The sequence below is a fragment of the Schistocerca serialis genome, chromosome 6 (genome assembly GCF_023864345.2).
Source record: "Schistocerca serialis cubense isolate TAMUIC-IGC-003099 chromosome 6, iqSchSeri2.2, whole genome shotgun sequence".
In the NCBI taxonomy this organism is placed as follows: Eukaryota; Metazoa; Arthropoda; class Insecta; order Orthoptera; family Acrididae; genus Schistocerca; species Schistocerca serialis.
In genome coordinates, this window is record NC_064643.1 from 686,423,059 (window position 1) to 686,567,237 (window position 144,179).

The following is a 144,179-nucleotide window of genomic DNA, read 5'->3' on the forward strand; positions in this document are numbered from 1 at the left end:
CACGCACAATTCGTGAATGGAACAGGGAAGGGGGGATCAGATAGTGGTACAAGAAGTACCCTCCGCCACACACCGTAAGGTAGCTCGCGGAGTATAGATGTAGATGTAGATGTAGAACACTTATCCAGTACCGTTTTTGTTTGTTTTTGTGATAATCGCCCACGCACAGTGGTAACGTGCGAAAGATTGTGGCAGCTACTCGCTGCAGAGACAAGAGCTGTTGTTACACACACTGCCATAACGGGAACCACCTACCAGGCACCATGATGGAGCCCCTCCAAGTGACCAGCATTCCCTACACCTATATTGGAGTTTCTACACACACACACACACACACACACACACACAACCACACACACACACGCACACACGGGGGGAGGGGGGGGGGAGAGGCAGCAAATCACAGTCTCAGTAACAAGGCGTCCTGTGTTCCTAGCACACCAGCCAAACCGAGAGAGGTCCACAATTACAGCAGCAATTTTACAGGGCTGAACGTAATTTGATTATCGCGAACTAGCCTTTGATACGCGGAAAATGCCGGGCTGCTGTCGTTAATTAACGCATTACGTGAGAATTGCCCTACTGGGCAATTCCACCGCATTACGCTGCAATAATGCGAGCTGCGGAGTTTATTATTGTTTTTTTTTTTTAGTTATTACTTACACCTGCCCTTTAGGCAGTTGTAGGACACAGTGTCTACATATATCCAGTTAGGTTACTTGTAACGTAGCTGTACATTAGCGGTGCTCCTCTGATTATTATGGAGCAGATGCATACGCCATACAAATATCCAAAACATGAAGTAAATTTCCGAAAATGTGTAATTAACTGTGGGAAATATTCTCTACAAATAGATAAACCAAACTTTAAAAAACTCACAAATTCACTACTGGCCATTAAAATTGCTACACCAAGAAAAATGCAGATGATAAACGGGTATTCATTGGACAAATATATTATACTAGAACTGACATTTAATTACAATTTCACGCAATTTGGGTGCATAGATCCTGAGAAATCAATATTCAGAACAACCACCTATGGCCGTATCAACGGCCCTGATACGCCTGGGCATTGAGTCAAACAGAGCTTGCATGGCGTGTACATGTACAGCTGCCCATGAAGATTCAACACGATACCACGGTTCATCAAGAGTAGTGACTGGCGTATTGTGACGAGCCAGTTCCTCCACCACCATCGAGCAGACGTTTTCAGTTGGTGAGACATCTGGAGAATGTGCTGGCCAGGGCAGCACTCGAACATTTTCTGTATCCAGAAAGGCCCGTACATGACCTGCAACATACAGTCGTGCGTTATCCTGCTGAAATGTAGGGTTTCGCAGGGATCAAATGAGGGGTAGAGCCACGGGCCGTAACACATCTGAAATGTAACGTCCACTGTTCAAAGTGCCGTCAATGTGAACAAGAGGTGACCGAGACCTGTAACCAATGGCACCCCATACAATCACGCCGGGTGATACGCCAGTATGGCGATGACGAATACACGCTTCCAATGTGTGTTCACCGCGATTTCGCCAAAAACGGATGCGACCAACATGATGCTGTAAACAGAACCTGGATTCATCCGAAAAAATGACGTTTTGTCGTACGTGCACTCAGGTTCGTCATTAAGCACACCATCGCAAGTGCTCCTGACTGTTACGCAGCGTCATGGGTAACCGCAGCCATGGTCTCCGAGCTGAGTCCATGCTGCTGCAAACGTCGTCTAACTGTTCGTGCAGATCGTTATTGTCTTGCAAACGTCTCCATCTGTTGACTCAGGGATCGACACGTGGCAGCACGATCCGTTACAACCATGCAGATGCCTCTCATCTCGACTTCTAGTGAAACGAAGCCGTTGGGATCCAGCACGGCGTTCCGTGTTACCCTCCTGAACCCTAACAGTCAATGGGTCTCGACCAACGCCAGCAGCAATGTCGCGATACGATAAACCACAATCGCGATAGGCTACAATCCGACCTTTGTGAAAGTCGGAAACGTGATGGTACACATGTCTCCTCCTTACACGAGGCATCACAACAACGTTTCACCAGGCAACGCCGGTCAACTGCTGTTACTGTATGAGAAATCGGTTGGAAACTTTCCTCATGTCAGCACGTTGTAGGTGTCGCCACCGGCGCCAACCTTGTGTGAATGCTCTGAAAAGCTGATCATTTGCATATCGCAGCATCTTCTTGCTGTCGGTTAAATTTCGCGTGTCTAGCGCGTCATCTTCGTGGTGTAGCAATTTTATTGGCCAGTAGTGTACATAAATCCGAACCCCTTACAGGCTTGAACCCATTTTCATGAAGACACTGCAGTGCCTGTGTTGTTAAGAAGAACGATGCGATTTTGCTTCGGAATTGCATCCATGTCCCAAGGAACAGGCTTTGCGATGACTACAGCCTTTATGCGACACGTGAAACGTATTCGCACTTGCGGATACGAAAAACCACTAGCTGTATAAATGAGTGACGACAGTGAAAATTTATGCCTGACCGGGACGCGAACCCGGGTCTCTCGCTTTACGTATAAAGAGGGAAATCCGGTTTCGGGTGCCGGTCCGCTACAAATTTTCATTGTCGCCATTCCCTTGTGCAGCTGATGGTTGGTATTGCGTAAAGGCTGTAGTCACCGCAATGCCTGTTCCTTAACAACACCAACGCATCAACTTGTTAACGACTATACAATGTATTACTAAAGATTTTTCCAAACTCTCTGGAATAAAAGCGTTTTTCTGTCTACGAAGGGGCCCTTCCCGCTGCACCCGAATTTAGAGGACAAACCTTCACTGTGAAATGTCGCTGTGAGAGTAATCCTTCATATGTTTGATTGCCACCTGTAAACTACCCGCAACACGCAAAAAACATAACCCCTTATAACTTGGGAATACGTTATTAATTTAAAAAGAAAGTGAGTCTCCAGAGCCACCATATGGCAGCTTCTTGGTAACTGAACAGTACAATTCCAGAGCTGACACTAATGGACATCCACTTGTCTCCAATCGTCTGGTTACTGGTGCCAATTTACGACAGTGTGATTTGACGTCTGGCTGTCCCACATGCTTTAACGGAAGCTTTGATGCTGTACAATTCCTCTGCTTTCAGGGCCAATGTAATTTAATGTGACGATGTTAAGGAAAACCACAAGCTTCGAACATGGTTTACTCTGGAGAATAATTTTGCTCTTTGGATTAGGAGAAGTCAGAATCACACCTCCCACCGACGAAAATGAGGAGTTTCTGGTGATTTTCGACGAATGTGAACAGAACTTGGCCGGTGTCTGATAACGCTAGTGCTAATCTAACGGTGTGGATGATAATGAGTGCGTACAATAGGAATTGCTGCTTAAATATTTCGATGTAATACGAGAAACACACTTTCGTAACATTTTTCCAGGTGAACACAATAGTACAAAGATAGCCCAAGCCATGCGTCAATATACTATAAGAGGTTCGGAAGAGGGGTTTTGGAAATGGACAACACTGTTCTGGTAACATTTGCTTTATAAATTTTACCGTTGAAGAAGCTTTAACGAACTCTTCACTCACGCTAGAAATAATGTCTGTCCTTACAAGTTGCAGGAATATTGATGAAATAAAATGATCCCTGTACTCTAGATGTGACATTTGAGTTGGTTTGTTCTTGGAAATCGTGAGCACTTCTTCATCTTTCTTCACGCATGCGACAACAGCTGTCACCATGACGATGAATTTGTCTTTAGTTTCTTTTCTAGGCGATAACATATCTAAGATTAAAATTCCGGGATCGCCGTTAATGGTATTGTATCACTGTTCTTCAATTTGTTGCAGACTTGGCAGCATATAGCTACAGAGTACATTGATAGCACTGTCTCTGCTGCAACCCACAATTGTTACAAATTTGAGATCCACGTAAACCTGTCGCAAAGAGAAGTGAAACCTTTAAGTGCCAGCACGACACTGCACCGGAGTCGTGACTCGTCTAATGAATCTCCTACTCAAACCAAGAGTGCTCCCATCGTATGATGTGCCTCTCTCATTGTTCTTTCAATAGGATAGAAGGATTGATTAACAAAAATGCAAGTTACTATAAAAGTGAGACTTAACGCTTTTTCAGAAACTAAATGTGTGAATACGCATGAGTATTGTTAACTGCTTTTCTTTCGTAAAGTACGTCTTTTTTTTTTTTAAATTCACTGAGACAACAAGGCACATTTCACGGAATATGCACTGTATGCACGGACATAAACGGATATGCACTTAACATCTAGTATATGACTTACACCCACACATGCACTAATCTACCCCTGTTTGTAGTAGATGAAATAGAAAAAGAGAATGATAGCAAAGTTACCATAAGAATAATAATAACGAGAAATGATTACTCCCATTAGAATACAGCTACATCTAAATATAGCTCTATAAAGAACCGCAAAATGCGAGGCAGAGGGACCCATTGAGCGACGGATTAAGGTTTCTTCCCATTCCTTCCTGTATGCTGTGCAGGAATACTGACTGCTCTGAGCAGCCTCTAATTAGCATAAGCTTGTCTTCGCAGTCTCTGACACGTAATACACGTATGTTGTTTGTGTACGTTGTAAATTTCCGCTATTTTTTTAGTTTGTTACCCTAGCTGCTAGCGGGTGTAGCCTCGACAAAATAAATGTGCCTGACACAAAGTTCCGAGTACCTTGAGGGAATAAATATATTTTATCCGAAGTTTTTACCTTGTTATAACATTAGAAAATCTTAAAACGGAAAGAAAAGGCTCAATGTAGATATAGTGGGGATCAACGAAACGAAATGGAAACAAGACACGGATTTCTGATCAGATGAGCACAGTGTAATATCGACAGCAGCTGAAAATTGTATAACGATAGTAGAATTCGTTATGAATAGGTAAGTAGGGCAGAGAGTGTGTTACTGTGAACAGTTCAGTGATAGCGTTGTTCTGATCAGGATCAACAGCAAACCGAGATCGACAATGTTAGTCCAGGTATACATACCGACGTCGCCAGCTGAAGATGAAGAGATAGAGAAAGTGTATGAGGATATTGAAGGGGTAACACAGTACGTAAAGGGAGAGGAAAACCTAATATTCATGGCGGACGGAATGCGGTTGTAGGGGAAGAAGTAAAACAAAGGGTTACGGGAGAATGTGGGCTTGGTAGTTGGAGTGAGAGAGGAGTAAGATTAATTGAATTCACCCATAAATTACAGCTAGTAATAGCGAATACTCTGTTCAGGAATAACAAGAGAGGGAGGTATACTTGGAAAAGGCCGGATGACACGGGAAGTTTCCAATTACACTACTGGCTATTAAAATTGCTACACCACGAAGGTGACGTGCTACAGACGCGAACTTTAACCGACAGGAAGAAGATGCTGTGGTATGCAAATGATTAGCTTTACAGAGCATTCACACAAGGTTGGCGCCGGTGGCGACACCTATAACATGCTGACATGAGGAAAGTTTCCAACCGATTTCTCATACACAAACAGCAGTTGACCGGCGTTACCTGGTGAAACGTTGTTGTGATGCCTCGAGTAAGGAGGAGGAATGCGTACCTTCACGTTTCAGACTTTGATAAAGGTCGGATTGTAGCCTATCGCGATTGCGGTTTATCTTATCGCGACATTGCTGCTCGCGTTGGTCGAGATCCAATGACTGTTAGCAGAATATCGAATCGGTGGGTTCAGGAGGGTAATACGGAACGCCGTGCTGGATCCCAACGACTTCGTATCACTGGCAGTCGAGATGACGGGCATCTTATCCGCATGGCTGTAACGGATCGTGCAGCCACGTCTCGATCCCTGAGTCAACAGATGGGGACGTTTACAAGACAACAACCATCTGCACGAACTTTTTGACGATGTTTGCAGCAGCATGGACTATCAGCTCGGAGACCATGGTTGCGGTTACCCTTGACGCTGCATCACAGACAGGAGCGCGTGCGATGTTGTACTCAACGACGAACCTAGGTGCACGAATGGCAAAACGTCATGAATCCAGTTTCTGTTTACAGCATCATGATGGTCGCATCCATGCTTGGCGACATCGCGGTGAACGCACACTGGAAACGTGTATTCGTCATCACCATACTGGCGTATCACCCGGTTTGATGGAACGGGGTGCCATTGATTACACGTCTCGGTCACCCCTTGCTCGCATTGACGGCACTTTGACCAGTGGACGATACGTTTCAGATGTGTTACGACCCGTACCTCTACCCTTCATTCGATCCCTGCGAAACCCTACATTTCAGCAGGATAATGCACGACCGCATGTTGCAGGTCCTGTAAGGGCCTCTCTGGATACAGAAAATGTTCGACTGCTGCCCTGGCCAGCACATTCTCCATATCTCTCACCAATTGAAAATGTCTGGTCAATGGCGGCCGAGCAACTGGCTCGTCAGAATACGCGTCACTACTCTTGATGATCTGTGGTATCGTGTTGAAGCTGCATGGGCAGCTGTACCTGTACACGCCATCCAAGCTCTGTTTGACTCAATGCCCAGGCGTATCAAGGCCGTTATTACGTCCAGAGGTGGTTGTTCTGGGTACTGATTTCTCAGTATCTGTGCACCCAAATTGCGTGAAAATGGAATCACATGTCAGTGCTAGTATAATAAATTTGTCCAATGAATACCCGTTTATCATCTACATTTCTTCTTGGTATAGCAATTGTAATGGCCAGTAGTGTAGATTACATCATGGTCAGTCAGCGATTTCGAAATCAGATAATGGATTGTAAGGCGTACCCAGGAGCAGATGTAGACTCAGACTACAATTTATTAGTGATGAAGAGAAGGCTGAAGTTTGAGATATGTCAGAAAGCATGAATTCCCGCAGAAGTGGGATATGGAAATACTAAGGTATGAAGAGATACACTTGAAGTTCTCTAAGGTTATAGATACTGCGTTGAGGAATATCTCAGTAGGCAGTTCAGAATGGACATCTCTAAAATGGGCAATCACAGAAATTGGAAAGTAAAACATAGGAACAAAGAAGGTAACTGCGTAGAAACTATGGGTAACAGAAGAAGTACTTTAGTTGATCCATGAAAGAAGGAGGTACAAAAATGATGCGGGAAATTTAGGAATACGGTAATACAAGTTGCTTGGAAATGAAGTAAATAGGAAGTGCGCGAAAGCTAAGACGAAATGACTGCATGAAAAATATGTGAAGATTGAAAAAGAAATGATTGTAGGAAGGGCTGACTCATATAGAAAAGTCGAAACAACCTTTCGTGAAATTAATTTCAAGGGTCGTAACATTAAGAGTGCAATGGGTATTACACTGCTAAACGCAGGGGACAGAGTTGACAGTTTGAAAGAGTTCATTAAAGGCCTCTATGAGGAGAAAGTTTTTATTTTTTTCGACAGAAGAAGAAGCAGGAGCCGATATAGAAGAGATAGGGGATTCAGTATTAGAAGCAGAATTTAAAAAAGTTTTGAAAGAGTTAAGATCGAATAAGCAGAAAGGGCAGACAACATTCCATCTTAATTTGTGAAAACCATTGGGGAAAAAAAAAAAAAAAAAAAAAAGAAAACCGTTCACATTGGTGTGTAGCATGTATGAGTCTGGCGATGTACCATCTGACTTTCGGAAAAATATCATCCACACGATTCCGAAGACTGCAAGAACTGGTAAGTGCGAGAATTATCCCATAATCAGCTTAATAGCTCATGCATACAAGTTGCTGAAAATACCAAGATACAGAAGAATGTAAAAGAAAACTGAGGATGTGTTAGATGACGATCAGTTTGGATTTAGGAAAGGTAAAGGCACCAGAGAGGCAATTTTGACGTCGCGGTTGATAATGGAAGCAAAAGTAAAGAAAACTCAAGACACGTTCATAGGTTTTGTCGACTTAGAAAAAGCGTTCGACAACGTAAAATAGAGCAATATGTTCGAATTTATGAGGAAAGTAGAGGTAAGCTATAGGGAGAGACCGATAATAAAAAATATTTACAAGTGCGAAAATGGAGTAATAAGAGCGCAAGACCAAGAACGAAGTATACGGATTAAAAAGGCCTTAAGACAGGGATGTAGTCTTTCGCCCCTACTGTTCAATCTACATATCGAAGAAGAAATAAAAGATGGATTCAGGAGTGAATTAAAATTCTAGGTGAAAGGATATCGACGACAGGATTCGCTGATGACATTGCGATCCTGAGTGAAAGTGAAGACGTCTGACGTCTGAGTCACAGCTCTCGTACAAGATAAGTAATTTAAGTAGTAATAAACTGTTTTTAACACTTTAAACTAATTTATTACGTTAATTATAGTGCTCTTCAAGCGTACCATTAAAGGTTTTTGTCTTACTCGCGTATTTTCACAGTAATCACGTAAAGTTCGTTTTGTTTACATATCGCGGCCAGGCCGAACTTTTGAGCTTTCAGATTAAACTTCATACCGCAATTTTAAGTGCATTTACTGAGAGTTTAGTGTGCTAAATACGTTTGCTGCCCCTTTATATCTGCAGAGTATCGTCATCTCTTAAGTAATTTCCAATAATAAACTTCTGAACCACTGTTTACATTGTCGCGAATAGGCCTAATTTTTCGCACACGTATTTTCATTGTTTTCCGGTAACTTAATTGTCTTTCTGTCACTAAAAACGATTTGTACCATGAGTGTAAAGTGCCTGACGTGCCGTAGAATCGTTAGCTCCGGGGTCTGGTGTGATGGATGTAGTAACTTTTTCATTGGGGTGATTGTAGTGGCGCGGGAATTGGGAAAATGAGCGAGACTCATCAGTGGTACTGTAGGCGATGCAGTAGAGATAGAAAGATTGTGGAACAGGAGGAGAAAATTGCTGCCCTTCAGGCTGAGTTAGATGAGGCTAGGCGAGAACTGGGCAGGTTAAGGGGGGAGAAGGGTAAACAGGGGTGGGAAGTGGCAACAGGCATAAGGAACAGGCCAATATATTCTTCTGACAGCTTTGTTATTAATGTACAAAATAGGTTTGACCTGTTGCCTCAGTCAAAAACTGATGAGCCTCTCACAGAAGTAGATGTAGACAGGGCTCAACAAGCTTTCAGCAGCAAATTGAATAAGAATGTAGGGAAGTCTGCAAAGAGAAAGAAAGTCTTGTTGCTAGGTAGTTCGCATGCTAGGGGTGTGGGCCAACTTCTGCAGGATGAATTAGGGTCAGAATACCAGGTCACAAGTTTTTTCAAACCTAGTGCTGGACTGGGGCAGGTTACAGAGGATTTAGGTTCTCTGTGTAGAGGCTTTACTAATGAAGATACCGTGGTTATTGTGGGTGGGCCAGGCAACAGTATTGACAGAGATCCGGGTTACAGCATATAGTGTGACCTGGCAAAGATTGCATCAACATTGAGTCATACCAGTGTTGGGTTTGTGTCGGTTCTGGAGTGCCACGACCGACCTCATTTGAGCTGTTCTGTCAGGAGAGTTAATTTGGAGTTGGAACGGTTACTTGGATCTGGTGCAGGGTCACACATTGGTGTGGTTCCTGTTGATTCACTCTGTAGGTGGTACTATACTAGACATGGCCTACACCTCAACAAGAAAGGGAAGGGAAAACTGGCTGGGCCGATAGCAGAAAATTTAAAGGGGGGAGGAACTACATCTCATGGTGGAAACTCTTTTTTAGTGTAAGATCAGTGTCCAGTGGGAAACTCAGCCAGGCAAGTACTACAGATGTTAAAAAAGTTCAAGATACTCACAAAAGTAAAGTGAAAAATAATGTTAGTATATTTGATCAAAATATTGGGGAATTGAAGAATAAAATTGATGAGCTTCTGCTTTGCATAGAAGACATAGAAACTGAGAATGTAATAGATGTACTATGCCTGTCTGAGCATCACATTGTCACTGATATGCAAAAGGTTAGCATCAATGGGTAGAAATTAGCTGCACATGTAAGTAGAGATAATATGATGAGAGGAGGAGTTGCCATATATGTCAAAAGCTTCCACAGTGTAAAAAATTTAGAAACTAAAAAATTTTGTGTAGAGCAACATATGGAAGCATGTTCCACTGAACTAAAACTAAATGATGGCACATTCATAATTGTAACAGTGTATAGGTCCCCCTCAGGGAATTTCCAGCTATTTCTAGAAAACTTGGATGCTTTGTTGTGCTATCTGTCAGACAGGGGGAAGCAAATTATCATTTGTGGGGATTTCAATGTTGATTCCCTGAAAGAGTGTAATAGGAAGAATGACCTTGTAGTATTACTCAGTTCTTTCAATTTGAGCTCCATCATTGATTTTCCTACTCGGATAACAAAGAACAGCAGGACATTGATAGATACTTTTTTATAGACCAAGATAGGTTTAAGGACATAAATGCTTATCCTGTTGAGAATGGTCTTTCAGATCATGGTGCACAGCTTGTTACAGTACATGACATAGCTCCATGCAGTATATCAAATCAGAATTTCAAAGCAGTGCGTTCAATTAACAATATAAATATTGCAAACTTTAGGGAAAGTCTACAGCAGCTAGACTGGGATGAAGTGTATAAGGAACCCGATGAAAACTTGAAATATAACTTATTTACGATACATTTTTAAGGGTATTTGAAAATTGTTTTCCCAAGAAAATAGTTAAACATAATTCCAAGAAAACATATAAAAAAACCTTGGCTAACTAAAGGAATAAGAATATCTTGCAACCGTAAAAGAGAACTGTATCTAACAGCAAGAGGGTGTACTGACCCCGAAATTGTTCAATATTATGAAAACTATTTTTCGGTACTAATAAAAGTTATTAAAAAGTCCAGAAGCATGTGTATCATGTCTGAGATCAGTAACTCTGATAATAAAATTAAAGCAATTTGGAATATTATTGAAAGGGCAACCAAGAGCACAGGAAGACTTTAGTGCCATAAAACTGTATGACAAGTGTACTAACAAACAATCGGAAATTGAAAATATTTTCAATAATCATTTTTTAAATGTTGTGGAGAAAATAGGATCTAGATCTTTACTAGAAGAGGCAAGGCTACTGATAGAAGAGGCCATACCTGTGCAGTTTGAAACAACTGTGTTTCCACCAACCTCTCCCTCTGAAATTAGTAAAATAATAAACTCACTGAAAAGTAAAAGCTCTTTCGGAACTGATGGCATTTCCAGCAAGGTACTTAAAGCTTGTTCCCCACAGATAAGTAGGATTCTCAGCCACATATGTAATAGCTCTTTGGAGCAGAGTGTTTTCCCCGTTAGACTGAAATATGCCATTGTAAAACCATTGCATAAAAAGGGGGATACGTCGGATATCAATAACTATCGCCCAATCTCTCTTCTGACAGCTCTATCAAAAATTTTTGAGAAAGTAATGTATTCAAGAGTAGCCTCCCATATTTGTAAAAGTAAAGTGCTAACAAAATGTCAGTTTGGTTTTCAGAAAGGCTTTTCAACAGAAAATGCTATATACGCTTTCACTAATCAAATATTAAATGCTCTGAATAACCGGACATCACCCATTGGTATTTTTTGTGATCTCTCAAAGGCCTTTGATTGTGTAAATCATGGAATTCTTTTAGATAAGCTAAATTATTATGGTTTGAGGGGGCAGTGCACAAATGGTTTAATTCATACTTAACTGGAAGAATGCAGAAAGTTGAAATAAGTGGTTCATGTAATGTTAAAGCAATAGCTGATTCCTCAAACTGGGGGGGCTATCAAGTACGGGGTCCCACAGGGTTCGGTCTTACGTCCTTTACTGTTCTTGGTATACATTAATGACTTACCATTCCACATTGATGAAGATGCAAAGTTAGTTCTTTTTGCTGATGATACAAGTATAGTAATAACATCCAAAAACCAAGAACTAAGTGATGTAATTATAAATGACGTTTTTCACAAAATTATTAAGTGGTTCTCAGCAAGCTGACGCTCTTTAAATTTTGATAAAACACAGTATATACAGTTCCGTACAGTAAATGGCACAACTCCAGTAATAAATACAGACGTTGAACAGAAGTCTGTAGCTAAGGTAGAATTTTCAAAATTTTTAAGGGTGTCCATTGATGAGAGGTTAAACTGGAAGCAACACTTGATGGTCTGCTGAAACGTCTAAGTTCAGCTACGTATGCTATTAGGGTTATTGCAAATTTTGGTGATAAGAATCTCAGTAAATTAGCTTACTATGCATACTTTCATTCACTGCTTTCGTATGGTATCATATTCTGGGGTAATTCATCGTTGAGTAGAAAAGTATTCATTGCCCAAAAACGTGTAATCGGAATAATTGCTGGAGCCCACCCACGGTCATCCTGCTGACATCTATTTAAGGATCTAGGGATCCTCACAGTAACCTCACAGTATATATATATTCACTTATGAAATTTGTTGTTAATAATCCAACACAGTTCAAAAGTAATAGCAGTGTGCATAGCTATAACACCAGGAGAAAGGATGATCTTCACTATGCAGGGTTAAATCTGACTTTGGCACAGAAAGGGGTAAATTATGCTGCCACTAAAGTCTTTGGTCACCTACCAAACAGCATCAAAAGCCAGACAGATAGCCAACCAACATTTAAAAATAAATTAAAAGAATTTATAGATGACAACTCCTTCTACTCATTGGCTGAATTTTTAGATATAAATTAAAAAAAACCAACTTAAACATTAGTGTCATGCAATATTTTGTGTAATGTAATACCTTGTACAGACATCTTTTATTAACCTGACACGTTCCACATCATTACGAAGTGTCGTATTCATGATCTATGGAACAAGTATTAATCTAATCTAATCTAATCTCTAATCTAATCTGATCTGCTGAACGGAATGAACAGTCTAATGAGCGAAGAGTATAGACTGAGAGTAAATCGAAGAAAGACGAAGGTAATAAGCAGTAGTAGAAATGAGAACAGAGAGAAACTTAATATCAGGAATGATGGGCTCGAAGCAGATGAAGTTAAGGAATTCTGCTACCTAGGCAGCAAAATAACCAGTGACAGAAGGATCAAGGAGTATATAAAAAGCAGACTAGAAGTGGAAAAAAAAGCATTCCTGACCAAGAGTAATCTAATATGAGGGAGAAATTTGTGAGACACTACGTCTGGAGCAGAGCACTGTATGGTAGTGAAACATGGACTATGGGAAAACCACAGTAGAACAGAATCGAAGTATTTGAGATGTGGTGCTGAAGAAGAATGTTGAAAATTAGGTGGAGTGATATGCTACGGAATGAGGATGTTCTCCGGTGAATCGGCGAGGAAATAAATGTAAGAAAAACACTGAGAAGGAGAAGGGACAGGATAATAGGACGTTTGTTAAGAGATCAGGGAATGACCTCTACGGCGCTAAAGGGGGCTGCAGACGGTAAAAACTGTGCAGGAAGACAAAGACTGGAATATTTACAGTAAATAACTGAGGATGTTGTTTGCTAGTGCAACTCTTAGAGCCATTCAGAAGAGAGAGAGAGAGAGAGAGAGAGAGAGAACGCTAACCACTTTCTTGAACGTTGCAGATACTGTTCTTAAAGGATGTATGTAGTCTTTGTAGTGTAAGGGACTATGAAATTAGAAGCGAGCAAACAAGGTTTATTAATGTTCTTTATTTACTGTTCTGGAAAACGATCCACCTGTAAATGCAGCCCCATTGTGAATGCTGTTTCGAGCCTAGGATTAATAAGTTGCTACAAATGGGTGAGTTGGGTGAATTACCGAGAATCACGTACCAGAGATAACGTAAGTATTTCAGTATATCCTCCTCTCCTACGGATACAGTGACCCCTCTAAGAAATAAAGGACCTATCACTACTCGCCGCTTTGACTGTACGTGCTATGGGGCTAGGGGTCCCGTAGAGTGGACTAGGAAGATCTCAAGGTACTCCCCCACGTTTTAAATACAGAACCTGGAGCGCCGTGGCACTCCGCCAGTGCCGGCCAGTGATCTGACGGTTTGCAATACGTGATGAACCGAGTTCTCTTTGGACGCTATTTATGATCTCACCAGACAAAATATTAAACAACCCCTTAAAAGAACACGTGGAGCGCTTTAGACGGTGTTTACCTGGTACCAGGCGATTAAGTGACACTTCACCACAGACTTAAGTCATGACAGCGAAAAGGTGTGTATGTATGTGTGTGTGTGTGTGTGTGTGTGTGTGTGTGTGTAAGTGGTTGTGTGGAATCAGTGCAGTAAGAATGAGCGACGTGGAGACGTCATAAAACAGATGGGAGTTATCGCGTCTGGACGTGCCCATGATCATGGTGTGAAATGTAGCTGCCCAGTTCGTCGCCCTATCTGCAGGCTGTTCAACAAGGAATGGTGTACCGCTCACAGTCGTGTAGCATGGCGTAAGAACAGTGGGCGTGACGCTCGGGGCAGGGACTGCAGACCACTGCGACGCCTTGGCAGTGGCAACCGGTTTGAAACCCAACTGACATTTCTACGGCAGTGAATGGAGGTCCATCGCAACCAGTTTCCGAGTGAGCTTTGCACATCGTCAACGAGCCAAATAGTACAGAAAGTGGACAGTAACTGTGGCAGTCTGTAGAGCACTGTATACGAACTACTGCCGATCGCTATGTTAAACATAAAGTGTCACCTCAGTACGTTAATTGTCATGCGAAGTTATATGGAAATCTCCGGCAGGCCAAACGCGCTGCTTAGATGTATGCTTGTATTGTGGTACAGCAATACCAAGTGCACTTCTAAGAGCGTACTAGGGCCATGTTAGTGACAGCAGTAGAGGATAATTACATTTAGAACGAAATGCTTATGGATATTAAAAGCGGTGGCTCGTTTTATTTCACAGGTTACTGTCCCTTGCAGTAATTTTGATATTTTTTCTAAACCAGCAAGGTAAAACCGAGGCCAGTGCTACTTCCATCACATGAAGTGGATTTAGTGCTCACGTACTCACACTGAGCCGCGAACACTTCCCAGTTTATCATTGGGGGATAACTGAAAATTACTATTATCGGTACCATGCGTGCAATGATCGTGCCAGGCGCGCGATATTGAATCTTTATCGTATCATTAGGCGCGAGACCTGCACGACCTTATATCCACCGTTATAGTTCTGCATCATTCTATTGTGACACTAAGGGTGATTTCACGTAATGAAAGGGAGAATGTAAAGATTAAAGAACTCATTTATTTAACAGTTGAACATTGAACAATTATACGATCAAATGGGGGTGGGGTAAGAAATAATTGAGTTCAGCAGCCTGCCCCAATGTCCGTTCATAATAAGCCACGATAGCAGGAGAAAAGGAATGTTAGGAATGGTCGCCATATTATCAAATGGAGTTAAATTTACTAAAGGAAGGGATTGCAGGCATGCAACGACCACCACCATGAATCACCCAAAGACGAAGAAAGATGCTACTGGGGCTGAATCGCTAGGTAGCCGCCTGTACTAAAGGAATAAAACCACAAAGACGTGAAACTATTCATACATGCGATACCAGATAGGAAAAAGGATGGGAAACGCGAAGCCATCATGTCTGCTAGGAAGACTGCTGCCCTCGCCCATAAATAAAGAAAATTCCTAGCGCCAAGCTCCTCTCACAGATCAGTCTGAGACAAACTGTAAACATCGTCAAATAAATTAGGTAACCCATAGAAACTATTAATTTTACCTGAATTATTAGTTTATCGAATACCAGGATGCTGGGATTAGAAGTATGAAATACGAGCACAGAATGGTGAATGAAGTGCACGTCTCTCAATATTCATTCGACTCTTTAAGCACCAACACTATTTTGTCTTTCTTATCGTTTCGTACACCGGAAAATATTTCATAGTAATCGATTTGTGGCCGAGGATCTGCTTAGGTTACGACAAAGCAACACAAACGTTGTAGAACTGTTCGAGGCTTATAGTCGTTCTTGGTCCAGTGAAGACAAACGACTGTCTTTAGCCTCGACGTGGAAATGTCCGCCGAAGAGCGTGAAAGCGACAATAGTGAAATAATTTTTGTGCTAAAAGACGGTATGATTGGCTGCGTTTTCGTCATAGGACGAAGAGGTGGAGAGTGTTGAAAAATGGCACGAAAGTTTACATCTTTTGCCCGCGCCTCTAGGTATGGAACAGAAAATTTGAATGTAAGTTAAGCTGTAGCGACAGAAACCTGCTACGAACTATTTGTGCCGTAGGAATTGATCGAAGAAATCGGCGAACAAACTAACTTACCCATATTGAAGCAGTAACAAAGTGGATACTCGCAGATCTTGTGAAAATGTACGGTGACAAGCAAAAATGAAATAATATGATATTTTTGGGCTATTTATATGCATTGGTTTAGTGACACTGCCATCCGTACATTTGTATTGATCCTATAATCCTGCAGATATGCAAACATTCCAGAAAACGATTATCTCTAGAAACAGACTTGAGTTATTATTGAGCTTGATATTTTTTGTAGACAACAGGAAAATCGTTTGTCCAAAATACAGCCACTTATAGACACTTTGGAAATACGTTTAAAAAAACATATTGCAGTCCAACGGAAAGTATATGTATTGTTGAATCTCACATTCAGTTTCGTGCCCACATTATATGTTGGCAATACTTAAAGCAAAATCGCCAGATATACGGAACTAAAGCATTTAAGTTGTACTGTGAGTCAGGTTACACGTATGCCCTTTGCGTATATACAGGGAAACTCTTAGAAAAGGGAAACACTGTGCCCACTAAAATCGTAATGCCTCATTGTAGAGATTTATTCGATGAGGGACAGCGACAACTGGTATACGAGTTCAGAAAATTACTTGACAGCAAGCCCATTTAATGGGAACATCACCTTCAAATTGACAGAATATCCGCAACAACTGAAAACGTTGACATGGGAAGAAATTGTCGCAGAGGCGAATAAAAGAGGAATAACCGTTTTAAAATTGACTGTCGCTCCCTGAACGCAAAGTCCAGGGTAAATAACGGGTGCGTGACGCAGTCTGAACGGAAGCGTGAATGTCACTCACCGGTAACTGACGTGTCACTCAACGTGTCAAATACGAGACTTTTGAAAAATCAGCAAAGCCCATCGCAGTCTAATAAATAAACACGAGATTATTATTGAATACACGAGAATTATGGCTCAGACCTCCAGCTACTGGGACTCTGAGATAAAGAAGAGCAGAGAATTTGAGACTATGTCATGACAACTCGAATAGAGACACTGGATATAAACTTAACCATGCACGGCAACGTTCGTATCATAAAGACGGATCACGGAGGGAGACTCCATATAGCTTGACGCCTTTTATGAGTGGTGGCGGTGCAGGCGGCACTGACAGAGAGCGCAAATGATATCTGTGCACCCAGAGAACGCCACCTCCGTTTGCGGCATCTCCGTGACGTAATCTAGCTAATCAGATACTTTCCTTAGGGCGTAAAAGTGGCAGCTTCGGCAGTTTTACCACAGTTAGACTTAGTCCCTTACAAGGAGGACGGACATGGTATCGAAACTTCGTTATTTTATCCGAATTTGACGCGGCAAGATAACCGAGAGCTTTTAGTCCGTTGGCAGGAGCTGACGGGAGGAAAGTAGTGTAGTCCGGCTGCAACGGTACTTTCGCGTTCTCGTCAATACGGTACCAGAACGTTTAAGTTCTGCCACTGTAAAGACGGAAGATCCGTGATTCGGAGTGTCAGAACTGTGCAGTAAGTAGCGGCAAGAACACCACCACAAAATCACGCAGCACTAACGCTCCAAACCATCGACTCTCGGAGAGAGATTTTAACCGTGTTCAACCTAATGGTAAAGTATCGAACTATTTTTCTCCGAATCATACAGTTTGGGGCAAAAGAACTGAGAATAACTACCTTTTGGAATCCTTTTATCAGACAAAGCCAGTTATAACAATAAACTGTTTCGCTTAATAAAACGGCCGCCAGCCCAAATCGGGCACAGTGTCTACACTAAAAGATGAAGTCAATTTTCGACACTCAATAAATAGCTACTTTCACTTACTACGGTCACTTGGCAGTAAGTACTATTAATCCCACTTTCTGTTACTTATGGAATTTATCACTATACTTCAGTAATTATTTAAAGAAGACACACATATGTTTCAACAAGGATACAAAAAAATATTTAACTTATAGCTATCATTTATATGACCAAAACTATTATTTAACACGACTAAATTTCATTTCTGTAGGACTGTTATTTGTTAACGTTTCACTAACCACAATATTTGTCTGGCTTTCTTTGACATGGAGAAGCAACACAAACCATTACTGTTAAGATTGTTGCAGTTAAACAATTATGTTACTTTACTTTCAGAAATACTATTGAAATTTATCGTCATTACCACGCAAAGCGGTGGCCCTTAAACTAATACGTGCAAACATTAGTATTTAATAATGATTTTCAGAATTTACTACCAAAACAGTACTCTTACCAGTAATTTACTATTATTCGAGCTTCAATATACATCAGGATACTCGGAATAAATTCGTTTAGGTAAGGACCCTACTGAGGTAAATGACATAGGAAAATCACGGTTAAACACAAAGGTACATTTAACACTTACATTCCACTGATTGAAGATGGATGGTTCACACTGTGATACACTTCTAAATAAAGTAGTTTGCCTGTTACTGATGTCGAAGGTGGTGCTGCGTAGTAACATTGCGTAGGTACGGCTCTTGATGTACATAGCTCTGTCTTCCTCTTGGTGGCGACGATAAAATTGCGAATTTCCGAGCTATTAATTTATTGCCGTACTGCGCCAATCATGTGGAACACGCCCGAGGCCAAAAACCCAGTCTTGCAGGTAATTTCGGGGCCTCTAGTGCTTGACCAACGTAATGCGTGTTCACCACTTGCAGGGCAGCTACCGACTGTGTGCCACTCGCGCGCCACACCACCTTTTCCATTCCACTACAGAACGGAGTTCCGTTCTACCTATGATCCCTACACCTTTTTAATTTACACTTCTGCTTACAAAAACCCTAAGTATGAACCATCTACAATTGCATGACAGCATATACATACAAAATTGACATAATTAATTACAGTTGTACGTGAAACATTACATAATTATTTACAAAATATGTTTTAATACATTTAATCCACCTACGTCTAAAAGGTTATTTTAAATACACTCCTGGAAATTGAAATAAGAACACCGTGAATTCATTGTCCCAGGAAGGGGAAACTTTATTGACACATTCCTGGGGTCAGATACATCACATGATCACACTGACAGAACCACAGGCACATAGACACAGGCAACAGAGCATGCACAATGTCGGCACTAGTACAGTGTATATCCACCTTTCGCAGCAATGCAGGCTGCTGTTCTCCCATGGAGACGATCGTAGAGATGCTGGATATAGTCCTGTGGAACGGCTTGCCATGCCATTTCCACCTGGCGCCTCAGTTGGACCAGCGCTCGTGCTGGACGTGCAGACCGCGTGAGACGACGCTTCATCCAGTCCCAAACATGCTCAATGGGGGACAGATCCGGAGATCTTGCTGGCCAGGGTAGTTGACTTACACCTTCTAGAGCACGTTGGGTGGCACGGGATACATGCGGACGTGCATTGTCCTGTTGGAACAGCAAGTTCCCTTGCCGGTCTAGGAATGGTAGAACGATGGGTTCGATGACGGTTTGGATGTACCGTGCACTATTCAGTGTCCCCTCGACGATCACCAGTGGTGTACGGCCAGTGTAGGAGATCGCTCCTCACACCATGATGCCGGGTGTTGGCCCTGTGTGCCTCGGTCGTATGCAGTCCTGATTGTGGCGCTCACCTGCACGGCGCCAAACACGCATACGACCTTCATTGGCACCAAGGCAGAAGCGACTCTCATCGCTGAAGACGACACGTCTCCATTCGTCCCTCCATTCACACCTGTCGCGACACCACTGGAGGCGGGCTGCACGATGTTGGGGCGTGAGCGGAAGACGGCCTAACGGACCGTAGCCCAGCTTCATGGAGACGGTTGCGAATGGTCCTCGCCGATACCCCAGGAGCAACAGTGTCCCTAATTTGCTGGGAAGTGGCGGTGCGGTCCCCTACGGCACTGCGTAGGATCCTACGGTCATGCCGTGCATCCGTGCGTCGCTGCGGTCCGGTCCCAGGTCGACGGGCACGTGCACCTTCCGCCGACCACTGGCGACAACATCGATGTACTGTGGAGACCTCACGCCCCACGTGTTGAGCAATTCGGCGGTACGTCCACCCGGCCTCCCGCATGCCCACTATACGCCCTCGCTCAAAGTCCGTCAACTGCACATACGGTTCACGTCCACGCTGTCGCGGCATGCTACCAGTGTTAAAGACTGCGATGGAGCTCCGTATGCCACGGCAAACTGGCTGACACTGACGGCGGCGGTGCACAAATGCTGCGCAGCTAGCGCCATTCGACGGCCAACACCGCAGTTCCTGGTGTGTCCGCTGTGCCGTGCGTGTGATCATTGCTTGTACAGCCCTCTCGCAGTGTCCGGAGCAAGTATGGTGGGTCTGACACACCGGTGTCAATGTGTTCTTTTTTCCATTTCCAGGAGTGTATGTTTTAATACATTTATTCCACCTACGTCAAAGAGGATATTTTAAATAGATAAACTACACTTAACAAAAGCTTACTCTCGTTATAGTATTTTCTTAATTTTTCAAAATTATTATGGAACAAAAAGAAATTTGAGTATACAGATTAATAGCAGTATTATATTTACAATAGCATTACACGGCGAACCGCGATTTCTGCGCTCTTCAAACGACTAGAGATGATGAGTACCGGATGGCACATACAGGTCTTTAACTCAGGTTGTGTTTTCATAACAAAAGACATTAAAACACTCCAGAATGAGCTCCAACTGCGCAGCGGAGTGTTCGCTGATGTGATACTTCCTGCCAGCTGTGTGGGGGACCGGGATTAGAACCTGAGACTTTTGCCTTAGCTCTCAGGTTCGAATCGCAGTCGGGCACAGAATTTTAATCTGGCAGGAAGTATCACATCAGCGAACACTCCGCTGCAGACTGCAAGTTCATTCTGCATATAATGCTCCAGTCTGTGGCTAAGCCATGTCTGCTCGGGAGTGCCAGTCCTGCGAGTTTCGCAGGAGAACTTTTGTGTGGGTTGGAAGGTGGGTGAAGAGGCACTGGCGGAAGTGAAGCTGTGTGGTTGGGTCGTCATTCGTCGGTAGAGCACTTGCCCGCGGAAAGTCCGGCTCCCGGGTTCGAGTCCCGGTCTCATACGGTTTAAATCTGCCAGGAAGTTTAGTTTTGAAGTATTGTTTAAAGGCTTTGTATAGGCTGGTAATTTGTTACGTGGTAATGGCTTTATAGGTAAGACGCTAAAATGATAGCAGCTGTAGAACATTTAAAAATTCTGTATTCGGTTGTTATAATACAAATCGGAGATTGTTAATCTATTTCCACAGAAAAACTTCCAGTTTAACAACCAATAAATGGACAGAATATGGGTTCAGAAGTCGTCAATATCGGACGCTGGGGAGTGAGCGAAGACTCTCATATGTTGAGGATGTGTGCTACTTGTTTTCAGAACAATTAGTTTTCCACGAAGTTCTGCCACTTCCCTATGCCACGCACCTTTTGACATATACACCTTATTATCACATACGCGATACAGTGTTGCCAGTTATTGTTCAAGGCGTTTATAGATCAAATGGTTCAAATGGCTCTGAGCACTATGCGACTTAACTTCTGAGGTCATCAGTCGCCTAGAACTTAGAACTAATTAAAACTAATTAACCTAAGGACATCACACACATTCATGCCCGAGGCAGGATTCGAACCTGCGACCGAAGCGGTCGCTCGGCTCCAGACTGTAGTGCCTAGAACCGCACGGCCACTCCTGCCGGCTTGTTTATAGATCATACACGTAAAATAAACTCGATTTACAAGTCAATAATGACGTACTTGATATTCATGCACTTCAGTTGTTGCCTTTCAATTACGAACTTCGGAAATAATGTAGAATGTCTAAAAATATTCATCTGGTTTCACATGACTCTGTCTACTACTTGAATGAAGGTAGAAACTTAATGTTCAATGTTAACCATAGGAAAAATGCTCTTGTCGAAACACAAAAAAGGCGAATATGTTCTGTTTAGAGGACTGTGAACAGTGGGGTACCAGCTGCCTCATTCTACCGTCCAGAGCGTCTTTAAAATTTTTCCTAAAAATTTTGACATGTGAACGTATTCTCGATCTTTTAAACGTGCAACTCACCTGTGACTACCACATGCTCCACTAACTGTAATTCACTCATACTCACTAGTATATCGCTGTAAGTCGCTCATACCCATCCACTCTCACTTGCTCATTCTCATTCAGCTCAGTGCATTGTCGCTGTCTCTTTGTGTCTTACTAATTGTCACTGCCTCCTGTCTGACAGCCACAGTCTCCTTCGTTCTGTCCTACACCTGCCTCACTCCTGCTCCCTCTTACCGCTACTACCTCATTCCTCCTTCCCACTCCTGTTGTCTCTTCTCACTGCCACTGCCTCTCTTTTCTCCACTGTCATTTACTCTATCTCTCATTATCACTGGCTCTCACCTACTTTCACTTCCTTTTCCCTTTGTTCCCCCCCCCCAACCCCACCCCGGCACTGTCTCCCTCCCTCACTCTTTCCGTAGCATTGTTCTGTCACTGTCGACTATGCTCCTCTGCCACTGAGCCCCTCTAATTCTCTCACACTGCCATTGTCTACATCGCACTTTCTGTACCACAACCTCTATCAACCATCTTCCAGTATCTATTACTTTTCCGTCTGTTTCCCACTGCCATTTTCTCCTCCTCTCTCTGCATAAAAAAACGCGAATATATACGCATGCCAAAACTTTTGGGAAACATTTTGAAGGTGTTGAGGAAGGTAGAATGAGGCAGCTGTTACCGCACTTTTCAATCAGATCATATTCGCCCTTTTTGTTCCCTGGTAGGGACATTTTCCGCTGGTTCTCTTCTTTTCCCTTCTACAGCAAGGTATGCCACTGGTGTGGAAAGAACTTTATGGGTCAGTATAAATCTGACAGCTTGCTCATGTGAAACTGAAAAAAATGCAAAAGTAATTTTATGCCTCACACCGGATTTTATGCGCACAAAAAGTTTGCATGAGCTTCAGTCTTACAATATGTGGTTGCAGAACCATTCTGCACATTTCTCAGTGCTACGTCACTTTATAAACTACGTTTTCGCCTCATACCTGATTTTACGAGTAGGTGGGTATTTTACATATACGAGTAGTGTAACATCGAAAGTCTGTATATCGGAAACGGAGAAAACTATGAAGAAAAATTTCAACGTTTTACAAGATCAGGATCCTAGGAATATATCGTATAAAGACAGGCATCTGCAGTGTGTAGTCGTCTTGGAATCCGCTGCTCATTTTTGGTTCCCAAAAACGATGTTTCCCGATAATCATGTTTCTTGATGTATATAATTGGCCATGACATCTTGGTAGATGATTGTTGGCTCCTACACTTTTGGGAATTTTCCTCTCGTGTCTGCTTCTAGGGGCTTCGAGAATTGCAGTGTTGGAGTACATTTGCATACTAGGAAAGATGGAAGGCTTTTCAATGTCACTCTTCAGAAGAGTAAGACAAAGCGCTACGAGATAGTCGCTCGTGAACTCCTGTATGCTGCAAGAGCTAGTATCAAGATTTAGTCACGCATGCCACCTATTCTCGATGAGTGTAAACAGCAGTAAGACCGTAATTATGGTTCTGGGTGCTAACACAAAGCCGAATATCACACTAGATGGCACTACTCTGCAAGTCGTAGATAACTTCTGCTATCTTGGATCTACTATAGAATCAAACATGTCTATTCACAAGGAAATTGATGCTCGCATTGGAAGAGCTGTGACAACTTTTGGCAAACTCTCTACACGTGTTTGGAAAAACAACAAACTCTCTTTGACCACCAAAATTCTTGTATATCAAACTTGCGTTTCTTGATAACGGATAAAAATTTCTGAATAGCTTTTAGAGAAATGCCTAGAGAACATACTGTTAAAATTAGATCAATCTGCTACAATTATTTATTTAGATATCCGCTGCTGACCGCGAAAAAATGGTGGAAAACGCTTTTTTTCGGGTTTTCTGAGGAACCGCCCGTGAAGTAAATGGTGCCTTCTTAAGCCGCATTGTAGACAACATCTAATGCACAAAGAACTAACCCTTTTTGTTCGATTTGCCTAAGCTGAAGGAACTGTAATATTAAAATTGTGACCACGTTCTGTAGCATAGTCACAGCAAGGTGAACGTTCTGCTGGGTGTAGAAATGGTCGCTAGCCCAAAGACTATCCAGAACGCTTCACTCCACCTTCCTGTCACTAACAGAACCCGAGGTACGAGCCCTGAAAAAATCCTGTTAATGCGCGACGTTATAGAACACGCTGGGTAGAGCATACGGTTGCATATATGCTGACATAACCATAGGACTACGGAGTTTTTATCTTCAAAAGAATCATTTGATTTAACAATCGTATACATTTTACATGCACGTGCTTATGAAATTGGGGCTGTTCTTAAAATTACGTGTAGGTTTATAGTTTTCATTTACCTTTCGCGATTACTCAATGCAGCCTCCACCGATCACACAACAAACAGGCTACAGCCCCTGACGAACGATCCATCGTCTAGTCCGCACTCTCAACGAATATCACGCCTCATAATTCTGACCGAACTGCATCTGTTGAAACGGAGAATAACCTTTGCGCAGTGTTACTACCACCTCGATACGACGAACATTGGGTAATGGACAAGCAAGCGAGCCACTGCAACTGACGCCAAGGTAAAGTTTTAATTTGTGTCAGATAAAATTCACGTAAAGTTTCCGCCTCATACCTGTAGAAGATATAGCCTTGGGTATTCGCATGGATGATTTTGAATCACTCTGTACTTCCTTCAGGGATTTGCAGAGTACAGGTAGTTAGGAAGCTTTCTAAATCCGATGATTCTTAGGTAGTTGTGTGTCTTCACTATAGTGACGAACATATTTATTGAATGTATTCGTTTCGATCTCGTTCATTATATTAAACGATGGCTGTTGAAATGTTTGAAACTGCCTTTAATGAACGAAGTACACATCGGATTGGACTGGAAACGAAAAGCAAATAGGGAACTACTTCACAGAGCTTGTCAAATAAGAGTGGATGTGTCTCTGCAAAGACTACGCTACACTGCCGAGTCAAAATATTGTACATGGTGGCATCCAATCAAGGAATATTTTAGCGAATTGGTTTAAAAAATTTATTTCAAAGGCCCAGTTAAATCTTAACAAGTTTTCTCCCACAGCAACTTAAGCTGCGCCTACGTGACACAAATTGCCTGTCTTTCAAAACCGAGGCAGTTCTGTCCAGTTAAAGCTGCTGACAAGAGACGCCCCGAAAACTATGCTGAAACTGCTAGCGAATTCACGCCATTGGTTTTTGGCAATAGCGTGTGTGGGATACAGGTCACGTCTGTGGACGCTGGAGTGTTCTGCGGTGCGGAACACTGTCGCCTCTCACTCTTCTAATCCAGACCTCGAGCGGAACAGAAATCCTTTTGTAAGGCGGAGCTTCTGGCTCTGCTTTTCACGACCGGCCACCAACGTAAGTTAACATGAACCGCTTCCCCTTCCGTTGCCCACTTCAGTTAATTGTTCGATCTCCTAGACTAACCTAATCCTGGTAATTTCCGACCCTAGGCGCGTCCCTTGTACACCGTGCATTGAAATATATCCTCATTAATGTACCTAATTTCCTGTTTTGTCATTAAACTGCAGCCCTAGATGCCCACTCTCAAATCCTGACCGGTCGACCTCCTGCACACTGTCGTCACGAGGCATATGTAACAACCTTCTCCCCCTTTACTGACTATATACTCTACTGGCCACTAAAACTGCTACACCAAGAAAAATGCAGATGATAAACGGGTATTCAGTGGACAAATATGTTATTTCTCACCAGGCCCTCGTACTTGGCGGGAGACACTACTTTCCAGACATCTTTACGCGCTCACTGTGAGCTCAGAAATGAGAAGAGCGACGTCATGCTGTCTACGGTCATACTAGAGACACTGCCCAACACATCAGTGCAAAGCTTCATCGGATTTTCATAGTCGTTTCCATTTCACGACCGATCGGAACTTACTTTCTGTACACCCCTCGTATGTGAACATCGCTATCCCATGCCTTTTGTGATGAGTCGGCGTAATGTGATCGTTTATAGTATAGCTTTCATTATAATCTGAATATTGTACTTCACTAATATTGTACTTATGTACTGGTTTCATTTACATTCTTATGTAATACTGTGTGTGACACCCCTTTATGTGTTTGTCTGCTGTCTTGTAACGACATTGTATGGCCCTTGAAAATGACGTGACTGCAACGTCGACAGTGGTTTGCTTGATAAAATCATATCACAATAACGGCTTTCAGTACAGTATCATTAAATTTCATTGAGTAGCCGCTCTCCTCCCCCCCACCCCCCTTTCATGAGCCCACGATGGAGTTACATTTACCGAGACTAGCCTGTGGTCCAAAGGAAACGTGTCACTTCATCGGATGAATCGCTTTTCTTGTTACACCAGGCCGATGGTGCGGTCTGAATACGCCATATTGCACGTGAATGGCTGCTTGAAACGTGCTCCGCGCAGCAGGCCATCAGGGGCTGTGGTGTGCTATTGGGACAATCAACTGGGCTTTCACGTGCCTTCTTAAGGTATTCGAAGGCATTGCGACAGCTGCGGACTACATGATCATTATTGTGGACCACTTGCATCCCTTCACGGTTGACGTCTTCCCCGATAGCGATGGCATCTTCCATGAGGATAACTGTCCGTGTCGAAAGGCCCTTAATCTTACTAAAGTGATTTGAGAGCGTTATAGTGAACTGACGTTGGAACGCTATCGGCCGCCAGCTGCACTACTACAAAGCGCTGGCCCTTAATTTCCGGGAGATGCGTATCTATGCGTAGACTTCTAGAGCCATGAATCTCCAGAAACCTTGTAAGGACCTCTCGAATCCATACCACAGAGTATGGTTACTGTGTTGCGATCCAAAGTTTTGTCAACGAACTTTCAACCCGTATTTATAATCTTTGACTCATCAGTCTATAACTGCTATAATAGATAAGCTGGTATCATGGCTGAGCCTGTAGACCATACAATCAAACTATGTGACTTACAAGTTAGGGCGTACCTTTGACGGTGAAATGAAGCTCAAGGGAATACAAGACACACGGTTTTATCTGCAGTTTTGTACAAACTTATAAACCCTCCTTGCTTGCTGTATCTTCGTCCTAACTCCGGTAGAACAGGAGTGTGCCCATTCCATCGAAGCAACAAGATCGTCGACATAAAACTGAAAACTTCTGCACAGCACAGCTAAATCACAACCTGAAACCTAATTATGTAGGCATATTAGTTTTTCGTTTTCTGAAGTTTAGAAAATATCGGAATTGAAGAGACCAAAAATAAAAACTAAAAGTATTACCAGGAAGGATCCTGGAAAAGACGGGCAGCTCATGTTGACATTTTCTGTCTAGTAACACAATCTGTTGCCGAACACTGTGCTCTTTTGTGTATAATAAGCAGTTATGTCAACAAGATTGACGTCCAGCTTAAGGACACAATGAGAACTGTCACAAGCACACTGTAATCAACTCCTGTGACCTGTCTTCAGGCCTTGTCTAATTAAGCACTTTCGGATCTGACGCTATAGCAGCCATTGTATCGTGACTGGAGTCTGCTATACAGGCCCTAGTTACTAGAAAGTCTCAAACCAAAGAAGTTTTTTCGCATCATCCACACGACAGGGTTAAGGGTATAGGCTTTTTTGTACACAGGAAAAAAGTGATATTCGTGGTTTCTTTTTGTTTCAAGTAAAAAGAAAAATAATGTTGAATCTCACGACATAGTTTAATTTCTTATATCTTCGTCTTTAAGAAATAATTTTTGTGGGTATATTGGGCCCTCCCTGAAACCGCTGCACCAGGTGGAAGGAACACTGGTCATCGGCGGAAATTCCCAGTCCTCCTACTGCACCTGTAACAAAATAATTCTCTGTAAGTCATTTTCAGTATATTTTATATCTGCGTACACAGGAGAATTGAAAAATATTAAGTTCTAACAGAGCAGTGACGTATTAAAAAAGATATCATTTATTTTGAATACAAAATCGTGGCAACGGCGCGCAGACTTTTGAAGATATCACGAAACGGCTGCATATGCTGATAGAGAATCCAACTACAAATTTCGACATCAAATTCCGATCAAAAACGTATGTACTGTCATAAAGTTATGTTTCCGACCTGTCTGAAAAATACAGTTTGTACAAAACTCCCTTAAAGTTTTTGGTTACATAGTTGGGTTAAACATGCCTTTAGTCAGCGATGCCCGGACCATACAGCAGTGCTTCCAGGTCCATAAACAGGCCCTCCTTCGTTTTCTTCGTGGCCATTGTGCTCCTGCGGGTCTCTTTGACAGAGTATGCTATCCGCTACTCTGCTCGTCCGATAAACTTCTCGTCTCTTTTGTGCAGAAGTTGTAACAGGCCGGTCAGATCTCAAGTTGGAGCACTTTCACTATTTACGTAATACCTGTTAGGCCACCGCCGAAGTTACATGCGTCACACTGGCCGCGATAGCGACTGCTTTTTTCGCGCTGTGAATGGTTTTCGGAGACACGTTTTCACAAGTCACCTTGCAACTCGGTAACAGAGTTTCTTTCTATCTCGGAATGAAATCTGTAATAAAGTAGAGATCCCAAAGAACATTTAAGCAAAACGAACAACAAAACCTTCTGTTAAGCTTTAAGGATTACCCCTTAAACTTAGAGGGTAAGCCTGTGTGAAGTCTCAACAGTCTTCACCAAACCACTCCTTAGAAAAGAGCTGCAGATCTGATTGGCTACTGATGTCTGGGCAAGGCCTGGAGGCCAGAAAGACGCAACTGCACCGCCTACAGTCGAGTAATACCTGGAGAATTCTGGTGAGGACTCCACAGCATCAGACCCAGTCACGCAAGGTGCAAAGCGTCTCTTTGTAAATAGGGAATCGCACGCATCCGTGAGTGTTTGATACAGAAACAGCCAAAGTTTAGAAGTTCAGTTCTTTCCCTTTAACTGATGACCGGTTTCGGGTATCTGATCCTATTCTCACATCATCCAAACAGAAACTGTGTTGTATCCCGTGATATCACGCAAATCATGTTAATATTGTGCATACTTCTGTCTAGCTTGAAGAGGGAAACCAGATGGCGCTACGGTTGGCCCGCGCGATGGCGCTGCCATAGGTCAAACGGATATCAACTGCATTTTTTAAAATAGGAACCCCCATTTTTATAACATATTCGTTTAGTACGTAAAGAAATATGAATGTTTTAGTGGACCCGGAAGAATTATGGGCAAAATTTAAACACATTGTAAATCACGCATTGGAGAAGTATGTGCCGAAAAAGTGGGTTACGGACGGAAAAGACCCACCGTGGTTTAACAGCGCAATTCGGAGAATGCTCAGGAAGCATAGACAGTTGCACTCGCGGTGCAAGAAAGATCGGGAGGACAGGAAAAAGTTAGTAGAGATTCGTGCTGCTGTAATAAGAGCGATGCGCGAAGCATACAATCACTACCACCGTCATACCTTAGCAAAATATCTTGTGAAAACCCAAGGAAATTCTGGTCTTACGTAAAATCGGTAAGCGGGTCGAAGGCTTCCATCCAGTCACTCACTGATCAGTCTGGCCTGGCAACGGAAGACAGCAAAACGAAAGCTGAAATTTTAAATTTAGCATTTGAGAAATCTTTCACGCAGGAGGATCGTACAAACGTACCGCCGTTTGAGTCTCGTACAGATCCCCGTATGAAGGACGTAGTGATACACATCCCTGGGGTTGTGTAGCAGCTGAATGGGTTGAAAATAAATAAATCGCCAGGTCCTGATGGGGTTCCAATTCGGTTTTACAGAGAGTACTCTACTGCATTGGCTCTTTACTTAGCTTGCATTTATCACGAATCTCTTGCCCAACGTAAAGTCCCAAGCGACTGGAACAAAGCGCAGGTGACGCCTGTATATAAGAAGGGTAGAAGGACGGATCCTCAAAATTACAGACCAATATCCTTAACATCGGTTTGCTGCAGGATTCTCGAACATATTCTCAGTTCGAATATAATGAATTTCCTTGAGACAGAGAAGTGGCTGTCCATGCATCAGTAAGGCTTTAGAAAGCATCGCTCCTGTTAAACGCAACTCGCCCTTTTTTCGCATGATACCTTGCGAACCATGGATGAAGGGTATCAGACGGATGCCATATTCCTTGACTTCCGGAAAGCGTTTGACTCGGTGCCCCACTGCAGACTCCCAACTAAGGTACGAGCATATGGGATTGGTTCCCAAGTATGTGAGTGGCTCGAAGACTTTTTAAGTAATAGAACCCAGTACGTGGTCCTCGGAGGTGAGCCGGCCGAAGTGGCCGTGCGGTTAAAGGCGCTGCAGTCTGGAACCGCAAGACCGCTGCGGTCGCAGGTTCGAATCCTGCCTCGGGCATGGATGTTTGTGATGTCCTTAGGTTAGTTAGGTTTAACTAGTTCTAAGATCTAGGGGACTAATGACCTCAGCAGTTGAGTCCCATAGTGCTCAGAGCCATTTGAACCATTTTCCTCGGAGGTGAGGGTATCATCTGGAGTGCCCCAGGGAAATGTGGTAGGTCCGCTGTTGTTTTCTGTCTACGTAAATTATCTTTTGGATAGGGTGGATAGCAATGTGCGGCTGTTTGCTGATGATGCTGTGGTGTACGGGAAGGTGTCGTCGTTGAGTGACTGTAGGAGGATACAAGATGACTTGGACAGGATTTGTGATTCGTGTAAAGAATGGCAGCTAACTCTAAATATAGATAAATGTAAATTAATGCAGATGAATAGGAAAACAATCAATAAGCAAAGAAGTGGGATACGGAAGTACTAAGGAATGACGAGATACGTTTGAAGTTCTCTAACGCTATAGATACAGCAATAAGGAACAGCGCAGTAGGCAATACAGTTGAAGAGGAATGGACATCTCTAAAAAGGGCCATCACAGATGTTGGGAAGGAAAACATAGGTACAAAGAAGGTAGCTGCGAAGAAACCATGGGTAACAGAAGAAATACTTCAGTTGATTGATGAAAGGAGGAAGTACAAACATGTTCCGGGAAAATCAGGAATACAGTAATACAAGACGCTGAGGAATGAAATAAATAGGAAGCGCAGGGAAGCTAAGACGAAATGGCTGCAGGAAAAATGTGAAGACATTGAAAAAGATATGATTGTCGGAAGGACAGACTCAGCATACAGGAAAGTCAAAACAACCTTTGGTGACATTAAAAGCAACGGTGGTAACATTAAGAGTGCAACGGGAATTCCACTGTTAAATGCAGAGGAGAGAGCAGATACGTGGAAAGAATACATTGAAAGCCTCTATGAGGGTGAAGATTTGTCTGATGTGATAGAAGAAGAAACAGGAGTCGATTTAGAAGAGATAGGGGATCCAGTATTAGAATCGGAATTTAAAAGAGCTTTGGAGGACTTACGGTCAAATAAGGCAGAATGGATAGATAACATTCCATCAGAATTTCTAAAATCATTGGGGGAAGCGGCAACAAAACGACTATTCACGTTAGTGTGTAGAATATATGAGTCTGGCGATATACCATCTGACTTTCGGAAAAGCATAATCCACACAATTCCGAAGACGGCAAGAGCTGACAAGTGCGAGAATTATCGCACAATCAGCTTAACAGCTCATGCATCGAAGCTGCTTACAAGAATAATATACAGAAGAATGGAAAAGAAAATTGAGAATGCGCTAGGTGACGATCAGTTTGGCTTTAGGAAAAGTAAAGGGACGAGAGAGGAAATTCTGACGTTACGGCTAATAATGGGAGCAAGGCTAAAGAAAAATCAAGATACTTTCATAGGATTTGTCGACCTGGAAAAAGCGTTCGACAATATAAAATGGTGCAAGCTGTTCGAGATTCTGAAAAAAGTAGGGGTAAGCTATACGGAGAGACGGGTCATATACAATATGTACAACAACCAAGAGGGAATAATAAGAGTGGACGATCAAGAACGAAGTGCTCGTATTAAGAAGGGTGTAAGACAAGGCTGTAGCCTTTCGCCCCTACTCTTCAATCTGTACATCGAGGAAGCAATGATGGAAATAAAAGAAAGGTTCAGGAGTGGAATTAAAATACAAGGTGAAAGGATATCAATGATACGATTCGCTGATGACATCGCTATCCTGAGTGAAAGTGAAGAGGAATTAAATGATCTGCTGAACGGAATGAACAGTCTAATGAGTACACAGTATGGTTTGAGAGTAAATCGGAGAAAGACGAAGGTAATGAGAAGTAGTAGAAATGAGAACAGCGAGAAACTTAACATCAGGATTGATGGTCACGAAGTCAATGAAGTTAAGGAATTCTGCTACCTAGGCAGTAAAATAACCAATGACGGACGGAGCAAGGAGGACATCAAAAGCAGACTCGCTATGGCAAAAAAGGCATTTCTGGCCAAGAGAAGTCTACTAATATCAAATACCGGCCTTAATTTGAGGAAGAAATTTCTGAGGATGCACGTCCGGAGTACAACATTGCATGCTAGTAAAACATGGACTGTGGGAAAACCGGAACAGAAGAGAATCGAAGCATTTGAGATGTGGTGCTATAGACGAATGTTGAAAATTAGGTGGACTGATAAGGTAAGGAATGAGGAGGTTCTACGCAGAATCGGAGAGGAGAGGAATATGTGAAAAACACTGATAAGGAGAAGGGACAGGATGGTAGGACATCTGCTAAGACTTGAGGGAATGACTTCCATGGTACTAGAGGGAGCTGTAGAGGGCAAAAACTGTAGAGGAAGACAAAGATTGGAATACGTCAAGCAAATAATTGAGGACGTAGGTTGCAAGTGCTACTCTGAGATGAAGAGGTTAGCACAGGAAAGGAATTCGTGGCGGGCCGCATCAAACCAGTCAATAGACTGATGACAAAAAAAAAAAAAAAAAAAAAAAAAAAAAAAGGAAACAATCCCGTAATGTTTGAATACTCCATTAGTAGTGTAGCGCTTGACACAGTCACGTCGATTAAATATTTGGGCGTAACATTGTAGACTGATATGAAGTGGGACAAGCATGTAATGGCAGTTGTGGGGAAGGCGGATAGTCGTCTTCGGTTCATGGGTAGAATTTTGGGAAGATGTGGGTCATCTGTAAAGGAGACCGCTTATAAAACACTAATACGACCTATTCTTGAGTACTGCTCGAGCGTTTGGGATTCCTATCAGGTCGGATTGAGGGAGGACATAGAAGCAATTCAGAGGCGGGCTGCTAGATTTGTTACTGGTAGGTTTGATCATCACGCGAGTGTTACGGAAATGCTTCAGGAACTCGGGTGGGAGTCTCTGGAGGAAAGGAGGCGTTCTTTTCGTGAATCGCTACTTAGGAAATTTAGAGAACCAGCATTTGAGGCTGACTGCAGTACAATTTTACTGCCGCCAACTTACATTTCGCGGAAAGACCACAAAGATAAGATAAGAGAGATTAGGGATCGTACAGAGGCATATAGGCAGTCATTTTTCTCTCGTTCTGTTTGGGAGTGGAACAGGGAGAGAAGATGCTAGTTGTGGTACGAGGTAGCCTCCACCAGGCACCGTATGGTGGATTGCGGAGTATGTATGTAGATGTAGATGTAGATGTAATTGGACCATTTTTTTCGCTTTGTGATAGATGGCGCTGTAATCGTCACAAACGTATAAGCACGCGGTATCACGGAACATTCCGCCAGTGCGGACGGTATTTGCGTCGTGATACGTTACCTGTGTTAAAATGGACCGTTTTCCAATTGCGGAAAAGGTCGATATCGTGTTGATGTATGGCTATTGTGATCAAAGTGCCCAACGGGCGTGTACTACGTATGCTGCTCGGTATCCTGGACGACATCATCCAAGTGTCCGGACCGTTCGCCGGATGGTTACGTTATTTAAGGAAACAGGAAGTGTTCAGCCACATGTGAAGCGTCAACTGTGGTGTCACCGCCAGACACCACACTTGCTAGGTGGTAGCCTTTAAATCGGCCCCAGTCCGTTAGTATACGTCGGACCCGCGTATCGCCACTATCAGTGATTGCAGACCGAGAGCCGCCACACGGCAGGTCTAGTCTAGAGAGACTCCATAGCACTCGCCCCAGTTGTACAGCCGACTCTGATAGCGATGTTTCACTGTCTACATACGTTCTCATTTGCAGAGACGACAGTTTGGCATAGCCTTCAGCTACGTCATTTGCTACGACGTAGCAAGTTGCCATATTCAGTTACTATAAATACTATCTTCCAGAATGTATTCAGAACAGCTAATATTGTGAATCATGTAGCGTCAAGAGCGACGTTCCTCATTAATGGATTAAAGTTAAGTATCAAAATAATTACGTCCGCTGTCTGAATTCTCATTCCTTGTCATGTTCCAGACCTCACGTCAGTATAGTTCTTCCCTCCTCACGCCAGCCTGCGTGAGCTAAAACGCGTGCATTTCGGCCTCCTCTAGTAACACGGTGTTGGCTCTTCTGCTAACATAAAATCAAATACGACCTGCAACAAATGATGATGCCCAAGTAGGTGTTTTAGCTGCTGTCGAGGCTAATCCGCACATCAGTAGCAGACAAATCGAGCGAGAATGGGGAATCTCAAAAATATCGGTGTTGAGAATGCTACATCAACATAGATTGCACCCGTACCATATTTCTATGCCCCAGGAATTGCATGGCGACGACTTTGAACGTCGTGTACGGTTCTGCCACTGGGCACAAGAGAAATTACGGGCCGATGACAGATTTTTTGCACGCGTTCTATTTAGCGACGAAGCGTCATTCACCAACAGCGGTAACGTAAACCGGCGTAATATGCACTATTGGGCAACGGAAAATCCACGATGGCTACGACAAGTGGAACATCAGCGACCTTGGCGGGTTAATGTATGGTGCGGCATTATGGGAGGAAGGATAATTGGCCCCCATTTTATCGATGGCAATCTAAATGGTGGAATGTATGCTGATTTCCTACGTAATGTTCTACCGATGTTACTACAAGATGCCTGACAGAATGGCGATGTTCTTCCAACATGATGGATGTCCGGCACATAGCTCGCGTGCGGTTGAAGCGGTATTAAATAGCATATTTCATGACAGGTGGATTGGTCGGCGAAGCACCATACCATGGCCAGCACGTTTACCGGATCTGACGTCCACGGATTTCTTTCTGTGGGGAATGTCGAAGGATATTTGCTATCGTGATCCACCGACAACGCTTGACAACATCTATCGTGATCCACCGACAACGCTTGACAACATCCGTCAGCGCATTGTCAATGCATCTGCGAACATTACGGAAGGCGATCTACTCACTGTTGAGAGAAATACCGTTACACGTATTGCCAAATGCATTGAGGTTGACTGACATCATTTTGAACATCTATTGCATTAATGTGGTATTTACAGGTAATCACGCTGTAGCAGCATGCGTTCTCAGAAATTATAAGTTCACCAAGATACATGCATCACATTGGAACAACCGAAATAAAATGTTCAAACGTACCTACTTCGTCTAAAATTCTGAGCCATGTTTCTGACTATTACAGCGCCATCTATCACAAAGCGAAAAAAGTGGTCCAACTAAAACATTAGTATTTCTTGACGTACTACACGAATATGTAATAAAAAATGGGGGTTCATATTTTTAAAAACGCAGTTGATATCCGTTTGACCTATGGCAACGCCATCGCGCGAGCCAACCATAGCGCTATGTGGTTTCCCCCTTCAAGCTACACAAGTTTCGTTCTTTGTGGTTTTTGCGTTTGACGCTTATTTCGTGAGATATTTGGATCGGTCACCATCTATGGACCACCATATGGGTGTTTCAAAAATGACCGGTATATTTGAAACGGCAATAAAAACTAAACGAGCAGCGATAGAAATACACCGTTTGTTGCAATATGCTTGGGACAACAGTACATTTTCAGGCAGACAAACTTTCGAAATTACAGTAGTTACAATTTTCAACAACAGATGGCGCTGCAAGTGATGTGAAAGATATAGAAGACAACGCAGTCTGTGGGTGCGCCATTCTGTACGTCGTCTTTCTGCTGTAAGCGTGTGCTGTTCACAACGTGCAAGTGTGCTGTAGACAACATGGTTTATTCCTTAGAACAGAGGATTTTTCTGGTGTTGGAATTCCACCGCCTAGAACACAGTGTTGTTGCAACAAGACGAAGTTTTCAACGGAGGTTTAATGTAACCAAAGGACCGAAAAGCGATACAATAAAGGATCTGTTTGAAAAATTTCAACGGACTGGGAACGTGACGGATGAACGTGCTGGAAAGGTAGGGCGACCGCGTATGGCAACCACAGAGGGCAACGCGCAGCTAGTGCAGCAGGTGATCCGACAGCGGCCTCGGGTTTCCGTTCGCCGTGTTGCAGCTGCGGTCCAAATGACGCCAACGTCCACGTATCGTCTCATGCGCCAGAGTTTACACCTCTATCCATACAAAATTCAAACGCGGCAACCCCTCAGCGCCGCTACCATTGCTGCACGAGAGACATTCGCTAACGATATAGTGCACAGGATTGATGACGGCGATATGCATGTGGGCAGCATTTGGTTTACTGACGAAGCTTATTTTTACTTGGACGGCTTCGTCAATAAACAGAACTGGCGCATATGGGGAACCGAAAAGCCCCATGTTGCAGTCCCATCGTCCCTGCATCCTCAAAAAGTACTGGTCTGGGCCGCCATTTCTTCCAAAGGAATCATTGGCCCATTTTTCAGATCCGAAACGATTACTGCATCACGCTATCTGGACATTCTTCGTGAATTTGTGGCGGTACAAACTGCCTTAGACGATACTGCGAACACCTCGTGGTTTATGCAAGATGGTGCTCGGCCACATCGCACGGCCGACGTCTTTAATTTCCTGAATGAATATTTCGATGATCGTGTGATTGCTTTGGGCTATCCGAAACATACAGGAGGCGGCGTGGATTGGCCTCCCTATTCGCCAGACATGAACCCCTGTGACTTCTTTCTGTGGGGACACTTGAAAGACCAGGTGTACCGCCAGAATCCAGAAACAATTGAACAGCTGAAGCAGTACATCTCAACTGCATGTGAAGCAATTCCGCCAGACACGTTGTCAAAGGTTTCGGGTAATTTCATTCAGAGACTACGCCATATTATTGCTACGCATGGTGGATATGTGGAAAATATCGTACTATAGAGTTTCCCAGACCGCAGCGCCATCTGTTGTTGAAAATTGTAACTACTGTAATTTCGAAAGTTTGTCTGCCTGAAAATGTACTGTTGTCCCAAGCATATTGCAACAAACGGTGTATTTCTATCGCTGCTCGTTTAGTTTTTATTGCCGTTTCAAATATACCGGTCATTTTTGAAACACCCTGTATATACTGCTAATGCACCACGAGTGTCCAGGAGCTTTAGAAATCAACCAACCTTCTACGGAATGTACACTCCTGGAAATTGAAATAAGAACACCGTGAATTCATTGTCCCAGGAAGGGGAAACTTTATTGACACATTCCTGGGGTCAGATACATCACATGATCATACTGACAGAACCACAGGCACATAGACACAGGCAACAGAGCATGCACAATGTCGGCACTAGTACAGTGTATATCCACCTTTCGCAGCAATGCAGGCTGCTATTCTCCCATGGAGACGATCGTAGAGATGCTGGATGTAGTCCTGTGGAACGGATTGCCATGACATTTCCACCTGGCGCCTCAGTTGGACCAGCGTTCGTGCTGGACGTGCAGACCGCGTGAGACGACGCTTCATCCAGTCCCAAACATGCTCAATGGGGGACAGATCCGGAAATCTTGCTGGCCAGGGTAGTTGACTTACACCTTCTAGAGCACGTTGGGTGGCACGGGATACATGCGGACGTGCATTGTCCTGTTGGAACAGCAACTTCCCTTGCCAGTCTAGGAATGGTAGAACGATGGGTTCGATGACGGTTTGGATGTACCGTGCACTATTCAGTGTCCCCTCGACGATCACCAGTGGTGTACGGCCAGTGTAGGAGATCGCTCCCCACACCATGATGCCGAGTGTTGGCCCTGTGTGTCTCGGTCGTATGCAGTCCTGATTGTGGCGCTCACCTGCACGGCGCCAAACACGCATACGACCATCATTGGCACCAAGGCAGAAGCGACTCTCATCGCTGAAGACGACACGTCTCCATTCGTCCCTCCATTCACGCCTGTCGCGACACCACTGGAGGCGGGCTGCACGATGTTGGGGCGTGAGCGGAAGACGGCCTAACGGTGTGCGGGACCGTAGCCCAGCTTCATGGAGACGGTTGCGAATGGTCCTCGCCGATACCCCAGGAGCAACAGTGTCCCTAATTTGCTGGGAAGTGGCGGTGCGGTCCCCTACGGCACTGCGTAGGATCCTACGGTCTTGGCGTGGATCCGTGCGTCGCTGCGGTCCGGTCCCAGGTCGACGGGCACGTGCACCTTCCGCCGACCACTGGCGACAACATCGATGTACTGTGGAGACCTCACGCCCCACGTGTTGAGCAATTCGGCGGTACGTCCTCCCGGCCTCCCGCATGCCCACTATATGCCCTCGCTCAAAGTCCGTCAACTGCACATACGGTTCACGTCCACGCTGTCGCGGCATGCTACCAGTGTTAAAGACTGCGATGGAGCTCCGTATGCCACGGCAAACTGGCTGACACTGACGGCGGCGGTGCACAAATGCTGCGCAGCTAGCGCCATTCGACGGCCAACACCGCGGTTCCTGGTGTGTCCGCTGTGCCGTGCGTGTGATCATTGCTTGTACAGCCCTCTCGCAGTGTCCGGAGCAAGTATGGTGGGTCTGACACACCGGTGTCAATGTGTTCTTTTTTCCATTTCCAGGAGTGTATGTATTACCCTTCACAAAATGCACGTCGTCGCCATTCATAAAATGTTCAGCACAAATCGTTATCTTGCACCATGCATATCGAACGAAAAATGGCGCGCCACAGAGGTCACAAAGGCTCGCACCATCAAGGTCGAAGGTGAACTCCTCGGGGTATTACAAACCGTGCAAGACATTCAGTTGGATATTCATTCTTAAAGAGTGCATATAGTATCATATTGGTGTATCGGGGTGATGAGAACTGATGGAATGTGATGGCATGGAACCGAATGCGAAACATTCTTATCTAGGAACTGGCTAGCCCGTGATGGGTAGTTGCAAGTAGTACAATAATTTGTTTTATAGACACGGAAGAAACAAACATACAGAAGCTGAATTTGTCCAGTGGGTCCAGGTGGTATGAACTGAAATGTCACACGCTTTTCAGAAGGGATAGTTTACTCTAAAAGGGAATGGTTTTTATGCACAGACCAGGAATCAAACAAAGACAAGTTGTTTTGACCAACTATTGGCTTAAAGCAGAGCTCACAGCATACTTGTAGTTCTCTTTACGCCCATTTTCCCACTCTTGCTGCCGGCCGGAGTGGCCGAGCGGTTCTAGGCGCTACAGCCCGGAACCGCGCGACCGCTACGGTCGCAGGTTCGAATCCTGCCTCGGGCATGGGGTGTGTGTGATGTCCTTAGGTTAGTTAGGTTTAAGTAGTTCTAAGTTCTAGGGAACTGATGACCTCAGCAGTTAAGTCCCATAGTGCTCAGAGCCATTTGAATCATTTGACCCCACTCTTGCTTGCTGTGACGTAAATATACGGTACTGCTCTTGCAAGAACACGCACAAGAAAAAGAATCGCGGGGGGCAGAGGACCTACTACTTCTTGCAACTTTCCAGCTTATTTACCATCCAGATTAGCAGTCGGCATAATTGTATAAGAATGTGTTAAGGCATTGCTGTTAGTTGATCTTGATACAGCTCTCTTGACACCTCCGATTTCCAGGTTCTCTTTCATATGGATTTCCACTTCAAATCCCGACTGACAGGAGATGAAAACAAATTACTTACTGGACGATAGGATAAATTTGTTCATCTCATCTACAATTTTCGGGCCGATTCCAGAGTTTGCTGTGCATTTCAGGTTGACACTTTGTTTGAAATTTCGTTATCTTACGTCTTCCAGCTCTGTAGCACTCTTTATAGTTGTGCGACTATCCACTGCTTCCCTTGAAATTACTGTAATGTATGTCGCTCGCAATTTGGTGTGCATAACATTGTAAGGTATTGACATTCACATCCTGTAAATTGTATCGAACGTCCTTGAAACGCACAGACACCAGTTTCTGCAACAAGTGTGGCTTGTCCTCCCTTGAATATCTGTAGTTTTTCTTATGCGCTACTCGGTCATATCGCTGAGGACTTATTCGATATATGTTGATAACAGCTTTTTACTATACTGTGGATGATCATCCATGTATGTAGTTATGTTTAGTATCCACTCCTTGGACAACGATTGTCCTTTACTTCGTTTTACTGGAGATGGGATTTGTGGCTCCCTGTCCGACAATGATGGTGAACTACATGGCTCGACACTTGTTTCAGTATCACTTTTGCTTGATAAGCACACATCGTCACCATTGACGCATGGTGCAGGGAATGGCAATTGAATCTCAATATAGACAAGTGTAATGTAATGCGAATACATAGAAAGAAAGACCCTTTACCATTTAGCTACAATATAGCAGGCCAGCAACTGGAAGAAAATTCCGTAAATTATCTAGGAGTACACATTAGGAGTGATTTTAAATTGAATGATCAGATAAAGTTGATCGTCGGTAAAGCAGATGCCAGACTGAGATTCATTGGAAGAAACCTAAGGAAATGCAATCCGAAAACAAAGGAAGTAGGTTACAGTACACTTGTTCGCCCACTGCTTGAATACTGCTCAGCAGTGTGGGATCCGTACCAGATAGGGTTGGTAGAAGAGATAGAGAAGATCCATCGGAGAGCAGCGCGCTTCGTTACAGGATCATATAGCAATCGCGAAAGCGTTACGGAGATGATAGATAAACTCCTGCGGAAGACTCTACAGGAGAGACGCTCAGTAGCTCGGTACGGGCTTTTGTTGAAGTTTCGAGAACATACCTTCACCGAGGAGTCAAGCAGTATATTGCTCCCTCCTACGTATATCTCGCGAAGAGACCATGAGGATAAAATCAGAGAGATTAGGGCCCACACAGAGGCATACAGACAATCCTTCTTTCCACGAACAAAACGAGACTGGAATAGAAGGGAGAACCGATAGAGGTACTCATGGTACCCTCCGCCACACATCGTCAGGTTGCTTGCGGAGTGTGGATGTAGATGTAGATGTAGATGTACATTGTCCGTACAATCGACCGTTTATGACACCACACATTCTACTGACTCATTTTGCAGGAACGTTAATATTTCATCTGCTACTTCTTTCTCACTCTGGAAAATTCCTTCGGTTCCTTTGTGACGAAATGTTTGCTTTGTTCAAGGTTGCCATTTCTCTGCTTTTTATCAACATGGTAGCACTCATGTGAGTTACTCGTCGACTAAGTACCTCAACTAGGATACCTCCAATCCCGCCCTCTCTTTCTATTACCAACCAATATTGTTCTTGCATGGTGGACAATATGTGGGGCGTCGAATGCCGTAAACATCATTGGTCTTTTGCGACCTTGCATTCAGGGGGTACATTGTGAGTCAAGTTTTGTAGTGACCATTGGCTGAAAAAACATACAACTCAGCATGCTGGAAATAAAGAAAAAAGAAAGCCCTGGATGTTACTGTGGTCCAGTGGAGCAAACAGTAGATCACATTATTCGTGAATATTCAATAAGGAGATTTAGAGTACAATGGAACGGCTTCATTAAAGCCTCTCCAAAAGCTATTACGTGTATAAGCCTTTTGGACAAAGAGCCGTGGTGAGCTGTGAAAGTAGTAATGTCCCTAAATGCTGACTTGGTATACCCGTTTAATTTTTTGACATGTTTGCTTGGTACCTTATTTTTCTATTTTACACGTGTCATATTTTTCTTTGCTTCAGCCATATGTTATACAAAAAAGATAATCTCCTCTATACTGTTATTTACTGGCTCTGAGCACTATGGGACTTAACTGCTGTGGTCATCAGTCCCCTAGAACTTAGAACTACTTAAACCTAACTAACCTAAGGACATTACACACACCCCATGCCCGAGGCAGGATTCGAACCTGCGACCGTAGCGGTCGCTCGGCTCCAGACTGTAGCGCCTAGAACCGCACGGCCACTCCGGCCAGCTGTTATTTACAGTGGACATGCATTGACCATAGAAAAGATCAGATTTTTAACTAATCTTCAGGAATTAATAACGCTCAGGTGAAAGAGGTCTTCTAGTCTTTGACGAAACTATAAAGAAGTCCATCGATTTTCGAGCCAGCAACACCACAGCTAACCTGTAGACTTCAGTACTGCCGTCTGCTACAGTTAATCAACGCACAGAATCACTGGCTGTGATCTTCAACAAAGCAATACGCTTCACCTGTGAAATTACCTATAATGTGGTAATACTCGTGTGCTGTCGTAATAAACAACATTGGTAGCACTCAGGCAGCGCTAATTTGCCGTTATTGAAACCGCAGGGCTGACTTACGGAGCGAAGAGGCGCGTAAACACGTAACGCGCCGTGAAAAGCACAATAGCGCTTTGTGTAGCCTCGTTGGCCGCCACTGTATGCATAAAGCGGAACACGCTACCCCATTGGCTACGCTACGCGGAAGGAAACACGGCCACACTGCTACTGCAACATACTAAGGGGCAATATTATGAAAATCCTTTCCTCCGCTCTTGGCCAACGTTTAATCAGTAAATTCACTGTACGTGCCAATATTTCAGCATTCGCGTCAAGGTACGAAACAAGTCGCTGTACATCGGAAAGCAATTCGACGGTCCCCCCCTACAGCAACTTAACCTCGCATTGCGTGCGGCACTAATATTCATGTGTGCCTACGGGGCCCACAGAGGAGATGCTCACTTGTTGTTGTTGTCGTCTTCAGTCTGAAGACTGGTTTGATACAGCTCGCCATGCTACTCTATCCTGTGCGAGCCTCTTCATTTCCGAATAACTACTGGAATTTTTCTGAATCTGCTCACTGTATTCATCTCTTTGTCTCCCTATACTATTTTTATCCCCCCACTCTGCCCTCCAGCTGGCCGGTGTGGCCGAGCGGTTCTAGGCGCTACAGTCTGGAACCACACAACCGCTACGGTCGCAGGTTCGAATCCTGCCTCTGGCATGGATGTCTGTGATGTCTTAGGTTAGTTAGGTTTAAGTAGTTGTAAGTTCTAGGGGACTGATGACCACAGCAGTTAAGTCCCATAGTTCTCAGAGCCATTTAAACTTCCCTTCAACAGTAGGCTGACGATGTTTTGATGTCCCGGAATGTATCCTATCAGCCGATCCCTTCTTTTGGTCAAGTTGTGCCACAAATTTCTTGTCTCCCCAATTCCATTCAGTACTCCATAGTTGTTTACGTGATTGACCCATTTAATCTTCAGCATTCTTCTGTAGCACCACATTTCGAAAATTTTTATTGTCTTTTATCTAAACTGTTTTCCATGTTTCACTTCACTACCCGATAGACAAATACTTTCAGGAAAGGGTTCCTAACACTTAAAACTATATCTGACGTTAACAAAATTTCTCTTCTTCAGAAATGCTTTTCTTACCATTGTCAGTCTACAATTTATATCTTCTCTACTTCGGCCATCGTCAGCTATTTTACTGCCCAAATAGCAAAACTCATCTCCTTTTCTAACCTGACTCCCTTGGCATCACCTGATTTAATTCGACTACATTCCATTATCCTTCTTTTGCTTTTGTCGATGTTCATTTTACATCCTCGTTTCAAGACACTGTCCATTCCTTTCAACTACTTTCCAACTCCTTTGATGCCTCTGACAGAATTACAATGTGAACGCAGATGGCATTGCGCCGCTTGAAATCCATCGCCAATCGACGGAAGTGTATGGTGAGTCGAGCATGGATGTCAAAAGTGTTCGTAAGTGGTGTAGAGAGTTTGCAGCTCGTCGGACGGAAATTCACGACGAACAAAGGAGCGGGAGACCGTCAGTTTCTGAGGAGATAGCGTTGAAGGTTGAGCAAAGCATGCGTGAAGGTCCGCGGATCACTCTGGATGATCTCTGCACGTTGGTTCCTGAGGTTTCCCGAAGCACCGCTCACAGAATTTTAACGGAAACATTGAACTACCGGAAGGTGTGCGCGAGATGAGTGCCACGCATGCTGACTGAGGACCATATGCGTCAACGAGTTGATGCTTCCAGCGCATTACTTCAACGCCTTGCAGCCGAACAGGACGACTTTCTGGATTCAGTTGTCACGGCTGACGAAACTTGGGCACACCACTTTACGCTTGAGACCAACCAACAATCACGCCAGTTCATAACTTTCTGAACAGCATGGCGGCGAGCTGTTATGACATGGGCATACAAAAACTGCCATAGCGTCTACAAAAATGCATCGACAGAAATGGTGATTATCTCGAAAAATAGCTAAATGTTCAAGCTGTAAACTGACGTAAACCATTGTAGAAATAAACAGGTCTACGTACTTATAAAAAAATAGGAGACCTTACTTTTGGGATTACCGTCGTAATAATAACAAAAGATACACGATATTCAACCGTTATCATACGGCTCAGAAGAATATCAGTATATGTTATCGCCCAGAGCAAATCACATTAGTGACCATGAACACAAAATATCCACCATGGCAAAAAGCAATAGTTAAAGTTTAAACACAGTCTCTGGTGAGATCCGAAACGACAATGTTTAACAAGAGGTTCGCACCTAAATAATTTCCCTCTGTGACTGTCACGGAACAGCGATGTCAAGGCCGTCGGTGTCGTGTGTGTCTGTTAATGGACAAACTTCCCTCCGACGTTGCTTCATAATTTAAGAGCCAGGCCTGGACTGCGGGAAACGCACCGTAAACAAGGCCCTGAGCAGCGAGACCTGCCGCTCGGCCACATGAGGGAGCGATATGGCCAAGTCGCTGGTTTTCGATGGCCCACAGCGTTAAACGGGTGATTTGGCAGGCCTGCGGCAAGTGTTGGGAACACAGCACGGCAGCTGCCTTGCAGAGACGGCACGGTACGTCGCCGTGGCTTTGCGTCAGCTCGCCATCGCACAGGCCGGTCGCCGTACAGCAGAACTGCCGTGTCCGCCTGTAACGCGAAATGCGTGAGACACTGGCGCGCCGACTCAGTGTGGAATTATTCTGATACCACAACAAGTTGAGCTCTATCAACTTCAGCTGTCACCACGGGACTGTCCCATCAATATGCAGAAAAGAAAAATCAGATCAGGAAAGAGAATCCATTCCAATACCGAATTCAAGAACACGATTACACCCGTAACTTTCTGCGTTAGTAAAAAACAAATACAGGGTGGGCCATTCACAGTGACTGGGCCATATAGCTCACGGAATACGCATCAAACGAAAAAACTACCAAAAACGAAACTCGTCTAGCTTGAAGGGGGAAACCAGATTGCGCTATGGTTGGCCCGCTAGATGGCGCTGCCATAGGTCAAACGGATATCAACTGCGTTTTTTAAAAATAGGAACGCCTATTCTTTTTACATATCCGTGTAGTACGTAAATAAATATGAATGTTTTAGTTGGACCAGTTTTTTCTCTTTGTAATAGTCACAAACGTATAAGTACGTGGTATCACGTAGCATTCCGCCAGTGCGGACGGTATTTGCTTCGTGATACATTACCCGTGTTAAAATGGACCGTTTACCAATTGCGGAAAAGGTCGATATCGTGTTGATGTGTGGCTATTGTGACCAAAATGCCCAACGGGCGTGTGCTGTGTATGCTGCTCGGCATCCTGGACGACATCATCCAAGTGTCCGGACCGTTCGCCGGCTAGTTACGTTATTGAAGGAAACAGGAAATGTTTAGCCACATGTGAAACGTCAACCACGACCTGCAACAAATGATGATGCCCAAGTAGTTGTTTCAGCTGCTGTCGCGGCTAATCCGCACATCAATAGCAGACAAATTACGCGAGAATCTGGAATCTCAAAAACGTCGGTGTTAAGAATGCTACATCAACATCGATTGCACCCGTACCATATTTCTATGCACCAGGTATTGCATGGCGATGACTTTGAACGTCGTGTACAGTTCCGCCACTGGACACAAGAGAAATTATGGGACGATGACAGATTTTTTGCACACGTTCTGTTTAGCGACGAAGCGTCATTCACCAACAGCGGTAACATAAACCGGCATAATATGCACTATTGGGGAACGGAAAATCCACGATGGCTGCGACAAGTGGAACATCAGCGACTTTGGCGGGTTAATGTATGGTGCGGCATTATGGGAGGATTGATAATTGGCCTCCATTTTTTCGATGGCAATCTGAATGGTGCAAAGTATGCTGATTTCCTACGTAATGTTCTACCGATGTTACTACAACATGTTTCACTGCATGACAGAATGGCGATGTACTTCCAAAATGATGGATGTCCGGCACATAGCTCGCGTGCAGTTGAAGCGGTATTGAATTGCATGTTTAATGACAGGTGGATTGGTCATCGAAGCACCTTACCATGGCCCGCACCTTCGCCGCATCTGACGTTCCCGAATTTCTTTCTTTGGGAAAGTTGAAGGATATTTGCTTTCGTGATCCACAAAGCATTGCCAATGCAAGTGCGAAAATTACGGAAGGCGAACTACTCGCAGTTGAGAGGAATGTCGTTACACGTATCGCCAATACAGTGAGGTTGACGGACATCATTTTGAGGATTTATTGCATTAATGTGGTATTTACAGGTAATCACGCTGTAACAGCATACGTTCTCCGAAATGATAAGTTCACAAAGGTACATGTATCACATTGGAACAACCGAAATAAAATTTTCAAACGTACCTACGTTCCGTAATTTTAATTTAAAAAACCTACGTGTTACCAACTGTTCGTCTAAAATTGTGAGCCATATGTTTGTGACTATAACAGCGCCATCTATCATAAAGCGAAAAAAGTGGTCCAACTAAAAAATTCGTATTTCTTTACGTACTACACGGATATATAATAAAAATTGGGGTTCCTATTTAAAAAACGCAGATGATATCCGTTTGACCCATAGCAGCGCCATCTAGCGGGCCAACCATAGCGCCATCTGGTTTGCCCCTTCAAGCTAGACAAGTTTCGTCCTTTGTAGTTTTTTCGTGTGACGCTTATTTCGTGAGATATTTGGCCCGGTCACGATCAATGGCCCACCCTATATACACACATATGTATATATAATGGCTACATCAGGAACGACTTTAAGTAGCGGAAGGAGCGAGAAACACACACTCCGTAACGGGTATGTGTCTCGGCAACACCGAATAAGTGCTGCACTAAACTTTGCCGTTTGTTTCCTAATCAACAGCGAGAAATGAAATAAGGCTAGGGTTTAGCGTCCGCTAGAAGAGAAGCTCTTTAGTGCTGGAGATAATTCCCAGACTGAATTAGGCCTGACAAGGAACTGATCCTGTCGTTTTCAGTGCAGCTATTCTGGTTTTTCTCATAAGCACGGAAAACTTAAATGAAAACTGCCGGCCGACGATTTGAACCACCGCCCTCCCGAATGCCAGTCCATTTTGTCGCCACTGTGCCACTTTGCTCGTTCCCAGCGACACTGTTACTTGACCTCACTGAATGAGACAATATGGATAGGTCTTGAATTTAACATAGGATTTTAGCTCAGAGTATTGCTGTTGTGAAATTTATACCACCCATTCTCTTCCCATTCCGAGAAAATACTGGCGATGAAAATTTTCTCCACCACCAGTATGAGTGTCAGCTACTTTGCACTGCAACGCCACAACATAAACGACCCTTAGCGGCCGCGGTTATGAAGGCTGGTAATTAAGATTTTCGAGCTGAGAGAAACAAAGAAAACGCGTTTGCATTACCGGGCGGCTGCAGGAGACAGCAGCTGGAATGGAGTCCTCCAGTGCCTGCCGTATCTCTCGCGACCAGCCGACTGCGCTTTAGGCGGTCGCTTCTCTGCGGACGGAGAATCCCGGCTAACCCCTCCGCCGCGTGTTCAGTCACGACCGCAGACTGCCCTGCCTACAGCGCAGCAGCGAGATACGTTACCGAGGCACGAGCTGAACTTCCTCTGTCAAGAATACCCTTCCATAGCTGTTACTGGAAAAAAGGGTCCATAAGGCGTGCATCAAATGTCCGTAAGTTTGCTATGAAGAGGAAAGAGAAACGTGTCCACGTCTAAATTTACTAAGGAGCACCATCTTCAATGCATTCAGTGCCATTTATACGTTTATTTTATGTTCTCAACATGTTTCACTCATTACGTTCATTAAACAGGCCACGTAGAAATATTTTTTAAATTGCTATTTGTTAGATAATAGCTAAATCTTAGCGGTTTTTGGCCACTGAATCTGTACCTGACCTCAATTCATTGTAGCTACGTACATTTCTGTCATAATGCCTCTTCTTTATCCATATTACTACATAACGACAAGTCGCTATTTAAAACTCTTACCAGATGTCTACACCAAGTTACTTCAGTTGTTAAACGTTACTCTAATTATTGATCACAGTAGTACATGATAAATAACTTTTAATATATATATGGCCTATATACAGGGTGTTTCAAAAATGACTGGTATATTTGAAACGGCAATAAAAACTAAACGAGCAGCGATAGAAATACACCGTTTGTTGCAATATGCTTGGGACAACAGTACATTTTCAGGCGGACAAACTTTCGAAATTACAGTAGTTACAATTTTCAACAACAGATGGCGCTGCATGTGATGTGAAAGATATAGAAGACAACGCAGTCTGTGGGTGCGCCATTCTGTACATCGTCTTTCTGCTGTAAGCGTGTGCTGTTCACAACGTGCAAGTGTGCTGTAGACAACATGGTTTATTCCTTAGAACAGAGGATTTTTCTGGTGTTGGAATTCCACCGCCTAGAACACAGTGTTGTTGCAACAAGACGAAGTTTTCAACGGAGGTTTAATGTAACCAAAGGACCGAAAAGCGATACAATAAAGGATCTGTTTGAAAAATTTCAACGGACTGCGAAGGTGACGGATGAACGTGCTGGAAAGGTAGGGCGACTGCGTACGGCAACCACAGAGGGCAACGCGCAGCTAGTGCAGCAGGTGATCCAACAGCGGCCTCGGGTTTCCGTTCGCCGTGTTGCAGCTGCAGTCCAAATGACGCCAACGTCCACGTATCGTCTCATGCGCCAGAGTTTACACCTCTATCCATACAAAATTCAAACGCGGCAACCCCTCAGCGCCGCTACCATTGCTGCACGAGAGACATTCGCTAACGATATAGTGCACAGGATTGATGACGGCGATATGCATGTGGGCAGCATTTGGTTTACTGACGAAGCTTATTTTTACCTGGACGGCTTCGTCAATAAACAGAATTGGCGCATATGGGGAACCGAAAAGCCCCATGTTGCAGTCCCATCGTCCCTGCATCCTCAAAAAGCACTGGTCTGGGCCGCCATTTCTTCCAAAGGAATCATTAGCCCATTTTTCAGATCCGAAACGATTACTGCATCACGCTATCTGGACATTCTTCGTGAATTTGTGGCGGTACAAACTGCCTTAGACGACACTGCGAACACCTCGTGGCTTATGCAAGATGGTGCCCGGCCACATCGCACGGCCGACGTCTTTAATTTCCTGAATGAATATTTCGATGATCGTGTGATTGCTTTGGGCTATCCGAAACATACAGGAGGCGCCGTGGATTGGCTTCCCTATTCGCCAGACATGAACCCCTGTGACTTCTTTCTGTGGGGACATTTGAAAGACCAGGTGTACCGCCAGAATTCAGAAACAATTGAACAGCTGAAGCAGTACATCTCATCTGCATGTGAAGCCATTCCGCCAGACACGTTGTCAAAGGTTTCGGGTAATTTCATTCAGAGACTACGCCATATTATTGCTACGCATGGTGGATATGTGGAAAATATCGTACTATAGAGTTTCCCAGACCGCAGCGCCATCTGTTGTTGAAAATTGTAACTACTGTAATTTCGAAAGTTTGTCTGCCTGAAAATGTACTGTTGTCCCAAGCATATTGCAACAAACGGTGTATTTCCATCACTGCTCGTTTAGTTTTTGTATCCGTTTCAAATATACCGGTCATTTTTGAAACACCCTGTATTATATATGCTACATATAGTGGGAATTAGTGAAGTTCGGTGACAGGAGGAACAAGACTTTTGGTCAGGTGAATACAGGGTTATAAATGCAAAATCAAACAGGGGTAATGCAGGAGTAGGTTTAATAATGAATAAAAAAGTAGGAGTGCGGATAAGCTTACAAACAGCATAGTGAACGCATTATTGTGGGCAAGAAAGACACGAAGCCCACACCTACTACAGTAGTATAAGTTTATATGCCTACTACCTCTGCAGATGACGAAGAAATTGATGAAATGTGCGATGAGATAAAAGAAATTGTTCAGATAGTGAAGGGAGACGAAAATTTAATAGTCATGGGTGACTGGAATGGGTATTATATTCACTGATCAACACCCACGTGATAATAAAATTTGCTTTATTAGGTGTAGCCAGGACACCACTTAATTTTACAACAGATAACCTTCTTTGGAAAATAAAAAGGCTTTTCTCCTGCCCAAAAATTTAGTATCAATACACGAATATACAACCTCAATAGAATTGACTTTTATAACCGAACTGGTTTTACGTTCCTTGGTAGTGCTCCCTCGATGCTCTCCAACGGATGCCGAGGAGTTAGACGGGCGCCGCTTCCGGGTCGAAGACTGGCGTATTGAAGGCGGTCACCTGGTCGATCCGGCTGCGACAATGTTTCCTCCTTGCGGCCGTCCGCAGCGGGTCGAAAGACTACTGTTTCCTTTTTTTTCCTTTATTGTTGTTTTTAAACTCGTTTACAGGCAGGCCTGCAGCAGCATACGACGCCGCTCTGTGGCCTCAGAGAAACACAAAGGATACAAATGAAGACAATTAGAGAAAAAAAGATGGTGGACATATAAACGGAGACAAAATTTGTTCAGACACTTGGACACATACAGAGACGAAAATTGTCACACGTGAACGTAGGTGCACAGAACAAATAACACCGAACCACTTAAGCACAAAACGAAGGCACACACAGAAACACGAGGCGTTGATCTCCGGCGCCCTGTTTCCGTTCCCGCCGGCTATTTAACCCGGCGGCTCTAGGCTTTCTCCGCGGATTCTATCGTGAGGATTGGCGGCCGTTGGCGATACCCGATTGGCGGATGGTGATGTCATCGTATTACCATCCGCGTCGTAAGAAAGTGTCGCGCGGGTGTGTATTCCGCAACTGCTTTCATGTTTGGCGGGAAACGCCTCTAGTGCCGGCTGGCGGAATGTGCCAGAACTACGTTGCAGGTGCGGCTTATTCTGCAGCGGTAGCCGCCCGTTGTATTTGCGTGGCTGTGAGCCCCACGGCAATGGGTAACTGGAATTCGATAGCAGGAAGAGGGAGAGAAAGAAACGTAGCAGGTGAATATGGATTGGGGGTAATAAATGAAAAAGGAAGCCGCCACAGAGCATAGCTTGGTTCAAGAATCATAAAAGAAGGTTGTAAACATGGAAGAAGCCTGGAGATAGTAGAAGATATCAGATAGATTATAAAATGGTAAGACGGAGATTTAGGAACCAGGTTTTAAATTCTAAGACATTTCCAGGGGCAGATGTGCACTCTGACCACAATATATTGGTTATGAAAGGTAGATTAAAACTGAAGAAACAGCAAAAAAGTAGGAATTTAAAGAGATGAGACCTGGATAAACTGACTAAACCAGAGGTTGTACAGAGTTTCAGGAAGAGCATAAGGGAACAATTGACAAGAAGGGGGGAAACAAATACAGCAGAAGAAGAATGGGTAGCTTTGAGGGATGAAGTAGTGAAGGCAGCAGAGGATCAAGAAGATAAAAAGACGAAGGCTAGTAGAAATCCTTGGGTAACAGAAGAAATATTGAATTTAATTGATGAAAGGAGAAAATACAAAAATACAGTAAATGAAGCAGGCAAAAATGAATACATACGTCTCAAAAATGAGATCGACAGGAAGTGCAAACTTTCTAAGCAGGGATGGCTATAGGACAAATGTAAGGATGTAGAGAGTTATCTCACTAGGGGTAACATAGATACTGCCTACAGAAAAATTAAAGAGACCTTTGGAGAAAAGAGAACCACTTGTATGAATATCAAGAGCTCAGATGGAAACCCAGTTCTAAGCAAAGAAGGAAAAGCAGAAAGGTGGAAGGAGTATATAGAAGGTCTATACAAGGGCGATGTACTTGAAGACAATATAATGGACATGGAAGAGGATGTAGATGAAGATGAAACGGGAGATATGATACTGTGTGAAGAGTTTGACAGAGCACTGAAAGACCTGAGTCGAAACAAGGCCCCGGGAATAGACAACATTCCATTAGAACTACTGACAGCCTTGGGAAAGCCACACCTGACAAAACTCTACCATTTGGTGAGCAAGATGTATGAGGTAGGTGAAATTCCCTCGACTTCAAGAAGAATATAATAATTCCAATCCCAAAGAAAGCAGGTGTTGACAGATGTGAAAATTACCGAACTATCAGTTTAATAAGTTACAGCTGCAAAATACTAACGCGAATTCTTTACAGACGAATCGAAAAACTGATAGAAGCCGACCTCGGGGAAGATCAGTTTGGATTCCGTAGAAATGTTGGAACACGTGAGGCAATACTGACCCAACGACTTCTCTTAGAAGAAAGATTGAGGAAAGGCAAACCTACGTTTCTAGCAATTGTAGACTTACAGAAAGCTTTTGAAAATGTTGATTGGAATACTCTCTTTCAAATTCTGAACGTGGCAGGGGTAACATACAGGGAGCGAAAGGCTATTTACAATTTTTACAGAATCCAGATGGCAATTATAAGAGTCGAGGGACATGAAAGGAAAGCAGTGGTTGGGAAGGGAACGAGGCAGGGTTGTAGCCTCACTCCGATGAGCAAGCAGTAAAGGAAACAAAAGAAAAATTGGGAGTAGGTATTAAAATTCATGGAGAAGAAATAAAAACTTTGAGGTTCGCCGATGACATTGTGATTCTGTCAGAGACAGCAAAGGAATTGGAAGAGCAGTTGCACGGGATGGACAGTGTTTTGAAAGGAGAATATAAGATGGACATCAACAAAAGCAAAACGAGGATAATGGAATGTAGTCGAATTAAGTCGGGTGATGCTGAGGGAATTAGATTAGGAAATGAGACACTAAAAGTAGTAAAGGAGTTTGCAATTTGGGGAGCAAAATAAGTGATGATGGTCGAAGTAGAGAGGATATAAAATGTAGACTGGCAACAGCAAAGAAAGCTTTTCTGAAGAAGAGAAATTTGTTAACATCGAGTATAGATTTAAGTGTCAGGAAGACGTTTCTGAAAGTATTTGTATGGAGTGTAGCCATGTATGGATGTGAAATATGAACGATAAATAGTTTGTACAAGAAGAGAATAGAAGCTTTCGAAATGTGGTGCTACAGAAGAATGCTGAAGATTAGATGGGTTGATGACATAACTAATGAGGAGGTATTGAATAGAATTGGGGAGAAGAGGAGTTTGTGGCACAACTTAGCAAGAAGAAGGGACCGGTTGGTAGGACAAGCTCTGAGGCATCAAGGGATCACAAATTTAGCATTGGAGGGCAGCGTGGAGGGTAAAAATCGTAGAGGAAGACCAAGAGATGAATACACTAAGCAGATTCAGAACGCTGTAGGTTGCAGTAGGTAATGGAAGATGAAGAAGCTTGCACAGGACAGAGTAGCATGGAGAGCTGCGTCAAACCAGTCTCAGGACTGAAGACCACAACAACAACAACATGCTACATACATATGGTGTTGTTGTGGTCTTCAGTCCAGAGACTGGTTTGATGCAGCTGTCCATGCTACTCTATCCTGTGCAAGCCTCTTCATCTCCCATTACCTACTGCAACCTACAGCGTTCTGAATCTGCTTATTATATTCATCTCTTGGTCTCCCTATACGATTTTTAGCCTGCACACCGCGCTCCAATACTAAATTGGTGATCCCTTGATGTCTCAGAACATGTCCTACCAACCAATCCCTTCTTCTAGTCGAGGTGTGCCACAAATTTCTCTTATCCCTAATTCTGTTCAGTATTTATCGCCCATGTTTCACTTCCATACATGGCCACACTTCATAGTAATACTTTCAGAAACGACTTCCTGACGCTTAAATCTATACTCGATGTTAACAAATTTCTCTTCTTCAGAAAGCTTTCCTTGCTGTTGCCAGTCTACATTTTATATCCTCTCTACTTCGACCATCATCAGTTATTTTGTTCCCCAAATACCAAAACTCCTTTACTACTATAAGCGTCTCATTTCCTAATCTGATACCATCAGCATCACCCGATTTAATTCGACTAATTTCCGTTATTCTCGTTTTGCTTTTGTTGATGTTCATCTTATACCCTCCTTTAAAGACACTGTTCATTCCGTTCAGCTGCTCTTCCAGGTCCTTTGCTGTCTCTGAGAGAAATAAAATGTCATCGGCGAACCTCAAAGTTTTTATTTCTTCTCCATGAATTTCAATTCCTACTCCAAATATTTCTTTTGTTTCCTTTACTGCTTGCTCAATATACAGATTGAATAACATCGCGGATAGGCTACAACCCTGTCTCACTCCCTTCCCAACCACTGCTTCCCTTTCATGCCCCTCGACTCTTATAACTGGCTTCTGGTTTCTGTACAAATTGTAAATAGCCTTTCGCTCCCTGTAATTTACCCCTGCCACCTTTAGAATGTGAAAAAGAGTATTCCAGTCAACATTTTCAAAAGCTTTCTGTAAGTCTATAAATGCTAGAAACGTACGTTTTCCTTTCCTTAATCTATTTTCCAAGTTACGTTGTAGGGTCAGTATTGCCTCACGTGTTCCAACATTTCTACGGAATACGAACTGATCTTCACCGAGGTCGGCTTTTACCAGTTTTTCCATTCGTCTGTAAAGAATTTGCGTTAGTATCTTGCAGTTGTGACTTATTAAACTGATATTTCTTTAATGTTCACATGTGTCAACACCTGAATTATTATATTCTTCTTGAAGTCTGAGGGTATTTCGCCTGTCTCATATATCTTGCTCACTAGATGGTAGAGTTTTGTCAGGACTGGCTCTCCCAAGGCTGCCAGTAGTTCTAATGGAAAGTTGTCTACTCACGGGGCCTTGTTTCGACTTAAGTGCTCTGTATCGTATCCCCCATTTCATATTTATCTACATCCTCTTCCATTTCCATAATATTGTTGTAAGGTGTCAGGCAAATCCAACACCTTCCATGAAAACCCTGACATGATAAGCAAATCCAGTAGTATGTCACATAGCTCCGAATAAATCGAGACATTAAATTAACCAAAGTAATACGAGTAACGAGTGAGCAAATGGAATACCACAGACTAACATAAGAATGCCTAAATGCATGTCATACCTTCCCACCGTGAGACAGACGCAGTTCCGAGGGGAGAAACGAGAACAGAAGCCGAGAGCAGAACCGTGTTAAGCGAGAAGGCCCTACGATAAGGGACGGACACTCACGTCGCCAGCTAACTGCTAGGACCACACCACCTGCAAGTTTTAGCGTGAGACTTTTTCGCGTCTCTGTTACGTCAAGACCACCCCCCAGCCAATGTTAAAAGCTAGAGCCCTCCAGAAGAACAGTATAGATCTTACGATAACACAAAAAGGGCTACACCACCCGCAAGTTTTAGCGTGAGACTTTTTCGCGTCTCTGTTACGTTGCAAACTTTAGAAACATTGCCCCACCACGAAAAGTATAACGTTTCTCATTGGACAGACAGAATTTTTGTAGGCGGAGCTTAAGGTTAACATTGAGATCCTGATTGGTCAGATGAAACACAGCCAGACAGTTTTTTTAAACCAACTTCGGTAAATTGTAGTAAGGAGAAGTTAGGAGAGAGTTACTTCTGAGACGGCGAGGTGAGCGGAGCTGTGCTGGCCTCCGCCCCCTGACGAACACCGACAAGGTAATGAACGCACGCGATGCTGCATAACAGCGCATAAAGCTTCACTCAGAACTGCAGAAGTCTCATCTGTTACACCCCCTTTTTGCGTAATACTAGTGTCGATCGTCAATTACAGCTCATGGTGTTCACATTTGCCACTTGAAGTAGATATCTGAAACGCGATGATTTTTCTGTTACATAGTTATTGAGAAGCCACGTCAGCCACTGTAATTTACGACAAGTTATATAAGTAATTAAAGATAATTGAGGGTCATTGTAGACCATTTTGATAGTTTTCTCTCTTGTGAAACTTAATTTAAACCTAGATTATAGACGTGATATGGCATAGGTCATCCTTCGATCCATTGTAGAACTTGGAAACCCATTCAGGGAATATTCGTTCACATTTTTGTTGAACGCAGTCGATTTTTACCATCCTGTATTGAAACGTTTCTTTTTATCAATGGTGCAATTTATAAACAATGTTTTGTGAGTAGAATAAAATTTCCAATGGTAAACTTAACTGCTTTTTCGACGTTATTTTACCAGCTAACTAAAAATAGGAAAGCCTTGAACCCCTTCCACTAAATTTAGTTAGTATTAAGATTCCTTTACAGGGAGTGCAGTGGAGCTGACGCTGAAATCATTAAGTGTTTGGTTATATCATCGCTAGTCTCACTGAACTCTTCTGCATTCTACATGTCATGTGTGGTCTGACGTCTCCTTACCAGCAACAGGTCCCAGGTTCAAACTAGTCAATTCCCTAAAAAACACGCTCAGAGCGTCGTTGCGCGAAAGTGGTAGGGAGACACGATATAGAACAAACAGACACCATGCAGAATGTTTAGATTGTCCTCAAGTACATCGCCCTAGTATAGTATATGTCTTCCACCTTTCTGCTTTCCCTGCTTTGCTTAGAACTGGTTTTCCACCTGAATTCTTGATATTCATACAAATGGTTCTCTTTTCTCCAAAGGTCTCTTTAATTTTTCTGTAGGCAGTATCTTTGTTACTCCTGGTGAGATAACTCTCTACATCCTTACATTTGTCCTATAGCCATCCCTGCTTAGCCATTTTGCACTACCTATCGATCTCATTTTTGAGACGTTTGTATTCATTTTTGCCTGCTTCATTTACTGCATTTTTGTATTTTCTCCTTTCATCAATTAAATTCAATATTTCTTCTGTTACCGAAGGATTTCTACTAGCCCTCTTCTTTTTACCTACTTGATCCTCTGCTGCCTTCAGTACTGCATCCCTCTGAGCTTCCCATTCTCCTTCTACTGTATTTCTTTCCCCCATTCCTGTCAATTGTTCCCTTATGCTCTCCCTGAAACTCTGTGAAACCTCTGGTTTAGTCAGTTTATCCAGGTCCCATCTCCTTAAATTCCCACCTGTTTGCAGTTTCTTCAGTTTTAATCTACAGTCCATAACCAATAGATTGTGGTCAGACTCCACATCTGGCCCTGTAAGTGTCTTAGAATTTAAAACCTTCCTAAATCTCTGTCTTACCATTATATAATCTTTCTGATACCTTCTATTATCTCCGGGATTCTTCCATGTATACAACCTTCTTTCATGATTCTTAAACCAAGTGTTAGCTATGATTAAGTTGTGCTCTGTGCAAAATTCTACCTGTCGGCTTCCTCTTTCATTTCCTATCCCCAATCCATATTCACCTACTATGTTTCCTTCTCTCCCTTTTCCTTCTCTCGAATCCCATTCACCCATGACTTAAATTTCCGCCTCCCTTCACTATCTGAATAATTTCTTTTATCTCATCATACATTTCATCAATTTCTTCATCCTCTGCAGAGCTAGTTGGCATATAAACTTGTACTACTGTAGTAGTACAGTATGGGCTTAGTGTCTACCTTAGCCACAATAATGCGTTCACAATGCTGTTTGTAGTAGCTTACCCGCTACTTTTTTTTGTTGATTATTAAACCTACTCCTTCATTACCCCTATTTGATTTTGTATTTATAACCCTGTATTCACCTGACCAAAAGGTATGGTAATTAATAATAAAATAATAGAACACAAGGACCAGTGAGAGACGGTGCTCCAGAAATCGACCTCTGAGAAGGTCCGGCAATAAACACTTTCGCGAGCGACGAGATAGGCAGCCAAGAGTTGCATTCACTTCACAAGATGGTAACTCAGACTAGTGGCAGTCTAACGAATGACTAACGATAATCTTACTGAAGCTATCTGGCGTCCAAGAAACCAAATGCAAGAATGGAACAACACGTCAAAGCCGAAACTGGCGGACTGCACTTTGCCCCCAGAATACTGTGCTTAGAGCGTCCGGAACATGAAAGGAATCACTACCACCATAGGAGAAGAATCACAAACTGCCTACAATCAAGAAAGCTGTCAAGACCACACGCCTTACCGGACAGCAGCGGCAAGGCGAGGAAACGTACACGGCCGTTACATACACTAACCCCCACGGCAGGTAACTGGGGCGTTAGCGGCCACCAGGCAGGAAAAATATCGCTGGTTGAACTTAACAAATTGTAACAAGCTGATCGCAGCAAATAGTAGTAAGAAGTCGAGGAAAGCTAATCAGATCCGCTTTCCCCAAGCACTCCACTCGCTGCTCTTCGCCTCGGCGACACTACGAGCAACAACACGAATCCAAGTAATTAGAGAATCGCGAGATGTCACAGTGGTGGAGGTTTCTCTACTTGAAATGAAATGAACTCATCTTAAAGCCTGCAGGATCTGGTTCTGGTTTACGACAAGGTCGTGCACCCTCCTGACCACAGCCATTCCATCCGGCAGTCAACGCGCGCCGCCAGAGCTGGCTCCTCCTGAGTCCTCAACCGAACTGACATACTCACACGACACGACGTCGCCCCACAGATAGGGCAACAGTTACTACATATCGATAACCGCCGCTGTTGAAACTAGCGGCCAGGGAACGGTTGCGAAACGAGTGGCGCCAGTCAAGACGAGAAGAAGATAAACAACTGCTACCATGCCAACTAAAGGATACGGTCTGGCCTCCAACAGGGGCCGGAAACCTACAAACAGCACCAACGTGAGCCACAGCACGGCTCTCTTTTAATACCCTCAAAATGTAGTGACAGTACACTTTGCTCTTTACCATGTACATTGCACCTGATGACGTGGCTGTAGACGTGAAACCGATTGTGTTTCAATAATTAACAATTGCAGCAGCTGTTAGCGAAATTCTTCCAAACGTCGTCCCTGTATTGACCGACCAAGAGCAACAGGCATCGAACTCCATCCCACGAACTCACATGCAGCACCTCTGCGACACAATGCATGCACGTTTCCATTCTTACGTTCAACAGTCTGGTGGTTACATCGGTTATTAATTTACCAGAATTTCGCATTTGGAACAGATTATCTCGTGCTTACATTAACCTGTGATCTTGCAATTTAAACCACTTAAACATATTATCTAGGCAAATGCGTTCCCGAAAATTCATTACTCCACATTAAGTATTTTTTTGTGTTACGATTTTTTTCCGTCAGTGTATATATGCTGAACAGTCAGAGCATTATGACCACCGACCTACTGGTTCAAATGGATCTGAGCACTATGGGACTTAACTTCTGAAGTCATCAGTCCCCTGGAACTTCGAACTACATAAACCTAACTAACCTAAGGACGTCACACACGTCCATGCCCGAGGCAGGATTCGAACCTGCGACCGTAGCGGTCGCGCGGTTCCAGACTGAAGCGCCTAGAACCGCTCGGGCACTCCGACTGGCCCCACCGACCTACTATCGATATAAACCCAGTAAGAGGTCCGAGCAGATGTAATTTCGATGTGTTGCTCATGCGCTGCCTGCGATATGCAAGGTCTCTGACCAGAGAGCAGTGTTGACTGCAGTAGGAACTGTGTAGCTGTAGCAGTAAGTTGTTGTTAGTCAGGAGTCTGCTCTGGTCTGGTATGGTGTATCGTGTTGGCTGGCCCGGTCGTGGTGCAGCGATGCCGGAGTCTGAGTATTATTGTATAAGGTAAAAAGCAGCCTCGCGCATGTGTATTAATGTTATCTCAAGTCGCATGTAAATGTTTTAAAACTCTCGTAATAATAATCTTCCTCATAAAAAGTAACTTTTAACAACCATTCATTTCAATTTAAAGAATTTACTAATTTCTCCCATCCATGATCATCCCGATTATTGCAATAGAAAAATCAGTTGCTTCCTTTCATAAATGACAGATAGGTCGGCCAGCATTGCACAGAGCTGTGCCGGAAATTTTTTTTATTCATAATGATCTTTCAGGGCCATGACGCAGCACTGCTGTCGTCCAAAATTTACCAGGTTAAATTCACAGTGAATTATTGAAAAGTCTTAAGTGAGTGACAATTTAATTGAGGGGTTAGTTTCATTGTTTTATTACCAGGTTACTGAATTTATTTTTTATTGGGACGTTACACTGAATGTGAACGACATAATTATAATTTTTACTGTTGAGAGGTTTAGGAAGTTTTCTGTTTTGAGGTTACGCTAAATGTGAATGAATTTTGAGCTTAGATTAAATCAGAAAGAATTTTGTGTGGAGGTTAATGTGAAAAGAATTTTTGTAGGGAGTTTACAAACGAGAAAGAATTTTGTTTTGAGGTTACACTAAATTAGAATCATATTCGTATTATTTATTTTTATTTTTGTGGGGAGGTTACACTTGGCGACAACCGGCCAGGATCGTATTTCTTCGTGAATCTCTGAGAAGTATATATCTGCTCTTATTTACTTAAATGTAATTTGCATCTGGCGCAACGCATTTACTAATTTGTCACTCTTTCTTTCACAGATCATCGGCAATTTATTGCTCTTTGTTGTAATTGTGTTTGTTCCATTTTTGCTTCATCTTTGTTTCATTTTGTGCTTAATTTTGATTTGTGAAAAATGTCGCAAAAAACTGTTAACAGTACATCGCGATGTGCAATGAGTGGAATAGACAACTCGAATAATTTTACCGATCACACTAGCGACACTCGCAAGGGAACCTCCCCATCGCAACCCCCTGAGATTTAGTTATAAGTTGGCACAGTGGATAGGCCTTGAAAAACTGAACACAGATCAATCGATAAAACAGGAAGAAGTTGTGTGGAACTATGAAAAAAATAAGCAAAATATACAAACTGAGTAGTCCATGCGCAAGATAGGCAACATCAAGGAAAAGATGAGGTCACGAGCGCCGTGGTCTCGTGGTTAGCGTGAGCAGCTGCGGAGTGGGAGGTCCTTGATTCAAGTCTTCCCTCGAGTAAGAATTTTACTTTTTTTATTTTCGCAAAGTTATGATCTGTCCGTTCGTTCGTTGACGTCTCTGTTCGCTGTAATAAGTTTAGTGTCTGTGTTTTGCGACCGCACCGCGAAACCGTGCGATTAGTAGACGAAAGAACGTGCCTCTCCAACGGGAACCGAAAACATTTGATCGCAAGGTCATAGGTCAACCGATTCCTCCACAGGAAAACACGTCTGATATATTCTATACGACACTGGTGACGGTTGTGCGTCACATGACAGGAATATGTTGTCGACCCACCTAACTTGTACACTTGGCGAATGGGTAAAAAGATTCCTCTACCTTGCCCGATTTAGGTTTGTGATGTGATAATCACTCCTAAAAAGTGATGAAAACATAAGAGTTTGTCAGATAATAATTGTCTGAAAATAGAAGATAAAACTTTTCACTCGAGGGAAGACTCGAACCCAAGTCCTTTCGTTCCGCAGTTGCTCACGCTAACCACGGGACCACGGCGCTCTTGGCTTCATATTATCCTTAATGTTGCTTATTTTGCCATGGACTACTCAGATTGTATATTTTGCTTATTTTTTTCATAGTTCCACACAACTTCTTCCTGTTTTCTCGATTGATCTGTGTTCAGTTTTTCAGGGCCTATCCACTGTGCCAACTTATAGCTAAATCTGAGGGGGGTGCGATGGGGAGATTCCCTTGTCAGTGTAATAGTGATAATCCTCTAATTACAGATAATCAGTGTGTGCCGATCACTAGTAATAGTTTTATTCCAGATGATGGGCAAACAAATTCATTTATGTCCACACTTAATTTAACGGCAAATGATGACGAGGCACGTTTCGTTACAATGAACGCTGCCCAGCTTGACACACCCGATTTGCAAAATTTACGTAACGAACAGATAAATGTTTCTAACGAAAATGAACAGTGTGCTCAAAGTACGACAGATTTATTTGATTCCGAGGTAGTGACTAACAGTGCACATCCAATTGGCAAACCTTTTTGTGAATCAGGGAATGACCTAATGGTTACACAAAACGCGACAAATGCAGATACAGCAACACACAGCATAGAAAATAGAGCCGCTAATTTTGGCTGGGATCAAGTTATGGCATTATTACTTCAATGCAATAAAAATCTAGACAACCATTTCAAACAACTTAATAAAAAAATAGACAATCAGCACAAACAATTTAATGAAAAACAAGACAGCTATTTCAAACAACTGAGTGAAAAACTAGATAACAATTATAAACAACTTAATGAACGTTTCAAACAGTCGAATGAAAAACACGACAACCTTAACGAACAGAACGAACAACTTAGTGAACAGATTACAGCCGTTACCGTGCAACGCCATGATACTAAAGAACAATTATTTTGAGGAAATTAAGGCTTGTGCTAGTAACAGTAGTGAAGAAATTAGATCTGTTGCACAAGAATTAAGTAATACACATGCAGCCACAACAGAATCACTTAGAGATGAAATTAGTGCAGTTGCTGAACAATGTTCTTGAAAAGCAACACAGTTATGCGGCGAGTTTAAATTAATGTCAGCAGAACTTTCACACACGCTGGATGCGGAAGTCAATAAGAAATTTGAACAACAGAACAGCCAAATTGACGAACGTTTTAAAGTGACAGAAATGAAAAATGTTTCAGTCACTAAGACGTCACAGCATACGGCACATTCCGAACATTTGTCAGACTCACACAGCCAGTGTAACTTAGATAATTTTCAGAGTGTACGTGAGTTAGATTCCGAACAGTCACAGACAAACAGATTATCATACAACCCTGAACCTGTTCACACATTCAGAGACGATAATTTTGATTACAAGCACTTTCTATCAGTGAGAAAATTTAAGGTACTTAGTAATGACAGAACACAGACTCACGCTTTTGACTGGATACGACAATTTATTTTTGTACTTTCACCAGCTTGGCCTGTAATGCAGAAACTAGCATTGGATTGGATACAACAACTTGCTTTTGAATTTTCACCGGCATTGCCTGTAACACAGAAACCAAAATTTATTTGCAGCGCGTAATTGACCTCAGGGGATTCATTACACTTCGATGAATATGTGCCGTAGCGTGCACAGAGCCCCGAGCCGTAGTAGTGCTGTTTCATCTTTAGTTTTCTGCTCTGCTGCCTTCTCTTCTACTATCCTTTATATCTATCAAAACAGCTCTTCAACTATCGATCTATCTAGTATTAGGAATGTGTGAAGAAAACCTGATACGACAAATTTTACCCAAAGTGACAGTTTCATTAGACACTCCCGAAATGGCAAGAACTACCAGCATAATTTTAATAACAAACAAAATTTTAATTATCAGTATCGTCAAAATTATCAGCAACAGGAACCACATTTTGGTAACAATAGAGGTTTTTCCCAACAACAGCAACAAAACCAACCGGTTAGCATACCTAACCAACAATGTAATGTGCAAGGTCAACCAAGCTTTAATGTTTCGCCGCCTACACGTATAACGTCGGCTCCGCCAAATAGTAACGCACAGCAACAAGGAAATCAGTACACACAGAAAACACACCATTTCAACTCATATCGCAATGCACTGCATAGACATGACTATCAAGACAGACGTAAAAATAATGAGCACAATTTTCAGCGTACGTTTAATAACAGTCGGTCTTACCAGCAGCAAAATCATCCGCAACAACAGATTATCATGAATGAATCAGACAGTCGGTATCATCCCGAACCTAATGCGTTAGGACGAAATAACAGAACAGTACAAATAGTCGAAATGCCACAGTATTCTCCCGCAAATAACAGCACGTCAGATAGAATTTGACTAGATACAGTACAGGTTGCATCTTCCAGCAACGCTCACTTTTATCACATCCAGATCTTACTAGAAATTTTTCCACTGCCACCGACAGTTCTAACACCGCTTTAGGCGTACACATTTTTCAGGAAATTGAAGAAGATGGTTCTACAGTAATTAAAAACATCGCGTTTGCGAGTCGCATTCTGTCACCTGCTGAACGCAATTATTCTGTTACAGAACTTGAAACATTATGGGTTGTATGGGCATTTACGAGATTCAGGCATTTTCTTTATGGAAGACATACGACCGTTTACACAGATCATAGAGCTATCCAGTTTTTACTTTCAGCAAAATTTACACACGACAGATTAAACAGATGGAAACTTTATTTACAGGAATTTAATTTTACAATTGTTCACATTCCCGGTACACAAAATATTGTAGCAGACGCACTATCCCGTTCTCTCAGCAACAATCAGCAAGACATCACAACCAACTTCTGCCAAGCAAATTTTAGCGTCATGTATATTCAACAAGTTGCATTTGAAAATTTCATTTCGTCGTCATTACGAGACATAGTACAAGGGCAGAGTAAAGACAACGAATAGAAAGAAATTAAACACCTTTGTCAAGATAGGAATAATGCTACCATTAGAAACCATTACACTGTACGCAATAATATTCTGTTTTGCCGCTCTCACCCTGACAGCAACAATTGGTTACTATGTATTCGTGACGAACTTGTTAACAAATTAATTTGGTATACTCATTTAAGTTACGCACATTACGGAGCCAGAAAATGTTTTCTTATACTGAGACAGAACTGTTATTTTGCCAACATGGAGAAACGTATTCGACGAGTTTTAGCGTCATGTAAAATCTGTCAGAAAGCTAGCCGGCCGCGGTGGCCGTGCGGTTCTAGGCGCTCCAGTCCGGAGCCGCGCTGCTGCTACGGTCGCAGGTGCGAATCCTGCCTCGGGCATGGATTTGTGTGATGTCCTTAGGTTAGTTAGGTTTAAGTAGTTCTAAGTTCTAGGGGACTGATGACCACAGCAGTTGAGTCCCATAGTGCTCAGAGCCATTTGAACCATTTTGTCAGAAAGCTAAGTCAGACACGACTTCACATATTCCTCCGTTACATCCCACTGTACCTGTTAAATTGAGACACATGGCCGGTGTAGACATTTTTGGTCCGATTCCCAGATCTAATAGAGGTTTTTGCTACATCTTTGTCGCTGTTGAATTCACTTCGAAATTTGTTACCTTCACTTCGTTACGCAAAGCTGCTGCTACATCTGTTTCGAATGCATTTGTAAAACATTTTTTATTTCATGTAGGGCATGTATTGAAAGTAATTTCCGTCAACGGACCACAGTTTCGATCTACTATATGGACACGTATGTTACGAGCTAGAAACATTTCTCCGATCTATATACCCATTTATCACGCTTCTTCGAACCCTTGTGAACGTCTAATGAAAGAAATTGGTAAACTATGTAGAATATACTGCCATAAAAACATATTGATTGGGATACACACCTACTGTCATTCCAGGATGTAATTAACTCAATACCAAATGAATCTACTATGCTATCTCCGACTGTTATATTGAAAAATGTTGAACCACCTAACAAAATTAAAGAGTTAGTATCCTTTCGTACATCTCGTCGACTACGACACCATGAAATAATTAACATTGCACTGAACAACATCAAACGTGCAGCAGAGCGCCGGAGAAGACAGCAAAAACAGGTTTGTACACGCCGTGACTTTCACATTGGACAGAAGATATTAGTACGCACACATTATTTATCCAACAGAGGAAAGAGTAGATGTAGTAAATTTGAGCTTCTATATGCAGGTCCATACACAATTCGCAGCATTCCTCACCCCAATGTCGTACACGTCGAAACTTTGAGAACCAGAAAAAGCAGGGGCAATCACCATGTCTCCAATATTAAACCCTTTATTGAATGAACATACTTTATGATTTGTCACACTGTAATGCCATTTTCTGATTTTTATATGACCACTTATGCAATTATATTTATATGAACAATTACTGATGATTGTCATATTTTTTCTTGGCAAGTGCCCGGCAACGTAAGGTTAGCAGGTCGCTTTTCTTGTCGTTACACATCAGACCGTGCACATTTTTCCTGATAAACTTACACATTTTATGCCCAATTATGCAATTCTATCTATATGACTACTTACTGATGATTATCGTATTTTTTCTTGGCAAGTGCCCAGCAAGGTAAGGTTAGCAGGTCGCTTTTCGTGTCGTTATATATCAGACTGTGCTCATTTTCCATTTTTTGTGTATGTGTGATTGTTTTTCTATCGAAAGTAGAATTTTTGTTTGTGTGCACTACGAAGTCTTTAAGATATAACAAACACCAGTCGACTTTTACATTTTTCCTTATGATATCTCAATATCTTGACTATTCTACACTTTTGGCTACTGCATTATGAGACTGTGTGTAAATTTTTGCACCTGAACACTGTCTATGTTTTTGACATAATACGTTTTCTGTCATGCTATGCTGTATGCTTAATTATATCGCTAGAAACAAGTTTTTATTTAATGGGTATATGATTTAAATGCAAGATATTAATCCTCATTCATCATTTTCAGAAAGCAATAACGTGTAAAAGAAATAACTTAAACAAACCACAGTGGATTACTATGAAATGGGAACTTCACCTTCGGAATGAACGAAATAAAATGCAATACCTTGTCATGAAGAGTAAATGGATCAGAATTAACAAGCATTAACAAGAATATACTATACACATCGTATGATAGCAGTCTTAACTAATTTTTTCTTTCAGAATACGAGGCGATTGATGCAGGCTGTCAGACAGAACTACACATCTTAGTTTTAGTGATGAAATATGCTAGAAATAAGAAACTCTATGCTAGGAATAGTTGTATGAAGTAAATGGTAATATGAATAATGAATAATGATGTGTCTTTTTGCAGATGATAATGAATGATGATGAATAGTTATATGAAGAATATGCTAATATGAATAATGAGGTTTTTCTTTGCAGCTGATGATAGTGATGAAGTTATGGTAATATGAATAATGTTTTTTCTTTGCAGATGAGGATAATGATGAAGTTTATATATTTACTGTTAGTTAAGAAATGCTATGTAGTTATTTAAGTATTTGTTGCAGTTCGTTTTGACAGTATGTCTTATATCGCATGGTATAATGACTGAATGTTTTGGAAAGGACAGCTAGAGTACATACATATTGAGTACACGTTTCAATACCTGTTAATTCGAAGTTCACTACTTTTCAGCATAATATGCGTTTTTTCTTTCAGCTTAATAATCCATTTTGTATTTTTTCCAGGAGAAGCTATTCATGAAATTAATGTGCTATAAGCAGTTAGTTATTAAAGCTGTTCTAGTACTTGCATTTTTATTACCCATTTGTGTGTGTCATTTATGAATGTGATCACATATACTCTACTTGTTTCATAACCTTGCTACAGCTGACTCATGACGAATGATGTTACTAATCCTTATTTGCAGCAACAAGTCAAAAGCAAATATTTTCATGCCCCAGCAATTAATTATCGATCCCAATGCAATGCATTGCTGGCACAAAAAAAAAAAAAAAAAAAAAAAAAAAAAAAAAAAAAAAAAAAAAACTGTATTACCAGTCCCAAATAATGCTACTAGTTTAAGAGATATTTATAGTACTAAATATAATGCAGATTTCTCAGATGTATTGAATCCATTATATCTACACTCCTGGAAATTGAAATAAGAACACCGTGAATTCATTGTCCCAGGAAGGGGAAACTTTATTGACACATTCCTGGGGTCAGATACATCACATGATCACACTGACAGAACCACAGGCACATAGACACAGGCAACAGAGCATGCACAATGTCGGCACTAGTACAGTGTATATCCACCTTTCGCAGCAATGCAGGCTGCTATTCTCCCATGGAGACGATCGTAGAGATGCTGGATGTAGTCCTGTGGAACGGCTTGCCATGCCATTTCCACCTGGCGCCTCAGTTGGACCAGCGTTCGTGCTGGACGTGCAGACCGCGTGAGACGACGCTTCATCCAGTCCCAAACATGCTCAATGGGGGTCAGATCCGGAGATCTTGCTGGCCAGGGTAGTTGACTTACACCTTCTAGAGCACGTTGGGTGGCACGGGATACATGCGGACGTGCATTGTCCTGTTGGAACAGCAAGTACCCTTGCCGGTCTAGGAATGGTAGAACGATGGGTTCGATGACGGTTTGGATATACCGTGCACTATTCAGTGTCCCCTCGACGATCACCAGTGGTGTACGGCCAGTGTAGGAGATCGCTCCCCACACCATGATGCCGGGTGTTGGCCCTGTGTGCCTCAGTCGTATGCAGTCCTGATTGTGGCGCTCACGTGCACGGCGCCAAACACGCATACGACCATCATTGGCACCAAGGCAGAAGCGACTCTCATCGCTGAAGACGACACGTCTCCATTCGTCCCTCCATTCACGCCTGTCGCGACACCACTGGAGGCGGGCTGCACGATGTTGGGGCGTGAGCGGAAGACGGCCTAACGGTGTGCGGGACCTTAGCCCAGATTCATGGAGACGGTTGCGAATGGTCCTCGCCGATACCCCAGGAGCAACAGTGTCCTTAATTTGCTGGGAAGTGGCGGTGCGGTCCCCTACGGCACTGCGTAGGATCCTACGGTCTTGGCGTGCATCCGTGCGTCGCTGCGGTCCGATCCCAGGTCGACGGGCACGTGCACCTTCCGCCGACCACTGGCGACAACATCGATGTACTGTGGAGACCTCACGCCCCACGTGTTGAGCAATTCGGCGGTACCTCCACCCGGCCTCCCGCATGCCCACTATACGCCCTCGCTCAAAGTCCGTCAACTGCACATACGGTTCACGTCCACGCTGTCGCGGCATGCTACCAGTGTTAAAGACTGCGATGGAGCTCCGTATGCCACGGCAAACTGGCTGACACTGACGGCGGCGGTGCACAAATGCTGCGCAGCTAGCGCCATTCGACGGCCAACACCGCGGTTCCTGGTGTGTCCGCTGTGCCGTGCGTGTGATCATTGCTTGTACAGCCCTCTCGCAGTGTCCGGAGCAAGTATGGTGGGTCTGACACACCGGTGTCAATGTGTTCTTTTTTCCATTTCCAGGAGTGTATATTATTGGACCACAGACATTGAGTAATAGTTATAGTGTGTTACATTTTAAATATGTCTTATGTCACTTGAATGATGAGTTCTGAGTAATACTGAATGATGTTTTGTAATAATCCATAAATGCTACGTCAATAATTTCTGTAAATAATATTTTTGTTATACTCTATAAATGCTATGCCAGTAATTAACTTTCATTTTCAATGATGACTTCTGAGTAATACTGAATGATGTTTTCTAACCACAGACCTTGAGTAATAGTTACATAGTGTTACATTTTAAATATGTCCTATGTCACTTGAAGGATGACTTCTGAGTAATACTGAATGATGTTTTGTAATAATGCATAAATGCTATGCCAATAATTTCTGTAAATAATATTTTTGTTATACTCTATAAATGCTATGCCAATAATTAACTCTCATTTTGAATAATGACTTCTGGATAATACTGAATAATGTTTTATAAAACTATATGAATACTTTGTAACTGGCCAATGAAAGCCACTGTTTCATATATTTTAAATTTGTCTTATGTCACTTACATGCTATTATATATGAATACCAGTAGCTTGATGCTACACTCATTAGCTCCTGTTGTGAATAATCACTTCTGAATAATGCATAAAAATGGTTTGTAACTGGCCAATGAGTGCCAACGATTACTATAACTAGATGAATTATGTTAATAGTATGCCATTAATTAACTCTTGTTTTGATTGATGACTTCTGAATAATGCATAAAAACGGGTTGAAATTGGCCAAAGAGTGCCAATATTTAGTGTAATTAGATGACTTATGAATAATGTTCTGTAATACTCCATACATAGTACAGAAATGTTTAGTAACTAGGCAATGAGTGCCAACAATTACTCAAATCGGTTAATAGACTAGTTTAATTCTCTATGATGACTAGCATAAGACTTAATGTCCTTCACCTTCTGACCTAATTACCAGAAATTACTGCAATATCCGTTTGTCCTGTCTATCCTCATGATCATGGAGCACTATATTTGGTTTTTGCACTAATTCTACATTGGTGTACCTTACAAGAGTGTGGTGTTGACACATCATGCTGTCCACCACCTTGAACGATGGAGATGTTATTATGGTCCCACTGTTTGGTGTACCTAATGTACTACCAAAATTATAACATTGAATATAATATGACATTTCAGTGTCTTGACTACACTGATTAATACTTCAGGGAAGAGAACTTCAGATTGTCTCACTTGGTGTTGTGCTTCTGTAGAAAGATATGGACTTTCAGAGCAGCTACGTGCAACCTACTGTGCTACAACCATGATGCAATCCTTCCCTTTCCTTTCCTAGTTCTTGTAAAATGGTAGAGATATATACAGTGCGTGTGCACTTTATGTCATTTATTAATATATTTTGTACTCATTGCGTGTCCCAGTTCTTTTAAAATGGTAAGAAATATACACAGTATGTGTGCACTTTATGTCATTTGTTAATATGTTTTGTACTCATTGTGTATACATTTTGTCATTTCTTGATATGTTCTGTACTCAGTGGATGTGCACTCTATTTCATTTCATGTTCTGCACTTATATATATGTATATACTCTGAGTCTGTAAACTTAGTTAATTAAGTAGATTTTAGAAAAATTTGTTGCTCATGGCTAGTCCAATTGACTCACCATCGCTGCCAAATTTTTGCCCCCCAGTGGAGGGTTATGTAAGAGGTCCGAGCAGATGTAATTTCGATGTATTGCTCATGTGCTGCCTGCGATATGCAAGGTCTCTGACCAGAGAGCAGTGTTGACTGCAGTAGGAACTGTGTAGCTGTAGCAGTAAGTTGTTGTTAGTCTGGAGTCTGCTCTGGTCTGGTATGGTGTATCGTGTTGGCTGGCCCGGTCGCGGTGCAGCGATGCCGGAGTCTGAGTATTATTGTATAAGGTAAAAAGCAGCCTCGCGCATGTGTATTAATGCTATCTCAAGTCGCATGTAAATGTTTTAAAACTCTCGTAATAATAATCTTCCTCATAAAAAGTAACTTTTAACAACCATTCATTTCAATTTAAAGAATTTACTAATTTCTCCCATCCATGGTCATTGCGATTATTGCAATAGAAAAATCAGTTGCTTCCTTTTATAAATGACAGATAGGTCGGCCAGCATTTCACAGAGCTGTGCCGGAAAAATTTATTGTAAGAGCAGATATATCCGGCGACTTCAGTGAGGTAAGAATTTTTCCTTTTTTATTCATAATGATCTTTCAGGGCCATGACGCAGCACTGCTGTCGTCCAAAATTTACCAGGTTAAATTCACAGTGAATTATTGAAAAGTCTTAAGTGAGCGACAATTTAATTGAGAGGTTAGTTACATTGTTTTATTACCAGGTTACTGAATTTATTTTTAATTGGGACGTTACACTGAAAGTGAACGACATAATTATAATTTTTACTGTTGAGAGGTTTAGGAATTTTTCTGTTTTGAGGTTACGCTAAATGTGAATGAATTTTGAGCTTAGATTAAATCAGAGAGAATTTTGTGTGGAGGTTAATGTGAAAAGAATTTTTGTAGGGAGGTTACAAACGAGAAAGAATTTTGTTTTGAGGTTACACTAAATTAGAATCATATTCGTATTGTTTATTTAATTTTGTGGGGAGGTTACAACCCGTCCAGGCGACAGCAGCGCCACCTAGCTAGGAATGACTACTAGTCAGACACACGTACGGTGCATGCAGTATCAGTGAGCGTGCTGTCCATGTGTAGCACGGGATAGGCGTACGATCCGTCTGAGTTTGACCGAGGGCAGATTGTGGTGGCCCAGAAACTGTACAACTTGTCGGATGTTGGAGGAGTGCTGTGGCGAGTGTCTTCAAGACGTGACGAAACCGAAGTCACTGCCAGACGCTGTGGGGTTGGCCGTCCACCCATCATTACAAACGTGACAAATAAATGAAAACACCACCCGTCCGTGGCACTCCAACCATCAACTGCCAAGTTGGCAGTTGATGGTTGGAGTGCTGACACATTATCTGCGAATCCAGTAAAGCTGGCAACTGATGTGTTATGCATGGGGATCATACCAACCGGCATCGCATGAAAAACAGCCTGCAGATGACGCACTGAAGCATTGAAACTGGTAGCGACAAAATACGGATGGCTATAGGTGTTTTTATTTATTTGTCACAATAGTAAACGGCCGTCGTCCCAGAGACCTCCTGCCGGAAGGATGGACATACAAAAGCATCATTACAGACGTCGTGCGCTGGGCAGACTGGTAAAAAAGACAGGTGGTTGGTTGGTTGGGTGCTTTGGGGAAGGAGACCAGACAGCGTGGTAATCGGTCTTATCGGATTAGGGAAGGATGGGGAAGGAAGTCGGCCGTGCCCTTTCAGAGGAAGCATCCCGGCATTTGCCTGGAGTGATTTAGGGAAATCACGGAAAACCTAAGTCAGGATGGCCGGACGCGGGATTGAACCGTCGTCCTCCCGAATGCGAGTCCAGTGTCTAACCACTGCGCCACCTCGCTCTGTAGACAGGTGGTGAACTGTGGCAGAAGTAACATCAGACTTATTACTGGGCAGAGTACAAGTGTGTCTGATCACACAGTGCACCAAACACTCCCAACGGTGGGCCTCCGCAGCCGACAACCCACGCATGTGCCAATGTTAACACCACAACTTCGGCAACTACGACTGGAATGGGCAAGTGACCATCAGCATTGAACGTTGGTGCAGTGACAGAGCGTTGGAGGGTCCCATGAACCCCGCTACATTCTTCATCATGGCGATGTGAGGGCGCGATCTGACTTCTTCCGCGGGAACAGCTGCTCGGCACCTGTACTGCGGGACACAGACAAGCTGGCGGCGGCTCCATTACGCTCTGAGGAACATGCACCTGGGCATCCGTGGGTCCAGTGGAACTCTTTCAACATGCCATGAAGGCCAAAGAGTGCCGTTGACTGGTCACAGACCACGGGCACCCCTTCATGACGATGATGTATGGTGACGGCAGTAGCACCATGTCACAAGGCCAGGAACGTGATGGAATGGTTCGACGAAAACAATGGGGAGTTCCAACTGATTTGCTGCCCCCCTACCGCGAACTCGCCAGAACTGAACCCGACTGAACACATCCGGGATATGATTGAACGTCGTGTCAGAGCTCATCGCCCCCCTCCCCGTTAATGAGGGGTATTAGGTAACTTGTGTGTGATACCAAATCCCTCCGTCGACCTACCACGGCGTCAGTGCTTTCATGCCAAGTCGTGTCGCCACTGTTCTCTATTCCAAATGTGGACATACCGGCTATTAGGCAAGTGGTCGTAGGTAGGTGGTCGTAATGTTCCGGCTGATCGATGTAGACGCATAACAAATGCTTATACCACGGTACTCATGCAGTCTGTTGTTTACTCGACGAGTATGTCTGAAGCGCTTTGACACCCATGTGCATTAATAGCTCGATGTGTAGCTAGTCTTGGCATGCTCAGATTCACTATCATGGTGACAATGACTTTCACTAGAGTTGCTTCATCTTCGCAACGTTGCTTATATTGGGACGAACCCGTTCGAGCAGGGATCTGCTGAGAATATTGAAAGCTAAGCAGCCGATAAATATTAGGCGGAAGTTGGTACTCGTACCGAATACAAATTTAGAACACTTTCTGTCTGTATTAGAATCAATAGCTGTAATACGTGAGGATTCGAAAGACAATGGCGGTAACGGTGTGAGGCAATCCGCTCCGCCCAACATCCAGTCAAACAATCAGGGCAATAATCTTGTTAACAGAATAAATGAAACACGTAAGATACTCACCATGTTTGTCCAAAAATGCATAATTTACGACGCTGTTGGCGCCAGATCCCAGAGTGTCAAAATGCAGGCGCAGAAAATGGTAAATTTTGGACGTGGAGCCGTAAGTTGCACACTCCAAATTGCGGGAGGGTTACCTGTGAACTGCATAATTGGCAAGGATGTTTTACGTGAAAGTCACGTCAAGATTGACATTAATGCTACGAGGGCGTGCTGAAAAGCTCAGAATGTTTTATTCCGTTTTCAATGACGGTTAAGGTATTACATGTCTCGCTCATTACTGTCGGCTTTCCTGTTTTGCTGACGCAAGTTGCAGCTCTCTGCTGCTAGAGGGCTCCGGATTGTGGCGTGTAACACACCGGTGTGTGACGTAACTGTGTAGGCGCATGAGAAACGGCGTGCTGTAGTCGAGTTTCACGAATCCGAAGAGTTCGTTCACACGTGGCGCACCCTCTCCTTTTGCATTACAATGGAAAAACAACGCACGAGCGCTGTAACAGCTGCAACAATCCGACACCTTGCGTTGCCTGTCATCGATCATCCTCCATATAGTCCCGACTTGGCACCATCCGATTTTCATCTGATCTTCAACATTTCCCTAGCAACATCGTGAAATACTGATTGGAGCGATTATGTTTTTTTAGCTGTCCTCTGAATCGTGTGTTGTGTGCATGTGTGAAATGCCACACTACTGCCCACAAGGTGAATGTCTGATAATCTCGAGGAAGTATCTCAAAACCACAAGTAAAGAATTAATTTGACCTTGTGACATTCAATTAAAGTCTGGCATTCACACAAGATACTCCTGCTCCAAACTATTTGTAATGACTTGTAATAACTACCTTCAACGAGCTGAGTTTGGTACTCCTTAACAATGAATCTGACTTCATGAATATAAATTTACTCCTTCTTTATAACACATCTGACTTAGGTGAATTGAACGTGGCACTTCTTTGAATCTGCACTCATAACATACAAATGTCAGAGGCGAATGGAGCTACTACTTGAAACAAGATGTTACGTTCGAAGAATACCATTTATTTTCACCAAATAGAAACGACATTGAACATGATTACTACGCTATGTCATTTAAAGTATCCGGACACCTGCCTGAAAATGATTTACAGGCTCGTGGCTCCCTCCATCGGTAACGCTGAAATTCAATATGGTGTTGGCCCACCCTTAGCCTTGATCACAGCTTCCACTCTCGCAGGCATACGTTCAGTCAGGTGCTGGAAGGTTTATTGGAGAATGGCAGCCCATTCTTTACGGAGTTGTGCAGTGAGGAGAGGTATGGATGTCGGTCGGTGAGGGCTAGCAGGAAGTCGGCGTTCCAAAACATCCCAGAGGTGTTCTGTAGGACTCAGGTCAGGACTTTAGGCAGGCCAGTCCATTACAGGGACCTTATTGTCCTGTAACCACTCCTCCACAGGCCGTGCATTACGAACAAGTGCTCAATCGTGTTGAAAGATGTAATCGCCAATCCGAATTGCTCTTCAACAGTGGGAAGCAAGATGGTGCTTAAAACATCAGTGTAGGCCTGTGCTGTGATAGTGCCACGCAAAATAACGCCATAACACCACCGACTCCGAATTTTACTGTTGGCACCACACACGCTGGCATATGACGTTCACCGGGCATTCGCCATACCCAAACCCTGCCGTGGATCGCCACATTGTGTACCGAGATTTTTCACTCCACACAAAATTTTTCCACTGTTCAATAGTCCTCCTTACACCAAACGTCGAGACGTCGTTTGGCATTTACCGCCATGATGTGTGGCTCATGAGCAGCCGCTCGATCACGAAATCCACCTCCCGTCTAACTGTCATAGTACTTGCAGTGGATCTCGATGCAGTTTGGAATTCTAGTGTGATGGTCTGGATAGATGTCTGCCTATTACACATTACGACCCTCTTCAACTGTCGGCGGTCTCTGTCAGCCAACAGACAAGGTCGGCCTGTACGCTTTTGTGCTGTACGTATCCCTTCACGTTTCCACTTCACTGTCACATCGGAAAAAGTGTACCTAGGGTTGCTTAGGAGTGTGTAAATCTCGCGTACAGACGTATGATACAAGTGAACACCAATTACCTGGCCACGTTCGAAGTCCGTGAGTTCCACAGAGCTTCCCATTCTGCTCTCTAACGATTTCTAATAACTAATTAGGTCGCTGATATGGAGTACCTGTTTTTGGGATGTACGGTTACTTTTTATCAGAAAGTGTACAAATGCTGATCCCATTAAACATGTACCACAACTTACATTAGAAAAACAAGAATAAATTTAACTGAATTAATTGACGTGTGTTTGGATGCTGAGAAAGAGGAAATAGAAACGACCAGATTTACGACATATCATTTAAAAGACAAATTATCCTTCCCAAATAACAATGTACTGTAGATGTTAAAGAAACCGAGTGTGCATTTAGGAGGAAAGAAAAACCATTGAATCGATAGAAATTACCCTGAGTCTTGCCACCGGACTTCCCTACGGTGCCGGAGCTGAACGGCACTTTACCATGGCGCGCTACTGTACTTTTCGCTTCGCATATCGGGGTCAGTGCTTAAACACTCGTCTTGTGGTGGTTGAATCATGAATAGACCTACCCCAAGCTGAAAAAATTTTCCAAATAAATCGTACACCAGTTTAAGATAAAGAGAACGACGGTATGCGTCCACAGAAAAAGCAAAACCTATCTTTAAGTGTGTCCAAAGCTCAACGGAAAGTGAAGAAAAACTTCTAATGCATGTGGTCCTAAGTGAAGCTCCTGAATAAACCTGCACTCAGAGCCAAAGCTCCCCTAACATGTGTCAGCAAACGACAATTTTTCTAGATCCTTTCCACTTTCAGTGATCATCACCAGCAATCTTTCAAATCTTGCATTTATGAACAGAGCTCGGTCTGTCACAAGTGAAGGTTAATCGAAGAACTGTCTAGTTGACTGCGTGATAAGGCAGATGGCCGGTCTGCCCTTGCTAATTACCGAGCAGAACACCTCTTGTCCATCGTCAGGGCAGCCGAACATAGTTATGCCTGTTAATCTCGCAAAGCAGTCCGCCTGACTCAGAAAATCCGAGAAACGGCAGAAGAAGAATGACGCCAGACTCTTGCATAGGAAATTACGAAGCTTAAAATTTCCCCTCTTTCTATCATCATTTCTTCCATGCCCCTCCCAGCCACTGGACAGATGAAAGTGCAGAGGGTCTGTATTAGAAAACGAAAGAAACTTCTGACCAGTCCCACATGTTGTTACATTTTACGCTCGCCAGGGAAGCGTCTCCTACCGTCCCTATGACGTCATGCCATCTACGCCAATCAACATTTCTTTCTACACATTGACTAAGTCACTGCATTCTCACACTGAGTTTGGAGTTTCTGTAAATAGAGAAAAACTAAACAGTAGTTGTTGGGGGACTAATTACATCGTCCTGTGCCGAAATTCCAAACGTTTTGACTTCCAAGAGAGGCGCTTCTCCAGCGTGTGGTGATGAACGCTCTTTCACCCTGCAGTGCACTGAAACGGCGACGAGAAAGCTTGTTCTAAGTTTTTACCGAGCCTGAAGCCTATTCTGAACTTCAGGGACAAAAACTAGCTGCTACTTTTGGCTGCCCATGGGCTGTAGCCCTCCGCTAAACCGCAGTGTCTGTTCCAGTGGATGCCGGCCGGTATGGCCGAGGGGTTCTAGGCGCTTCAGTCAGGAACCGCGCTACCGCTACGCTCGCAGGTTCGGATCCTGCCTCGGGCATGGATGTGTGTGATGTCCTTAGGTTAGTTAGGTTTAAGTAGTTCTAAGTTCTAGGGGACGTGATCTCAGATGTTGAGTCCCATAGTGCTCAGAGCCATTTGAACCATTTTTTTTTCTTCCAGCGGATGGTGCCGACCTTGTGGCTCACCGGCCGCTGTAAAGGCATATATGTACCTGGAAGCCTAGGGCTTCCCGCTGGTGGCCGTCCCATGGGACGTATGCCTTCGCGCTCAGCCCTGACAGTGCCTGCGCTGCTACAGGCCAACTCATTGCAACTAAGACCCGACCTGCTATTATCACAACAAGTAGAAATAAGGTTACTGAATTAAAGGATAAAGAAAGTAAGAAGGAGAAAATGTGAGCACAATCATTGATGCTCATACTACACTACTGGCCATTAAAATTGCTACACCAAGAAGAAATGCATATGATATATGGGTATCCATTGGACAAATATATTATACTAAAACTGACATGTGATTACATTTACACGCAATTTGGGTGCATAGATCCTGAGAAATCAGTACCCAGAACAACCACGTCTGGCCGTAATAACGGCCTTGATACGCCTGGGCATTGAGTCAAACAGAGCTTGGATGGCGTGTACAGGTACAGCTGCCCATGCAGCTTCAACACGATACCACAGTTCATCAGTAGTAGTGACTGGCGTATTGTGACGAGCCAGTTGCTCGACCACCATGGACCAGACGTTTTCAATTGGTGAGAGATATGGAGAATGTGCTGGCCAGAGCAGCAGCCGACAATTTTCTGTATCCAGAAACGCCTGTACAGAACCCGCAACATGCGGTCGTGCATTATATTGCTGAAATGCAGGGTTTCGTAGGGATCGAATAGAGGGTAGAGCCACGGGTCGTAACACATCTGAAATGTAACGTCCACTGTTCAAAGTGCCGTCAATGCGAAAAAGAGGTGACCGAGACGTGTAACCAATGGCACCCCATACCATCACGATGGGAGAACCTGGATTCATCTGAAAAAATGACGTTTTGCCATTCGTGCACCCAGGTTCGTCGTTGAGTACACCATCGCAGGCGCTGCTGTCTGTGATGCAGCGTCAAGGGTAACCGCAGCCATGGTCTCCGAGCTGATAGTCCATGCTGCTGCAAATGTCGTCGAACTGTTTGTGCAGATGGTTGTTGTCTTGCAAACGTCCCCATGTGTTGACTCAGGGATCGAGACGTGGCTGCACGATCCGTTACAGCCATGCGGATAAGATGCCTGTAATCTCGACTGCTAGTGATACGAGGCCGTTGGCATCCAGCACGGCGTTCCATATTACCCTCCTGAACCCACCAATTCCATATTCTGCTAACAGTCATTGGATCTCGACCAACGCGAGCAGTAATGTCGTGATACGATAAACCGCAATCGCGATAGGCTACAATCCGACCTTTATCAAAGTCGGAAACATGATGGTACCTATTTCTCCTCCTTACACGAGGTATCACAACAACGTTTCACCAGGCAACGCCGGTCAACTGCTGTTTGTGTATCAGGAATATGTTGGAAACTTTCCTCATGTTAGCACGTTGCCACCGGCGCCAGCGTTGTGTGAATGCTCTGAAAAGCTAATCATTTGCATATCACAGCATCTTCTTCCTGTCGGTTAAATTTCGCGCCTGTAGCACGTCATCTTCATGGTGTAGCAATTTTAATGGCCAGTAGTGTAGTAACGTAACAAATTCGCATAACCTCTCGATTTAATGGTATGTCAGGCACTCAAAAAGGTAGTTTTAAATGAATAAAAATATGGAAAACGGCGCGTAAATCAACGACGTTTCTCAACGTAATATAAGACGCAGACTCCATTCGTCTCTCAAAGTCATTGCCATTCGCAAAGTGAAATTTCTGCACGTCTTAACAATACCTAGCTGTAACACGCTTTCCACTGTCAGGAAAAGTCGTGTTATATTAACTGCCAGCGTCAGCTATTTCAACTTTGGGTTATAGCAGTTACTGTAGAACTCTAAATTCTGAAACAGATACAGTATCCTCCCAAATGTAACCTCAGGCAAGCGCGCCTTTTCTAGCCGTGTCTCCTCTGAACCCACGAAATACGCAGAACCCGGGTTCACTAGTTGCTATGTCTTCATGATTCACGGCCACAGTTTGTCACGTGCTATCACTGAAGAAGCAATAGATAGCAAGCACTTGCTACACGCTGATATAAGTTTGTGAATTACAGGAGTGAAATGTCGTACCAAAGGGGAAAATCTTGACAAAGGAGCAAAGTAAAGCTCTCATCAGTGAGAAGCCAGTCAAGTTCCCAGTCACGTTCTTTGAGACTTGAGCTGCAGTACGTTTATTGTTTGGTGGTCACGTTCTTTGAGACTTGAGCTGCTGTACGTTTATTGTTTGATTGTGCTGAAAGCAATAAACCCAGCAGCTACAACGAAACTGTACTGTGTTTAATAGTGAAACATGCCGGCCGGTGTGGCCGAGCGGTTCTAGGCGCTTCAGTCTGGAACCGCGCGACCGCTGCGGTCGCAGGTTCGAATCCTGCCTCGGGCATGGATGTGTGTGATGCCCTTAGGTTAGTTAGGTGTAAGTAGTTCTAAGTTCTAGGGGACTGATGACCTCAGATGTTATGTCCCATAGTGCTCAGAGCCATTTGAACCATTTTGAATAGTGAAACACAGTATGCAGGGTAGGTAAACAACTCGCTAGAAAGTGTAATTATCGAGTACCATTCGTCGAGAACAAGTCTGTCCACTTGCGACAGCCAATAGCGGCGTTAGGCGTCGGCGACCGCTGGGGGCCTCGCAATAAAGTTGTTGAAGCTGTTTTAGCTACTTGCTTGTCCGTCTCTGTTTCCGTACGAATGTAGTAGTATTTATCTAGGGTCGTCTGACAACATTATGACAGTTAAGCCTCATTACATGATACAGCGAAGGTGTACACCTATGCGGCAGCACGCCAAGCGTACAAGTTTGGAACTGCTGACAAGTTCAGCGCATGCGTACAAGACGGTATAACGCATGGGACTCGAAGGAGACTCTTTTGTTGGAAAGTCGTTCATAGAGAATTAAAAAATTTGTAAAATAAATTATTAAATTATGTACGTAAGAAACGAAGCTGATCTAATTATTAAAAAAAGTTGCATGTTAAACGGAAATTACACTTACTTTTCTTTATACTATACTCACAGCCCGCGTCGTTTGCACAGTTTTTCCGAATTGACACTTCGATCGAATAACAAGCAAATGCAATAAAGCTCTGTGGAAGAGAGAATACAGGTGCAACATTGTCTTAGCCAGTAATGCCAGCTCTCTGAAACCAATCCTACCAGGTGACGCTTCACCCTTTTTTCAAGTTATTGAATTGGTTGCACTAATTTCAGCCATACATACTAAAGGAACCCCGGTATACAAATACATTTCTTGGCGCATTTATTTGGCTGAAATCATGTATGTATGTATTAAACCGAGGGCTTAGAAACGGCTTCGTCACGCCGCGTGTAATTACGGTATACGCGTACGTGGAAACGGTGTCTGGGCGGCAATCGCCGACACAGTGTAACTGAGGCGGAGTGAGGGGAACCAGCCCGCATTCGCCGAGGTAGATGGAAAACCGCCTTAAAAACCATCCACAGGCTGTCCGGCACACAAATCAGTCTAATCTAATAGACGTAAATTCAACTTAATACCTAGGTATTACAATTACGAACAACTTAAATTGGAAGGAACACATAGAAAATGTTGTGGGGATGGCTAATCAGAGACTGCGTTTTATTGGCAGGACACTTAGAAAATGTAACAGATCTACTAAGGAAACTGCCTAAACTACGCTTGTCCGTCCTCTTTTAGAATACTGCTGCTCGGTGTGGGATCCTTACCAGATAGGGCTGACGGAGTACATCGAAAAAGTTCAAAGAAAGGCAGCACGTTTTGTATTATCGCGAAATATGGAAGAGATTGTCGCAGAAATGATACAGGATTTGGGCTGGACATCATTAAAAGAAAGGCGTTTTTCGTCGCGACGGAATCTTCTCACGAAATTCCAATCACCAACTTTCTCCTCTGAATGCGAAAATATTTTTTTGACACCGACCTACATAGGGAGGAACGATCACCACGATAAAATAAGGCAAATAAGAGCTCGTACGGAAAGATATATGTGTTTAGTCTTTCTTCACGCTGTACGAGATTGGAATAATAAAGAATTGTGAAGGTGGTTCCATGAACCCTCTGGCAGGAACTTGAATGTGATTTGCACAGTATCCATGTAGATGTAAATGTAGACTTCGACATTACTCCGCCGGGCTCTGTACTATGACACAGAGTACTTTACGTACCCTACTGTACTTATCAAGGTACTTAAACACAAAATACTTTTTACAAATTTTGGAAATTTGGGTAAGTTCTACGGGACCAAACTGCGGGGGTCATCGGTCCCTAGGTTTACACACTACTTAACCTAACTTACACTAACTTACGCTAAGGACAACACACACACCCATACCCAAGGGAGGACTTGAACCTCCGACGGGGAGAGCCGCGCAAACCGTGGCAACGCGCCTTAGGCTGCACGGCTACCCCCGCGGCTATTTTTTTAGATCATCATGTCTGGAGGACCCGGAAGAGTCAGACATAGGGACAATATGGGAACCCGGAGCGTCAAAAAGAAGAAGGCTGAGACGATTATATCCAACCGAGCTATGCGTTCGAGTACGTTGAAATTTCTTAAGAAAATTTCAGGTGTAACTGCTCCAGAGGCCTCCTATTGGAAAAGTTAGAACAAAGCTACGACAAATGTCTAATTCAGAACGGCGGCTACGTAGAGAAGTAGCTGGAAGGTGTAGCTAACTGTTGCAAATAAAACATTTCTGATTTTCACTGTGGTTTCCATTCCGCGATCAATCGGAACTTACTTTCTGGACAGTCCTCGTGTTCACATGGCGGTATTGTCGCGTACACAAGACGAGAAAAGGTTACCGACATATTATGGGAGCAAGACGGGAATTAACAGACTTTGAACACGAAATTGCAGCTGGAGATAGACACGTTTGACATTCCGTTCCGGAGATCATTAGAGAATTCAATATTCCGAGTTACACAATATCAAGATTGTGCCAACAATACCAAATTTTAGGCATTACCTTTTACCACAGACAACGCAGCGGCCGACGGCCTTCACTTGAACGACAGAGAAGCAGCGTTTGCGTAGAATTACCAGTGCTGACAGAGAAGCAACACTGCGTGAAATAGTGGCAGAAATCAATGTGGGACGTACAGTGAGGGAATATGCTTGGACATATGTCGTTAATGAGCTGTTGCAGCAGACGAGTTTTATCTGTCTTGGCTACAATAATGCGTTCACTATGCTGCTCATAGGAGCTTATGCACGTACCTATTTTTTTATTCATTATTGAACGCACTCCTGCATTACCCCTGTTTAAATTTGTATTTATAATCCTGTCTTCACCGGACCAGAAGTCCTGTTCCTCCCGCCATCGAACTTCACTAATTCCCACTAGATCTAGCTTTAACCTACCCATTTTCCTTTTTAAATTTTCTAACCTACTTGCCCGATACAAGGATCTGACATTACACTGACCGATCCGTGGAACGCCAGTTTGGTTTCTCCTGAAAACGACGTCCTCCTGAGTAGAGCAGCCCGAAGACCTCAATGGAGGCTATTTTATCAAAAATGGCTCAAATGGCTCTTAGCACTATGGGACTTAACATCTGAGGTCATCAGTCCCCTAGAACTTAGAACTACTTAAACCTAACTAACCTAAGGACGTCACACACATCCATGCCCGAGGCAGGATTCGAACCTGCGAACGTAGCGGTCGCACGGTTCCAGACTCAAGCGCCTAGAACCGCTCGGCCACACTGGCCGGCGCTATTTTATTTCCGAAATATTTTGGAAGAGGATGCCATCATCATTTAACCATATAAGAGAATGCATACCATGGGAAAAAATAATGGCTGTAGCTTCTGCCCACTTTCAGCCGTTCACAGTACCAGCATACGCAAGGGCGTTTTGGTTGACATTACAGGGCCAGATTGGTCGGTCATCCAGACTGTTGGTGCTGCAACCACAGAAAAGGCTGCTGCCCTCTTCAGGAACCACACGTCTGTCTGACCTCTCAGAAGATACCCCTCCATTGTGGTTATACCTATGAGGCACGTACGCCTACGCACCAACGGCCAGGTCCATGGTTCATGGGAGGGGCAGGAGTGAGTACCGTACAGGTTTTGATGAGTGAGTTCATAATGATAAAAATGTGTGGCGTAAACGGTCGTATCTTTTGATTGCGTTGATTTAGAACCCTGTATTTATTACACAACCAAGGGACTATAAACCTTAGTATGCGACATAAATTTCAACATGATAAGTTAGGCCGTCCCTGAAGAAAAAGATACAGACAGTCAGACAACAAATTACCAGAAATAATTTTTTCCGTCTGTTATAATTCCAAATTTACAATTTCTTAGGTTTTTCCTTTACTTCTGATGCGAAACTTAACTTCTAGCCAAATTTCATGGTTCTAGATCATCGGGAAGTACCCTACAGGTTTTGGCGAGTGAATTTGCACCTATGAAAATATGAGATACAAATGCCGTAAATTTTTATTGCATTCACTTGTAAGCATCATTTTTTACAACACCAAGGCACCGCGGACGTTAATAAATGACAAGTTTCAAGACGATACGTCAACCAGACCCTGACGAAAGAGATTTTTAAGAGTCAGGCAGAAAGAGGGATAACAAAGTGGTCCTCTAAGGGTTCGCTTTTCGCCGACTGAGGTACAGAACCCAAAAAATGGAGCAAAGTTTTTTATCTGGAGGTACATTTACACTACTGGACGTTAAAACTGCTACACCAAGAAGAAATGCAGATGATAAAAGGGTATTCATTGGACAAATATATTATACTAGAACTGACATGTGATTACATTTTCACGCAATTTGGGTGCATAGATCCTGAGAAATCAGTACCCAGAACAACTACCTCCGGCCGTAATAACGGCCTTGATACGCCTGGGCATTGAGCTAGGCAGAGGTTGGTTGACGTGTACACGTGCAGCTGCCGATGCAGCTTCAACACGATACCGCAGTTCGAGTAGTGACTGGCATCTTGTGACGAGCCAGTTGCTCGGCCACCATTGACCAGACGTTTTCAATTGGTGAGAGATCTGGAGAATGTGCTGGCGTGGGCAGCAGTCGAACATTTTCTGTATCCAGAAAGGCCCGTACAGGACCTGCAACATGCGGTCGTGCATTATCCTGCTGAAATGTAAGGTTTCGCAGGGATCGAATAGAGGGTAGAGCCACGGGTCATAACACATCTGAAATGTAACTTCCACTGTTCAAAAGTGCCGTCAATGCGAACAAAAGGTAACCGAGACGTGTAACCAATGGCACCCCATACCATCACGCCAGGTGGTACGCCAGTACGGCAATGACGAATACACACTTCCAATGTGCGTTCACCGCGATGTCGCCAGACCCGGATGCGACCATCATGATGCTGTAAACAGAACCTGGATTCATCCGAAAAAATGACGTTTTGCCATTCGTGCACCCAGGTTCGTCGTTCAGTACACCATCGCAGGCGCTCTTGTCTGTGATGCAGCGTCAAGGGTAACCGCTATCGTCTCCGAGCTGATAGTCCATGCTGCTGCAAACATCGTCGAACTGTTCGTGCATATGGTTGTTGTCTTGCAAACGTCCCCATCTGTTGACTCGGGGATCGAGACGTGGCTGCACGATCCGTTACAGCCATGCGGATAAGATGCCTGTCATCTCGACTGCTAGTGATAACGAGGCCACTGGGATCCAGCACGGCGTTCTGTATTACCCTCCTGAACCCACCGATTCCATATTCCGATAACACTCATTGGATCTCGACCAACGCGAGCAGCAATGTCGCGATACGATAAACCGCAATCGCGATAGGCTACAATCCGACCTTTATCAAAGTTGGAAACGTGATGGTACACATTTGTCCTTCTTACACGAAGCACCACAACAACGTTTCACCAGGCAACGCCGGTCAACTGCTGTTTGTGTATGAGAAATCGGTTGGAAACTTTCCTCATGTCAGCAGGTTATAGGTGTCGCCACCGGCGCCAACCTTGTGTGAATGCTCTGAAAAGCTGATCATTTGCGTATCACAGCATCTTCTTCCTGCCGGTTAAATTTCGCGTGTGTAGCACGTCATCTTCGTGGTGTAGCAATTTCAATGGCCAGTAGTGTATCAACTGATGAAAAATACAGTTGAATTTACTATATGAATATAACATTCTAAGTAAAACTTAATTTAACAGACAGAAAAAGGAAATTGAGTTTAATCATTTAATACTAAGCTGGCGTTCTGTATCATATGCTTGTTGATTTCCCGTATTTCAGCAGGTATAAACTTCACATACAAGCACCGTAGAAAATATATATTGGTCGATCTGCCAGAGCTGTGACAATTACGCTGTCGGAACATAAGGGAAGATGGAGATTAAGACAGGTAGATTCAACCTTTACCGATCATCTTTTGACAGAAAACACTCGCATGGTATAGAATGTGAAGTATGGTTCAAATGGCTCTGAGCACTATGGGACTCAACTGCTGTGGTCATAAGTCCCCTAGAACTTAGAACTACTTAAACCTAACTAACCTAAGGACAGAACACAACACCCAGCCATCACGAGGCAGAGAAAATCTCTGACCCCGCCGGGAATCGAACCCGGGAACCCGGGCGTGGGAAGCGAGATATAGAATGTGAAGTATTACATACTGTAAGGAAAAGTAGCAATTTGACCCGACTGGAAATATTGAAAATCAACAAACGTTTGACATACAGTGCCATCTTAGTATTCAATGAATGAACTCAGTCTCCCTTTCCCTCTCTTACGCTAAATTTTAGTTAAAAATAATAGATCGAAATTCTAAATTCAACTTCATTTTCGTCAGTTGTTACATGTATCTCCACATAAGAACTTTGTTTGGTTTCTTAGTAAATGTAACTATTTCTGTGTGACAAAAACTGTAAGACTTTCCTATGTAAACACCACAGATGTCATTATTTTTGTATCTTTTGTATTCTCTGTGTAAAAAATAGCTGTGTAAGTCGCACATCATTCTGTCTTTTGCTTGCTACATTCAGTTGTCACCTGGAGATGGCCTAAGAAGGAGAGTGAAGCAGATTCTTTCCAAAAGAACTCCAATTATTTTTTCAGTTCACCTCGTATATCTGATGTTGTTGTGGTCTTCAGTCCTGAGACTGGTTTGATGCAGCTCTCCATGCTACTCTATCCTGTGCAAGGTTCTTCATCTCCCAGTACCCACTGCAACCTACATCCTTCTGAATCTGCTTAGTGTATTCATATCGTGGCCTCCCTCTACGATTTTTACCCTCCACGCTGCCCCCCAATACTAAAGTGGTAATCTCTTGATGCCTCAAAACATGTCCTACCAACCGATCCCTTCTTATAGTCAACTTGTGCAACAAATTCCTCTCCATTTCTATTTAATACCTCCTCATTAGTTATGTGATCTACCTATCTAATCTTCAGCATTCTTCTGTAGCACCACATTTCGAAAGCTTCTATTCTCTTCCTGTCCAAACTATTTATCGTCCATGTTGCACTTCCATACATGGCTACACTCCATACAAATACTTTCAGAAACGGCTTCCTGACACTTAAATCTATACTCGATGTTAACAAATTTCTCTTTTTCAGAAACGATTTCCTTGCCATTGCCAGTCTACATTTTATATCCTCTCTACTTCAACCATCATCACTTATTTTGCTCCCCAAATAGCAAAACTCCTTTACTACTTTAAGTGTCTCATTTCCTAATCTGATTCCCTCAGCATCACCCGACTTAATTCGACTACATTCCATTATCCTCGTTTTGCTTTTGTTGATGTTCATCTTATATCCTCCTTTCAAGACACTGTCCATTCCGTTCAACTGCTCTTCAAAGTCCTTTGCTGTCTCTGACAGAATTACAATGTCATCGGCGAACCTCAAAGTTTTTATTTCTTCTCCATGGATTTTAATTCCTGCTCCGAGTATTTCTTTTGTTTCCTTCACTGCTTGCTCAATATACAGATTGAATAACATCGGGGAGAGGCTACAACCCTGTCTTACTCCCTTCCCAACCACTGCTTCCCTTTCATGCCCCTCGACTCTTAAAACTGCTATCTAGTTTCTGTACAAATTGTAAATAGCCTTTCGCTCCCTGTATTTCACCCCTGTCACCTTCAGAATTTGAAAGAGAGTATTCCAGTCAACATTGTCAAAAACTTTCTCTAAGTCTACAAATGCTAGAAACGTAGGTCTGCCTTTCCTTAACCTATTTTCTAAGATAAGTCGCAGGGTCGGTATTGCCTCACGTGTTCAAATATTTCTACGGAATCCAAACTGATCTTCCGCGAGGTCGGCTTCTACCAGTTTTTATCTGATACCATGCCATAAATCTGCCTCCGTATATTCTCAAAGCACTGCGTTTCGATTCCAGTTCACTCTACTTTTAGTCATCACAGCACACAAGTCGTGAGTCGACTTCCACCACTCACTGAGGTGCATTTCGATTTCCGTCGTGCGGCTCCCTCTGACATGAACGCAGGGTTGCTTGTAGTGTGCGGGCGGCCACGTAGCGGCCTGCTCTGTCACACTGCATGTCTACAACGTGCGTAAATAGCTGCAGGTACGTGGCAGCCTTGAGCGTGTAACGTGTTCGCTGCTATGTGGGCGCCCGGCAACGAACAGTTCCTTCCGAAACTGCCAGTAAGGCGGATTATCAGCGTTGCGCGCCATAAACTGGAAGCCCCGATAAGCGGCTTAATGTTCGGTCGTCTATCCCCCGCGATGAACTTCCTGCGGGTCACTACTGATTCGATAGATCGGCGTCTATACCGATTCCTCTATGCGGTGCTTAATGTAACCGGAATTGCTACAATAACTTTGCGCGATACGAGAAGTAGCACAAATTAAATGTGCGGCGTTCATGATCAGCTTCATACGCAGCGGATAGACTTTGAATGCTGCGGCTACTACGATGTGCCGATCAAAACAAACGACGTGGATTTTGGTCATCCGGCATTGTGCTTCTTCACGACGACGCTCTCACGTATTCTGATGCGTTGACGGACTTACTTAGGCAGTTTAAATGAGATGGTTTTGTGTTGCCGCCTTATGTCTCGGGCTCGGCTCCGAGTGATTGTCATCTTTTTCCTAAAATTATAGGACTTTTTTGGAAAAGAGAACGAATTGATATGAAATAATCGTATGGCACTGATTGCCGGGAGTCCCCGCCTGGGGAAGATCGGCCGCTGAGGTGCAAGTCTTTCCAGTTGCCACACAGGACGACGTACGGGTCGATGATGATGAAGAAAACACAACACCCAGGCCTCGAGCGGCATCGAACTCGTCATCCTCCATGGCAGTCAGATGCGCCGACGGAGCGAAGTGAGAGGGGCCGTTAGTGACACGGTCATTAAATCGGCGGGAGTTTGTAACCTATCTGTTGCTAATCGGCCTATTCTGCTTGCGATATATGGACGTGGATCGCGTGTATGCCTGATGGATTTTTTCTAACTGAATAAGGCTATCTTTCCCGAAGAAGTGATACCGATAAGTAGGAGGAAAGAGTACAACCGACCCTTCTGATGGAAAGTCTACTAAAAATAAAAGTAATTAAACCGAACAGGACTATAATTTGGAAAATTAAAGTTATTTTGTGCATTCATTCATGAACAACACTGGAAAGAAAGGGGTACCACTGATGATGAATCCAAAAGTTACATTAATTAACGAAAGGGAAGAAATTAACGGTCGCCAGCCCACTAGGGCAATTTACATGCAAAATCCTGTACAAGATGGCGGGAAAGATAAACATTTATCATTAAACACTGACGTGGCAACTAAAGGTTGCCACGTTTTTTTACACTAATTTTAGTGAGTATGTAATGATAAATAAAACTAAGAAGTCACTCTTACGTTATGTTTGGCCATAAATTTTGAAAAAGGCAATCTAATAATGATTTGAAAATATGCAATTAAACTGTATGTTAGTACTGAACTTGGTTCCGTGAACAATGACTTTCAGTGACCTCACCATAACGTCATCAAAGAAATTTAGAAAAAAAGCAAGAACTTTTTACTTTGCCGTTACTTATTTTGCAAATTGGATTTCAAATTATTGTCTGAAGAACTGAGCCTCTTTTGCTGACTTGAACGGAATTAAATACTAGAATACATACCAAACCAAACAGCCATGTACTCCAAGATATAAGTAAAATAAATAAAACTTCCGCACTCTTAATTTGTGCATTTCTTTAGACTTGGATTTTTCCAATGATTGATTCTGAAACTGGAAAAATGAAATTGCTTTACTTTAGTCATATACTGAAGCCTCTGTTGTACAACAGTTAATTGAATGTAGACTGAGGCTAAAATTCTTAAAAGAGAAATTATTCATTAATAAGTTGGCTGTAACTATTCAATTTGTTTCTTATGACACTCAGTTAGCATATTAGGAAAAAAAGGAACAAGGATCCTACTTGGTAACAATGTCTGGGGGCAATGAGGACACAATCGCCCTGAGTTTAACTGATTATTATTTAAATAAATCTTATCAATCAAATTAAATTCTGTTGTGCTGCTGGGTTAGCCGTTAATACTTTCTACCAATGAACAGCCTTACTTCAGTGTTGTGCATACGACGAAACTCGGAACCGACGACGAAGCTGTGTTGCTGGAACTGCTGCTGTTGTTGAAGACGGTAGCATATAGTGGAGCCACGGCTAATTACAGCAAGGGGCAATCGTAATTAATACAGCCTCTTCCGCCCGTCCACTGTCCGTACTCCTCCTCTAGACATCTGACCGGCGCACGTACATGATGCCGCCAAAATGGTACTCTCTACTGCGAGAGCATTAACACCACACTTCCGCACACTACAAGCGCTGGAACCCGTCTCTCGCGCGCTCTGCGCAGCAACCCCCTACCCAAAGATTTTACAACGCACAGGCACTGCTATTATCGTTGCTAGTCGATGCAAATAACAATTCCTTTGGCTTTTTCCCAGAGCTTACAAGTTTCACAGTAAAACACAGATAAATACAATGAAACATCAACAGACTTCTACCTAAATGCACACATACAGTGAAGCAATGTCTTTACTTATTAAAAGAAAGCATTTAAATTACAAATATTTACAAACAATTTAAAAAAAGTTATACATCGGTATCAGGTGCCATGCATCCTGCATTTGCGGTTTTACAAGCTGAGCATGCAGAAGGCACAGAAAAGCTAATGGAGAGCTAAGACAAATGTTTAACCCACTGACTTACTATTCGTATAGTCGGCACTATATTTACTTTCTAAATTTACGAAAATTAGCATATTTTGTCTTACACAATTTTCTAAAAATTATATAATTTTGTTGTTAGGAATTTTTGGTAAATCTACCCTTACAATTTATCGAAGTGATGTGGAGTGAAGATAATACCGTTTTAGAGGTTTTCGTTGGTGTGGTATATCCGAAAAAATACAGCCGTGTGCCACGCCACCAGACATTTCTCACACTCATACGGTATATCATTTTTCTTCTTCCTTGCTTTGCACACTACACAATTTCTTGATGGAACTGGGGGGATAAACCTAACAGAACCTGAAAACGATTGCTTACAACGCGCAAAATATCGGAAGAAATGTAGTGTTTTATACACCACTAAACAGATCGATTTCTCAGATTTACAATGGTGTGTAACATATCGTACCATCTATAAAGGCAGGAGAAGAAATACTAAAAAGATTCTACAAGTGCTCTGCCCGTTTCACAGCCGCCAATGTAACAACGGGACTGAAGCTTACGATAGGCTGGAAGCCCGCTGTACAAGCCAATGGGTTAAATTTGAACGGTAACTACTTAGAAAATAGTTGAGATATCAAAATATGTTGTTAAATAAATTTTATTTCATGCGTTTGACTAAAAATATCTGGAGAACCGTATGTTGTTTGCTATCAAAATGACCCTTGTAAACCTGATTACTATTTTAATCCCTCGTGTAGCGATTTTATTCTCCCGGATCATCTCGTATTCTGGCTGTGTTTACATCGCTGGACGTTACCAGAGTTCTTCGCGTCGTTTGATGTGACGCCAATATTGGTATAGTGTTAACAATTTTGGTATGTATTCAACTCTAAGGTTAACATTTCGCTGCTATTTACTTTTGGCTCCAACAAACGTTCTCTTTAAATTGATACATATTTCGCAGCTTCATACGTGACTGTATTCAATACACTGGAGGTATGATTTCAAAAACGCCTTCAGTCATAACTTTTCGTGGTTTATTACGTACACGATGCATTTCGGACCCTGTGAGTCCATCATCAGGTGTAATTTGTCTTAATACGTTCATTTCATCTTCTTCAAGAGAAAATAATAAAGCATGTATTTAGACAAATTACACCTTGTGATGGACCCACAGGGTTCTAAATGCATCGTTTACTTAATAAAAAACGAAAGGTTCTGACTGAAGGCGTTTTTTAATTCATACCTCCAGTGTAAGAAATGCTCTGTTCCAAATATTACAGGTATGTTGCTACCGTTAATGCATGACAGCGACTCTGAAACATTACTTTGAACGGCTCTGCAGTTAAGTAATATTTGCTTTCAATTTTCACTGTTGTACAGTGATGCTCGTTCCACTACTACAGAAACGCACGTGGTTCCTTGTTGTACTACACGTGACTGCCCGTCTTATATGTGTAGTGCATTCAATAAACTAAAAAACCCTGAGGTGTGCGTCACATGCACTGAGATACTGGGTTACCACTTCCGGAGTGTAGTGGATGCTTGCCCTTTTAAGGAAGACTAAAACTCTGCATGCAATAGCACACAAAAAGAAACCGACTGTCACAGAAATGACACATCCTCTGGTTTATACCTTCTGCCCGGCACCAAACCAAATCGTCACAATCGATCTGGTATAGAATGAAGTAAACAGAGTTATCCTTACCACATGAGTGGCTTTCATCACTTCAGCCAACAGCCGAAAGGAACTGAGTATGGTCTCTGAACCTGGATGGTATACGTCACTGGTGCCGACACGAACCTTCAGCTGTACCATGTACGACAGGACTTTAATGACCACCTCCAGGGAAGTCATGTTACGTGATCCAATTTCTGTTTGTTTGCTGGTACGTGTCTGCAGTCCTGGTACGCAGCCAAGTCCCGGTGCCGCCAGAGGGGCGGGAGCAGAGTGATGTAGCTCATTGTTAGAGTGGAGTAGCGTGCGGTGATCGTTTTCTGTATTTTGCTATACGAGTATTTGAAGCGAAGAGCTCCGCTAAGGTATATGTTGAATTGGTGGGTTTGAATGGTCATATGAAGCTGTGTTTAGTAGACATAGACGCTTCCATTGAGATTGGGCAAGCATGAATCACACAAAGAACCAAATGGAAGACCGTCTACATCTGAGGAACCGGGAATCGCAAGAGAAATGGAGACACAGATCGCAGGAGGCCTAGATACAGCATTCGAGACGACAGCGGAGAAAGTAAGAATCAATCGTGTATCAGGTTTCATCACCTTGTACGATGTTTTCACGTGCCAAAGGTCGCCGGCCGCTACTCACTCTCATTCAGAACAAAAGGCCCGCCTAATCCAAGAGACAGCGGAAATATTGTAACTCTTTTTTTTTGTTTTTGTTTTGGGACTATCCTGGACCATGGTGGTAGTTTACTATGGAAGCTGTGCAGAGGGTGCTTTTGCTCCACGACAACGGCCCAGGTCATTCTGCACAGCAGAAATTCACTCGTGCTGCTTTTTTCGGCTGTCGGATTTTGCCTCACACCCACTCCTTTTCCTCATTCTCAAGGCTTGGCTATCAGGAACTACTACCTTTACATCTGATGAAGAAATCATTGCGAAGCAGGCGTCTTCACAATGGAGACATGAGATTTTCCGAGGTTTTTCGCCAAAAGCCAAAACGCGGACTTTTACAACCATTTCCGCCACGTCATCCATCGTTGGGAAAAATGTTTCGCATTCAAGGGTGAATATGTAGACAACGACTTACACCATTACCATGTTTCGGACTCGCATCTTGACCTTTTTGGAGGTTAGTTAACACTGTATCAGGAGCTGCCGGCAGCTCCTCCTGCAAATCACAGTTAAGCCCTCTGGCAAGCACACTGAGCCCACAATGGACTTCTCCACCGAACTAGCCGCTCTTTCCCTGCGAAGCTCCATCATACGCTTCTCATTGAAACTCCCAAATATGAGTAACTCTTCCTTTCGCGCAAATCCGCCTTTCAGGAACAAGAGCCAAAGCTACAACTGCTGGACCCGTCTCTTACAAGCGCATACACCACCTGATCAAAAGTTCTGGACAGTAGTTACTGAATATAAACACACAGTGTGTCACAGTTTCGTTAGCACTTCTTGCGTGAAATTCAACACTGTTGCGCTATCTCGTGGCGAGTTGTAGTGTTGTTGTTGTTGTTGTTGTTGTTGTGGTCTTCAGTCCTGAGACTGGTTTGATGCAGCTCTCCATGCTACTCTATCCTGTGCAAGCTTCTTTATCTCCCAGTACTTACTGCAACCTACATAATTCTGAATCTGGTTAGTGTATTCATCTCTTGGCCTCCCTCTACGAGTTTTACCCTCCACGCTGCCCTCCAATGCTAAATTTGTGATCCCCTGATGCCTCAGAACATGTCCTGCCAACCGATCCCTTCTTCTAGTCAAGTTGTGCCACAAACTCCTCTTCTCCACAATTCTATTCAATACCTCCTCATTAGTTATGTGATCTACCCATCTAATCTTCAGCATTCTTCTGTAGCACCACATTTCGAAAGCTTCTATTCTCTACTTGTCCAAACCATTTATCGTCCATGTTTCACTTTCATACATGGCTACACTCCATACAAATACTTTCAGAAACGACTTCCTGACACTTAAATCAATACCCGATGTTAACAAATTTCTCTTCTTCAGAAACGCTTTCCTTCCCATTGCCAGTCTACATTTTATATCCTCTCTACTTCGACCATCATCAGTTATTTTGCTCCACAAATAGCAAAACTCCTTTACTACTTGAAGTGTCTCATTCCCTAATCTAATTCCCTCAGCATCACCCGATTTAATTTGACTACATTCCATTATCCTCATTTTGCTTTTGTTGATGTTCTTCTTATATCCTCCTTTCAAGACACTGTCCATTCCGTTCAACTGCTCTTCAAAGTCCTTTGCTGTCTCTGACAGAATTACAATGTCATCGGCGAAACTCAAAGTTTTTATTTCTTCTCTATGGATTTTAATACCCACACAGAATTTTTCTTTTCTTTCCGTTACTGCTTGCTCAATATACAGATTGAATAACATCGGGGAGAGGCTACAACCCTGTCTCACTCCCTTCCCAACCACTGCTTCCTTTTCATGTCTCTGGAGTCTTTTAACTGCCATCTGGTTTCTGTACAAATTGTAAATAGCTTTTTACTCCCTGTATTTCACCCCTGCCACCTTCAGAATTTGAAAGAGAGTATTCCAGTCAACATTGTCAAAAGCTTTCTCTAAGTCTACAAATGCTAGAAACGTAGGTTTGCCTTTCCTTAATCTTTCTTCTAAGATAAGTCGTAGGGTCAGTATTGCCTCACGTGTTCCAACATTTCTACGGAATCCAAACTGATCTTCCCCGAGGTCGGCTTCTACCAGTTTTTCCATTCGTCTATAAAGAATTCACGTTAGTATTTTGCAGCCGTGGCTTATTAAACTGATAGTTCGGTAATTTTCACATCTGTCAACACCTGCTTTTTTGGGATTGGGATTATTATACTCTTCTTGAAGTCTGAGGGTATTTCGCCTGTCTCATACATTTTGCTCACCAGATGGTAGAGTTTTGTCGGGACTGGCTCTCCCAAGGCTGTCAGTAGTTCGTTGCAGCGTTACGATCCTTGAAGTTACAACAACAGCCGTGTAGGAGGTCAGAGCCCTAGCATTGGTGCAGCTGGCGTCCTGGACGCGAATGTGACAGCACGCGGCTGACATTCGTCCGAAAATGGCGGTAGAGCAGCGCGGCAACATCAAGGTTACTGAGTCCTCCATCGTTTGTGCACAAGAACTTGTCAAATTCGACCCGGATACCGAGAGCAAAGTGGTCGCTCCTCCATAAGAACGCCCCAGCCCACAAAGCGAAGATCGTGAGCGTATTTTTGGCCAGCAAATGGATCACAGGCCTGGATCACCCCTGTCTGCAAGTGGTTTCACCCCAGCCGACTTGTGGTTGTTCTCCAAACTGAAGTTGGCAATGAAAGGACACCGTTACGATGCGAATTACGGACATCGAAGAAAATTGTACTGCAGCACTAAATGTAATTCCAAAACAGAACCAAAGTGGCTGTTTAAAAAGACTTTTGAAACGACTTCAATTTACTGCTTCAGGGGGTGACTATTTTGATCACCTACGATGATTTTGTGAACGATATCCGTGACATTTATTATTCATAGCCGCAGTAGTAACGAATCTGGATCAAACTGTGTATGGCATGTGTCCACCATTAGCTTTTATGATGGCTTGGACTCTGCTGGGGATACTTTCAGCGACTTATCTGAATGTCTGTGGATGAACGACAGCCATCTCTCGCATAAGAGCCGAAATAGGACAAGCTAGTGACGTTGGACGCTGAGCCTGCTATCTTATTCTCCACAAACCATTCCCTCATACATGCAGCATTATAACAGGGGGGAATGTCACACTGGTACACAATCATTACATCCCAACTATCCTTCTGCGGTACGAAGTTAGCGTTTTCTTAAGCGCCATTAGGGGACCAGTAAAGTATCTTCACAAAAGCACCCTGAATATAGCCCCCTCGTACACAAAACTTTGACCAAGAATAATTTCTAACGATATCTGACCACTTCTTGGTTTAAATATTCAATAGTAAGAGATGATTTCATTGTACAACGTAAAACTAAAGGAGAGCTTCAAAAAATACTTAAGTCAATCCAACATCACGATGCACCTTCTAATTTCCTAGCCTGATTTATACGAGTAGGTGAGACCTTCCTTCTAGGGAAATCACGATGAGGATGTGAAACCTCACTTTGAAAGTGTAACGTCTACCCACGAAAGAGCATAAAATATAACAATCGAGTTGAAGTACCAAGTCTCTAAGTCTTGCCAGCACTCACTCACTTTAGGGGCTGTAAAAGCATACACAGAATTCAAAATCATTTTGTTGAGAGCAGCTCTTTTTTTTGTCTAATAATTTCACCGAAGTCAAAATGGACTGAATAATTCGTTGTCAAATCAAACACTGTCTCAAGTGTGAAAACAAGAGCAGCTGCGAACAATTCAGAAATCGTACAGACTTCGTAACTGACTGAGAGGTGAAAATAGATCGAAGATTGTTCAGTGCAATTCCTCATTATTAATAAACAATTCAATAGGCGGTGACGAACAATGATCTTACAATGTACTTTGCTGGACCATGTGGTGCACAATTCTGTGACACACGACAATCCTAACAGCAACTCCTTTAATTATAGAATACTCTGAGCAACAATAAAACAGTGGGAGTATAATGAATTCCTTCCGCTACTCTCACAGATGGGTAGTTGAAATACCGATGCTAAGCTGTGATCGCTCGACAAAAAACTCTCTCCTCTAAGAGAGTAAGTTCATTACATGTATAAAGTACTGGAAACAAAATATAACGCCAAGCAATGTGTGCATTGTCACGCAGTCGTCATAATATTGGCAGTGAACAGCAAAGGAATGGCCATTGTAGCGTTACCTCAACTTAGTACGCACTACCCACAAGCCCACTGCGACACAGGGTGGATCCAAGAACAGCCAACACGCCGAATGCAGGAGGCAGAAAGAATACAGGAGGCAGCAAGTCCTCAGTTTGAACAGGAAATGGAGTGCCTTTGTCTTAACGTTCAAAAAGAGGGCACCGAACTACCCAGCTTCACTCCGCTGGCATCTGGTTAGCCAGCAACACATCCAGAATGTCGACTACACACACAGCTTCACTTTACCACCTGAACACTGTAGTGTGCTTAGCGATCCAGAACCGTGGTGCAGAACGTCTTTGACGTAAGTTACCGTCTCAAAATTCCGGTGAAAAATTAACAGCATGAAAGGTGAGTTTTAATGAATGGCTTTCAAACCAAGCGTTGAAAATCACTACTCAACGCAGGTAAACAGGTAATTACTGTTCTTCTATACAGAAGAGCGCACTCAACCGAATGCTAATGTTGGTTCAGCTCCACGTCTAAGGATTAAACTGCTAGAAGAAATACGGAAGGAAGGAAAGAATTAAGGATGATCAGTGTTTAATGTCCCCTCGACAATGGTCATTAGACATAAAACACAAGCTCTGGCTACAAAAGGCTGAGGAAGGAAATCGACCGCGCCCCATTCAAAGGAAACATCCCGGCGTTTGACTGGAGTGATTTAGGGAAATCACGGAGAACCAAAATCTGGATCACTGGATGGCTACTCGAAGTGTCGTCCCCAGAATAAGCGACCAGCAGGTTAGCTGCTATACCATCTCGCTTGGTAAAGAAATACAGAAACCTGTCACTTTTTGTGTTCACGTTAAGAAGAATGGGAAAAAATGACGCACCACGAAGGATTTATCCGAATGTGACGGAAATATGTAGATGTTATGTACTTGTACAGCCAAACAAACGATTACAGTTTCAGCAAAATTGGATCATTTATTCAAGAAAACCAGCTTCACAAATTGAGCAAGTCAGCAACTTCTGCCACTTATTCAAGCAGTTATCGGCTTGCAGTGATTGATCGAGTAACTGGGTGTCTTCCTGAGGTATATCGTGTCAAATTCTGTCCAATTGGTGCGTTAGATCGTCAAAATGCCAAGCTGGTTGGAAGGCCCTGCCCGTAATGCTCCAATTATTCCAAATTGTGGAGATATCTGGAAACCTTGCTGGCAGTAGAAACTCTCGCCTTGTGAAGGTGGGCATTATCTTGCTGAAATGTAAGCCCAGATTGGTGCGTTAGATCGTCAAAATCCCGAGCTGGTTGGAGGACCCTGCCCCTAATGCTCCAAATATTCCAAATTGGGGAGATATCTGGAAAACTTGCTGGGAGTAGAAACTCTCGCCTTGTGCGGGTGGGCATTATCTTACTGAAATGTAAGCCCAGAATGGCTTGCAAAGAAGGGCAACAAAACGGGGCGTAGAATATCGTCGACGTATATAAGGATGCCGCAGATGATAAACACGACAAGCAGAGGGTCCTGCTATGAAAAGAAACTGCAGCCCGGACTATCACTCCTGGTCGTTGGGCAGTCCGATGGGTGACAGTAAGGTTTGTATTCCAATGCTGTCTGCATCATCTCGAAACACTAATCATCGAGGCTACGTTAGACGCGGGACTCGTCACTGAGACAATTCTACCCCAGTCAGTGAGATTCTAGACCAAAGAGAGTGTAGAGAAGTCCCAGATAACAACCAGCAGTCATGGTAGGCGGTGCCATTCCTTTTTATCATAGGACCCGTAAGACATTCGTCTCTGATGCAAATGTAACTTTCTATAAAAAATAAAAAAAAGATTCTTAACAACCTATCGTATAAGAATCCGTCGTAAGTTTTATGGCTTACCTGTAAAAGCTAATAGCTTTGAACAAAAGTGCTGCAAAGCACATTTATGACTAAACTGTAAGGACTAAATCGTGAGAAGATGGACTTGTAAAAAATGTTTGTATAAAATTTCTGGAAACAATTTATTTCTGAATAAGATAAATATGTTAAAAGAAATATTGCCGCCACGCGGGATTAGCCGAGCGGTCTGAGGCGCTGCAGTCATGGACTGTGCGGTTGGTCCCAGCGGAGGTTCGAGTCTTCCCTCGGGCATGGGTGTGTGTGTTTGTCCTTGGGCTAATTAAGCCGAAGTAGTGCGTAAGCTTAGGGACTGATGACCTTAGCAGTTAAGTCCCATAAGATTACGCACACATTTGAACAGAAATATTGCTAATTTCAAAACTGGTTCACGCTGAGGGCATTAGGGTTGTATACGCGAAATGTAAAAGAGATAGCAGTTCCCGTCTCAAACGGAATGGAAAGGCGGTAAAGCGAAAAGGAAGAATGATTTGGCGCACAGCAGGTAAATAGAATAAAGAAGAGTGAAGCTGTAGGCAGCAGTGACAGAGACAACAGCTTAGGTGAAAGTGGCTTACACATCAATCACTGCCTAAATAGCCTCTGAACGAGGCTAATGTTTAATAACAGCACGATATTTACAATTGGGTTGCATTATATATATATATATATATATATATATATATATACATATATATATATATATGTATATGTATATATATATATCAAGAGCTATGGTTACTAATGCATTGGGTTGTGTAGCCGCCACATTGAAATGCCACACCCGATGCCTACAGTAGAAGGTTAAGAATTTTATTTAGAACTGTAATAACAGGTTCAACAAGCAAATTTTTTGTGTGTGAATTTAGAAATAATAATTTGTTGTTATTATATACTGGTTCAAAATAACTTCATTTTCCTAAGACATATACCAAGACATATCCCAAAAGTGTAAACAACTATAATTTTGCAAACTCAGTATGGAAAAATATTTTGAGAATTTTTTTTATATAATCAGTAAATGTTGGTTGTAGCACATTAAATTTAAAATTTTCTGGAAGTTACAGTTTTATTGAACTCAATCTGTTGGACATGAAATGAAAGATCTGCTTAATTAAACCCAAAATAGGAAAGAAAATTACTTATTTGTAAACAAAAGACCTTGGTATTTTGATAAATAACTGAATGTTGCAATACTAACTATACAAAATAAAGCAGTATACTGAAAGTGGTTACAGTGAAAGATACTATAGTGTTGCATAAAAGATTTAACTGCTTAAATCCAGTCCAGTGCTATAATCGAAATAAAACTTAATCAGTTAGATTTGCCTTATTTTTCGAACAGAGTTTAGTGAAGAATCGATAACAGTTGAAAGTTTTTACCATTCCCAGACAAAGAACAGTTTAAGGGCCACCATTTGCTTAATTGCTGAGATGGTCCATAAATTAAAGAAGATTTCAAATTATGTGTTAATATTCTGTTAGTATCATAAACCCGTAATTTTGCTTAACTGACTTAGAATAATAACAAGTTCTTCATGGCTGACTTTCCTTTGCCTACACTTGAATAATATTAGCTACGCAGAGAATACAGAAAGCGTTAACGTATCTTTGTGCTGTAATATAATTCCTCTGGAGTTGACAAAGGAAGAATCAAAGTTACCATTTGTGCTGTAAATGAGAAACTGGTTTCGCTTTCATAAGTACAGGGCGATGTACTTGAGGACAATATTATGGAAATGGAAGAGGATGTAGATGAAGATGAAATGGGAGATACGATACTGCGTGAAGAGTTTGACAGAGCACTGAAAGACCTGAGTCGAAACAAGGCCCCGGGAGTAGACAACATTCCATTAGAACTACTGACGGCCTTGGGAGAGCCAGTCCTGACAAAAAAACTCTACCATCTGATGAGCAAGATGTATGAGACTGGCGAAATACTCTCAGACTTCAAGAAGAATATAATAATTCCAATCCCAAAGAAAGCAGGTGTTGACAGATGTGAAAATTACCTTACTATCAGTTTAATAAGTCACAGCTGCAAAATACTAACGCGAATTCCTTACAGACGAATGGAAAAACTGGTAGAAGCCGACCTCGGCGAAGATCAGTTTGGATTCCGTAGAAATGTTGGAACACGTGAGGTAATACTGACCCTACGACTTATCTTAGAAAATAGATTAAGGAAAAGCATACCTACATTTCTAGCATTTGTAGACTTAGAGAAAGTTTTTGACAATGTTGACTGGAATACTCTCTTTCAAATTGTAAAGGTGGCAGGGGTAAAATACAGGGAGCGAAAGGCTATTTACAATTTGTGCAGAAACCAGATGGCAGTTATAAGAGTCGAGGGGTATGAAAGGGAAGCAGCGGTTGGGAAGGGAGTGAGACAGGGTTGTAGTCTATCCCCGATGTTATTCAATCTGTATATTGAGCAAGCAATAAAGGAAACAAAAGAAAAGTTCGGAGTAGGTATTAAAATCCATGGAGAAGAAATAAAAACTTTGAGGTTCGCCGATGACATTGTAATTCTGTCAGAGACAGCAAAGGACTTTGAAGAGCAGTTGAACGGAATGGACAGTGTCTTGAAAGAAGGATATAAGAAGAACATCAACAAAAGCAAAACGAGGATAATGGAATGTAGTCAAATTAAATCTGGTGATGCTGAGAGAATTAGATTAGGGAATGAGACACTTCAAGTAGTAAAGGAGTTTTGCTATTTGTGGAGCAAAATAACTGATGATGGTCGAAGTAGAGAGGATATAAAATGTAGACTGGCAATGGGAAGGAAAGCGTTTCTGAAGAAGAGAAATTTGTTAACAATGAGTATTGATTTAAGTGTCAGGAAGTCGTTTCTGAAAGTATTTGTATGGAGTGTAGCCATGTATGGAAGTGAAACATGGACGATAAATAGTTTGGACAAGAAGAGAATATAAGCTTTCGAAATGTGGTACAACAGAAGAAAGCTGAATATTAGATGGGTAGATCACATAACTAATGAGGAGGTATTGAATAGAATTGTGGAGAAGAGGAGTTTGTGGCACAACTTGACAAGAGGGAGGGACCGGTTGGTAGGTCATGTTCTGAGGCATCAAGGGATCACAAATGTAGCATTGCAGGGCAGCGTGGAGGGTAAAAATCGTGGAGGGAGGCCAAGAGATGAATACACTAAGCAGATTCAGAAGGATGTAGGTTGCAGTAAGTACTGGGAGAAGCTTGCACAGAATAGAGTAGCATGGAGAGCTGCGTCAAACCAGTCTCAGGACTGAAGATAACAACAACAACAACAAGTACAGTACGATACATATAAAATAGCAGATTACAATTACCGTATTTTGTTGCTGAAGTTCCCCCTTCGCATGTTCCCCTCCCCTATGGTTTTTCATCATTAATAAATTATTTTGTCAATATCACGCGTAATTCCCTCTTCTGGTTCGTTCTTACTGTAGGAGCCTTCAAATGACTTGACAATGGACGACAATGGAAACAGCGGTACTTGGCATAAAGATATTTCCATTGTCACAACATACCGTAAATTTGCAAAGCGAAGTTGCGGACGCATTTCTAGGTAAGTTTGTTACAAGTCGTCTTAATCTCAAAATATTCAAACTACACGGCAAAGTTTAAATTAAATGTGTTTATCTTACTGCGATACAAAAAAAGTGAAAGCTACAGGAAGACATTTCTCCGTTGATCCTAATTCAGTATGGTATTAGCGGTAACCACAAGATAAACTGGTGACTGCATAGGGAAGCTCCAGATCTTTCCATGGGCTTAAAGCAGGGAAATATTCCAAAATTGATAATGGTGTACTTGCTTATGTCAATGAACTTCGAAATGATTGTTGTGCTGTCCCTCACGAAATGATTCAAAAACACAGCTCGCGAGATAGCTGCCACGCTCAACATTGACAGAAACGATGTAAAGCAAGCATTGGTCGGGTGATTCGTTTTATGAGATGGCAAAAACTCAATCTGAGAAGGAGAACGTCTTTGTGCCAGCGTTTACCTTGAGATTACACAGATAATATAATAGAGTTCCATCGTTACGCAATAGAAGTGCGGCAGCAATACGACTGTTTGCTCTCTCAGTTTTGTAACGGTGACAAGACGGCGCCAGTGTTTTTCGATATGCCACTTAACACCTCCGTTGCGCCAACTGGCTCAAAAAGTGTCCTTGTGAAGTCGACTGGAGCGGAGAAGCTAAGATGCACAGTGATGTTGTGCACTACAGCAGAAACGATAAACTTCCACCGTATGCCACCTTTAAAAGGACGACATTACCAAAGGAGCATATCACAGATAGAATTCACTTACGAGTTCAAGAAAAGGGTAGATTTGATGGTGGATTGGTTGGAGAACGGCTGGGGAAGATAACCAGTGGCATTATTACAACAGAAGTTCTTTCTTATCCTAGACAGTGTGCGGGGTCATCTTTCGGAAGCAATAAATGAGAAAATGAAACAGGTGAAGTCCCGTCTTGTCGTTATCCCAGGAAGTATAACGCCCATTCTTCAACCTTTAGATGCAAGCGTCAACAAACTTTTCAAAGAACATCTTCGACTCCTGTATTTAGAATGGATCCGGCAGGCTCTCATCAGCTGACTCCAGGGGGCAAGATAAGGAAGCCATCAATACCGACGATGCGCAAGTGGATAATCCGTGTATGGGACAAAATTAGTGTCATTATTGTTAAGAATAGTTAAAAAACTGGAATTTCTTGTCCCATTGACGGTTCCGAGGACTACAAATGGTGGAATAGTGAAACTGAAGCCTGGAAACAGTGTGACAGTGACGAAAGCGATGTCGAAGAGTAGTGAGAGAAAAGAAACCGTGGTATGAATCCAGTTCTTTTGTGTTCATTGAAAATAAATACCAGCAGGTACCACTTTCTCCACAAATTATAGTAAATATAATTTTTACCTACCTAACACATCGTTTCCCTTCTTTTCTGAATTCCTAGAAGCACCACTCTGCTACTCCTATAATTCCCTCCCAAGTGTTTTTAAGGAATTTTTTGGAGGAAAAAGGTGGGGAAGTACGCCATAAAATACCCGGCGACCATTCATAAATACTATATTGCAATGGCTGTGTTATTCTGGTTACGATGCAAAGTTTCTTTGGGCATGCACTGCGTCGACTACAGACGTTATGAAATACATTAAATGTATTCGCAATTGTGAATAAGGACAACCATCCATTGTAGAAGGGAATAACGACAATGAAAATCTGTGTATACTGTTAAATGACCGGCTCTCACAATCACACAACACACACTTTCGTCCGCGTTGTGAGTTAGCTGATGATGTTTTGCGCTTTTCCTTAAAGCCATGGGGCACTCACAACTACACAGTACAGTATTCTGACTACGACTGCCACTTTAGACGCACTGGGGACATGGCGGTGGTGCCGTTCGTCGTCAAACTCAACACCGCAACCTGCGATCTTAGCTAGAGTCTGTATTTATTTATGCTCGAGCGTGCTTTCCTCTCGGTGTTTCCTCATTTCTGTAACTGGCTGAAAGACTCAGTTCAGAGGTCGGGGGAATGCGGGCACGCACGATCACGTCTGGTAAAGCACAGCTACGTTGGGATGAACCTTTGGGTCGATCACAGCGTTACCTTGACGACGTATAAATAAACACGAATGTTGCCTGTACTCACCTGCTAACGCATGGTTCCCCGGAGAAGAATTGTATGCGTACCCACTGTCAAAAGGGTGCAGACTATTCGCTGGCAGAATATACGCTACTGGCTATTAAAATTGCTACACCAAGAAGAAATGCAGATGATAAACGGGTATTCATTGGACAATTATATTATACTAGAACTGACATGTGACTACATTTTCACGCAATTTGGGTGCATAGATCCTGAGAAATCAGTACCCAGAGCAACTGCCTCTGGCCGTAATAACGTCCTTTATACGCCTGGGCATTGAGTCAAACAGAGCTGGAGGGCGTGTACAGGTACAGCTGCCCATGCAGCTTCAACATAATAACACGGTTCATCAAGAGTAGTGACTAGCGTATTGTAACGAGCCAGTTGCTCGGCCACCATTGACCAGACGTTTTCAGTTGGTGAGAGATCTGGAGAATGTGCTGGCCAGGGCAGCAGTCGAACATTTTCTGTTCCAGAAAGGCAACATGCGGCCGTGCATTATCCCGCTGAAATGTCGGGTTTCGCAGGGATCGAATGAAAGGTAGAGCCACGGGTCGTACTACATATGAAATGTAACGTCCACTGTTCAAAGTGCCGTCAGTGCGAACAAGAGGTGACCGAGACGTGTAACCAATGGCACCCCATACCATCACGCCGGGTGATACGCCAGTACGGCGATGACGAATACACGCTTCCAACGTGCGTTCACCGCGATGTCGCCAAACACGGATGCGACCATCATGATGCCGTAAACAGAACCTGGATTCATCCGAAAAAATGACGTTTTGCCATTCGTGCACCGAGATTCGTCGTTGAGTACACAATCGCAGGCGCTCCTGTCTGTGATGCAGCGTCAAGGATAACAGCAGCCATGATCTCCGAGCTGATAGTCCATGCTGCTGCAAACGTCGTCGAACTGTTCGTGCAGATGGTTGTTGTCTTGCAAACGTCCCCATCTGTTGACTCAGGGATCGAGACGTGGCTGCACGATCCGTTACAGCCATGATAATAAGATGCCTGTCATCTCGACTGCTAGTGATACGAGGCCGTTGGGATCCAGCACGGCGTTCCGTATTACCCTCCTGAACACCGATTCCATGTTCTGCTAACAGTCATCGGATATCGACCAACGCGAGTAGCAATGTCGCGATACGATACACCGCAATCGTGATAGGCTACAATCCGACCTTTATGAAAGTGGGAAACGTGATGGTACGCATTTCTCCTCTTTACACGAGGCATCACAACAACGTTTCACCAGGCAACGCCGGTCAACTGCTGTTTGTGTATGAGAAATCGGTCGGAAACTTTCGTCATGTCAGCACGTTGTAGGTGTCGCCACCGGCGCCAACCTTGTGTGAATGCTCTGAAAAGCTAATAATTTCCATATCACAGCATCTTCTTCCTGTCGGTTAAATTTCGCGTCTGTAGCACGTCATCTTGGTGGTGTAGCAATTTTAATGATCAGTTGTGTAGATAGCTTTGGTCTTCCCACCTTCAGCTAACCTTTGTTGAAAGTGGGAAACCGTCTGATAGCATCCCGCCCAGAACACCAGATTTCATCTCCTACTGAAGGTGTGACGCTGAGGAAATTGGATATATTATTTCGTTTGCTTCAGTTACACTGATGTAAAATTCAGCTGTAACGGTTACCAGTTTCGGGCTGGCACGCCCATTCGCAAACTACACATCTTGCTGTAAACCTTAATTATTTATACAATGCGGTGTAAAAACGCAGGAACAGCTTCTGTAAAGTTTGGTTGTGTCAGTCGGTTGCAGCGGACATACAGACCAAGATCAATGATGTTACTTGTTGCCCACTGTATACTTTGCTGTACAGAAGCTGTTCATGCCTTTTGGCACCATGTTATATGAATAAATATGGTTTACAGCAAAGTGTGTGGTATGAACAAGTAACCGCTAAAGCTGAATTTTATATCAGTGCAACTGAGACTGACGAAATAAAATAATTATTCAGTTTCCTCTACACTGAACATTTGCGTATCTACAATCTCGTGGCAGCATCCCTCAATTAAATAACATGTGACATTACTCGGAGGGGGCCTCACTTAGACTCGAATGAAACAGAGATGTTTTAAATTACATGTAACTAAAGCACACCGGTTGAATAATATAGACGGCGCTGAAGCAGATAGGAAAGAGTGCTTAGATCGTTAATCTTGAACGCAGTAATGAATCCAGCAGACATTGCTAAAATAATTAGATAGTGGGTAAAGATTAGGTAATGAGGGGAACTTGTGTTCGGTGAGCGGCTGTGTGTTCAGCTAGCTACGCAAATTTCTATATCTACATGATACTCTCCAAGCTGCCTAATGGCGTGTGGTGGAGGGCACTTTTTGTGCCAGTAACAGCTGTCCAACACTGTTCCACTCGCGAATAGCGCGCGGGAAGAATGAATATCGCTAAGCCTCTGTATTGGATCTAATTTATCGAATTTTCTCTTCATGGTAATAACGCGAGACGTATGTAAGGGGAAGTAATATGTGTCCGACTATTCCCGTAAAGTGCTCTCTCGAAATTTCAATAGCAAATCTCTCTGTGACGCACATCCCCTCTCTTGTAACGTCTGCCAATGGAGTTTGTTGAACATTTCTGTAACGCTCTCTTGCCGTCTAAACGATCCCGTGATGAAACGTGCCGCTCTTAGTTGGATCTTCTCTATCAGTCTTATCTGGTAGGGATCCCAGATACATAAGCAGTACTCAAGAATGGGTCGAACAAGCGACTTGTAGGCCACTTTCTTCGTGGATGAGTTACATTTCCTTAATATTCTTCCTACGAATCCGAGTCTGGCTCCTGCTTTTCCCACTGTTTGCTTTATATGGTAATGCCACTTAAGGTCGCTCCGTATAGTTACTCCTACAAATTTTAGCAGATACTGTTTCCAGCGGTTTGTCATCAATAGTGTAGCTATACAGTAGTGGAGCTCTAAACTATGTATGCGCAGTATGTTACACTTATTTACGTTCAGGGTATATATGCTTTCACTGATCAGATATTAAATGCAATAAATAACTGAAATCATCCACTGGGATATTTTGTGATCTCTCAAAGGCTTTTGAGTGTGTGAATCATGAAATTCTTCTAGATAAGCTTAAGTATTGTGGTATGAGTGGGACAGTGTACAAATGGTTTAATTCATACTTAACTGGAAGAATGCAGAAGGTTGAAATTAACAGTGCAGATAGTCTACAAAAACCAGTAGAGTCCTCTAACTGGGGAGGTATCAAGAATGGTGTCCCACAGGGTTCAGTCCTGGGTCCCTTACTGTTAACGACTTGCCAGTGTATATTAATGAAGATGCAAATTTAGTTCTTTTTGCTGATACACAAGTATAGTAATCACACCCAAGAAACAAGAATCATCTGAGGAAATTGCAAGTAATGTCTTTCAGAAAACTATTAAGTGGTTCTCTGCAAATGGACTCTCACTAATTTTGAGAAAACACAGTTTATACAATTCTGTACACTAAATGGCATAACACCATTGATAAATATAGACTATGAACGAAAGTCTGTTGCTAAGGTAGAATACCCAAAATTTCTTGGTGTGTGCATTGATGAGAAATTTAATTGGAAGAAACACATCGATGATCTGCTGAAGCGGTTAGCTTCAGCTACTTATGCTACTAGGGCTATTGCAAATTTTGGTGATAAACACTGTTGTGGATTGGCAGGAGAGCCAACCCAGGAATATTAGAGGAAGCCGAAGGCACGCGTTTTAGCTCACGCAGGCTGGTGTGATGTCTGGAACAGGAAAGGGAAATTAGAATGTAGAAAAAACGGACGTAGCTGGAGGAATACTTAACTTTAATCCATTAATAGTGAACGTCGGTCTTGCCGTTACATGATTCACAATATTAATAGCAACTGATAATTGCGCCTTGCTAGGTCGTTGCAAATGACGTAGCTGAAGGCTATGCTAACTATCGTCTCGGCAAATGAGAGCGTATTTTGTCAGTGAACCATCGCTAGCAAAGTCGGTTGTACACCTGGGCGAGTGCTAGGAAGTCTCTCTAGACCTGCCGTGTGGTGTCGCTCGGTCTGCAATCACTGATAGTGGCGACACGCGGGTCCGACGTATACTAACGGACCGCGGACGATTTAAAGGCTACCACCTAGCAAGTGTGGTGTCTGGCGGTGCCACCACAAACACATCAGTAATTTAGCCTACTATGCCTATTTTCATTCACTGCTTTCATATGGCATCATATTTTGGGGAAATTCGTCATTAAGAGAGAAAGCATTCATTGCACAAAAGCGTGCAATCAGAATAATAGCTAGAGCCCACCCAAGATCTCCTTGCAGACATTTATTTAAGGAACTCGGGATATTCACAGCAATACATATGTTCACTTATGAAATTTGTCATTAATAAACCATCCGAATTCAGAACTAACAGCGAAGTGCATAACTACACGCTAGAAGAAAGGACGATATCCACTATTCTGGATTAAATCTCACTTTCGCACACAAAGGGGTGAATTATGCTGCCACATAAATCTTTGGTCATTTGCCAAATAGTATTAAAAGTCTGACAGATAGCCAACCAACATTTAAAAGGAAATTAAAAGAATTTCTGAATGAGAGCTCCTTCTACTCAATAGATGAATTCTCAGATATGAAGCAGTAACTGTTAAAAATTAATTATTTTATGTAAAGAAAACTTCTGTTAAAGTGACACGTTCCACATAATTACGAAATGTCGTATTCATGATCTATGGAACAAGGATTAATGCATTTATGTTTGTATGTATGTATGGTCAACTGCCAGAACCTGCATCGTTTATCAATTCTCTGCAGGTCATTCTGCAAATCGTTACTATCTTCTGACGTTGCTACTTTGTTACAGACAACCGCATCATCTGCGAACAGCCTTACCGACGCTTTCTACTAGCTCATTTATACATATTGTAAATAGTAACGGTCCTATTACATTCGCTTGCGGACCACCGGAAATTACCTTTTATCTGTCGATTTTGTTCCGTCAAAAGCGATGTGTTGAGCTCTGTCTACAAGGAAGTCTTGAATTCACTAGCAAATCTGCTTCGATACTCGATAAGCTCGTGTTTTCTTTCACTAAACAGCAGCGCGGGGCGGTGTCATATGCCTTCCTGAAGTCAAGGAACAAATCATCAACCTGAGTGCCATTGTGTGGCACTGTGGATCTCATGGAGGAACAGAGCCAGCTGAGTTTCGCAGGATCTCTAATTGTGAAATTCATGTTAACTTTTATAGAGAGATATTTCCAAGAACGTCATAATTCTTGAGCAGAATACATGTTCCGTAATGAATAGGAATGACCTCCGCTTTCTTTCAGTGGCTAAGTAACCTTTCGTTGTTCAACCGATCTACGATAAATTACTGCTAGAAGGCGAGCAAGTTCTTCCACATAATCTTTGTGGAATCTTGTAGGTATCTCCTCTGATCCTGACGCCTTTCCACTACTACGCGATTGTAGTTGTTTCCTGTTCCGCGATTGCTTATCTCAATATCTGGCATTTAGACGTTCGTACGACGATCGAAAGGAAGGACCGTGTTACGATCTTTCGCGGTGAAACAGTTTTGGAAGACCGAATTCAGCATTTCGGCCTTTTCTTTGTCATCTTCCGTTTCGGTGCCAGTATCGTCACTGAGTGAATGAGTAGATGATTTTGACCCACTTAATGATTGTACATACGAACGAATCCTCTTAGGGTTCTTACTCAGACCGGTTGAGAAAGTTTTACTTTCAAAGCCATTGACCGCTTCCCTCATTTGCTCTCCTTGCGCTCATTTTCGCTTCGTTCAGCTTTTGTTTATCAGCTAGGTTTTTACGTCTCTTGAATCTGAGGTGAAGTTCTCTTTGTTTACGTAGCAGTTTTCTAACACCGGTGTTATACCATTGTGGGTCTTTCCCGTCCTTTAATACCTTACTCCGAACATAGGGCATACTGCACAATTCAATTGAATTTTTTGCACTTTTTTTTGCACATATTCATCCTCATCACCGAATATTTGCTGCTGACTGCTGAGATATTCTGAAAACTGTATCCTGTCACCCTTGCTGAGCAAATATATCTTCCTACCTTTCTTAACATTCTTTGTCACACCCGTTGTCATAGATGTTATCGCAGCCTTATGATCGCTAATACCTTCCTCTACTTAACTGATTCGATAAGTTCGGGTCTGTCTGTTGACAGGAGGTCGAAGACGCTACCCGCACGAGTTCGTTTCCTATCTGCTCAAAGTAATTTTCGGACAAGACATCCAGAACAATGTCATACGAATACTTGTCTCTGGCACCAGTTCTGATGGCATGACACTGCCAGCCTATAACTGCCAAGTGAAAGTCACCCCATATTACAACGGCATGATCAAGATATTCTGCAATCTCTGTCTGAAACACTCTACCACTAGAGCTGCTGACCCGGGCGGTCTACAAAAGAATCTGGTTACCATCATTAACCGATCTTTGATACTTAATTTCACCAAGATTAATTCAAAATTGGAATCCGTGATAACCGCGCTAGATTTTATCGAATTTCTCACTGCAATAAACACGCCGCCACCATTGGCGACTAACCTATCTGTACAATGAATATTCCGATCTGAAATTAGGATTTCGTTGTCATCAACGTCCGGTTTCAACTGGAATCCTTTCAGGATACGAAATAATAGTCTGATACCTGTATCCATTAGACATACACAACACGATCAAATAAACTTCTAAAATTCCCGTACAAGAAGTAACGTTAACTTCAGAAATCAACTTTGGGAGTAACTTTTATTTCAATTCTCAGAGAAGGTACTGAATCAAACTTTCCCAGATGAGGCCACATTACGAGAAGGTTACACATGAGTAGTGTTGTACTTGTTTCTGTGTAACTGAACGATGGCAGGCCATCCTGGGCTTACATTTCAGCAAGATAACTTCCTCTCGTGCACGGTGTGACGGTCTGGCTATATCGAGCGTTTTTAATTATAGTATTCAGAATTCACGTGGAATTGGCATGGTGGGACAGTAAATTATGCGGACAGGTGAGAAGGGGCAATCACTTGTCGAAACCGGGAGATGTTCTTGTATCAATGGGACCTGTAAACTAACACATGGAATAGGCTAAGAAAACGGTCTATTGACACATAGTCAACGTGGGTTTAGAAAACATCGTTCCTTTGAAACACAACTAAATACCTAGGTATTACAATTACGAACAACTTAAATTGGAAGGAACATATAGAAAATGTTGTGGGGAGGGGTAACCAAAGGCTGCATTTTATTGGCAGGACACTTAGAAAATGTAACAGATCTACTAAGGAGACTGCCTATACTTCGCTTGTCCGTCCTCTTTTTAGAATACTGCTGCACTGTGTGGGATCCTTACCAGATAGGACTGACGGAGTACATCGAAAAAGTTCAAAGAAAGGTAGCACGTTTTGTATTATCGCGAAATATAGGAGGGAGTGATACAGCTGGACATCACTAAAAGGAAGGCGTTTTTCGCTGCGACGGAATCTTCTCACGAAACTCCAATCACCAACCTTCTCCTCCGAATGCGAAAATATCTTGTTTACACCGACCTACATAGGGAGGAACGATCACCAAGATAAAATAAGGGAAATCAGAGCTCGTACGGAAAGATATAGGTTTCACTTAAAACTTCCGGGCTGATAGGCCGTGGTCGAAGTATGAAACTCTCTCCTGACGTTTCGTCTCCGACTGCGGGAGACATCCTCGGAGGTAAGACGGCGAACTGCGAGGAGAACTTGACGAAGCGCTGATTATATAGGCAGTACAGAGGGCGCCACAGTCGATCACGTGGCGTCGGCTATGAGATTGTCTCTGGTAATGCCAACATTCTCGATTGAAAGTAATCGATCGTTACGCTTGCGGTGCAACGCTGACATCCAAATTTTATCCAGTTTAACACCTTCATCTTTCCTGTTAAAATTATTACGATGTTTATCAATCCCGATAGCCTCTCTATACAAGCGTGCATAATAATGTGAGGTTTTTGATATGACGCTCGTCTCGCTGAATTTTATTTCATGATCACCTTCCTGGTAAACATGTTCCACTACGGGCGATTTATCCGTGTGACCCAGACGGCAATTCCTCTTATGTTCAACAAGACGGGTGTTCACACTTCTCTTTGTGGTGCCGATGTAAACCTGTCCACAACTACAAGGAATTTTATATACCCCCGGTGTAGCCAAAGGGTCTCGTGCATCTTTTTCCGACCTTAAAAATTCTTTTATTTTTCTGGTGGGTCTGAAAATAGTTTCCACTTCATACTTGCCTAAAACTTTCCCAATGCGGTCTGTGACCTTACTAATGAACGGAAGAAAAACTTTGCCCTAGGACGACTGTTGTTCGTCGTTACTCCTGATTCTCTGCCCAGAGCGAAGTGCTCGACCAATATCCTTGCTAGAATAGCCAATCTTCACGAACGTTGACCATTGATGTTCAATCTCATCTTTTAAATAAACAGGTTCACAAAGTTTGTACGCCCTGTCTACCAAAGTTTTCATTACACCTCTTTTTTGTCTAGGGTGGTGGTTTGATTCTTTGTGTAGATAACGATCAGTTTGTGTGGGCTTTCTATGCACCTTATGGCCCAACGTTCCATCCCGTCGTTTAATCACAGACACATCCAGGAAGTTCAATTGCCCATTCCTTTCCGTCTCCATAGTGAATTGGATTTTCGGATTAATGCTGTTTAAATGTGTTAGGAAGGCATCCAACTCCTCTGCTCCGTGTGTCCATACTACGAACGTGTCATCGACATAGCGATACCATCTGGCTGATCTCTTACTGGCAGTCTGCAACGCCCGTTGTTCAAAAGTCTCCATAAATAAGTTAGCCACCGAAGGACTAAGAGGACTGCCCATAGCCACCCCGTCAATCTGTTCATAAAAGTTATTATTGTATTGAAAGTAGGTTGTGGTGAGGCAGTGTCGGAATAATGCCAAAATATCGGTAGGAAAAATATCCGCTATACTTCGACCACGGCCTATCAGCCCGGAAGTTTTAAGTGAAGAAAATACCGGCCGTGAAAGTTTACATTGTATGATCAAAGGTATAGTTGTTTATTCTTTCCGCGCAGTATACGAGATTGGAATAATACAGAATTGTGAAGGTGGTTCGATGAACCGTCTGCCAGGCACTTGAATGTGATTTGCAGAGTATCCATGTAGATGTAGATGTAAATGAAAACCACCCACAGCTGTTGTAGCTGGTCCTGGGTATCGTGGATATCGCTACTGGGACGGAAGTGATGCCCGAGTTGGTGACTCTGCAGCTGAAACACCAGTGAACTGAGTAGCTGGTCAGGCAGTAAGTAGCAGCTGGGAGTAGAAGGCTGGGCAGGGACGATCAGCCACCAAAGAATCTCGGCGCAGAAAACTTTTACACAAAAAAATTGTGTGTTAAATGAAATTGCTGTCATATAATACGTTCATTTACATTACTAATGACGTATTCCGCTCAGAGTAGACTAGATCGGTTTTTTTCAATCATTATGAAGGCTCGTTAGTGACTTGAAATGGAGCTTGTCTGTAAAAGCTGTAGGAAGCTGTGTGAATTTTAAATGTTACAAGTGGTTTATTATGTTGGTTTTTACTGGTTTATCTTGTGCAACGATGGTGAGAACTTATCATTGACTATTAGTGTCCGTCTCTGGACGGAGAATAAGCGTTGTACTTTCCAAACAACAATTCCGTTATCCGGCGCAGGTGATCTGTTGTCAGGAAGCGGTGATTTTTACACCAGACTTGGAACGTTCAAGTTCTCTCTCAGCAAACTCTGTGTGAAGCAGGGCTGGAATACTACCGTGAGAATGTGGATAATTTAGGGGCAGCTGAACAGGCCCGGAATTTGTGTGGAGCCTCATAGGCTGATGATTAGACCTACGGGCCGACTGCTTGATAAAACAAGTCATCCCGAGGAATGTTAGTGTACGGAGGAAAAGGGATGTCGCCACATTGGTGAGAGTTTCTACAGCTTGTCTTAGAGCTTGTCGAACCCTAACATTGGCAGTCAGGTCACCGGATCTATCCCCAATTGAGAACGTTTGGAGCATTATGGGCAGGTCCCTCCAACCACCTCTGAATTTTGACGATCGAGCACGCCATTTGTACGGAATTAGGCACGACAGCCCTCAGGAGGACATCCAGCGACTCAAACAATGAATTGCAAGCCGAATAACTGCTTGTATAACGGCCAGAGGTTGTTGACTTACTCAATTTGTGAAGCTGTTTCTCATCAATAAAGTATCCACTTTTTCAGAGACTGTGTGTGATCATTTGCTTCATTGTACATGAACATGACATCTACCATTTTCGTCCCATTTCGATAATTCATTCGAGGTGCGTTAATTTTTGTATGGGAATATATGAAAAAAAGGGTTCAAATGGCTCTAAGCACTATGGGACTCAACTGCTGAGGTCATTAGTCCCCTAGAACTTAGAACTAGTTAAACCTAACTAACCTAAGGACATCACAAACATCCATGACCGAGGCAGGATTCGAACCTGCGACCGTAGCGGTCCTGCGGTTCCAGACTGCAGCGCCTTTAACCGCACGGCCACTTCGGCCTGCTGGGAATATATGAGAGAGATGGTTGGTAGCATTCACTTGTTGTTGTTGTGGTCTTCAGTCCTAAGACTGGTTTGATGCAGCTCCCCATGCTACCCTATCTTGTACAAGCTTCTTCAGTGTATTGATCTCTTTGTCTCCCTCTACGATTTTTACCCTCCACGCTGCCCTCCAGTACTAAATTGATGATCCGTTGATGCCTCAGAACATGTCCTGCCAACCGATCCCTTCTTCTAGTCAAGTTGTGCCACAAACTCCTCTTCTCCCCATTTCTATTCAATACCTCCTCATTAGTAATGTGATCTAACCGTCTAATCTTCAGCATACTTCTGTAGCACCACATTTCGAAAGCTTCTATTCTCTTCTTGTCCAAACTATTTCACTTAATCATACAGTAAAGCTGCATGCCCTCGGGAAAAATTACGGCTGTAGTTTCTCCTTGCTTTCAGCCGTTCACAGTACGAGCACAGCAAGGCCGTTTTGGTTAGTGTTACAAGGCGAGATCAGTCAATCATCCAGACTGTTGCCCCTACAACTAGTGAAAATGAGGCACAATTTCTCCCATTTTAGTGTCAAGGTCATATGGCCATTAAACAGTAGATATTTGAAGGAAAGAAATACGTTCCTTGAGCGTGGTCTCTTGGAATTCTATGAGTGACGCGCTCCGTACACCCTCTTCCTTCTAACTTCTCCCCCTGTACTTCGCTGAGGATTTCTGCGTTAGCCTATCTCTAAAGGTTGAAGAAAATAGGTATTTTCTTTGGTTTTTCACAACCATTTGATTGTGAGCAGGATGAAATGACTCTGAAAATGTTGCACCATTATGGGATCAGGGAAAAAGCTCAACATTGGTGCACTACTTTCCTGGAAAACTGGTTCAAGTGGCTCTGAGCACTATGGGACTTAACATCTGAGGTCATCAGTCCCCTAGAACTTAGAACTACTTAAACCTAACTAACCTAAGGACATCACACACATCCATGCCCGAGGCAGGATTCGAACCTGCGACCGTAGCGGTCGTGCGGTTCCAGTCTGTAGCGCCTAGAACCGCTTGATCACAACGGCCGGCTTACCTGGAAAGTAGGAAGCAAAAGGTTGTCATGCGATGTCAACAAAGAGGAACTTTTTATATAACTTTATCTATGCCAAGGTTTGTTTTGCCGACTGCATAATTAACAGTGCAGTAAAGCGCGTGAAAAATAATAGTTCCTTTGGCTGTCACATTTCCAGGGCTGTATACTTACATTTAATTTAGAGTCAGGTGCACTTATTTTCGTCGTAATGGTCGTAGCTTATTGTTTCGCATTTGTATCTTGTGTGTGTGTGTGTGTGTGTGTGTCAAGTAGTCATTGCGGAGGAGCATGTGAAATGTGGTAAACTTTGAGTGTGTGTATTCTAGGTTTTACTCGGTACCGATGTCACTGTCCCTTTACGTCTTAATGAAACCGTTTCTTATGATGCAGTGTCCAGTTTAATATCCTTTCGTAAATGTCCTCCACGCTCTTCGTCTTTGCTTTTATATTGCGCTCCCTTAGTAGCAAACGACTAACCATTCCGCGTCCTGGGAGCGTGTCCACAGCGTCCCTGCGCCTCTGGAGACTTCTTGCTGGGGAAGAAGTTGAGTAAAACTTAATTAAATCCGGAGTCCTCATTACGGGTGAGGGACGCTCCTCGGAAATGCGCTCCACTGCGTCGCAGAAGCCGGACGCGGCGGCTGGAAGTACGCGAGATGTCGCCGGGGATAACAGCCGACACACCGCCAGCGTCCGGGCTCTCTTGCTGCCACACGCACACTCGCTGGAACAGTAGAAACTATTCGCTTCGTCATTTTGCATTCATCTTAGAATGCCAAAGAGCATCACTAGGAATAATTTTTTATTATCTGCTCACAACGTCACATGGACTATATTGGACATCTCTGGAACATTCTCGCGTAGCGTAAGTGGCCGAAAACACATCAGAATTAACACCTTCTTACGTTTTGCATTTGGTAGTGTGCCCTGTGATACAGAGTTCAGCGGCAAAAATTATTGTATTTTTTTTTCTGTTTCAATCATAAATGCGTGCTGCTATTATGATTCCAAAACCACATTTTGCTCTATGAAAACTTTAATATTTTACACAGTTATTTTCGTAATGGTTTAATGGAACGTAGTAACTGTGAAGAGCTCCTATTTCCCACAATAAATTTTCACTCCGTATCAGAGTCCGCACCGATTAGAAACTTCCTGACAGATTTAAACAATGTGCCAGCAAGTTTCATCACTTAGTTCCTTTCTTGTTTGATGTGTACATTTTGTGATCTGTAAAATATTATTCTCAACTGTGTATTTCACTAACTTCTACATACCAATACTAATTTTTGTTTATAAAATGCTTGAGGTGACCTGTCACAATACGCAAAAAATTCGGGTTTGAATTCCGGTTTGGCAAAAACTTCAAATTGTCACTGCATATTCGATGTGTACCAGACAGCGAGAAATATTAAGAGGGAACGACTGGGTAACGGACTAAAATATTGCTCAGATTCCGGATTTTTTTCTCCGTCCTGAAACGTAGCAGACAGATGTGGTTTGCTGCAATGACTAAAGCATACACTGAAGTTTTTATTGGGATTTTTGTTATTTAAAAATATTAATATCTTCACTGTGTAATTCGTATTTTCCCGAGGCAGCTCTGAAAGGGCGTAGATCGAGGATTGTCGCTGTAACTCGGGTCGTGGTTATCAGAAACATGAAATTAACTTATGACCCTGATCGTTATAGATGTAATTTAAGTTCATCCTAGGGATCTGCAAGATATATATATATCAATGCACTATGGCCCACATTGAATAGACATATGTTAAGTCTGAAGCAATGTTGACAATCTCTCTTCTGTTGGATGTTATTTTTGGAGCGTATCTCCAAATGCGACTACTGAAACGCCCAAACAACGATCCAGCAGAGAAGGTTTCCTCATATCGATATATACAGCGGTGATGGCATCGATAACGGCTTGTGGCGATAGTGTTTTGTGTTTATAACTCTCGAGTTCACCGTTTGCTTTACCTTCAAACGCTCGCAGACACGTTACTTTTTGGAGTTCGCACACAGTATTTTGGGAAATATTTCTTTAGTGTGTATACATTCGAATTCCGTAATAAAAAAATTTAGATTTTTTCGACCCCTGTTGTTCCCCCTTAAGAAAGCCCATTTTGGAAACGATTTAATGAACAGTTTATAGTGTAGTACTCGAGACGTAAGTGTCGTGCGGGGATGCAGTGACGCTGGTGCACGCCTCGTGAGACGCGGAGGAGTAGAAGCAGGAGCAGGAGTGGGGTGTTTCGAGTTACTTAATGTTAGCGACACGATCCGGTGCAAGGCAGACTAGGCCGTCGCGAGCAGGCGCGCCTGGGGGCAAGTTGCCGGCAGTGTTCGTTCGCTCTGCTGCGCTGCGTCTTCCATTTACCTCGCGGCTCCGGCGCGGTTCACCGCGAGCTAGTGCACGTGGCAGCGTTTCTGCGCTTCAGAATACTTCAACTTCGATCTTCTACGGCTGCGAGCAGATAGATGCCCGTCCTTCGCTTAGACCTCGCTCCTCCCGCACTTCCTACATTCTCGCATGCAATCTTTTGACCATCTGGTAATCTACAATCGCACCAAAAACTATTGACACAGTTACATTTTAGTGGTTGTAGGTTAAACGAAACATATATTTTAGAACAGAACCCAGACACGTGCCACCTTACATTACATAAGTAACAAATATGTCCAAATCGCCTGTCCGTAAAGTAACACACAGTGTTATGAAAATAAACGTCTCTCTTCCGCATCGAAAAAAGTATTGGCACACGCGTATGAATCGGACAGTGTGTTCGTTTTCTTCATTGATGTTCACCTTCTGAAAGCTAGTGTGCATCCCTTTAGCACCCATAACAGCACGTAAACGCCTTGGAATGCGTTGTATTAAATTCCCTGGTGATATTAGGGGTAATTTTCGACCACTCCTCCAAGAGCACTTTCTCCAGATCTTTTTTACCGGACGCACGCCTTTTTCTGACTTGTGTGTCAAGATGAGTCCACAGGTTCTCAATGGGGTTCAATCCAGGGCTCTGAGGTGATGTTAGAACGCTTCTGGGGGCATTGTACAGTAACCACTCCCGGGTTTTCATGGCGGTATGTTTTACTCTCGTCTTTCTGGAAATGAAACACCCCAGTAAGGCCCAATGTCTGTGCACTAGCGCGTAAATTACCTCGCAACACGTCGATTTATCTCATATGATCCTTTGTACCGTGGATTACAGCTAGATTTCCAAAGCCAGACGCCGCCATACAGCCCCAGACCATGATACTGTCACCACCGTGTTTGGCTGTGGGATGCATGTGTTTGATGTCGAGATGCGTATTCGGCTTGCGCCAAACTTTCTTTCTTGCATCAAATCCGAACACATTGAACTTCGATTCGTCGCTAAATATCACAGTGTTCCAAAACTCCATCAGCTTGTTGATGTAGTCCTTCGCAAACTGCGGGCGTTTCTGCCGGTTAATTTCCGGTATGTATGGCTTTTTCCTGGGAGAAAGTCCTTGCATGTCAGCCTCATTCAACACATTTCGTATAGTTTGAACATTAACCGTCTTGTCGGACGTTGTCTGAACAATCTCAGCAATAGTTTCTACACTTGTAGCAGGTTCCTTCCGAGCACGTGCGATGATACGGTGACGCTCTCGGGTTGTAAACACTTTTGGACGTCCAGGGCGACGCTTATTCACTGTTGTTCCAGTCTCTTTATATTTATGAATGATGGCTCGTACCGTGGTGTAGCTAACGGACACCTCTGCTCCGATATGTCGATAGCTTCTCCCCTGTGAATGGAGCAATACCAATCTCATGCAACGCCACTGAATGTTACTTCTTCTTCGGCCCCATGCTGACCACTATCGTTCAAGACAGTAACATACTAGCGACTGGGCCGTCAACAACACGCAGTGTCTATTGCGTCAGCAGATGATGTTCCGGTACCTGAAAACCCAGCAATATACCGAGAAGCCACGCTCTGTGCCAATACTTTTTGTGTGCAGAGGAGATACATATTTGCTCTTAACACTGCATTTCTTTGTTAATGGTAGGCACTGTGGGCAGAATTGTAATGTCTGGCATGTGAGGTAGCACGTACATGTGCTGTGTACCGGAAGTTGAGGCGTTTGTAACCAGCAACGATAAATACGCATGTGTGCCAATACTTTCTGGTGCGATTGCATATGCGCTCCTTTGGATGCTGTGAAGCGCGATAAAGCTTGTTACTCATTAAGTACAGTGAATGCTCTTGTGGAATGAAATCGCTACATTATTACCGCCCATCAGAGTGTTTTTAAATGATGTTATTGACCTATTTACAAGTGGTGTCCGTAAGGTTTCATCTTAAGGTCCTCACTTTTCCTGTGCATATTAATCACCTTTCATCTGCAAAATTATCAGATGCCAAGACTGTTTCGTTTCCATATGTAGAGATATTGCAGTGAATAAAAAATAAAGTACCGTCTTAGAAACAGCTATTAAGGAAACTTTCGTGGAGATTTGTAGATCTTTCCTAACCAGTTCTTCGCATCTAAAATTGAAAAGACATACTATATACAGTTCACAACTTCTAAGACATCTGGTCGCAGTATGTGTCTAAAATATGACAAAACGTCGACAGAAGAGGTTAACAGCGTCAAATTCTTGGAATCACAGCGCGATAATAAATTTAATTGGGAGAAGCATACCAGAGAGCTTTTGATGGACCTCAATAAATCTTTATTTGCAAGTGCATATTGTTAGCCGTAGGAGCTGAAAAAATAAAAAGTCTTCGCTTACTTTTGTTCTGTAATGTCACATGGGATCATTTTCTGTGATAACTCATCCAAGCCAAGCTGTAGGTTTCCGAGTCGTAAAGGGTATAATAAGAATTACTTGTGGTGTAAACGAAAGAATGTCCTGAAAAGGTTTACTCGAGGGACTAGGCATAGTACTGCTTCCCAGTCTATTTATTCCTTAATGAAATTAAAAAAAGCCTGTTTTTTAAAACCAGCAGCCAAATTCTTAGAACCGACACTAGAAATAAGAATGTTCTACATACAGTTGCAAAATCACTTACTCTGGTCCAGGTAGATGCCCATTATTCACGAACACACATTTTAAAAAATTTATAGCAGCTATAAAAGTCTATCTGCTAATGAAGTTCCGTTTTAGAGGGGTCTAAATCTATTATTACTTGTGTTCCGTTAACGAACTTCTCAGCAGAACAAATTGATGTATATATTAATAACGTCATGTCGTAGCCAAGTCCAAATCCAAAAGTAGGGTGGGTAATGAAGTACCACACTCTGCACTTGTCACGCGATTAGGGAAAAAAATGTTCGGGACTCTCTGTTCGTCTAGGGACAAATTTTCTTTACCTAAAATGCGCCTCTTCCAAAATGTGCCCTATTAATTTAAAATTATAGCTGTAGAATGGTTATCGACAAGTGGTTAGAATTCCACTAATTCCTAGGTTAAAACACAGGTGCATATTTTAAATCCCTAAGGCAACAACAAGTTGTTTAAGTTTTCATAAATCAAATTTATTGTCCAACCAACGCAAGTTATTGTTCTCTGGTGACCAACAAAAATAACTGTGCAGCAAAGATTGATATGACTCGAGCTTCCAGTGGTGAATAACAACTCATCATAAATTTAACAAACAAACTAGCTCAAAAAACACCACTCTGTGTTCACAGCCACAAATTACAAATAAATGTCCTCACTCACAGCTAGCAAAATGCAATATTCTGGATCTAGATTTTGTCAGTGGTCCTCCAAATGTCTATTCTCCTTTGGGGCGTTACTACTGTTGGAGGATTTGGCTTTATTTGCACTGATCGGATGCTGGTTTGCCCTTTGACAGGTGCGGGATAAGTTCGAGTTGGCCGACTCCTTTTCTCATGACGTCGTCGTCTGGTGGCGGAGACTGGTGCTAAAGATCGATACCTCTCTTCGTCAACATTCACGACACATCTCCTGTGTACTTGGTTCGACTTTTCTGACTGCCACATATTGCCGTGTCTCTTCTATTACTATCTGGAATACGAGAGAAGCGAGGTGAGCAAATGGTGGTCTTCCACACCTGTTGTGGGTGTCACATTCGGCAGTCGGTCACACCTCCTTCGACAGACACTCTTCCGTTGTATTTCTTCGATGCTTTGGCGCCACTTGATGAATTCCTGTCTTGCTGTGGCGTCCTTTGCCAGAAGAGCTTGGTGCAAGTGTTCTGGGAGACGTTTCATCAAGTGTGAGACTTTGTCAGTTTCTGTCATACGCGGACTCACAATGTGGGATACTATGTCGTTTCACCATGACGTTGGGCGCTGTTCTTAAGTCGTTCTTCCGCTAAAGTCTCCGGGAATCAGGCTTTGTGGTGCACTTAACGTGGATTCCTCATCATTTCTGGACCGGAAGCATAAGTGCCCTTTTTCCAGGAACTGCTGATTGTCACAAAATGCTTTCCTCAGTTCAGCCTGGCATTTGCCCTGGCCACTGAGCTTCTGTCCGTTGTTCTCGGTACACTGCTGCGCTGTGCCGTCCGAGTAAAAGCATACCTTTGCTAAACACATCATCTCATCCCACTTGTTGCATCTAGCGGCTCGGTCAATTCCTTGCAGACATTTCGTCTGGCCCTGACCAACATCTCTGGAAAATACTCTCGATGACCAGCTGACTTAATGCTGTTTTGGCATCCACTGGTCTCCTGACCGTGAGGGCGGCGGGTTTTGCGTTGCCAAATTGGAGTTACGACGATGTACATCTTTTGATGTGCCCGGTCTCTCTACTAAACAAAGTCTCTTTGTAACAACAATCAAGCCCAAAATTGGAACTATAGAAGGAGGACCGTCAATGAAGTACAGCACTGAATACTGCAAACGTAGTAAAGAACGGAGGCTACTGCTATTTATACAAACAGCGAATATTCCAGAATATGGAAACATTACAAACATAGGTAATTTTATGTACCATCTAGAAGTGATAAATACTAACTAAAAAATATTTGCAGCTGACGTGATTTGAAATGACAACCCGGAACACGCCAGCCAACGACACTAATCACTGCTCCACACTGGATACAGCACAGCTCGGGCAGCGCTGTCCGAGAACATGCATCTCTCTCTCTTGTATGGGTTAGCGACGATGGCATGCTGTTGGGTGAAATATCTTAGAGGAAAAAATTCCCCCGTCCGCACCTCGGGGCAGAGAGTATATTGTCATCAGGACAAAAAATACTGGCCCTGTATGGCTTTGACCTTTGAATGTTAGATCCCTTAATCGTAGGAGACACCACCTCCGATAGGCGATGCCTAGTAAAGTACTGCTGTGTTCCGACAACCCTTCGGTTTGATGAAAGCTTCAGCTTTCACACTGAAGAACCAAAGAAACTGCTACACCTGCCTAATATCGTGTAGGCCCCCGCGAGCACGCAGAAGCGCCGCAACGCGACGTGGCATGAACCCGAATGATGTCTGAAGTAGTGCTGGAGGGAACTGACACCATGAATCCCTGCGGGCTGTTCATAAATCCGTAAGAGTACGAGGGGGTGGAGATCTCTTCTGAACAGCACGTTCCAATGCATCCCAGATATGCTCAATAATATTCATGTCTGGGGAGTTTGGTGGCCAGCGGAAGAGTTTACACACAGAAGAGGGCCCCTCAAGCCACTCTGTAGCAATTCAGGACTTGTGAGGTGTCGCCTTGTCCTGCTGGAATTGCCCAAGTCCGTCAGAATGCACAACGGATATGAATGGATGCAGGTGATCAGACAGGATGCTTACGTACGTGTACCTGTCAGAGTAGTATCTAGGCGTATCAGGTGTCCCGTATCACTCCAACTGCACACGCCCCACATCATTACAGAGCCTCCAACAGCTTCACCAGTCCCGTGCTGATATCAGGGTCCTTGGAGTCATCAGGCTGTCTTCATACCCGTACATGTCCAACTGCTCGATACAATTTGAAACGGGACTCGTCCGACCAGGCAACATGTTTCCAGTCACCAACAGTTCAATGTTGGTGTTGAGAGGCCCAGGCGAGGCATAAAGCTTTGTGTGGTTCAGTCATCAAGGGTATACGAGTGGCCTTCAGCTCCGAAAGCCCGTATCGATCATGTTTTCTTTGAATTGTTCGAAAGCTGACACTTGTTAATGGCCCAGCATTGAAATCTGCAGAAATTTGCGGAAGGGTTGCACTTGTGTCATGTTGAAGAATACTCTTCAGTCGCCGTTGGTCACGTTCTTGCAGGAAAACCGGCCGCAGCTATGTCGGAGATCTGATGTTTTACCGGATTCCTGATATTCATGGTACAGTCGTACCGGAAAATTCCCACTTCGTCGCTACTTCGGAGATGCTGTGTCCCCAGCGCTCGTGCACTGACTATAACACCACGTTCGAACTCACTCAAATCTTGATATCGTGCCATTATAGCAGAAGGAATCGATCTAACAACTGCGCCAGACGCTTATCTTATATAGGCGTTACCGACCTCGGCGCCGTATTCTGCCTGTTTGCATATCTCCATATATGAATACGCCTGCCTATACTAGTTCCTTTGGCACTTCAGTGTATATTAAAAAAAGTTTAAAGATTAATGGATTGGCTCAAGATAGATAGAATGGGATTTAGCGAAGTTTGGTGTCTAGGGTTATTAACAGAAAATCAAATAGGGATAATGCATCAGTATGTCAAATGTGTGCTAACTACTATGAATAGCATTATGAACGCATTATTGCAGCCAATGTAGCCACAAAGCCAAGACCCACCTCAGTACTCCCAACCTATAGGCATAATATCTCGACAGGTAATGAAAAACTGTGAAAAATACAATATAAGGTGGACGACATTATTTTTCTGCTATGTGTAACTAGAAGTCGATAGGAGGAAAGGGGAGAGAAGAGAAAACACTATGAGATCATGGATTTGTGGGAAGGGATGCAAGAGGATGTCGACAAGTAGAATTTTGCGTTGGATGAACTGACTGATCCAGGGGTGGTTGAGTGTGAGATGTTGCACAAATTAACAGATAGCGCGATGCCCCGTATGGGCACATCTTTGGTGCGTGGGCTGTGCGGCTTGCGAAGTGATGAGGCGGGGACTTGGTGGCGGTGACAATAGGGAGCGTGGCGGCGGAGCATGCACGAGCGCCAGTTCCGAGTATGGCATCTGTGCTGCACGCAGACCCCCGCTATGTGGATCCTATGGTTCATTGCCGATTTGTCTTCTGAACACACAGTGAGTGTTTCTGAGGAGCATGTGGGGATGGCAACTCAACGGACCGACGATTGTACACTCTGAGGCGGGCAGGTGGTAGGAAGGCAACACCGGGAGTCGTTCTTCACCTGAAGGCTCGCAAGATAATCCCACTGAGCACATCGGGAAACTCCCATAATTCTTGGGGATAACATAAGTAGTGGAACAACAGGGTTATGGGCCCAATCTGCATTGTTGCCAAATTTATTCAAGATGACGGATCCAAGATGGCGGCGATAGATATAGCAACGTCGAGATGATGTCATGGTGGGAAATCAATTTTGGCTGAAAAATAGGTCAATTGGTCCACCTCCACTAACTTAGCCTCGTTTCCTCCCGTCTCCACCCCCTCCCCTCCCTCAGAAAAGAGCGCAAAGTTCAAATTTCGGTAGAAAAAATGTCAGATGAGCTTCCTACACTAACCTGAGAAAATGGCCGGAAGGAAGGTCACTTGCGCAAACTCCACTACGTCATCTGATCGCCACCTCTTCCTTGGAATTGGTGCTGAAAGACCTCAGCCTGCGCAGGGTTGCTGGAAAGGATGGATGTAGGTCTTTATGTTGCATGCAGTCTTTTTTTAAACAATTTATGTTCTCATAGGCAGTAGAACCATGAAGTCTGGAGTCCAGCTGACCTAGTACACGGTACTGCCACCAGAGGGCGCTGTTGTTCCATGGCGGTGTGGGGAAAAATGGCGGGAAGAGGACTCAGTCTGCATCCAGCAGCTGGGGAGAGAGGACAGTATGTACTTTATTTACTTTGGAACAGTTTAATTAGGCACGGATTTCACATAGTTTATTTATTACACTGATACAAAACACTCATCCTGGCGTGCTTGAGGTCACAATAAATACTCTACAGACCTGCAAACTACTCGTAAATCACCGAAATAATGCAGTACACTGATGTGCAGATACGCAAAAAACTCGTAAATTGTCAAAATAACGCATGTAAAAGCCCCTGCAAACATTCTCACTGTCGAAATAATGCACTGCACAGCCTACAGACCCATTCATGAAATAATGCAACAGACACGTCCACTATTTGTGAAAGTGTCCGAAAATAATGCATATTTAATGTTCTACCAACACGCTCACAACGCTTAAACAGCCGAAAACAATACACTGCACAAACACTCATTGCATGTAAAAAACGATTTCGAACTGTTGTCAACAGTGACATATCATCGAATTATTCCCTACAGAGCTCCAAGGTATGCACGCCATGTGGTGCGCTTCCGCCAGTCCCATATGCGAGACGCCTCTGGTCCGTGCACACGTGTTACCGTTGCTGGTGCGATGCCTCTCTACCTGTGATCCAGCAAAGACCTAATTGCTGCACGACTCCACCATCATAGTCGCGGATAAAAGGTTGTCAGTGCTATACTGACACACAAGTCTATGTAAATAACAGTCAAGTCTCCCTCTCTGAAGGCGCTATAGAAATCTGTTGCAATGCTTCCAAGAATAGCACAGTGTGCTTCTTTCATAGCGATCCTAACAGGACATGCAAGGTGCATCTAGCCATGCATGTGTTTACTGTGGCTGACATATAGCTTCCAGAGATACGGGTCCAGTGAGAGATGTTTGCATAGCGGCTCACCTGCGCAGTCGCAGCTAAAAGGTTGTCACTGTTATACTGGCATCACATGTCTATGTAAATAAGCGCCAAGTCTGCAACTCGGAAATTGTAAAAGTGCCACAGAAATAGTTAATGGTCACTTTTTTAGAAGCTTTCATGATGTCTCAGTTTGTTTGCATGGAAATTCTTGTCCTAACAGGACCTGTTTAGGAAAATAGCCCAGAATAACGCCGAATGCTCTCCTTCTGATGGTCATAACAAGGTATCTCGTGTTACCCTTCCTGGAAATCGTTAAGTCCTGCTTTCAACAAACGTCTCCGAAATGCCAACGTTCTCACCGCTATGTAGAGACTCCTATGTTTCAGCACAAAGGATGTCTTGCGAATGAATGGAACATTCTGACTCACTGTTACTGAATTTGCCGCCAAATTACTGCTCCAGCCGGTGTGGAAGCACTGTACGCCTTTTTCTTTCCGCAGACGAGACTTTCAGCAACGAAACTGTTTTGAACAGATCACCATATTGCACTGCCAGTTAAACCCTGCAAAAGTGGCCTACAGATCGTCAAATACGGAGAGACTCTTGCTCAGTTACATTGCTCTGCCACTGAGGACAGAAGCTTGATTATTTCAGCTTGAAACCATCTTCATTTACCGTATCGATGTTGCAAACATACGATTCATATCCTGCTCCATACAAAATCGCCACTTCTACATCATACAAATAGCCATCGACTGCCAGAGAGTTGTACATATATTTATTTATTTATTTATGCATTTATTTTACCTGGCAAGATTAAGGCCTTCAGGCCCTCTCTTACACCTAACCAGGCATACTCAGATTCAACAAATTTCAGTGTCTACAGAAAATTAGGACATATAACATGTTATACAGTATTAATGTTAAAGAAAAAAAATAGAGATTATAAAAGTAGTACAATGATAATTATAACAATCAAAAAATAATTATAACAATCAAGAATAATAAAAATAATAATAATAATGATAATAATAATAATAATAATGACTATGTATATGAAAGTAAACATATTTTTCTTTTATGAGTGTCAGTCCTATTGCTAGTTGGGAATTTACTCGTTATATTCTTGCAGCTTGTGAGTTATTCTCATCAAGCAGAGACATAAGGCGATGGAATGGGGTGAAAGAGATATAGAAGAGGTAGATAGGTTAGAGGAAGAGAAATAGAATGGTAAAATTCGAAGCTATGATGGAGAGGAGAAAGAAAAAGATGAGGGGGGGCACAACAATGGTGGCTATACCGTCCCTAATATGTAAGTCTTAAGTTCCCTCTTGAATGTTGAGTGGTTTTGGATAAGACGCAGATCACAGGGGAGCGCGTTCCATAGTCGTATGGCTGAGATGGAGAATGACACGGAGAAAGATTTTGTGTTATGTAAAGGTACAGCCAAGATGCTAGACGTATCCGATCTGGTATTGCGGTTGTGGAATGATGATAGGTGTTTAATGTGAGAAGATAAGTATTGGGGGCACCAGTGGCTAAGAAATCGATGAAGTAAGCACATCGTGTGGAGATCGCGTGCCTTATGTGGGCGTATCCAACCTAGCTGGGAGTATGAAGGACTGATATGATCATACAACCGTATGTTGCATACGTATCTAACACAAGCATTCATCACTAGCTCGAGGCATCTCGAATTTTCATTATTTGTGCCATGTTGAACTACATCACAGTAGTAAAGATTAGGCAAGACCAGTGTTTGGACTAATTTTTGTTTAACTTGGGTTGGAAATATTTTTCTAAATTTTTGAATTGCATGTAGGGAGGAGAGCGATTTCCGGCAAGCTGTGACTGTTTGTTCTTCCCAGTTTAGGTGTTCATCCAAGATTATTCCAAGGTCTTTTACTGTTTTTTGGTATGGTAGTTGGGTACCATTGAGGAGTATTTGAGGGACTGTTTCGCGAAAGTATCGACTGATTAACTTTGGATGAGATATAAGTATGACCTGGGATTTCTTGGGGTTTAGTTTCAGACCTAGGTTCTGTACCCATCGAGAAACAGAGCAAAGATCTGCGTTCATACTCGCTACTGCGTCAGCAATGTTCTTGGGGCTTGCACTTATGTACAGTTGGATGTCGTCGGCATATAGATGGTAGTTGCAGGAGTGAATCACTGAAGAAATATCATTAATGTACAGTGAGAAGAGTAATGGACCAAGGACGGAGCCTTGGGGAACTCCAGAGCGCACGTTTTTCCATGATGACTTTTCCGACCCACAAATGACTTGTTGCCTTCTGTTTTTGAGGTAGCTGTCGAACCAGTGTATTGCGCTGTTTGAGAAATTCAACTGCTTCATTTTAATTAGTAATATATCAAAGTCAACTGTATCAAAAGCCTTGCTAAAGTCAAGCAGTGTTAGGATGGTAGCTTCACGTCTGTCCATAGCATGTTTAATGTCATCAGTTACTTTGATTAATGCAGTTGCTGTACTATGGTGCTTTCGAAAGCCTGACTGATATTTGTCGTGGATGTTATGAGTTTTGAGGCAATCCGTCAGCTGTTCATGGACGATGTGTTCTAGGGCTTTAGATATTGCAGGAAGTATGCTGATCGGTCTGTAGTCACCTGGCGACTTAGGGTTGTCAGTCTTGGGTATAGGTTGAATTAAGCTTTGCTTCCACTCAGTAGGATATGTACTACTGACAAGAGACAGGTTGAAGATGTCTGTGATAACTGGGGTAATAGTGTTTACGACGTTCTTAATCATGCCAATGCTCACTCCATCATTTCCTACTGCCTCGGAAGAGATTCTCATAATTGCCTTGTGTACTGTGCCGGTAGTGACATGTTTTAGGAAAAACTTGCCTCTCGAGAGATTGATATCTTGGGGCTGGTAATTTGTCGCTGCGTGGCAGTTTACGGCTGTTGAGAAGAAATCGTTTAATTCTTCTGCAGACGCTTGATAAACAGCGTCAGATCTTCGCTTCCCTATACCGAAACTGCGCAGCTTTTTCCACAGTGCAGCAGGTTTTGATATGCCGTATACGACAGAGCGGGCATGTCTGATTTTGGCATTCCTCACGCTTTGCTTGGTTCTATTTCGGAGTTTCCTATAAGCTTCGTACGCCTCGGGAGTTGGGTTCGCTTGAAGGCCCTATGTGCAGCATCACGTTCATTCATTAACTGGCGTAATGCAGTGGTGAGCCACGGAGCGGGAGCTCTCTTTACCTTGACAGTGCGTTGAGGAGCATGTTTATATACCTGGAAGACATCATATATACTCCTCATATTACTAGATATTTCCCATGAGGCTAGACGGTCGTCTGTCATATCGGACTGTAGTGACTCACTGAAGTTTTTACAAAGTTGGGATCGTTTCTACTCGGTGCAAAGGCGTTACTGTTTACGGCCCTGACCTGTTTTCGTGCTTTCTTTCTACACGCATCTGCACATCTAAGATTACAAAAACATATGCAATTTCACATTGTTTGCCAGAATATATACCATTTATGCGATACTGTTCGATATCAAGCACATAGCAACATCGCTTGCATGAAAGTATCACTCATGCAACATAATTCCAAAGATATAGACTGGAAATTATTTCTCTAGAAACCCGAAACTTTAGCGAGGTGGAGCATGCTGTAAACCGCTGAGTAACTAGGAACTTTCCGCGCCTGGGAAGACCTTTACGTGAAAACTCGAAAAAAATGTAGGAAACTAATATTTCCACCCACGAATACCGATGTCGGTGATATAACAGATTCCAAATCATCCTTATAATTTACAAAGTCAATTAAGGCGTTTCCCTTGTGTAGAGAACCAGCAAACGTGTCTTCCACCCGTCTTTCACCTGTTAGCTGTGCACACCACAATCGATGTTCTCTCAACCAAATAAAGACGGGAAATGTGCAGAAGCAGACAAGTAGACAATTTACATGGCAGGGAATAATGGTCCAGCGCAAACACACGTCCATATTGAATCTTCTAAAATTTTCAGGTGACCACGAAGGCTGTCCAACACATAGTGAGTATTAGTTAGCTATTCAGCCGGCTAGAGGACGTCACAGTTAGGTCCGGTACATTCCTGTAAGCCAACAAACCTGTCCATCTGGACAGCTCCTGCCTTTAGTCAGAAACCTGAATTATTCCCGTCACAGGCCACCGCCACTGTGCGCCACACATCCCCAAACAGAATCGTCCTAGGAAACCGGCTACACATATAATTGTTGGGTATACTCACAATTAAGTATTACGGTTGTGGTCTCAATTGGACGACATTCTACAATGAGTGAAGTATCGTTAATACACCCTGCTGAAGGCTGTGGCTCCGGAAATAGAGATATCTGTACTATTCTTATGACTTGACACACCTTTTCCTTTGCTATGACAGTATTCCACATCAAATCCGTAACTTCCTTACGACTGGTCATAGTCATTTTCCTTTGCACATGTTGGAACATACACACACAAGGCAAACGTATCACGCATCTCATACTACTAAGTATAATACTTCACCAATAACTGTTTGCTGGCAATACGAAATAATACTGAACGAAAATCAGCGATGGGTGGACATGTCTCATAAGTTTTTCTTGTGAGTGGTACCGCTGTGTCTTAGAAAGAGAAACGTAATTGTCTTGCAAACTGCCAGATGTTATAAAAAACACAATTGTAACAATTACTACATGTTACTGTCACAAGCGGTCTTGATTGTACAGATGATCACAATTACAAGCAATTTTTAGAACGCGGAACGAGAGGTTATGTCATGATTGCATGGGCAGAAGTGAAATAAAATCGATAGAATTGAGAAAAATGACGGAAAATACGTTTAAATTGAGGGAATATTCAGTGAAATGAGGGAGATTGAGGAAGAACTTGCGTGTCTTCCGGTTGGCTCACTACATGTTTTATATGGGAACAAGTATGCAACAGCAGGAGGGTTCTGAGGAAATGTCGACATGGAAGTGAAGGCAGCATCGAGGCAGCATTATACTGTCTGTCTATTGAGGTAACAGTGATACACGCGGGTTGACTACCGTATTTGATGCTTTTCAGGAAAACAGAGAACCATCTGCCTCTAAACTTACATGCATCTGCGTTAAAGCACAACAAAGAGTGGACGGGGTGATCGATTGAGATGGAGCTGTAACGAGGTACGATATAATGGCAGACTGGTGATGCATTCTAGAGAGCGAGATGTTGATGCAGGTCACTTGACCATTTATCCGCTGTTCTGTCGGGAATCATCAGTCGCGTACTTAGCCTGCGTTCGACTCATATACAGCCACGTGCTCTGTATGTGACTCAAAGCATTGCCTATTGTGATCGTTAACAGCAAACCTCTCGGTCATCAGAGGACTTCCATCACATGTGTGATGAAACGTGCCATCCTGTTTCGATACATTCCTCTAAACGAACTAAGATTTATGGGATGTACTCCATTCCCCTGTCGCATCTTGGGTATAAATAGAGACATCAATTTCACAAGTAAGATGACTCTAAGTTAGCGATAGGTGTTTGTGAGACACTGCAATCCCTATGTATACATTTCCTTGACAGATGTGCTGTTTGAAGAGAAGTGGCGGCATGACGTGTCATTTCACACGTCGACGCTGCTGCTATGCTTTTATCTGTTTCCTTGTAAGAGGTATTCTCCATTAGTAACGATCATTTAATATAGGACTGATGAAGGCATAGTATAATTTCCGAACTGCGATCGGATGTGAACAGTGGACGCTATACATATCGCTACATTGTGCACGTATCACACAGAATGGATATTTTAAGGAAGTAGCTTTTTCATTTTACTATTTGTTACCAGAGTTGATCGTTGAGAAACCTCCAAGAAGGATGTATGTCATGCACAGGAAAATAATAGTGCTGCATTCCACTCGGCTAACAGGTCGGAAACTGAAGCGATCTAACATTATAGTCTGTTTTAAGTGCAGAACTGTGTAGCCTTAGGAGTGCGTGTGTTTACGTTCTCTCTTACCAATACCCTCCTGGTACTGATCCCAGACACTGGAACAATACTATAAAATTGATAGCGTAGTTGATTTAATTGAAATGCTTCAATCTCTATCCATCTGGTGCTACATCATGCGTAAAAACCACCCTTTTCTTGTTTTTCTTAACAGTCTGCTATTACATCACAACACTTTCAGATCTACTAGTATACACCAATAAGGTGTGCTAACCTCCTCGACATGGGTGTATCTGGGGAAATCTTGTACACTTGGATGGGCGAGGCCTTGATAAGCTCCACACATTCACAAGGCATGGAATGTAGCGGTCTGCTTCTGGTCAGCTGCAGATTAAATCGATAACAATGCTGTAGGACAGACTGGTCAAAGACAGTGCGAGGGGATCTTTCAGTTTCCAATTTTATCGCCCTGTGGCTCCAATCTGCATAGAGATTGATCGTAAAATATGCACAATGCTCAAGGTGATACAAATATGTAGATCGCTGTCTGGTGTACTTCGATGATGTATATGTTCGAGAATTAATAATGAATGGACATACTGCACAGTCATCTATCTACATTCGCTATGATTCTCGCAATGTAGAGACGGGGCAGTTTAGGGATGGTACGGAAACCGGGAAACATGCTGTCGCATCATTGGTCAGTGTTGAAATTACTGTAAAATTTCTAAAATTGTTCGCATTATGATCAGTGATGCTTATTATTACAGCATTCAACGGTGTCTTTCCCATCCCATCCGCCCACTGTTATGCTATTGGTTACCACATAATGATTGACTGACATTGCCTGGTTGAGATGGAGAAAGAGTTTCGGTGGAGGGGCAACACATTCTGGGGATGGCTATCACTGAAACAGTGATCGCGTACCTGATTGCAGTATGAGGAATCAGTTGAAATGGAGCGCAGAGCCATCAGCTATTCGTCACTGTGACGGATAAGTTTAAGTGTAGAGGTCACCAATCACCTTTGGATAGCAGATTAGAAATGCTCCCCAACGCAGTCAAACATTTCCAGTTTCCTTATGTTGTAACTGTCTTTTATTTAAAATCATCCAGTGTGTGTGATCTGTTATGGTAGCAGCAGTAACAACATGATCTACACCGTACGACATCTAGTTTTCCGGGAGAAGCAATGGATCAGAACCTGACACAGACTCGACGTCGTGGCAGAAAAAACAAAATGTATGGCAGTGTACAAAGTGTGTTACAGTAGAAAAAGAACAGATTTTCAAACAATGACAGAGGGTCACAGGGAGAGTCTCTCTCCACTCATAGTATAGTTTGTGGGATACGGTCATCCCCCTGCAGTACAGGCGATGCAACTTTACACTGGGCTGTGCAATGAATCAATATCTGTATATTTAATAGGATGATCTACAGGCACATAGACTGTATTTGCTTTCGACATATGGGAGGAGAGAGATGCAGGAAATATCTTACTGAGTTCTCTATCGGATGAAGTTAGTGGAGCTTTTATAGTTCGTAATTTTTCTCTGTTTGATGGTACAGAATAACGATGATAACATGTTGGGGTGATAGACCTGAATGGGCCCTGACGGACATGAATCTACTTCAGACTGCAGTACCTGTATGTAGTTTGGGGACTCACCACAATGCAGTAGCAAAATCCTCGACGTTCTCCCAGTTCCCATACAGTCTTTTATACTACTTCGTGTTGCAGGAGCAGGCTTCGTTCGGCGCTGACCTACACATCGTACACTGTTGGCGTACTACAACAACATGTCCTCATTTCCACTGAATGGTCAAAACACGATCCTGTCGCAGTAACTCAGGTCACTCTGTTTCTACACGGGTTGCAGGAGGTAGTAGATATAGCTCTCTCCGACTTCTGCTCAGTTCCAACTTAAATTGGAAAGATCACATGTTGAAAGCTGCAGAAATGGTAGCAGTTGCAAGAGGCATAGGGGCTATCTAAAATTTTACTGCAGCAGATAGGTTCGAAAAAGGTGCCGGCTATGGAGGCCGAGTGGTTCTAGGTGCTTCAGTCCAGAACCGTGTGGCTGCTACAGTCGCAGGTTAGAATCCTGCCTCAGGCATGGATGTCTGTGATGTCCATAGGTTAGTCAGATTTAAGTAGTTCTAAGTTCTAGGGGACTGATGACCTCAGATGTTAAGTCCCATAGTGCTCAGGGCCATTTGAACCATTTTTTCGAAAAAGGTGACTCGTTTCGAGATAAGAGAGTGGCAGAAATATGATTCACTAGTGGCTGTAATCATGAAGAGACTTCTCCATAGATTACAACACAAGCATGTGGTAGAATGAAAAGACCTGATTCCAAATCATAGACATCATTTCTAATGGAAAGTGTAGCACCAGAGATCTGAAAAGCTAGTGTTCATGTCTTACGACCGCAATCAGCACAAAATCTACTGTTTGTGATCCTCTGCAGTCAACCATCACCTATAACCCTGTGGATATCACCAAACCTCTGATGTGGCATCGAGTCAGAATGCATTAGAAATACTGGATAAATATCTAGCGGTGGCATGAGGGAGTTGCAAATACCGGTTTCATACACAGTTCCTTAGCTGAATCACTTTCTAAATTCGGTAGATTTATTACGAGGTTGCACTATTGGCGACGTGTAACCAACTGTTGGTCTGATAATGTACACTCCGGCTATCACCGTCTGTATTCAGTGTCGTGGTATTTGTCCGGAAAAACCACTTCAATCAGAGGTAATGCTATACCTGTATTTATAAAGCCAGTATAGCTTTATAGCTTTTAACATGGATACATGTGAGCACCTGTAGAACCAAGACCGCTTGTGACAGTAACATGCAGTAATTGTTACGATCGTGTTTTTTAACATCTGGCAGATTGCAAAACGATTACACTTCTCTTTCTAAGACACAACAGTACCAATCGCAAGACATGTCCACCCATCGCTGATTTTCGGTCAATATTATTTCGTATCGCTAGCAATCAGTTATTGTCGAAGTATTATACTTAGCAGTAGGGGATGCGTGATAGGTTCGCTTTAAGCATCAGACTTATAAAGTATGTCTGATGTGTTCCGATATTTGCAAAGAAAATGAATATGTCCAGTCGTAAGGAAGGTGTGGATTTGACGTGGAATACTGTGATTGCAAAGGGAAAGATATGTCAAGTCATAAGATTTGTACAGATATATTTCCAGAGTCACTGCCATCTGCAAGTGGTAGTTCTGATAATTCACTCATTGTCGAATGTCTTCCAATTGAGACTGCAGTCGTTATATTTGATTGTAAGTATAGTCATCAAATACGTGTGTGTGGCCAGTTTTCTAGGACGATTCTATCTGGGGGTGCGTGACGCGCAGCGCCAGTGGCCTGTGGCGGGAATGATTCATGTTTCCGGCTAATGGCAGGAGCTGTCAGAATGGAGAGGCCTGTTGGCTTACAGGAATGTACCAGACCTAGCCGTGTCGTCCTCTAGCTGGCTCAATACGTGTTGGACAGCCTTCGTGAGCGCGTGGAAATTTGAGAAGATTCAATATGGACGTGTGTTTGCGCTGGACCATTATTCCATCCCATGTAAATTGTTTGCTTGACTGCCTCTGCTCATTTCACGTCTTTGTTTGGTTGAGAGAACATTTATTGTGGCGTGTGCATCTAGCAGGTGAAAGACGGGTGGAAGACACATCTGCTGGTTCTCCAGATATGAGAATCATCTTAGCTGACTTTGTAAATTATAAGGATGATTTGGAATCTGTTATACCACCAACATCGGTATTCGCGAGGGGAAATATCAGGTTCCTTTATTTATTTCGAGTTTAAATCAGCAAGAGTCTTTCTGTATTTGGCGATCTGTAGGCCACTTTTGCAGGGTTTAACTGTCAGGGCAATCTGACGATCTGTACAAAATTGTTTTGCTGCTGAATGTCTCGTCTGCAGAAAGAAAATGGCGGACAGTGCTTCAAACCGGCAACATCAGCAGTTTGGCGGGTAAATTCAGTATGAGTCGATCAGAATGTTCCATTCGTTCGCAAGACATCCTTTGTGCTGGGACATATGAGCCTCTACGTATCTACATCTACATCCATACTCCGCAAGCCACCTGACGGTGTGTGGCGGAGGGTACTTTGAGTACCTCTATCGGTTCTCCCTTCTATTCCAGTCTCGTATTGTTCGTGGAAAGAAAGATTGTCGGTATGCCCCTGTGCGGGCTCTAATCTCTCTGTAAGAACGTTTGCGTTTCGGTGACGTTTGTTGAAAGCAGGACTTACTGATTTCCACGAAGGCTAACACTTGATACCTCGTTACGACCACCAGGTGGAGTGCATTCGGCGTTATTCTGAGTTTTTTTCGTAAACAGGTCCTCCTATTAGGACAAGAATTTCCATACAGGCAAACTGAGACATCAAGAATGGTCCTACAAAAGCGACCGTTAGCTATTTCTGCGGCAATTCACGATTTCGCAGAGGTAGACTTAGATCTTATTTACATAGACATGTGATGGTAGTGAAACAATGACAATCTTTTAGCTGCACTTGCATGGATAAGACACAATGCAAACGTCTCTAGCTGAACCCGCAGCTCTAGAAGCTATATGTCAGCCACAGTAAACACGTGCACAGCTAGATGAATCTATCATGTCCTGTTAGGATCACTAGGAACAATGCACCCTGTGCTATTCTGGGAAGCGTTGCAACAGATTTCTAAAGCGCGTTCAGAGAGGGAGACTTGGCTTATATTTTCAGACACCTGTGATGTCAGTATAATACTGACAACCTTTTATCTGCGCCGACGATGGTGAGTCGCTTGGCAATTAGGTCTTCGCTGGACCGCAGATAGAGAGGCATCGCGCCAGCAATGGTAAACATGTGCAAACAGCTCAGAGGCATCTCGTGTATGGGACCAGCGTGAGCGCGCCTCCCGGCTTTCGTACCTTGGAGTTCTGTAGAGAATAATTTGCTCATACGTCGCGATTGACGATAGTTCGAAATCGTTTTTTTACATGCAATGAGTGTTTATGCAGTGCATTATTATCTGCTGCTTAAGCGTTGAGAGCGTGTTGGCAGAGCATTAAATATGTATTGCTTTTGTGACACTTTCACGAGTAGTGGACGTGTCTGTTGCATTACTTTGTGAACGGGTCTGTAGGCTGTGCAATGCATTATTTCGACAGTGAGTGTGTTTGCAAAGTGTTTTACACGCAGTATTTTCACAATTCACGAGTTTTTTGCGAGCCTGCATATCAGTGTACTGCATTATTTCAGAGATTTACGAGTAGTTTGCAGGTCTGCAGACTATTTATTATCTTGATGCCTCAGAACATGTCCTACCAACCGATCCCTTCTTCTAGTCAAGTTGTGCCACAAACTTCTCTTCTCCCCAATCCTATTTAATACCTCCTCATTAGTTACGTGATCTACTCACCTTATCTTCAGCATTCTTCTGTAGCACCACATTTCGAAAGCTTCTATTCTCTTCTTGTTCAAACTAGTTATCATCCATGTTTCACTTCCATACATGGCTACATTCCATACAAATACTTTCAGAAACGACTTCCTGACACTTAAGTCTATACTCGATGTTAACAAATTTCTCTTCTTCAGAAACGATTTCCTTGCCATTGCCAGTCTACATTTTATATCCTCTCTACTTTGACCATCATCAGTTATTTTACTCCCTAAATACAAAAACTCCTTTACTACTTTAAGTGTCTCATTTCCTAATCTAATTCCCTCAGCATCACCCGATTTAATTTGACTACATTCCATTATCCTCGTTTTGCTTTTGTTGATGTTCATCTTATATCCTCCTGACAAGACACTGTCCATTCCTTTCAACTGATCTTCCAAGTCCTTTGCTGTCTCTGACAGAATTACAATGTCATCGGCGAACTTCAAAGTTTTTACTTCTTCTCCATGAATTTTAATACCTACTCCGAATTTTTCTTTTGTTTTCTTTACTGCTTGCTCAATATACAGATTGAATAACATCGGGGAGAGGCTACAACCCTGTCTCACTCCTTTCCCAACCACTGCTTCCCTTTCATGCCCCTCGACTCTTATAACTGCCATCTGATTTCTGTACAAATTGTAAATAGCCTTTCGCTCCCTGTATTTTATACCTGCCACCTTCAGAATTTGAAAGAGAGTATTCAAGTTAACATTGTCAAAAGCTTTCTCTAAGTCTACAAATGCTAGAAACGTAGGTTTGCCTTTTCTTAATCTTTCTTCTAAGATAAGTCGTAAGGTTAGTATTGCCTCACGTGTTCCAACATTTCTACGGAATCCAAACTGATCTTCCCCGAGGTCCACTTCTACCAGTTTTTCCATTCGTCTGTAAAGAATTCGTGTTAGTATTTTGCAGGTGTGACTAATTAAACTGGTAGTTCGGTAATTTTCACATCTGTCAACACCTGCTTTCTTTGGGATTGGAATTATTATATTCTTCTTGAAGTCTGAGGGTATTTCGCCTGTCTCATACATCTTGCTCACCAGATGGTAGAGTTCTGTCATGACTGGCTCTCCCAAGGCCATCAGTGGTTCTAATGGAATGTTGTCTACTCCCGGGGCCTTGTTTCGACTCAGGTCTTTCAGTGCTCTGTCAAAATCTTCACGCAGTATCGTATCTCCCATTTCGCCTTCATCTACATCCTCTTCCATTTCCATAATATTGTCCTCAAGTACATCGCCCTTGTATAAACCCTCTATATACTCCTTCCACCTTTCTGCCTTCCCTTCTTTGCTTAGAACTGGGTTTCCATCTGAGCTCTTGATATTCATACAAGTGGTTCTCTTATCTCCAAAGGTCTCTTTAATTTTCCTGTAGGCAGTATCTATCTCACCCCTAGTGAGACAAGCCTCTACATCCTTACATTTGTCCTCTAGCCATCCCTGCTTAGCCATTTTGCACTTCCTGTCGATCTCATTTTTGAGACGTTTGTATTCCTTTTTGCCTGCTTCATTTACTGCATTTTTACATTTTCTCCTTTCATCAATTAAATTCAATATTTCTTCTGTTACCCAAGGATTTCTATTAGCCCTCGCCTTTTTACCTACTTGATCGTCTGCTGCCTTCACTACTTCATCTCTCAGAGCTACCCATTCTTCTTCTACTGTATTTCTTTCCCCCATTCCTGTCAATTGTTCCCTTATGCTCTCCCTGAAACTCTCTACAACCTCTGGTTCTTTCAGTTTATCCAGGTCCCATCTCTTTAGATTTCCACCTTTTTGCAGTTTCTTCAGTTTCAATCTGCAGTTCATAACCAATAGATTGTGGTCAGAATCCACATCTGCCACTGGAAATGTCTTACAATTTAAAACCTGGTTCCTAAATCTCTGCCTTACCATTAGATAATCTATCTGATACCTTTTAGTATCTCCAGGATTCTTCCAGGTATACAACCTTCTTTTATGATTCTTGAACCAAGTGTTAGCTATGATTAAGTTATGCTCTGTGCAAAATTCTACAAGGCGGCTTCCTCTTTCATTTCTTCCCCCCAACCCATATTCACCTACTATGTTTCCCTCTCTCCCTTTTCCTACTGACGAATTCCAGTCACCCATGACTATTAAATTTTCGTCTCCCTTCACTTCCTGAATAATTTCTTTTATCTCGTCATACATTTCATCTATTTCTTCATCATCTGCAGAGCTAGTTGGCATATAAACTTGTACTACTGTAGTAGGCATGGGCTTTGTGTCTATCTTGGCCACAATAATGCGTTCACTATGCTGTTTGTAGTAGCTAACCCGCACTCCTATTTTTTATTCATTATTAAACCTACTCCTGCATTACCCCTATTTAATTTTGTATTTATAACCCTGTAATCACCTGACCAAAAGTCTTGTTCCTCCTGCCACCGAACTTCACTAATTCCCACTATATCTAACTTTAACTTATCCATTTCCCTTTTTAAATTTTCTAACCTACCTGCCCGATTAAGGGATCTGACATTCCACGCTCCGGTCCGTAGTTATTATAGGGAAACAAAATAAGACAGTAAAAAATAATTGAAACAAACGAAACAAAACGCATCAAACAAAACCAAAACAAAAACAACAACAACAACAACTACTACTACTACTACCACTAGTGCCACTACTACTACTACTAATAATAACTAGCTTGTTCAAGAAACGATGACAAATTGGTAGAACTCCATCAGCAAGAGAAGAAGAACTTATATTTTCTTGTACACAAGTGCAATGCGCCTGTCTTTTCTTTCCACGAATAAGTCTATAACTCGGTCTACAAAGATCTGAGCACTGGATAGCTCTCCAAGTAGTGTCTTTTCTATTGATAACATGCTCCAACACGATAGCCGGGTGTTGGACATTGAATTCCTTCAATAATTCTTCACTCGTTTACGAGTACTCATGCTTCGTTCACTCCTTGCTGTAATTGCAAGTAGGGTCAAAACCAATCGCCAGGAACTTCGTTGTTTCTTCGTAAACAGAGCCTAAATCATTGTTGACAATGTACTTTAAGAGGATCCTTGGAGGTAAGTGTTTTCTCTCAACATTGTATAAATTACTCAGTTCATTTTCAGGTTTTTCTTATTTGGAAAAAGGGTACTGTTGTAATAACTGAAGCAGTTTCAACTTTCGGAATTCTTTTTAATAGTTCGGGAAACACTTTTTGTTCAAGTTCAACAAACTGAATTTGGAGAAAGTCTTGAAATCTTTCCCGCCGGCCGCGGTGGTCTAGCGGTTCTAGGCGCTCAGTCCGGAGCCGCGTGACTGCTACGGTCGCAGGTTCGAATCCTGCCTCGGGCATGGATGTGTGTGATGTCCTTAGGTTAGTTAGGTTTAAGTAGTTCTAAGTTCTAGGGGACTGATGACCATAGATGTTAAGTCCCATAGTGCTCAGAGCCATTTAAACCATTGTTTTTGAAATCTTTCCATCTTAACAATTTTCAAATCTAGTATCTCTTAAGTTAGTGCCCTCAGAGATGTCTTTTGACTGTCACAGATTGATAAGTTGCCATTCATACGCAAGCTGCATTCAATGCATTCATCAACAAATGTTTCCCTTCTTAACTGTCGTAAGTCTCTCAAACACTTCTCATTTCGTCGAGGCAAGCAGTTACACTGCTTTTGGCTGAAGAATATTAAAGAGATGATCAACATAAACAAAGCACGCTCTGTAGAAGCAAAGCAAGTAGACAAACGTAGGATCATCCATCCATCTGTCGTTTCATTCCCACAGCACAGCTCAAGGATTCTGGGTCACACTGAGAGTCCGTATCGTCAACTATATAATTATAAACACTGTATAGCTCTGAGAAATGACTAGATATTATTGAAACTGCCCTGGAACGAAAGTTCCAGCGAGTATTGCTTGCATTCTCAGTTAGCAATAAATTTTATTTTTGATGATTTGCTGAAAAACGAATGGAATGAAGTAAGATCACTTGCAAACATGCATATTTGTCATATGATTTTGGAGACATGTAACAGTACCAAATTCAATTGGTGTGTGTAACAATGAATAAACAGCGCATAAGGAAAGAACTGGTTCACCAATTGTTGTAGCCCTCTTTTCTCTACTCGCCATTACTGAAGCGTCATTATGTGTTTGACTAACCACTTTTCCTTCCACATTCCATTCTTTCAATACTGCATGATTAATGTTTGACAAACCTTCAGCAGTTTTATCTCCAGAAACATCGTAAAATCCAACGAATCTTTCCTCAATTTTGTCTGCGATACAGTATCTGAATAGTATACTCATTCGATCCTTGCATGACACGTCTAATGTTTTATCAGTCTGAATCGAGAAATGAATTTACAGTTCTGAATTTCAGCTTTTTTTCTCATTAAATGTAAGAGTTCCTTTAAAGGTTGAAGATGATGACAGATGGTCTCGGATTAACTGCTCTCCTTGAGCTAGTAAATCCAACAATTCCAGATAGTTACCTTAGTTGCTGGAGGATTCGTCTTCTCGATGGCCACGAAAAGCTAGTTCTTGTTTAGTAAAAAATAAAATTGCCTGAAAAAGACGAGCCAATACTCTCCTGTTGGATGCAACTTGTTCCTTGTATATTGCTGTCAGTCGAACGGCTTCAGAAAGGGCGTGCTTAATTCTACTTTTGCCCAATAAATGAAATGATTCTTTGTTCTGCAGATGACGTTTTGATATCTGATGCTTTTGGGCTTTCCTGTCAGAGTTATTTATTGTTTAAATGCCCTCATTGCACCATTCGTTTTCACCATCAAACAGAAGACATTGAGGCGTAGCGCCGTATAACGATCCTGCCTTGGAGGCGGATAAGTGGGAGATGTGTTTCAGAGCTGGATAGTGACAGATGGTGACGCGAGGCTGGACGCGCACGTAGTTTATGTATCAGCCGATAGAGGACAATATTGAATAGGGGGACTGTGATTTTAGTTTCGATTGTGCCCACTAGAGTGCACTGAAGTAATAGAATATTTCTCATAAACTATTCTAGTATTTTCATAAAGTGTTATTATGCCTTTTTGTGTATGTAAAATGTTATAAATGTGTTTTAGCAGTATGAATGATGCGTGAGTGTGGTTTAAGGTTAATATGAAGATAATTGTTTAACGAAGAAGTATGGATATGGACAAAGGGGATTTTTGTAGAATAGATTTGTAAAGTAAGTTTATGGTAAAGGGAAAGTTAATTCAGGTATAAATAACAATAGTAAATAACTTTATGCATAAGCAAAACTTCAACGTATTAGATAATTACGTCGGTAAAAAGTGCAGTACTTAGGTTTACTATTTTGCGATTGGTTATTGATGGAAATCGCGGACTGACGCGGGGGAATGTTGTTTTGCTATT